The 121,896-nt window shown below is 37.9% G+C and overlaps 7 protein-coding genes and 1 long non-coding RNA gene across 18 annotated transcripts; 5 read left to right on the top strand and 3 right to left on the bottom strand.

Moving 5' to 3' along the window:
- The first annotated feature begins 4,196 nt into the window (after window positions 1-4,196).
- Window positions 4,197-24,851, top strand: fshr (follicle stimulating hormone receptor). Of its 5 annotated transcripts, none has more exons than XM_081601089.1 (14): window positions 4,197-5,642; window positions 11,149-11,220; window positions 12,205-12,279; window positions 12,502-12,576; window positions 12,660-12,734; window positions 15,551-15,625; window positions 15,867-15,947; window positions 18,086-18,154; window positions 18,238-18,312; window positions 20,197-20,382; window positions 20,460-20,581; window positions 21,521-21,702; window positions 21,859-22,050; window positions 23,204-24,851. In XM_081601089.1, the coding sequence occupies exons 1-14, from the start codon at window positions 5,458-5,460 to the stop codon at window positions 23,735-23,737; spliced, it is 1,998 nt and encodes a 665-aa protein (XP_081457215.1). In that variant the 5' UTR covers window positions 4,197-5,457; the 3' UTR covers window positions 23,738-24,851. The 5 variants fall into 5 exon arrangements, with proteins under 5 accessions (XP_081457215.1, XP_081457213.1, XP_081457214.1 ...); XM_008437083.2 differs by having other exon boundaries at window positions 4,202-5,642; window positions 20,460-20,680; XM_081601087.1 differs by lacking the exon at window positions 15,551-15,625 and having other exon boundaries at window positions 4,201-5,642; window positions 20,460-20,680.
- A 5,001-nt stretch (window positions 24,852-29,852) lies between these two features.
- Window positions 29,853-46,905, top strand: fbxo11b (F-box protein 11b). Of its 4 annotated transcripts, none has more exons than XM_008437081.3 (22): window positions 29,853-30,189; window positions 33,260-33,435; window positions 33,571-33,631; window positions 33,840-33,981; window positions 34,069-34,198; window positions 35,296-35,379; window positions 35,500-35,632; window positions 35,741-35,847; window positions 37,703-37,814; window positions 39,447-39,553; window positions 39,631-39,768; window positions 39,862-40,079; window positions 40,800-40,980; window positions 41,073-41,195; window positions 42,194-42,279; window positions 42,983-43,059; window positions 43,143-43,286; window positions 44,194-44,304; window positions 44,392-44,499; window positions 44,963-45,071; window positions 45,155-45,253; window positions 45,520-46,905. In XM_008437081.3, the coding sequence occupies exons 1-22, from the start codon at window positions 30,102-30,104 to the stop codon at window positions 45,647-45,649; spliced, it is 2,664 nt and encodes an 887-aa protein (XP_008435303.1). In that variant the 5' UTR covers window positions 29,853-30,101; the 3' UTR covers window positions 45,650-46,905. The 4 variants fall into 4 exon arrangements, with proteins under 4 accessions (XP_008435303.1, XP_008435302.1, XP_081457212.1 ...); XM_008437080.3 differs by having other exon boundaries at window positions 33,837-33,981; XM_081601086.1 differs by having other exon boundaries at window positions 33,571-33,652.
- A 3,660-nt stretch (window positions 46,906-50,565) lies between these two features.
- msh2 (mutS homolog 2 (E. coli)) lies at window positions 50,566-72,592 on the bottom strand. 2 transcript variants are annotated; one of them, XM_081601084.1, is made up of 16 exons: window positions 72,315-72,592; window positions 71,412-71,560; window positions 69,619-69,903; window positions 69,210-69,356; window positions 62,168-62,317; window positions 60,756-60,889; window positions 60,089-60,288; window positions 59,907-60,016; window positions 59,689-59,812; window positions 56,651-56,801; window positions 56,426-56,523; window positions 55,855-56,100; window positions 54,443-54,647; window positions 54,119-54,366; window positions 51,980-52,128; window positions 50,566-50,873 (listed from the first exon to the last, which is right to left on the bottom strand). In XM_081601084.1, the coding sequence occupies exons 1-16, from the start codon at window positions 72,526-72,528 to the stop codon at window positions 50,697-50,699; spliced, it is 2,787 nt and encodes a 928-aa protein (XP_081457210.1). In that variant the 5' UTR covers window positions 72,529-72,592; the 3' UTR covers window positions 50,566-50,696. The 2 variants fall into 2 exon arrangements, with proteins under 2 accessions (XP_081457210.1, XP_008435300.3); XM_008437078.3 differs by having other exon boundaries at window positions 51,953-52,128; window positions 72,315-72,591.
- Window positions 72,593-78,884: 6,292 nt separating this feature from the next.
- LOC145549034 (uncharacterized) lies at window positions 78,885-80,394 on the top strand. Of its 3 annotated transcripts, none has more exons than XR_014084951.1 (4): window positions 78,885-79,148; window positions 79,446-79,589; window positions 79,768-79,905; window positions 80,024-80,394. It is a non-coding gene; the product is annotated as an uncharacterized LOC145549034 (long non-coding RNA). The 3 variants fall into 3 exon arrangements; XR_014084950.1 differs by having other exon boundaries at window positions 80,021-80,394; XR_014084949.1 differs by having other exon boundaries at window positions 78,886-79,148; window positions 79,768-80,394.
- A 7,796-nt stretch (window positions 80,395-88,190) lies between these two features.
- On the top strand, window positions 88,191-92,900 carry gch2 (GTP cyclohydrolase 2). The gene is made up of 6 exons (XM_008437077.3): window positions 88,191-88,712; window positions 90,181-90,290; window positions 90,377-90,432; window positions 90,928-90,959; window positions 91,946-92,030; window positions 92,224-92,900. The coding sequence occupies exons 1-6, from the start codon at window positions 88,415-88,417 to the stop codon at window positions 92,351-92,353; spliced, it is 711 nt and encodes a 236-aa protein (XP_008435299.1). The 5' UTR covers window positions 88,191-88,414; the 3' UTR covers window positions 92,354-92,900.
- Window positions 92,901-94,569: 1,669 nt separating this feature from the next.
- On the bottom strand, window positions 94,570-97,502 carry cript (cysteine-rich PDZ-binding protein). Its single transcript, XM_008437076.2, has 5 exons — window positions 97,357-97,502; window positions 97,122-97,187; window positions 96,644-96,698; window positions 96,443-96,546; window positions 94,570-94,918 (listed from the first exon to the last, which is right to left on the bottom strand). The coding sequence occupies exons 1-5, from the start codon at window positions 97,370-97,372 to the stop codon at window positions 94,854-94,856; spliced, it is 306 nt and encodes a 101-aa protein (XP_008435298.1). The 5' UTR covers window positions 97,373-97,502; the 3' UTR covers window positions 94,570-94,853.
- Window positions 97,503-97,962: 460 nt separating this feature from the next.
- Window positions 97,963-100,559, top strand: pigf (phosphatidylinositol glycan anchor biosynthesis, class F). Its single transcript, XM_008437075.2, has 5 exons — window positions 97,963-98,356; window positions 98,666-98,757; window positions 98,909-99,025; window positions 99,116-99,224; window positions 100,277-100,559. The coding sequence occupies exons 1-5, from the start codon at window positions 98,129-98,131 to the stop codon at window positions 100,388-100,390; spliced, it is 660 nt and encodes a 219-aa protein (XP_008435297.1). The 5' UTR covers window positions 97,963-98,128; the 3' UTR covers window positions 100,391-100,559.
- Window positions 100,560-112,724: 12,165 nt separating this feature from the next.
- On the bottom strand, window positions 112,725-119,324 carry cox7a2l (cytochrome c oxidase subunit 7A2 like). Its single transcript, XM_008437073.3, has 3 exons — window positions 119,166-119,324; window positions 115,158-115,292; window positions 112,725-113,570 (listed from the first exon to the last, which is right to left on the bottom strand). The coding sequence occupies exons 1-3, from the start codon at window positions 119,235-119,237 to the stop codon at window positions 113,430-113,432; spliced, it is 348 nt and encodes a 115-aa protein (XP_008435295.2). The 5' UTR covers window positions 119,238-119,324; the 3' UTR covers window positions 112,725-113,429.
- Between the last annotated feature and the right edge of the window lie 2,572 nt (window positions 119,325-121,896).

Genomic DNA, 121,896 nt, shown 5'->3' with positions numbered 1-121,896 from the left:
GGGTGGCCATGGCTCCCCTCTGGCCACCTCTTGGGGACGCCACTGTCAGCATGCTTTTTTGCAAAAGTCTTTATTTCCGTTATCAGCCTGCTACTGTAGGTGCTGCAGCTGGAGCTCCTGTCCACAAGGATTAACATAGAAAATAAAGATTCATCTATGCTTTATGGTGAATTATACTTATTATTCACAAGAAAAGTGCCAGACAATTGACCACTGAATTAGGCCAGCATTTAAAAACAACTCTGAGCTATCTTTGACACCCACACAGATGTTCTAGACTTTAAAGATCTCACCTTCCTGCAGTTTCTTCCATTGCCTTCAGTGAAGATACGTCCTGTTTCTTCCTTCAGCTCAGTCTGGGTCAGGAGCTCCCAGCAGATCAAGGCTCCGTCGTCTCCTCAGCTCTGCTGTGGGTGTTTTTCACTCGACAGGATGCCTGTTTTTCAAATGTAAATAAGGTTCTTAGCACTTTTCAACCAAAAATAGGTATACCTTCTCAACATAAATATTGATACTCGGTGAGAAGGCATTCTGGTGTCGTATGTGGGTGTGTGTGAAAACAGAAAAGATGAATCAGAAACAAGTGTGCTGCAGGTTGCTTAAAATAACTCAAACGTCAAAGAGACAATAAGACATATAATTAGTTTGGTTCGCAGCGTTTATTGTTTCTCATTTTCAGATTAAATGAGTAGATGGGACATGTTTCCATTCAATTTTTATTTAATTTTTTTACTTTGAGGTTTTTCTATTCTCATCCCCCCCCCTCATTTGATGTCCATAACTACAGAAAATCTTTGGCTAAACATTTGCTTTCACTCAATGGACCCAGAGTTTCAAACTATGATGTGGTACATGTAAGTTATGTCCTTTAGATTGTTTCTGGTTCTATTGTTTCCTAAATCTCTGTCCATCTTAAACACAGTGCCCCGCAAAAGCATTCACACCCGCACACTCATGTTACAAACACAATCTGCGTAATTCACTGGGATTTGACGTGAGGGACCAACACAGAACGGCATAATTGTGAACAGGGAAAGTAAAACATTGTTTTCAACATTCTTCAGCAATCTGAAAGAATCTGAGTCGTCCATCTCTGTTGTATTTATTTAACCGCCTGTGGAACACTTTGTTGATCCTCCTTTCATTGCAAATGCAAGTTTTTTTTTAGGTGCATCACCTCCAACTTTGCATATCTAGAAGCAGAAATCTTTGTCCAATTCTTCACTAAACAGGTGATTTTAGGAGGCAATTAATTGTGCAGCGTTTTATTTAGGGGCAAGGGTCTTCAAAGTGGCGCAGAGGTCATTTGTGGTCCTTTGGCTTATTTTCTAATTCAAGAATGACACCGTTTGCCCTGTTCAGCACAGGTGGTTGATACAGATAGAAGTGTTTCTTTTAGTTGCGAGTCCAGAGAACCTACACGGTAATTCAGTCTTGAAGTATATAATTTCAGCGTATCATTTGCCGTCACCATGACGAATGATGAAGCGTAGATGAAGAGGTCCTGCTTGATTCATTCAGCGAGTTCAGGTTGTGCTAGACTGGATCTAACTCAGTCGCAACGTCAGCCGCCCTGATTTATCACATCCTCACGCCAAAGCGATATATAACATCCAAACAAGTTTTCAGTTTATAACCCCCAGAGTTGATGCACATAAATTGTACATATTCACATGCAGACAAACCTCTGCAGCAGAGCACTGTTTTTCTGCCTCGGGTTTTGAGTCAGTCTGCAGATACAATAGGACCACAAACACTCTGAAGGCATCTTACATTTTGACTAGTCGGAGGCGCATTCAGACGTGAACGGAAGGCAGAGCCCTGAAACCTGAAACACCTGTTTCATAGACAAAATATATCCGTGAAAATAGTCTGCTTTTAATGCATTCAGCAGGATTTCTGAGGAGGGGGCAGCAAAGGCATTTATCAACCTCCTCTGCGCAGGTGTGAGGCAATCAGCAACAGATCAATCTGCAAACATGTAAAAAATACCATGCATACCTATTTAAGAACATTCCACAGATCTTATCTTTCATTTGCTCTCCTTTCTGCAGCTACACTGTTTCTGCTTCTTTTTTTGTGTGTGAAGAACTGTGGGAGAAGGGATCTGTGTCTATCTGTGCTTATCTGTATGAGTTTGTGTGTGTGTGTGTGTGTGTGTGTGTGCGTGTTCATGTCAGGAGCTCAAGGCTGAATTTTTCCCTCTGTGCTGAGGAATAAATCATAAAGATCTATTTTCTTTCAGAGTTCTCACAGCACAGCACACACACACAGGTTTATAGCTGCATATTGTTAGCAACTAGAATGGACGGAAGCAGCTGAAGATGTAAGAGTAGCAAACGTCAATAAATTACTGCCACGCGAGTGTGCTTGAGATGTTGTTGGCTTGTGAATGCAGGGAGTCCTTGCAAGCATCTGAGGAGCCCATCGGGAAAGAATAAAAGGTCCATTGTCAAGTTTTGAAAATCACTTGCAACAAATATGAGATTTAGCATGAAGAGAAGAGGGAAATGATTTAATTCTCTTCATTTTCACAGATTTAAGAGACAAAAAGATATAATCTAAAACAAAAAAAGGAAACTTTTATGCTTACTGCATGTATGCAAACAAATTGATTACTGCAGGTCATAAGAAAACAAATGGAACTTCAAAAATATTACTGCCACCATATTGGATTTAAGAATGGATGCAAAGTATTTTCACTCATAATTCCTGTTGTGTAGTTGAAAAATGTGTGTCTAAAAAGATTTCTTCAGTGTGTGCAAGAAAGTTGATTACACATTTTTTAAAATTGCTGCCATGTTGCAGATTTCAACATAGCCACCTTGAATTCCAGTTTAGATTTTACTCTAAATTTACTAGTTATGCTTAATTTCGCAGCAAAAATAAAAAGACAAGAATAAACTATAAATCTGAGACATGTTTTAATTTTTTTTAAATCACTATAGATGGCCATTTTAAATTCTGCAGTTGTGCTACAGACGAGTGATGCCACAATTCATACTGTTCAACAAATCCAGGTAAGAATTAATTACCATGTGCCATGTTTTGAGTAAATTAAATAAACTGCAACATTTTGCAAAACACCAAAATTGTCATATTTTGGATTGTAGAGGACCAAAACGTGGAGAGTCTGCTGGAAAGTCCAGAAGAAGTGGAAGAGACGAAGAAAACCAGAAGAGCTGATCCGAGGGAAATGGCTGAGAGAAGCAGGTTTAAACGGCTACGAAGAGATCAAACTGGACATGAATAAGAAAGCTTAAAGAAATGAAGCAAAAGCTTAGCATAAAGATTCACTTAGGGAGCAAAAATATTAAAAAATATTATGCAATGTAGTACCATCACCATACCAGTAGGTGGCGGTAATGCACACCAAAGCTGTGCGTATTGAAGAAAAAAAAGCAGAACAGGAAACTAGATGTTATCTTTTTTACTTTGAACACAGACTTTCTCCTTTTCTTTTGCAACTAAGAAGTGGATCTTTTTCCAGTCAGCCAGTAGAGATTGGTTTTAATTGATCAAGCAGATTAATAATACATGCACCTATAGTGTAACATTGCTGATAAGCTACCTCAATGTCCTGTTAGCCCATCCAAAAACATAAACACATTATATAGCCAAGTCTGGGATGGGATGATGGATTCATGTAGGCAGTGGCTGCTATTTGCTAACAAGCGCTGTTTTTAATGAGGTGTTAAAAAAAAAAACATTTCGGGATGGCCTGGAACAAACCGGTCCCTCCGGGAAACCTCCCGAAGCTCCCGACTGCCAACCCGCCCGCCCCGTGATTTGATGGAGGGAAATCCCCCGTCAACCCCCTGACCGGTGCCGACCGTTGGGCTAAAGACGAGGGTGAGTGGACTGTAGCTTTGTTTTGTTTTAAATCTGTATTTGTGTGTAGTTGGATGAATGTAGTGTATGTAAAAAATACTTCTCACTGCCACAGCACAGTGAATATCTTTATTTGTAAATACTCTGTTCAAGTGAAACCCCCTAAGATATTTACTTCTATTTGAGCGGTCGACAACAACAAACGTCTTCATTACCCTTTTAGGAATATAAATAAGCTTTTTTTTTTTCTTAGCTCATAAATGAAGCCATTATTTTTTTCTTAGACCATAAAAAAAGTTTCTGAATTAATTTAAAAAAAAAAAAACATTTTGTAAGTCGACAACTGTTCTTTCCCGTCTTTATTTTGTCCTCTCCTTCATAATGTGTTTGACTAGCCAGGGTTTCAAGAGTTACCCTCTCCTCACTTTGAGATGGAAACATTTTAATTCATTTATTAATAAACATTTATTCTCCATTCTAAATAGCAGAAATTACAATTGAAGTGTTAAACTTCTGAATGGAACAGGAAGTGGTTGCATTTGTACTTATTCATTTCCAATCAGTGTCTGTTATGTTGCAGTTAGTTTAAGGTAATTATTACACAGATGCAGCTAACAAGAGCAGATTATTACTAGTAATTAGCTTCCTATAATAATCAACAGAAGTCACAATATAACATGCAGAGAAGCTTCAGTCTGCAGCCAACATGCCGGCTTTCCTTCACACTTCATAGCAGAGGATAAAATCTTTGACTAAGACTCAAGTCCCGAAACAGGAGTTCAAGTCAAGTCTTAAACCTGTGAGTCTCAGTTGAGTCTCCAACTCCATCAACCTGCAAAATACTTTCGGCTGTGATTACAAAGTTGGTTCCAGTGCTGATTTAGGTGAAGGTGTGAATCAAATGCACACATTTCAGATTTGTGTACAAAAAGGTGTGTAAAAAAAATAAATAAAATATTTTCCTTTGTCTTTACATTTATGCAGTTTGTGTTGCTCCATCACATTAAGTCCCAGTTTAAGTGGTGAGAATCTTTTTACACGGTACTGTTTATGTACGAAGCCACAACAAGTTCAGATTAATAAATGTTTGCCTGGAACTGATTTCTCACTAATCTTTTTTTCAATGATAAGAAACCCAAACAGTTGTAAACTCTGCATCACTGTCACCGCCACAACGTTATACTTCTGAAGCTCAAATAGCTTCCTGGTGTCGTTTGTTTTTCTTTTTTTCACACTCGCAACATAACAAACAAGTGAAACCAGATTTCTGGTGAGGTTAGAGCGCTCGAGCAAAGTGCAAAATCTCTGCCGCATGCCTTGTTGTGGTATTTTGTAGACACCACACACAGAAGACACATGCACAGATCCAAGAAGGAACCTCCTACAGTCTCATCCACTCTTGAAGTTTTTCACACACCCCCGGCACTCACCGCTGCAAGAAAACATCAAAACGCCTCACATTTCTTCCTCTCCTCCAACCTGTGTTGTAGAAAGAAAAACGAACGAGCAGAGAACTTTTCACATTACCCGGAGTGTTGGTTCCGAGGGCCTGCATACACGTAGGTTTACATGAGATAAAGACACAAAAGATTTTCTTTTTTTAAAAAACAGATCAGTTTGAACAGGATGGTGGCAAACGCACTGATCATGCTGATGATAAATGTGGCAGCAGCTTCCATGCCTGGCTCTGAAATGGACCTTAAACGCGGATATGGAGCTGGTTCTCCAGAACTGATCCAGAACTCGTGCCACCCGGTGGGATTTGGAGTCAGAGCGATTCCTCCCAACATTTCCAGCAACACCTGGTGCCTGTGAGTAAACATACGCACACTCTTAAGAGCACACACATGGATGCAACTACTAATTTTGGACATAATCTGTTGTCTGCGTGTAGTAATGGAGCTAAAAGGCTTCATTTTCAAGAGCAGCAATGCAAAAAAGAAAAAAAAGATTTAGGGTATTGAGTAGCTCTTTGCTCCCTTGGCTCTGATTTAATGTGTTAATGGGTTTTCCTCTTTGGAAAGATGAATGTGATTGATCAACATCTTTCTCAGCTCAATTAGTTTTCTAAAATAAAGCAGCATTCATTATCAGTTTCCATCTTTAGTGAGGGGGTTTCTTGCAATTACTGCCAGAAAACATCTTCATGTTGTGCAGTGTTAGGATTTGATTTTTAAGCATCTGCTTTAAATATTCATTGTTGGTTTCAGTGAAAAACATTGTCACACTTCCAAGTGTTTCTAATGCAACTCAACCAACATTTGGAGAAGACACTGTACAACAAATTCTGCTTGTAGTTTATTCGATAAACCAAACTAAAGCGGAGTGTCACTGGACGGAAAAAAAGTTTCTCAAAATTAAAAATATGGAAAGTATGATATACATTTGTATCCATCCTCCTAATTGTGAATTAACACTTTGCAGAACCATTTTCTCTGCAATTACAGATGCAACTCTATTGGATTACGTTCCCATCAGCTTTGCACATCTAGACTGAAATACAGCAAAATAGCTCAAACTCAGCCAGGCTGGATGGAGCGTTTACTTAATCATCAGCTTTCAACTATTGCCACAGATTCCAAGTTAGACTTTACACTGCAAGAGCACAAAATCTTAGCTTTAGAAACCAGACCAAAAATATGTTTATTTACTTGAAATAAGACAAAACTAAATTACAAGTAACTTTTCGGAAAGACATAGGAGTTATAAGTAAATTAATGTTCTAAAAAAGTACTTGTTCCACTGGCAAATTATTTCTCATCACATTGAAAAAATGTCACCTTATAAGTGAAATAATCAGCTAGAGGAGCCATTACTTTTCATCAATATTAAGGAATTATTTACTTAAAAGAAGTTCCTACGTCTTGCTGAAAAGTAACTGAACATATTTAGTTTTTGCAGTGCAGGTCTAAACCATTCCAACACAGATAAGCATAAGTTTATCCATTTCTCTCTTAAGTCTTTCACAAACTTGAGCAAGTTTTCTTCCAGGATTGTATACAGGATTATATTTACTAACCCACCTGAGTAGTGAATCACTGCAGCTCCTCCAATGTTACCACGTCTGCACAAATCTCTGAGGCCTTTACAGATTAGATTTATCCATATGAATCTTTAATTGTATTCATTTTATTTAGGTTTTAAAAAGTTAACGGCAACACTTTTCAGGTTTTGATTTACAAAAAAAAAAATTAAATCATACATAATTTTCCTTCTGCTCCCGACCCATCACATAAAATCTCATCAAAATACAGTGAAGTTGGTGATTGTAATGCGACATGTAAAAACTCATAAGGTATTTTCCAGATGTGAAAAGTTTGCCCTCAAGCTGCACAATGATCAAAACTCCAGTTGCGTTTTATATCGACTAAAACTCATATTGTTATTTTGAACAAGTGAAAACCTCTCAAGACACTTTGTAGAAAACACTCCCTTCACCATCATCTCATCATTAAATATTGAAAGATTATGCAATATTTACACACTCCCATCTTTTCTACGTGCATATTGATTTAGATTCATCCAAACCTCACCGCTTTCCTTTGGCTAAATCTTGTACTGAACGTTCCAAAGCTGGTCTAATTAAACATTAACTGAATCAAGGATTACATGCAACACTGTGCAGCCACAGCTTAAAGCATTCACCGCAAATAAACACTTAAGTCTAAAACCATTGTGTTGCTGCGTTTGCTGCTCGCATAAACCTGAAGTAGCTCCTGGCGTATCTCACTGCATGCAATGCGACTTTGTATGTTTCAGCTATCAGAGATCAGGCAGCAAAAACCATGCAATGTTGGTACAACGAGGAGGAGGGTGATGACGAGGGAGGTCTGCTTTTTATCCGCTTCCTTGCACATTTGTCCAGACGACTACATTTTTAACGATGCCTGCCAAAATACTTCAAAAGGACAGCAATATTTAGCTTACTTTGTCATGGGGTTTTAGAGGGAGAGACCAATAAACTGGCCATACATCTCAATATTTATCAGATTTCTCCCTCTATGTTTTAAAGAACTTCCACTATTTTGGTTGTTTTTAGTTTATAGCCAAGTCTTTTTTCTCACCTAATAGTTCGGTAGACTCATTTTTATTGGGAACCAAAACTGCAACATCTGTTACATTTTCCGCTGGTGTGGTTCGCTTTCACTCCATCTCGTGTCAAACGGACTAAACCTTTTCAAAAACTTGTTCACCCCTCGCCTGTGGTGGCGCTGCACCAAGAACCACTGAACCATACATGAAAACCTCCGAAGATGACATGAGTGCAAAAATGTCAGGTATTGGTAAGTACACTTCACTTTTTTTTGGTTCTATTTACCCAGAATGCCCTGCGCTTAAGTCTGCTTCCTGTTTTTGGAGCGGTCTCCAGTCTGCTTGGTATTTACATGCGTTCGGGCTGCACCAGAGTTCACTTCAACCGAACTGAGACCTGGGATTTCAGGTGAACAAGAGTTCACTTTGTGGTCCGCGTCAGAGTTTGAGCAAAAAATAAAAAACAGAAACATTTATTATGAATAAAGTTCAAGGGGTGTGAATGATTTTCTAAATCACTAGTAGCAGTTCTAGCTAAAACAGACAGTGGACAACAGACAATTGGAACGGAGAAAGCAGGATTACATTGAATATTTATCCAAATGTTAGTACAGATGCTTGTGTTTAAATTTGAGCTTTTTTGTACAATTGTATCCCTGTTAAGATTAACGCAACATTTCAAACTTACTGTATCTGTAAGGACACAGATACAGTTGTCCTTACAGACAATTATCTGTCTATAAGGACAGATAATTGGTATCCGTGTCCTTACAGATGCCAATTATCTGTAAGGACAGATAATTGGTATCCACCTCATATCTCAGTCCTCAGGCTCCTCTCATGCAACCATTACTACACTCCGTTGGATCATGGTAATGTATATTGATTTTATCTTGTTTGAACTATAGGGCCTCAATAAGGAGGAGAGATACTGATATGGCATACTGAACACTTCTGCGCATCACGACAGAAGTCATTTTTTAAGTCAGGTTTTATTGTCATGCAGCAAATATAGAGAGCAAAGCATCCATCCATGCAGACTGCAAAAATGCACAGTTTTTTTGTCTAGTTTCTAGTGCAAATATCTTAGCACACTTGAAATTAGGCCTGCAACTAATGATTATTTTAGCGATTGACTAAATCTATTAATTGGATCAAGAAATTGGCACATTTTACTGATTTTTCATTTACACCTTTCTTATACAACATTAGAAATATATTAAGACATGCAAATAAAGAAATCAGATCATTTTTTAAGTAAGAAAATAAACATTTAGTGCTTAATAAGCAATAAGATAGAATTCCTCAAGTGAATCTGAATCAGATGAAGCTTGATGCCACTTGAGGGTTTTCGCCAAAACACATTTATAGACAAAGGATGCTTTTATACAAAAAAATAGCTTAAATACTGCTCTGAATATATAGTTTTTTTCAGTAAGCAGCCTTTTCGTTTGAGTCTGAATACTTCAGTCACCGATTAATCAACTGCTAAATTAATCATTTCATAAATGCAATTAATCATTTCAGCCCTACTTAAAACTAATCAAAATTCCCTATAACTTTTCAGCAAGCTATAAGAGCTTAAGTCCATAATTCCTTGATATTGATGAAAAAATACAAGATCCACCTGCAGACTATTTCACTTATAACATCAGAAAAAACATGTCTTGTTATAAGTGAAGTAACATGCCAGTAGAACTAGTACTTCCTAATTAATATTAAGGATTTGACTTAAAACAAGCTCCTATTTCTAGAGACATATTTGCACGAAAAACTAGACCAAAAATACAAAGTCCATCTTTACTAAATAGATTTAATAAATAAACAAACATGAAATAAATCTCACTTTCTCTCATTATTTTGATGGAATAAAGTCAGAATACTTTTTTCCAGTGGTTTGGCTAAAGGAAACAAAAAGTTTCGCTAGCAGAATGCAGACCACAAGCCTCTCTTACATCAAAACGATGCAGCCTTGTGTTTGACCCTTACAAAAAGAGAAAAATGTAGGTTTTTTGACAGGGCAAGTTGAAGCTTGATCTAAAGATTTGGAGAAAAAAAAATCTGAAGCACATGAACACACATGAAACAATTCGACTGCACCTCATCCCACACAGAAATACTGCTGACACGTACACATTCACATCACAAGGACATTCTTGTTTGCCAAAAGTAGCAACTAATCCCTGGAGAAGTGAAGTCCCAGCCTCTGGTGTGTGTGTGTGTGTGTCTGTCTGTTCTCGTCTGGTCAAAGGTCAAGGCTTAGGAAGAGTTGTGATATTCACAGTTATGCAGCTACTGATGGCCATTTCAGTAGGGAAATCCAGATAAAACCCGCTCCGCTTCTCCCACACACACACACACACACACACACACACACACACACACACACACACCATTAGTGCAAAGACGTTTGTTTCTCAAAATGAGTCGCTCATTATTTTCCTCCTTCATCGTTTCATCTTAAGTTATACTTAAAAATCTGCAAATTGACAAATTTGCTCCGTTTCATTTTACAGAATTTTACTGACCTGTAAAATACACAAATTTAAGAATTTAAGTGTTTAAATACTTACTTTAAAAAATGATGAAAGCCCCATGAATGTGCCTAATTTTTTACATTTTCAGAGAGAATTTGAGTTACATGTTTCTTCATATTTCACATGCCCATGACCTGCAACTTTCAGATGCATCCCTGAGTATAAAGTCTGGTTAATAACCAGGTTTTTGTGAAACCTGCCGACATGCCAAGGCGGTAATTCAGCCTTTTGACTCAGGTGTGTTGGAGCAGGAATTTGGAACAGCTGTGAAGGAAAGCAAAGCAGGGAGAAAGAGGGAAGGTGAATAATTAACACGAAGGGAGCTGTGTTCATTAGTGAAACAAACCAAAGTGGAAACATGAAAACAGGACACGAGAAAAAAGAGAGAAATTAAATCTAAAGGAATTAACCTATTTGGCAGCAGTTTTCTAACAATGTGTTCCACATTAATAGAGTATGGCAAGCCCTTTCAAACATAAATAAACAAAGAAATGATCAAACCCACAACAATATGTCTCACTAACTTAAGTCATTTAACTTTTTAAAATATGTTTACAGTTTGGTGACATTTGACGATTAATGCATTTGAACTTTGCTGCTGTCATTTTGGCCAAGATGCTCCTGTAAAGCTCATTCATGTTTTTTGTGCATGTTCTGTTTACTGTAAAAATAAATAAATAAATGTACTCAACTGCATTTCAGTACAATTTCCCAGATATTTACAGTTTTTTTTTTAATGGTGTTGTAGGGAAGTGAAGCAGACTCAGATCAGAGAGATTCAGCAGCGTTCCTTCGCCAGCCTGCATCGCCTCAGAAAGCTGTGAGTTTGATGCTCATGACTTTCATTTGATGCTCTGCGTAGTTACCTGAGGAAGACCAAAAAATATATATATATTTAAATGTTAAAAGACAGAAAACTACTGCGCTACACAGAAATTATGAAACTATAAAATGATTCAAAAAGGCTTAGAAAAATAGAGGAAAATAAAACTGATGAAGAAAAACGATCACAGGATAAATGTGATGCATTTGTTGTTGATGGTGGTTGGATAAGGGGAGGCGTAACATATTTTTTTATTTTGGCTAGAATCGTTCATCACCTTTAGTGTTTGCTTCATAATTATGTCATATTGTCACCCTTCTAAAATAATGGCTTTAGTCATTTTTCCCAAAAGTGATTTATTTATTTTTTTCATCTTTTGGTTAAAAAAAATTACTTGCGTCATTATTCCAGGAAGGTGACGATATGTGAATGGACAGTCTGTGTTGCCATGGTAATCATTGACTTTTTTCATGAACCATCAGAATCTGTATTTTTTATCATAGAGGATTACTGTTTTCTTTGTACTTTACTTTTTTAGCAGTTTAAATCACCTCAGAATGTGTTATTTTAACTTGCCTGTTGTTTTGCTTTTTAAAGGAAATAGATTTTGTTATTTTGTGGGCCATCTAAAGGGTGAGGAATTTCTTTATTCCCCAAACCAGAGCCCCCCCTGACCCCCGCCCAAAAAAACAAAACCTAACAAATTTGTTTTATTTATGATATTATATGAGGTTCTAAACCAAAACATAATAAATTTGATTTTTTATATCATATTGTAATTAAGTGAAATGCATTTTTAAGATTGTGGATTATGTTAATAGAACCAGATTGGGAAGCCATCCCCCAAATATCCATTTAAAAAATCAGTTCTTTTACTTTCTATCAATGTTGGACAGTTCTTGCAGCAACCTCGTGTTGAGAATACCAGTGAGTTCTGCTTTATTAATATATTTATTTCCTTTCTGTCTCTTCCCATCTTAGTTTCATCCTGCAGAACAACATCCTGCAGAGCATCGGTGCATCTGCCTTTGCCGGTCTGCCTCAGCTCTCCGACGTGTGAGTATTCACATCTCCCAACCTGGTGTGCATCCCGTTTCCTCCAAAACAGCCGCGTGTTTAGTCTTTGTCCTGGAACAAGAAGAACCAGAAACTCTGAGGAGTCTCCTCACGAGTGCACGTGTCAGAAGAATGGAAACAAAATATGCTTAACAATAAGTGCAAATGAGGCCCAGAGAGGCTTATTTTTAAACACATGTCATGTTCTTCTGCTTCTTTCAGCTGCATTTCTGAAAATCTCTCTTTAGAGACGATAAAAGCTTTCGCTTTCTCCGATCTCCCAGAGCTCGCTGAAATGTGGGTACAACTGGCAGTTAGTTTTGATATATTAGATTTTTTTATGTTTTTAAAGTGTGAAACTGACAAATTGCTTCTTTCAGAGAGATAACCAAATCCAAACACCTGAGATCCATTCATCCAGATGCTTTCAGGAACATCGTGAGCCTTCGCCGTCTGTGAGTGCTCTCACATTTTGTCTGTTTTTTTTTTTTTTTTTTAACTAATTGTGAGTTCAAAGTAGGTCATGGTTGACGAGCCTACTTCTGAGGACCCACACAACCAAATCCATGATTATTTAATTAGCTCGGATCCCCCTGACGGCAAATCAAACGTCAAACATCCAACCACCAATTTAGACTTTCCCACAGTTTTATTCACCCCGAACTCCATGGTCGTAACACTAATAGTTTCCAAGTAATTGAATTGTTTTTATATTTTTGAAACAATCTCCAAGTAGCCAATTATGTGATTCATTGCTCACTGGTTAAGTCTCTCAGGGATTCTATCATCTGTAGCGTTCAGCTTGGCCCATTTTGTGAAAACTGGGACACAAAAACTCGGCTCTGTGTGGTGACAAAAATATATTTTTAAACTGTTTGTCTAAACAAGGGCATCCTAGCGCAGCATCGAGACATAAATCAGCGTCTGGAACATTTTTGTTTCTTAATTTAAGCTTGTTTGTTGCTCAGATATCTGTCAGAAAATATGCAATGGTTGCGTGATGCTTAAATTTATCCTCCATTCCTCTTCCACTTGTTTCAGACTGAGTTGGTTGGAGAAATGGGTAAAAATGAATTCTAAAGTAACTTGAACACCTTTAAAACACTGGAATGCTAACGTTATTAGAAAAACAAGCCCACATTGCAACAAAGCTTGGACTTTAAGCAGAGTCTAGGACATCTCGGCTCGCACAAATATTCATGGAACAAGCCTCAAAAGGGTCAAGCATTTTTGGAGAAACTACTCGTAATATTGTCCAACTGTCATGATTTCAATGTTACATGCTGCTCTCCTGCTCTGCCCCTCCCACCCCTGTTGGCTGCCTGATTGCTGCCACCTGTGCTGCTGCTGCTTTGTGAGTTTCTCTGCCTTTCCTCTGACTTCTGCTACATGTACCTGGATTCTGGATTAGTTCTGACTTTCTGACCCTCAATGTGGCTGACCTGGACTTTTTGCCTGAGTGCTGAGTTTTGGATCGAAGGAAAATGACCCACTCCCCTCCTCAAGGTGAAACCTGATCATTGGATTGGGGCATGAGAACCAGCTTACGATGCTTCCAGAGTTTCCTCACTCTGCGGCGTCATAATCCCAGGTTTAAAGAGCATAGAGTCCACTTCTCCATGGTCCTGCGGGTGCAACAATCCCCGTAAAATGACTTTTCCCTTTACATAAGTTACATCTCTGAGGAGCCGAGATATCTAGGAATCCAGGGAAACAATCTCTACTGGAGTCTGACTTGAAAGCTGATCCCAAGAAGAGGCTGTCAATCATCATATACCTTTTCGTGTTTGTATTAATTACGTAACTTTTAAGGGCAGTTTGTTGCACTATACATTATTTAGAAGAACATTATGAAGAGAACAGAATGAAGAGATCATCATCATGTCAAATGTAAAAAAATGGATAACAGTTTGTGAAAACCTCTGCAGGTTTCCTTACTTGTTCTTTGTGTCGTAGTGGTTCATATTTGACTGGTTCTCCAAACTTTGTACTAGATCTGTTTTTATATTTTAGCTCTCTTTTCTCCACTTTAGACCATCCTGACTGGTGTATTTTGTTTTTGCTTCATGTTCTTCAGTATTTCTGCTGTCTGTTCCCCAGTTTGCTTCAGATCATCTTGCCCTGTTTTCTCTGCACATCAGACCTTTGTCAATCCTCACACCTGGCCTGTGTTGCTTCTATAATTTATAACTTTTCTTGTTGTTTTTCTGATTTCATCATTTCTGCTGTGTGTTTTGGGGTTTGATTCATACATATTAAAACTACATTTGTCTAATTTTTTTTTCTGCAAAGGCATCAAAAGTAATTTAATCTTTCTGAGAGTTTGCACAAGGATTGCACAACATTCGAAAAACCTGTGAGATTCAATAAATGTAGGTTATTGTCACAAAATGTCATGGTGAGCATCTTCTCTTGCACAAGTAGCATCAATACCTCCACGAGCCGTTTAGATGTTTACCATAAGCTTGACTCTCTAAAGCACTATTTGCAAAAAATCAGACAGCAAAGACACATTTTGTTCCCAAAGGCTGTCTCTCTAATGAACACAATAAACACCTTATTGCCTAAGTAATCAGCTCCTCTGCTATGAAACAGAATAAGCACATTTGCACAACAATGCTCTAAAGAAAAAATGGCTGCAAATACATGTGCATACTGCTCATTTATCCTCATTTTATTCCCTCTAAAGTTTATGGATTTACACATTGCATCTGTGCGCTGAGCACTTGAAGTCGAAGTCAAATTTGTTGTGTCCAGCTACAAGACCGAACTAAACTAACACAAAGTAAAACTGACTATTTCCATTTTAATTTGAAAAAAAAAAAAGTTTCATTAAGATGAAAATTGGTCTAGAAAATGTCTTCTGTTCTGACAATGAAACAGAAGACATTTTGTCTGTTGACATTTTGTCAACAATTTAGCTGTTGTTTCTTAATGAATTCGTCACATTTCAACTACTTTATTTGTGCTGCACTGAAAAAAAATACTACTTAGTGTTAAAATTTTATTTAATATTTATTGCAGTCCATGCAGCTCTTTGCAAAACGCACATGAACAGTAACGGTGCATTTATAAGCGTTAAAACTTCTGTCAACGCTAATAGTTTTAGACTGAAGCCGCGTTTATTTCCCTTTCACCTTGACATATTCTCGAAGGATCTCCATTGTTCGTCTGTTTGCTACGTTGTACCCGGTTTCATTCTCACGTGGCGCCTGCTTGCCTGTTGGTTACAAAATGAAGGAAGTAACATTTGGCTGTCATATTTCCACAGAACTATCTCCAACACCGGGCTGCAAATTTTTCCAGACCTCTCCAAGATCCAGTCTGCGGCCCGAGGTTTTCTGTTGTAGGTGTCAGCGTATGATGGAAATGACCCGCAAGAGCGCACTCGCTAAAACACCCACACACCATCCTTTCCACATGGATCTGAATTTATAGGCACACTGAAATAAAGCACATGGCCTGAGGACATCACACACGTTTACCGCCTTTAAAATAGACACACACAGATCATTGCAGATCAGTTTGTGCTAAACACACATTACTTTTTTTTTCTCCATATGTCTTTTGCCCTTTGTGTTGCACAGTGACCTCCAGGACAACATCAACATAGAAACTGTCCCTGCCAATGCCTTCAGAGGCCTCTGCACAAAACCAATCGAGGAAATGTAAGATAATCATCTTCTTTCCCTCCGGCTGCTTCCATTTTCCTTTTGCATTCATGCGCCTCATAGGGATGGCTCTACTAAACCACTGCACATGTTTAGTTCTTGCAAAATGGGAGCAAGCTAAACTTGGAGCATCTGTTTGTAAATTAAAAGAAACAGAAAGGTCGGTTTTACAAGCAAACGGCATCTCAATGCTCTAACACGTTTAAATGAGGAATTATTCATGCATTTAGAGGACAAGCCATCCATATTTATGTGTGTTTCTGTGAATTACAAACAAGGGGAAATATATCGACAGAACCTCAAACACCAGAGTTGTTTGTGACAGAGTGAAATATAATATATATTACATTTATCTTCTAAAAGCAGGTGATAGTTTTGATTCAGAAGAAGAAACAGGAAAGAAGGCAACTTGCTGCATTTGTAGTTTTTTCAAAACAAGTGCAGAAATTTCATGAAAATGATGTGTGCTGTCTTCCATTGGAGAGTTTGCTACAAATATTTCCAGAAATTTGTATTTAAATTCAATCAAAGCTGTTTTAAAATCAAAGGTTTTCACAACCGCTTGATTATTTTGTCAGATCACAACCAAAAGCCAACGTATTTTGCAGAGACTTTATGTGAAAAATAACAAACCTTGTAGTCACAATTGTGAAGTGGAACATTTTTACACATAAACATATGGAAAATGTGGCCTCAATGTATGTCAATACTTTGTAGAATCACATTTTAAGTTATAGCTGCAGGTGGTTTTAGTGAATCTCTCTACCAGCTTTGCACATCAAAAGACTGAAATACTTTCCAGTTATTTGCAGCCTAAAAAAGCTGAAGCTCAGATTAGATGGACACATGAACACATTAGTTTTCAAGTCTGCAAAAAGATTTTTAATTGCGCGTAGATATGAACATAACTGGTCCATTCTAACACATAAATATACTTTGACTTCTCGTGGCAGGTTTGCTTGTCTGCCATAGTCTTTAGGTAAAAGACAGAATAATAGATGTTTGTATTTAGCTTTTCTGTGTATCATGCATACAACAGAATAAAAAGTGTTAAAATTACACAAATTAAAAATGTGACGTTTTTCTGGCTCCAAATAGCTGCAGGAACATCAGCGAGCCTCTGCAGCCAATAAACACTCTGGCACTTAACTTGCTGCTTCTGTAAAAGCCAAAAGTGGTTATAAAATGTTCAGAAGCAGCCAAGGTAGTCGTCTTGGTGCAGTTGGAAAGGAAACAAGGATTACAAAAAGGTGCAGAGTGGTTCTGAAGACATGCAGCATTTCTAAAATTCAATTCAGAAACCAGGAAAATCAATCAATCAAATTTTATTTGTATAGCACATTTCAGCAGCAAGGCATTTCAAAGTGCTTTACATCATAAACAAAAACACAAAGTCATGCAACATAGAATCAACAATGAAAACATTACATTAAGTCAAGTGCCATTGTTAAATTCGTAATTGATTACGTTTCAAATACAACTCTAAATGGATGGGTTCCTTCCTTTAAATCTCTTTAGTCGAGATTTAAGGGAAGTCAGTGTTTCAGCTGTTTTACATTTTTCTGGAAGTTTGTTCCAGATTCGAGCTGAATGCTGCTTCTCCTCGTTTGGTTCTGGTTCTGGGGATGCAGAGCAGAAAAGGTATATGATCATTAAAAAAATCTACCCGAAAAGGGCCATAAAATGACCACAACATTATAAAAAGGACCAGAGAAGAAGAAAAAACATAAAATAATTCAGAATGGTTATGAAGCAATACAAAATATGGTAGGTGGATGCACAGAACAATCACAAATTACAAGTTTGTGTTTGCTTTGAGCTTCCTTCCCGTTGCTCTTCAGTAGGATGAGTGGGGTGCCTTCAGAGTGCTCGTCTGTACCCATGGGATCCAGGTTTCATAATCTCACCAACGACTTTATCACCGCTTCTGTAGAACAGAAGAAAAGAAAAGAGGAGGAAAGAGCAGCTGAGGCAGTAGTCACTTACTAACTGTTTAGCTGAAAGTCTGCGGCCGCACAGCTTTAGTTTGTGGGAACAAAGGAAGTGCAAACAGCAAGTTTGGCATCAGCAGCTCGGATAAATTTTCGCCGCCTGAGCCATGTGACTGAGATTTTGGCTTCTCTTTCTGATGACAGACGGCTCACCAGAAATGGCATCAAGGAGGTGGCGAGTGACGCCTTCAACGGAACAAAGATGTACAGATTGTGAGTCACGGACAGACGCACAGCTACAAGCACGCAATTTCGACTTCCACGTTTAATTTCTCTGCTTTTAACTTGTTTTCCAGGCTTCTGAGTGGAAACAAGCAGCTTGCTCACATCAGCCCCGATGCCTTTGCGGGTTCCAGTGCGTTGGTGGTGCTGTAAGCATTACATCCCCTCTTATCTCGTGCCTTGATCGTTCACCCTCTTCAGCGCCACCTTTTAAAGTCAGAGCAGGCGACGGTCTGTCAGCATTCTATTTAAAACAGAAATGTGGATGACGGTTAAAATTGGAGGTTAAAGAAATAGATTGTGAGCGAATGCAGGCAGCGAATTTCAATGCGCGAGATTTTCCCACCTCCAATGATGAGACATGTCCTCTACTGTCCAGCATGTCAATCAAACGGGAGCAGCTTGACAGTTTAACAAGTTGTTCTGGATCATTCCTGCATTTATTTAATCTCTAAAATTTGAATAATTCCTGTGGTATGAAAATATTTATTTCAAATTGATAAATATCTAATATTCAATAGAGTCTATTTAATCAATTTTAAATAAAATAGCTTCAATTTTAAGTTTTTTTCTTGCTTTCCTTTCTAAAAAAATAAGGAAAATATTTCCAGAAAGTGGCTTTTATTTTAATGTGAGTTGTACGTATTATGGGGTATTAGGCTACAACAATGTCATAATATTAGCAGAATAAAGATGCAATTTTACCAGATGAATGTCATAAAACTGAGAAAAAGCGTCAACAGTGATTTTTTTTCTTGGAAACATGAAGTATTTCCTTATCTGCGAAAATGATACCAAAGTATAATTTCACAAAATGCCCAGTATTCCTCATTCAAATTTGTTTGTAGTTTTTATGTTGAAGTTCTCATAAAATAACTTCTTCATTGTCCTAATATTACAACTTTATTCTGCTAAAATTGTGACATTATTCTCATATTATTTCGACTGAACAACTTTATTCTCATATTGTTATGACTGTACTCTTGTAATATTATGACTTTATTCTCATAATTTAAAAAAAAGAAACTTATTCTGGTCATTATATTCCATCTTAGAGTTGATCTGAATTCAACGTTCAAATAAACAGAAACATGCTTGTTAAACAAGATGGCCGCCCTGCGTGTGATGACATCACTCTGAACTATGGAAACCCAGTTAATGTACTGCTGGGAAAAAAATTACAGATTTTCCAAAACTTAAACCTCCAAAAACCAAAAATTGTTTATCACCCAGCTCTATTAGTTATCTGAAAAATGTTCTTAAATGTGTGTATGTTTACTTTTAATTGTAAAAGAAAAAAAAAACAGATCAAGATATACCAAAAATACCAAGGCCAGAAAATGAACTGAAAAGCAAAGATGAAACCAAAAATATTTGAAAAGTCCCATAATTTAAGAAAAGGATGTTTTCACCATGTCTGGTGATAACTTTTAACTTTTGGTGAAAATATCTATATTTCTTTAATTGATGGGAATTTATTCTCTTGATGTTTAGCAATTTCATCTTCACCGCAAAGACACAAAATCTTACCAGGTATTTTTGCTCTAATTTCAACTGCAATTACCTCAGTTCAATTGAAATAAGACAATAATACCTTGCAACTATTCAGCAAGATATATAAGATTGTTTTTAGTAAATAATTCCTTAATATTGAAGGAACGTACTGGTTGAATTTTCAGATTTTTTCACTTATAACAATCCACTTTTCCTGTTATGAGTTAAATAATCTGCAAGGACTTATTGTTCTAAAACAAGCTTCTTTTTTTTTCTGAAAGTTGCTTATAATTTAGTTTTGTCTTATTTCAAGTGCATGAACATATGTGCAGTAGAAACAAGAGCAGAAATACCTGGTAAGATTTTGTGTTTTACAGCGGCCATTTTGTTGTTTTTAAGTGTACTTCATGTAAATTGGATTGGATACGGTTTGTACATAATTGACACCAATTACTGGCAGATCTAACACCATGGCAAGCAATTCAGGATTATTAGTGAAAACAAACTGAAAACCTGGTTGTGTTTCTCTGCATTTGCAGGGACGTCTCTCAGACGGCTGTCAGCTCTCTGCCGGACTCCATCCTCGGCGGTCTGAAGAAGCTGTTAGCAGAATCTGCTTATCACCTCAAAGAGCTTCCTATTGTACAGCGCTACGCAAAACTCCACATAGCCAAACTGACATACTCCTCACACTGCTGCGCCTTCAAAAACATGCACAGAAACAGGTAGAGGTCTCATCAGAATGATACTTTTTCCAACAGGTGCTGCACGTTTTTCCTTACTTTGTGTTGTTGCACGACAGATCGAGGTGGACCTCTCTGTGTAACCACCCTGAGGCGAAAACCATCCCGGCCTTCTTCAGGGAGCACTGCTCCAACTCCACCTCCGTCTCCTGCAGCCCGACGCCTGACAGCTTTAATCCATGTGAGGACATAATGTCCCCCGTCCTCCTGCGGATCCTCATCTGGATCATCTCTGTTCTCGCACTGCTTGGCAATGTAGTGGTTCTACTGGTGCTGTTAGGTAAAAGTGTAGCAAACTATGTGACAACTACATAAAATTTGCCCTGCGGGGCCATTTTCTGGCTCCTAAATGAGGTTTTAAATTAGGAGATTTTCTTTTGTCATTCATTTTGTACAATTTTAGCAGTTTAAGATGTGCATACTGATGATAAAGTCACTAAAAGGCATTCAAGAATATAGCACAGAGTAATAATTTCATAAAATCATTTAGATTACACAAAAAATTTACAACATTATCTAACTGCTTTGAAGAAAATCCCACTCAGTGGTAATTAACTTGATAAAAACTGTCTACCAATAACATTACTGGTAGTTTTTAAGTGTTTGTGCCAAAATATTTTGACTTTTTACTGTCCTGGTAACTGTTATCTTAAAAAGAGCAATAGGAAGATTGTATTTTCTAAAATGATCACACAAACCAAATTTTATCACTTCTTCACTCCCTGTAGCCTGGACCAGGGGTCTGCAAGCTTTACAACCCATAGAGCCACTTGTACCTCAGGAGCTGCAGGTTGCTCACTGAAAAAAGAGAACAAGCAATCCATCTTAATTAAATATATCGTGTTAATAGGTCACCAGGAATCACATCAAGTCTACCCAAGTTAATTTATTAAGTTTATTAAGCTGTCAAGTTAAACAAACGTAAATAAATTAAGTTTAACAAACTTCATTCAATTACTTGTCACCAATCGGTAAAAAAATTTTCACTTTGGTGCTCCAGTCTCCTTTTTCAGTGCTGTTTGCCTCCATACAAAGCAGCTGGTGCAGCGCTGAAACTACAATATATTTAGTATTTTTAATCAAGCTGAAGTATTTGTTTCTCCCTCTGCCCTGGACGTAGGCAGTCGATCCAAGCTGACAGTTCCTCGTTTTCTCATGTGCCACTTGGCCTTCGCTGACCTCTGCATGGGCATTTACCTGCTAGTGATCGCCACCGTGGACATGCTCACTCACGGCCGCTACTACAACCACGCCATTAGCTGGCAGTCGGGCTTCGGCTGCAAAGCTGCAGGCTTTTTCACGGTGTGTGTGTGTGTGTGTGTGTGTGTGTGTGTGTGTGTGTGTGTGTGTGTGTGTGTGTGTGTGTGTGTGTGTGTGTGCGCATCATGTTGCCTGAATACATTAATGTCGTGTCTCATCAGTGTCTGTGTTCGGATACTAAATTACTGTGATTTACAGGTGTTTGCCAGTGAGCTGTCAGTTTTCACTCTAACAGCCATTACTGTGGAGCGCTGGCACACCATCACCAATGCCATGCGGCTCGACCGCAAACTTCGCCTGAGGCACGCCTGCATCATCATGACAACTGGATGGAGCTTCTCCCTGCTGGCTGCATTGCTGCCCACAGTGGGTGTCAGCAGCTACAGCAAAGTAGGTAGCACGTTGCTGAACACCTTTTAAGATGCAAGAGCTGAGCGTAAAATGTTGCTCTGATGCAACCACAAACTCCAAAGTAGTGTATAAATGGAAAAGGATCGATATTGTTCAGATATTTTCTGAATTTGCTGTCCAAATTGGACCTTTTGGGCTTACCTCTTTGCATTTTTCCATACGAGTCACATTTGTGTAACAGATTCTCTCACCTGAGCTGTGGTTCTCTGTGGCTCCTCAAGAGTTACCGTTGTGCCTCTTGGCTGCTTCTCCGATTAATGCGTTGCTTGTCCAGTCTGTGAGTTTTGGTGGACGATCATGTCTAACGTGCTCCTTGGGCTTAACGACGCTGTTTGTTTATTGAACAGCTGGACATTTGTTTAAATTATATGATTCACAGATATAATTTGAATTACATATGCCTAATGAAGGCAAATGTTTGAGCAGAATTTTATTTTATTTTATTTTTTTATTTTTTTTAGTAAATGAGGAACCAGGTGCTTCCAGTCACATGTATTTCCACAAACCCCAGCTGTATCAGACATTCATAAGACAAGCAGGACAGGGTAATAAACCTCTTTCATTAAAGGGTTACAGTGACTCAATGGGTACTGTGCCGTTACCTAGCAACCCCAGCTAAGCTTAGCCCATTGCCTAGCAACCCGAGCAGAACTCCAGCACCTTTGGCCAGCTGGTTTTACCTCTACAATGGCTGCTGGAAAAGACAAATGTTTTGTTGTTGACTTACCATTCAGAGACCACTTCTACATTCTTGTTGGTTGTTCAGGAGGCTCCACTTCTGCTTTTCCATGATGTATGGTTGTATAATTGCGCATTTATTTGCAACTGTTTTTCATGTGTGCATGTAAACATTGAGTTGGAGGCGTGGCCAGCAGTGGCTTATTTGGATTTAAAGTGAGAAGAGGCCCTAAAATGTCTCATTATCTGAAAATGATTTTGTGTAAAAAAATTTAAAAATGTAAAGAACATGTTTTATAGCCCATCCTAACCTGTTCAAGGAGACATACTAGGTCAACTTTAAGTTTATTTTCTTCAGTAGTTTCCAAATAACCTTGCATATTGCATGACATAAGTTACAGAATAAAGTCCACTGAGACATGTAACCTTTAGATATATCAATATCTCTGTACAGGTGAGTATCTGCCTGCCGATGGATGTGGAGTCTGTGGTCTCCCAGGTCTACGTTGTCTCTCTACTGGTCCTCAACATCCTGGCCTTCTTCTGCGTTTGCGGTTGTTACCTCAGCATCTACTTGACCTACCGCAAGCCCTCGTCGGCGCCTGCTCATGCCGACACCCGAGTGGCTCAACGCATGGCTGTCCTCATCTTCACCGACTTTGTCTGCATGGCGCCCATCTCCTTCTTCGCTGTCTCCGCCGCCCTCAACCTCCCGCTCATCACTGTCTCAGACGCCAAGCTTCTGCTGGTTCTTTTCTACCCCATCAACTCATGCTCAAACCCCTTCCTGTACGCCTTCTTCACCCACACCTTCCGACGGGACTTTTTCCTCCTCGCAGCTCGCTTCGGCCTGTTTAAGACCCAAGCCCAAATTTACCGGACAGAGACTTCATCCTGCCAGCAGCCGACGTGGACCTCGCCGAAGAGCAGCCGGGTCATTTACTCCTTGGCCAACACGTTGAGTCTGGATGGGAAACGGGAGTTCTGATTGTCACCGAAGTAATCACAGTTAAAGACTTTCAATTGATGGTCCTTTTTTTCCCTCACAGAAGCCAAAGACCATTTGATAAAGAAATGTTTAAAAGCAATGTGGCACTTTATAACGGAAGAAAATATAAATGTAAGAGAAATTAAACAGATTGACATTTTGGATATGAATGAGTTAATCCATGCTTCTGGTTGGCCTTCATTTGGTCCCTCCAAACATTAGACATCTATGGACGCCTTTAGTGGCTGTTTAAGGTTGACCTGCTTTTGTTTTTATGCTGTTAGCCCAGAAAATGTGTTGAAAGTTACATTTTATAGCCCCTAAACTCTGTTCCATTTACCCAAGACAAAGACATAGAAAGTCAGGTTTGGTTGGTACATTTAGATGTCAGTAGATGTCTTCAAGTAGACATCAATTTGTAGACGAAGCAAAGACAAAGTCCTTTATTTTTTAAATCTATTCAACAATAGTTTGATGTGGGGGGTGGGGGAGATTGAACTCAACCATAACTCCTGCTGAATTTCCTGATTGAAAGGCCTAAGGACTTCTTGGTTGATTCAAGTTGCACTTGTGACATTTTAGTTAATTTCAGAGTGAAAAAATATACTAATGTGCCACATAGTATTATAAAAATTCAAAGCTAGTTTTGAAATATTGCCTCAGAAATTGAAATCTGATTATAAAATTAACCCCATAACCAAAGGATTAATTGGTTATGGGGTTGAACTCCTGGGATTAGCTAACAGTTTTTGCTCATTAAGGCTAAAGTTACTTGGCAACACAGTAGAAAACAATGTATTTCTTTATATAACCTAGACTCGAGCATAGACACAAATTTACAGTATGGGACCATGGTGCTCTACTCAAACTCTGTAAGAAAACTGTTAAAATGCATATAAGAATATAAATCTCTTTGTTTTTATCGATTATTCTTAGTCTTCTTGCCTACTAACATATGTCAAGTAGAGAGTTAATCAGAGAAACAACCAAGAGGCCAATTATGTCTCTGAAGAAGCTGCAGAAATACCACAAATCTAACCACAAAAGCCATCATGGCTGCTATGTGGTCAAAACACACATGACAGATGCTGTAATAAACCGTTTATTTGCCCCTTTTACGACTTTTATCCCACTAACGCTGCCACGTGTACGGTACTGCACAAGGTGCAAAACATATGCATATTGCTTTTCTTCCTGGTTTCTTGACATGGAGGTAGGATGTGGTTACGTTGGGTGTGATAAATTCTGCCCCATGTAGCTCTACAAATAATTTCAGCCCAACACTTTGGACGCCAGGGCCCAGTTTGCTGCTCGGACCAAATGATCGATTTGTCTCTGACCTTGGAGATGTATGTGCTGTTTATGAGCTGAGCGCTTCTTTCTGGTTGAAAGTTTAAAAAATAAAAAACAGCTGGATTTGCTAATCGCTAATTGTGGTGCTTGTAAGATTGTAAGAAACAAATTTTGCGCATTTAATTTGTTATTAAACAAGGTGTTCACAAACAGATAATGTGCATTAGATGCACTTTGAAGAAGAATTCATGTTGCATTTGACTGGAAACTCATAATATCTGATCCTGGAGAACAAACAGAGCTCACCAGGAATCACCTCCTCATTTGAAAGCACAGTCTAAAACGTATGAACTGAAGGAATCTATGCAAACACAGAACTGAAGATTAGTTTTGCTTGAATCTGGGTCAGAAACGCTGTCCTACATAGAGTTGTTTTTGTTACAACTAGATTACACCTGCAGATGGGTCAAGTTTCCAACAACTCAACCGTATAAAAGTAAAAGTAAACACATGACCTCATCTGTCTTATCGCCTAGCAAACATCGTCCTTCTGGTGCGACAAGATGTCGCTGCAAACGGAGATAGCTTGTAATAAATTAGACCAAAGTTTTACACGTGGGACGTCAGCATCAAAAATTCAACGTTTGTTCAATGTTTAATGTTAAGAGTGAGGGATGTTTATTAAAAAGAACACTGCAGGGACCTGCTGATTAATAATCTGCTCATACTCTGTCTGCTGTAGCTCTTCATACCTCCAACTCTCCTCCAGCCTATGAGCATATATTCTGCTCAAAACGAAGGTCATGTAATCGTCTTTGAGATGTAATTATGCTGCGGCTTTTTTTGTGCAAAATGTGTAGATGGATTGTTGTCACTTTTTTTTTTTAATAAAGTTGTTTGTAAATCTTTCTATCTGAGTATTTTCTTTAAAACCTATTTGTGTGTGATGAAGTGGTATTTTCTTTATTTTGCAATGATGTCCTTCAGCTTATCCAAAGCTTTCAAGGACATAGAGACCCTAGTAACCTCTGCTTTGCGTTTGGGTGGGTGGGTGTTTCTTGGAGGAAAGACAGCTGCGTTTTCTGCTCATTACAGGTGGATGGAAATGGCAGCGAGATAAAGCCCTGCACAAACACCAGAGAGAAACCCTGAGTTTCAAGGCTGCAGCTGCAGCAAGGAATCCGTCTCATTGATATGGAAGCACTGCCTCCTACATGCTAAACGTGTTGATGCATTTTTACCACCAGGTTATTCAAGTCAGTCTAGATTTAAGACGATTTCTGCGTTAGCGTTGTTGTTCTCAGATGGCCTTGTTAATTTGAAGGTGAAATATCAATCCAGAAGGTGCATATTTGAGCTTTTAATTCATATTCTGGAAAAATAAAAGCTTATAAAGTATACCAAGGGGGATTTAAAACTTAAAAAAACAGAATTCATGCATGGAAATTAGCATGACACTATAAAACGGAAAGTGTTCTTGCACAATTCCAAATACTTCTTCACTTTGAGATAAATTATACTTTCTAAATTGAAAAAAAAATTGAAAACTGGTCACATTCACAGATATAACTAAACAAAACTGAGCCCGCCCGCCCAGCCTCTTCTGAGCTCATCACGGTTCTGACTGATACGGGTTTCAAACAGTACTGTAGCTAAACAGCTCCCCCTAGTGTTCATACAACGACCTACGTCAACGCGGTTCTACTAGACAGTATTTTTCATATATATATTTAATTAAGGGAGAGAGGTTAATGTCTTCAAAACTGACTAATTTCTTCATACCACAGATCCAACAAGATGTTAGAAACATTTCTCAAAGATTTTGGTCCATGACAACATCACAGCCGCGACAGATTTGTCGACAGTGCATCCATAATTCCCACCTCCTGTTCAATCAAATCCCAACATGCTTTGCTGGATTGACAGAATACATTACAATAGTTCAGCGTTGTTATGAATGCATATATGAGTCTCCTTCAATATTCTTTCTTAATATACTTAAGAAAGAATATTTTTTGCTAGATGTCTGCAGTGAAGGAAACTGGACCTGTAAACTGGATTATTTATTTGGCGGCCCAGTTTCACCTCTAATTCTAACTTTACTTCCCTGACTTGAAACTTTGGGTCTAACAATGTGTAGAAATAAATCCAGTACAGCAGGAAAAATAGTCAAAACGCCAGTGGCCTCAAGCAAAATCACCCAGGTCTAATTTTCACTAAAAAGTAAGAAACTAACTGCAAGACTACTAGATATTGATTTGGAAATATTTCAAATGGAATGAACACTGAGACAGAAAAGAAAGGGAAGACGAGAGAAAAGACAATAAGAGAGGTCGGGCAAAGGTTAAAAGTTAAAAGATAAGAAAGACAAAGAAAAAACAAGAAACCACCCAATAAGTCTGCTTCTACACCTGCAGAAACAGAGAGAGAGAAAAAAACAGAACTGAGAAAGCAACAAACAGTGGAAACCTACAGCTTGTGGAAAGCTTTGCCTTCAACTTTGGACTGTCATAATTTAAGAAGCAGCTGAAGACTTGTCTATTTTAATGAACGCTTTTGTTTTTATATTTTCTTGTATGCTTTTATCTTCTGCATTTATGCTTGTTTTTAATTGAAAAGCACTTTGGTTTTGACCTGTGGAAGGTGCCATATAAGTAAAGTTGATTCAAAGGTTTAAGTCTTCTGTTTGGTTTGATAACTCCTTTTTTTTGGCACTTCATTTATTAAAATTTGTATTGTTTAATTGATAGGGACAGAAACAAAAACATAAAATGATGCCTGCATTAGTGTTTCTAGTATTAGCTAATTTGTAACACCCATCATTAGAGGGACCTTTAACATTTATTTTAAAAGACAATAAAATCAACGGTAATTACAAATGATTATGAAAAAGCGTTATAAAGCAATCTACTTAAAACTACTGACCCAAAAAGATTACAATATTTAAAAATGAGGACAGTTTGGTTTGTCTTTAGCAAATTCCTAAGCCTTAAAGTGAACATTTTAATGCAAGTTGTGGTCTTAAAAGGAAATGGTAGCGAGTTCAAAAGCTTGCAAGTCTTAACAGGGAAGGCCTTTTGCCCAAAGGTTGTCCGGAAAAATGTCATAATTTTTTATATCAAGTGCATCTAGTGACTATTGCTGTTTCTCCCAAATGTAAGCAATTGCTCAGGTGCTTCATGAAACATAGTTTAAGAAAAAAAAGAACTAATAAAGCTGTCAAAGTTCATCAGATTATATTTCTTAATTTGGCTTTTTATTCTTACATTTTACATCAGAAAGAGCCAAAGTGTTTGGTTACAAATTGAGATGTTCAAGGTGCAGGTAAAGTCAGAGGTAAGAGGTAAAATGAAAAGAAAAGAAAAACCTATAGATGACAAGAAGGGATTCTGTGAGAAGACAGAATCATGGAGTAAGAGAATCAAGAGACCCACGATACAAGGTAACATAACGGGAATAAACAAGAGAATCCAGCAAAGAAAGAACAAGAATGAGGAGCTTATATACTGAAGAGTTTGATTATTTAGGTGGCTGTTTGGGAACCGGGTGCATCTGTGAAAGGAGACCAAATGTCTCCTCATGTTTACATGACAGGGATGTAAACAATAACCAAGTGGATGAAGCCTAAACTCTAATCCAAAGGAAACTAAACTTAAATGCAAAAAGCATAAAATTGTAAGATTAAGCAAAGAAACTAAATACAAAGGGATTAGCTGATAAGGCAAGATTTAAACTGATATGAATAAACAGGGAAACCAAAACAAAAAGCGAAAATGTATGTGATTCACTTCTGGCACTGCAGTTACATTATATCTGGCTTGTACATTTATGCCAAAATGTCTTTAACAATTCAAATCAGATGATTTTTTTAGAGTAAAAACACATCTAAATCTGTCATCAAAATGTTCATTTATTTCAGCAATTCAGTTCAAAAAGTTAATCTTTTGTATTATACAGATTAATACACAGGCTCATGTATTAGTCTATAATAATTATAGACCTCTTGCCAATCAAATTATTTTTTTGCATTTTCATTCTGTGTAAACTATAATCATCAGATTTGTAGTAAACCAGCAGAAATAAATATAATGATCTTTGTGTGACGCATCTACAATCAAGCACAAAATTCAAATTTGAAAGTACTTAATTTAAAGGTTTTTGTTGTAACTCATATTAATTCAAATTCTTCAAAGAGTTATTGTAGGCAGAGATGGCAGTTGGCAGGAAAGATTTCTTGTAGCTGTCAGTATTACAGCAAATTTGAAAAAGCCTCTGACTGTAGATGTAGTCTCAAGGTCAGGGTTATCTGTAATTTTCTTGATTTCATAAGGAATCCTGCTTTACACCGTCACTTAGTGGTACTGCAGTAGTCCCCAAAACAAAACCATCCTTCTATATCACGTTGTTGAGCTTTTTAAATCTCTTATTCTGATGCTGCTGCTACCCCAACAGATGATGGCAGAAGAGATTACGTTCTCCACTGCAGATTTATTGAATGTATGCAGCATCTTGCAGCAAACCTTAATCCATTCTCATTAATTCCCAAATAAAAATCCCAAAATTCATTTTTGGGTTTAGATTTGGCGTGTCAACCCAAAATTATTGGTGGTCCCCCACATCTGGATACCTTTTTCAAAACAGGCGCCCCTGGTTTAAACTCCTGCTGCTTGACCGATTCCGAATCGCAACAGAAAGGCTTCTTGAAGTCGTTTGATACGAGTCTTCTGATTGGTCTACTGAAACCGACTGTCTGAAACACATAATGTGATTGGTTAAGCTGACGTTGTGTTTTATTTTTTTCCATTCGATTGTTTCCCGTGTGAGTTAATGGCTCCTCCTGCTACGGAGAGAGACGGAGCTGGCACAGAGCAGTGAAACGGGGGTTAGCTGAAATACCACGGAGCGGGGTGAAAAAACAGCAATTACACCCCAAAAACAGGGAGGTTTAGGTCGCTATTGGAGGGGATATTTGGGGGAAAGGTCGTCTGGGTGGCTGTTCCAGTCGAGGGGCAACATTTTATCAGTGGGCAGTCGAGGATAGCGGCGTATTTTTCGACAACCAACTCCCCAGATGAACTCCCTCAGAGCCACCAACAGGAGACCCAGGCGAGTATCGAGGCCGCGCCCGGTGCAACCCGAACGAATCAACGGGGATAGAGGTAAGCTAGGCCACGGCCAGCTAATGGTTTTAAACAAAGGTTTTTTTTAGGCGAAACCATTCTTTTATGTAACCCTCTTTGTCACTACCGAGCTACTTAGCAGGCCTGGAGGCGGCGGGGTTTTTTTCTTTAGGAAAACCCGAGGCTTCTCGCTCTGTGGCTCAGGCCAGGCCGCGCTTTGTTTGGCTTGAGTGATCGGGGCTATAGCTAGCTCACCAGGTTAGGAGGAGGAGGTTGTGGGGGTTGTCTTCGCTTAATGCGTATGTAGCTAGGCGGACATCATAAATGGCTCATATATTCCCCAGCTTGAAGCTTAAGGGACGGCCTAACCCTTCGTAATCACAAGCTTCATGGCCGCTCGGCTGCTGCATTCCCAGCTGTCACAGCAATTTGTGCAAGTGCAAACCTTTAGGACTGCCATTTTTGGGGTGTAACGTTAACAAAAACATTAGCGGCGGCTCCAGGGGCAATGCTAGCTGGTTGCTCTTGCCTCGAGAGGACACGCACATCAGCTGTGACAGAGGATACTGTGTGATTTGGACTAATAACTTGGGTCAGCCGAATAGCCTCAGATTTGTTACTTTGAAGCTCGTTTTGTTATCGGATTGTCGGTCTATGCTAGTGGCGGCTTGATTTGTTTACACCGCGGATTTGCCAGCTACGCAGTTCAGTTTTTAGCTGTTAGCAGTCGACATCGACTGCTGTCCCTGATTTGACAGCACCACAAAAGACCAGTGTGGTTGTGGCTGGGACAACGACAAATGCATACAGATCAGGATCTTTTCAGGGTAACTACACATGAAAAAGGGTAGTTTATCTGCAGAAAGCGCATCTCCCGTTATCAATCACCAACCTTTGTCTGCTTTAACACCGAATGTGGGTCATAAAATAACTATTAAACGATTATATGTGGAGACTAAATATTAAACAGTGAGTTTTATTAGCTGATATTCTTTTATATATATATATATATATATATATATATATATATATATATAAGCTTCAATTTAGATTGAAACATGAGAAAGAGCCAAAATTATAAAACACATTGCCATAAAATGTTCAGCACATCATCTGTGGTGTTCTGCTTTTTTGTACTCATAATAAATGTCAGTTAATTTACTTTTTGATTGTCCCCTTATTCACCACTATTGATGGCAACATAAAATATTCGTACATTATTTTCCAGAAGCATTTTACATTTAAAGCCTGAAATAGAATACAATAAAAAATGTATGGAATAAAGACCTTGCTCAAGTTAGCAAGCATGTATTTATGTATCAAATCAGACTTTATTTTCAAAATATAGCTGCATAAAAACATTAGCTAACTGAACACAGTTTTGTTGGATCAAATGTTCATTTTTAAAAAATGATCATGTGCAATATTGTTGGTATTAGGGCAGTCAAAGTCCTTCCCACTGGTCTAATGTATTATCAATATTTAGCATGACAGTAGAAGTATAATACATCAATGCACAACCTCGGATAGTAACTTTCCTAGTTATATTTATACTCCATGTAGCTTATATGAGATGTTTTTAACAAGTGGGTGTGTTAATAAAATTTTCTAAATAGTTTTATATAATTTTCATCTAAAAGGGCAAGTAAAGATCTTTCAGAGACTTGAGACTTTTTAGTGTATAAACTTGAGATGCTTACAGTATTTTGAAATCTGGGTTATTTTGTCCCTTAATTTCAATCAAAATGTTTTAAAATCCGATAGAACTAAATATTCACCACAAAAATTGGCAAAATTTCTAAAAGACAGAGTTTTCTTCTTTTTTTCATATTGCCATACTTTGTGTTCGACATTGTGACGAATTGATTGAAATATAATTTTATTTGTAAGGAAATAATTCAAAGGCAATTACACATGAGCAATCAAAGAACAAATTTATAGAAATACATGAAAACATAACTATCATTCTACACTGACATTATACTCAATTTGAATGTTCAAAATCTGAGGTATTTCCATTACATTTTCAACAAAAAACTTTTTTTTTTTTACATATTACTTTTCAATTAGTCGCAATAAAAAGACCAGAAGATTTTCTAATCTATACATATGACTGTATACTTCAGGTTAGAGATATATCAATTAAGCTTTTCCTGACTGATTTCTGATATCTGAACTTGTGACTCTGATTTTGATCATTTTGTTGTTTGTTTCTTAGGGTTATAACATATAGAGAGAAAATGTGCTGCAAGCGTTAGTTTTGAATCTGACACAAAAAAAAAAGGGATTTAGAAGATTATTTGAAGTTATGCTTCAAAGCATAATCTTTATCTGATTTTTTTTTAATTCAGAAATGTGCATTAAATGTACATTCTACCAGTTGACTTTGGGTGCATTCACACCAGCCTTGTTTGGTCCGATTTAATCAAATTCTAGTTTTTGTCTAGAAAGTCCAGTTCATTGGAGAGGTGTGAGTAAATAATCGAACTCTGATGCAAACTCTGGTTCACCTAAAAACCTAGATTTCGGTTTGTTTAAAAAGATTGTGGTGCGGTTTGAATAGGTATGTGGATACCAAGTGGACCGGATACTGCTTTAACAGAAAAAAGCAAGTTGTTGTGCAACGGCATTCTGGGTAAATACAACCTAAACAAACGCGCAAGTTTATTGCTAGTGAGAGAAATGGCTCAGCTCTTTAGCCAAAGACAAAACAAAAATCCTACAACCACTAAAATCTGACCCTACGCCTTTTGTTTACATTTTGCGAAGAAGAATGCTGCACTAATGTCTTCGTCAGAGGTCTTTGTGTCGTTTTCTTCAGTGGTTCTTGGTGCAGCGCCACCACAGGCGAGGAGTTGAACAGGTTTTTCAAATGCTTTTGTTTGTTTGACACAGTGCAGTGTGAAAGCAAACTGCCCCAGCTGAAAATGTAAAAAATGTTGCAATTTCGGTTCCCAGCCTAACTGAGTCTTCCGGACTACAAGGTGTGAAAATGGTGGAAGTTCTATAAAGCATAGAGGGGGGAAATCTGACACTTTTAAGTACTGAGACGTCTATCCAGTTTGATTGTTGCATCTCTACTTAACACCCACAATGCTTTTCTGTTTAGATGAGGAGGCTCCTGCGGCCGCTGCAGCAGAAATGGCTATCGAGGAGTCCGGCCCAGGCGCTCAGAACAGTCCCTACCAGCTTCGACGCAAGACCCTGCTTCCTAAGAGAACCACCGCTGCCTCTGCCGCTGCCTCTGCCACCGCCTCTGCCTGCCCCAGCAAGGGCCCGATGGAGGTGAGCGTGAAAGCTGTTGCGCCTGTGCTTTGCTGCAGATTGCATTTTTGCTGCGTGAAGAGGGGAGAGATACCGATTTGTTGTCGTATTCACTTTTGAATCCCTCTGAGCTTTAAATCTCTGCTGCATTTTCAGGGAGCTTCCACTTCATCAACAGATGCCTTCGGTCATCGAGCCAAGCGGGCACGAGTGTCCGGTAAGACCCACGACCTTCCAGGTGTGTTTAAGCTCTTCAGCATGATGGGCAGCGTTTTCTAGTTTGGTTTAGTTTTTCTTTCTTTTTTTCTTTTTGCTGAGTTCCACTCTTGCACTGTTGCATTACAGTCCATCCGTACTGTAATGTTGACCTTTTCTTCAGACTTACACTGCCTTTTTTTGTGTATGTATTTGTATATTTTTAGCAGCCCCAGCAGAGCAGTATCTGCAGCAGAAGCTTCCAGATGAGGTGGTTTTGAAGATTTTCTCCTACTTGCTGGAGCAGGACCTTTGCCAGGCGGCCTGCGTGTGCAAGAGATTCAGCCAGCTAGCAAACGACCCCATCCTATGGTAAGATGATTTGTTCTTTCTTTATATCCTAATTTATAAGCAAAAGAGACCTATAAGAGTCTATACTTTTCCTTTCCCTATTTCAAGGAAACGGCTATACATGGAGGTTTTTGAGTACACGCGTCCCATGATGCATCCTGAGCCAGGCCGGTTTTACCAGGTCAGCCCTGAGGAGCACGAGCATCCAAACCCCTGGAAAGAGAGCTTTCAGCAGCTGGTTAGTACAACTTTATTTAATTTATACATTTTTCTTCATTTAATGCTTTGTTCAGTTTGGACACCCCAACAAGATGCTGTTGTTCAGACTTCTTATAATCCGTTTGTTTTTTGTTAAAAAAATATTTTGTATAAGCTTCTGAAAGGCCTTTTATTATTTAAACTGGTTCAACAACCTTTTTGGGCTTTTATCAGTAATATTTGGTCAGATTTGTAATTGATGTTTCAACTTCCTTTCGTTTGTCGATGGTTTTGGTTCATAACGTCTGGGTCAGGCGTTGGACAACGTTTTTACTCTGTTGCTACAAGTTTTACATATGTTTCAAATGTAAATCTTATTTAATATTTAATTAAAACTGAAAAGCACTAATTAATTAACCTAATTAATTTGAAAGTACTATGCCCTGTAATGTTTTAATTTTTCATAATCAAAAATATAGAATGAATGGTGGCGATGTTTAGCTTCGGTTGTCAACTGCTTATGGCTGCAGTGAAACACGTTTGCCATCTTGCTCTGTACAACAAGCTGATGTTTGCTGGGTACTTAGTTGGGCTATCTGCTCCGGTAGCCAGCTTGCAGATTGGCTGTACTTCTTGAGGCTCGTTTATTGTAATTTGAAGGCAGCATTATTTTTAATAACAGTTGTTTGGTGCTTCTCTTGTTTGAAGACATATATTAAAGGGCCAAATTGGTTTTTCATTAAATAAAAAACAAAAAAACAAATGAAAAGTAGCAACAATGGAATTAGCCTTGCTGCGCTGCGCTACTCTTTTCCTCATATAGATTAAAAAAAAAAAAACAGGTCGCTCTGGTTTTCTCTGGCATCTCATCAATATGACTTTAAACCAGAGGAGCAATATGACTGTAGATGTAAACGGTGTTGTAGAAGGCTCAGGATATTTAGTTTTGAAGAATCTACAGCTGAGTACTCTGCCATCTTTGTGAAAATGATTACCTCTCATTATACAGTCTGGGTTTGAAGCGTTTGTAGCGTTGGTGTTGTTTTCACTTTTAACAAGCAAAATTACCTGCAGAAGCTGATATCCAACCTACATTCGCTAGTTTTGATCTTTTTGCGTTGTGTTTTTGTATTGCAGTACAAAGGTGCACACGTAAAGCCCGGCTTTGCTGAACATTTCTACAGTAACCCCGGCCGATACAAAGGGAGAGAGAATATGCTGGTAAGTCCAAACCCTCAGCTGGAAGACAAAAACGGTTGATTACCGTCGATCATCACTTCTCTAAATTGTGGAAGGATGCGCTTGTTTTGCCTGAAAGTGTTTGTGTCTCTCCTCTCGCAGTATTACGACACCATTGAGGACGCTCTCGGCGGTGTTCAAGAAGCCCATTTTGACGGTCTCATCTTTGTTCATTCTGGCATCTATACCGATGAGTGGATTTATATAGAGTCTCCCATCACCATGATCGGTGCAGGTATGTGGCCATCATAAAGAGACGCTGAAGATTTGCTAATTCTTCTATAGGCAGTCTGTATGCTAACCAACCTCTCTGTTTAATGGACGGTCTCTGCTTCCCTCTCAGCACCTGGTAAAGTAGCAGACAAAGTCGTCATAGAGAATACTAGAGATTCAACGTTTGTCTTCATGGAGGGTTCAGAGGATGCATATGTGGGATACATGACCATTAAGGTAAACAAATACCCTTTTGTCATATTTTTTTATGTTGTCATAATAAATAAAAATATTTTTAGTACCTATTCATAATAAGGAATACAATTATTAGTTTAGAACATGGGATTTTTCTGTTTAACTAAAAGAAAATGTATAGTTCATCTAAAAAAAAAAATGCAGATTTGGATGTTTTCAGGTTTCTGATATTACTAAGAAATCCAGTTTTGGTTTTTTTTTCTCCCATCAGAAAAAGCTTCCTCGTTACATGAATTTTGAAATGTTGAAAACCTTTTGGAAAGTTTTGCATAAATAACGGTGTGCATTCTCTCCAGTATTCACACAGAGATTGCTGTTTTGGTAAAGCTAGCATGCTAATTGCTAATATTAGATGTCAAACCAGGTTCTCGCTGCTCAGTTACTTTCTGTCTCAGAAAAAATCTTTTTTTCATGAAGGAATTGTAAGAAAATTTCTGACGCTGTGTGTGAATTATAGATTTGTGGTCGTTCAGTGTGAGTGTTACGTCAAGTAGTGTGACATTATCTGGGAGGATCTTACAGAGTGCTGCAATGTACATCTGATAATTGTCTTATTTTGAAAAGCTGTGACTGCATCCACATCTTTCTCTCTTTGCACTTCCTTTTCTCACCCTTCTTGGGGTTCGACTCCAGTAATAAACAAATCAAGCAGTCTGACATGAGTTACAACTAAGGTTTTATTGATATCAAGCGTTCAGTACGACATGATCCAGTTCTGTACGATTTAAAAAAAAATCTGTGTCTGGAGGGTCCAAGACGTCAATCTCACAATTATTTTGGAATGCATGAAAACCTTGTTTAACAGAGACCGCTCTCTTACGACACTGTAGCCTCTACACTAAAACAAATGACAGAAAGTGTAGAATAATATACAGTGCTGTGAAAAGTAGATATGTTGCTTTCTGAGTTTTTTTGCCATTAGAAGTTATATTTTAGTCATTTATTATATCTGCAGGTTACATAATAATCAGGAGTGGGTTTGTGAAACTGAGCTCATAACGCAAGACCGCAACTTCCTACTTCATAAAATGTAAACAAAAATGGAGTGGTGGCGTGAGATTTTACCCGTTGAAGGGTTTCTCTTTTGTTGTGATAAAAGACCATGAGCCATTTCTCCCTCTATCGTGCAACACTCGCACGTTTGCTTGAGTTGTGTTTACCCAGAATGCTCTTGCTTCCGCATATGCATTCGAAACGCACCGCGGTTCATTTAACTTTATCAAAGCCTAGGTTTTTTAAGTGTATCAGAGTTTGCTTTTTTTGGTCCGCGTCAGTTCGATTGGACATTCATACCTGCGCAAACAAACCAGATTTCTAGACAAATGAACTAGAGTTCATTTAAAACGGGTCCGTCTAAAATCCTGTGCTGTTAATACAGTGGAATAACTTGGGACTGCACTGATTTTAATGAGATCTGCAATGATTGAAGTATCTATAAAAACTGATTCAAAGACTTTGAACCAGTTTTTATAGATAAGATATTAAAATGACTGTAGAAAGGGGGAGTTGGACCGGCCTCTCTGACTGAAAAACAAAACCTATAAGGTCCAAGAGTCATTTAGTATTGCAATAATGTATCTTTGTGAATATGTTGTTTGCTTTGGGTTTTATTTCTCTCTGATGTCCCCAAGGCAAAAGAATAGCAGTGTGTGCTCTCTATTAAGCAAGGTTAGCCAAATGGCGCGAACTATAATCATCTTGTTTCCTCATTATATTATAACTCTGAGCTGTTAGCGGCTTCGACACTTGCAGAGTGCCGTGTGGATGTGGTGGGTAGACAGAAGTGCTGTCTGCTCTCCTGTCCTCTGTCTGACCTCAGCTTCTGTTCCCTCTTCAGTTTAATCCAGATGATAAATCGGCGCAGCATCACAACGCCCACCACTGTCTGGAGATCACAGTCAACTGCAGCCCCAACATCGACCACTGCATCATCCGCTCCACATGCACAGGTAACCAGACACACACACCAACACCTCCTGTTCTAGTCAGAGGACGCTTCATCACATTTCCTTATAATCTGATAAACCCACACTTTGCAGCAGTAGCGTGTATTGAAAGGATTTTAGTTTGTGATAAGTAGAAATGATCCCTATATTTGGTATAATAAACTGACATTTAATACTGGACATTTCAAACTTGCCTATTTTGGTTTAGCAGGTTATAAAAATGGAAAAGTAAAGTGCAAACATTTGTTTTTTTTGGTCACATGTCTGAACTGGTGTTTGATCATGTTATTTTATTTTTAAATTGGTTCTCAGTTTGGATTATAGTCTGGATTGATGGTTGATTGAAGAATATTCCTGATTTAGTATTCGTACACTTCAACTCTTTTAGACCTATGTTTAAAATCTCCACCTGAATATTTTTGCTTATTTTAATTGTATGCAGTTCTTTAAATGTCTTTAAATGTCCTGTCAGTATTTAAATGTTCTGTAAGTAATGTATATGTGAGTATATATATATTTGCCCAACTAAAACTTTCAATCTCTAGCAAAGTTATCTTTGTAATTTACCGTCCATTAACAGAGTTCCCTTCAGATTAATTTCCATAATAACCCAATATTGGCTGGAAAGCGAAATGTCTCCCCTTTTAGAAAATGTTGGAATTTTTCAGATAGCGCAAAATGTGAAGCCATCTCTTTTTGCGTTTTAATGTAGAAATATCTCTCTGCGTTGAAAAAGTCAAATCATCCTATCGAGAAATAGACCCAGTAACTCACAAAAATGAAACGAAAGAATTATATGTCGATACCCGTTACTGCATCAAATCTCATGATGCAAACCGTTTTCTCATTCTGCTGGTTGATGGGTTTATAGATTAAAAACGGTGGGAAGTCTTGGATTTGATCCATTTATTTATCCCAAAGGGATATTTAATGTCGTCTTAACTCAGATCATCCAAGTATTTTTGCGATGCTATTAGTAATCAGTCTTACAATGAATTTGAAGAGGCCTCTTTATGTTTTGTATCTTTAATGATGCACAAACTTCATAAAAATATGTTTATTGTTGATCAGGAAAAAATACAATAAACTAATTTTTGCATTTTTTTTAATGTAATAAATTTTGTGGCCAGTTGTTTAAATTTGCCAGTTTTGGCCTACAAGGCAAAAAGTTTGTACAGCACTGCTCTAGTCTATACAGACACCTTTCAAGTACACTCTAGATGCTTTCCATGAATATATTGTTAAAGTTTTCAAATCTGTATATTTGTACAGAAAAAGATACTTTTTTTTTTTAAGGTTTTTATACGTTTTGTGCATGTCTGTTCAAATGTTTTTTTGAACAGACATAAATGTACTAAATTGCAAATTCGTTTGATAACTTTGCGCCAGTACAGCACATTTAAACACACCAAAAGGTTGTCGGAAAGTGCAATTAGGAATTATAAATACAATGTAAAATAAATAATAAAGTATGATGTAGCTCAAAACACAAAGCATAGACTTGGACTGAATAGATCTGCCACATTGTCACAGAAACCTGATCTAGAATTTGTTTTTTAATACCGATACAGATATGAGTATCGGATTGGTGCATCTCCAGTTTTGTAAGACCTTTATTTTCGTCTCTGTGTCCAGTGGGTTCAGCCGTGTGTGTGAGCGGACAGGGCGCCTGTCCAACTATCAAACACTGCAACATCAGCGACTGTGAGAACGTGGGTCTGTACATCACAGACCACGCACAGGTAAAATCAAACGGCACGTTTTAACCAGCAACATGCAACACACAGTCTCGCCAACCGAAAACTTTTTGTCTTCGCAGGGCATTTATGAGGACAATGAAATCAGCAACAACGCGCTGGCAGGAATTTGGGTGAAGAACCACGGTAACCCCATCATTAGGCGTAACCACATTCATCACGGACGAGATGTAGGAGTGTTCACGTTCGATCACGGCATGGTGAATGCAGCTACGACACGTCTTACCTCGAGCGACTCCTTCACACAACCTCACCTGTGTGTGTCTTCCCCCCACCCCCTGCATTTGTTTTAGGGTTACTTTGAGAACTGTAACATCCATAGAAATCGCATAGCTGGCTTTGAGGTGAAGGCGTACGCCAACCCCACGGTGGTCCGCTGCGAGATCCACCACGGCCAAACGGGAGGAATCTATGTCCACGAAAAGGGGCGGGGCCAATTTATAGAAAACAAAATCTATGCCAATAACTTCGCTGGTGTTTGGATCACGTCCAACAGCGACCCGACGATACGGTAAGAACGCAGACGTCCCTGAAGCAGAGTTCGTATGAGTGCTTGAAATCCTTGAAAATCCTTTAAGTTCAGTTTGGTGTCTCCAGGGTTTTGGAAAGTGCTTGATTTCTGTATAAAGTCCTTGAAAGTGCTTAATATTCAAACGGCACAGTTTTGTAATAAAGTGAAATCTATCATGTGGTTAAATTTGGAAAACTGTTCTTACAGTTGAAACTAGATATTTTTCTACACCAAATAAAAAAACTTCTTTTCTTGCTTTAGTTAAAATTACCTAAATTATTTATATTCGCTAAATGCCAGAAAACTTTGCAAGAGCATCTTTTAACATGATATGTTTGGATTGTTTTAGTATAATAAATATTTATTATTCTTAACGGCTCGGTGACTTATTAAAATAAATGGTGGCTTATATTTTACACCTTAAACAACTTTAGTGATAGTCGTTAAATTAGTGTTTTGTTCTTGGACCAATCAGGCGTATAGGGTGTGTGAGAGAGAGACATTTCAAAACATCAATTTTTGTTCTATTTTAGTTTATTACTATCACAAGTCATTATTAATAACAGTAATAAATATAATTTAGAATTTAAGCTTTTATTTTAGTACATTTGTGTTGTTTTTATCTCCTTGGTGCTGGAAAAGTTTGAAAACTGACCTTGAAAATTCCTGAAAAGTGTACAAACTCGTTTGTTTCACCTTATTCCTTCCTCTTGTTTTCAGTGGAAATGCTATATTCAACGGTAACCAAGGTGGAGTGTACATATTTGGAGACGGCCGTGGGTTAATAGAAAGTAATGACATCTATGGTAACGCCTTGGCTGGGATTCAGATCCGAACAAACAGCTGCCCCATTGTAAGGCACAACAAAATCCACGATGGGCAGCATGGAGGCATCTACGTGGTAAATGCCTCCTCCTCAAATCTTTGTCCCAATCCACTCTAGCAGGGGGAAAAATGTGATCCTAAGATGAGCGGTCGTGTGTTTTATTTCAGCATGAGAAAGGCCAGGGAGTGATTGAGGAGAACGAGGTTTACAGCAACACGTTGGCTGGAGTCTGGGTGACCACAGGGAGCACTCCTGTCCTCCGCAAGAACCGCATTCACAGCGGCAAACAGGTACACAAAAATCATCTTGCGTATGATTTATTTACTTATGTGGTACTGCATGTCAAGGTTTTCCTGTCTTTCAAAGAAAACAAATAATGAGGTTTTAGCAAATGTATACATTTTGTTTCACCAGCCCCAGTGGCTGGTTTAAGAAAATTATCATTTCTACCAACAACTTGACAAAACATCATTTTCTTCTTAAAAAGACATGCGCATTTAGGCCTGTCACAATAAATCAATTAATCACATATTCGTTAAAAATGGCTCATTAATTTCTTATTATTTTCTAATTTCTCTCTCTTCCTACCAATTTTGTTTTCTGAGACTTTATAATTAATTTTATTTGTCTGTTTTTGTTTAGTATTTAGCATAGTTAGAATGTCTTCCATTTCCATTGTTAAATGTTCATTGGAGTTTAATTATTTTTATCTTTGAAAATATGCTATTGCATTATTATGACATTACATCAAAACTGTCTCAAAGCAACAATATTATCATTTATAGCAATAATTTCTGGGACAATATATCGCCTAGCGAAAATTTGTTATTGTGACAGGCCTGTGTGTGATATTTGTCTTAAATTCAAAAACCTTATTATTATGGAGAAAATACTGTACTATTAAAAAAATAAAATCAAAAAAGTTAACAGTAAACTGGAAGTTTCCTTAAATATTCAGATGGATGCATGAGCTGCCAATTCAAACCCACATACTTCTGTTTTCATACCCATTTGTTTCATAAAACTTTATATTTCCTAGTGTATTTTTTTTATTACAGAAGTCGATAATCATAAAAATGCTAAAGTGTGGTGTAAATGTTAATTTAGTTGCTTATTATTTTGCAGAAATTTAATATTGAACCAAATATCCTCTGATAATATTTTTTGGATATCTCTTTGTGAATTGTATTTTTAGTATCACCATTAAAAACTGTATTTCTAGCTTTAAGAAATATGCAAAAGGTAAAGTGGCCTTTTTGCCACTAATTTAATGTTTTTTGTCCTTTAGGTTGGTGTGTATTTCTATGACAATGGCCACGGCGTGTTGGAAGACAATGACATCTACAATCACATGTACTCTGGTGTACAGATAAGGTAACAACTCTTAATACCTGCGTATTCAATGAAAACACTGAATGAGATGAAGATATTTTTCTTTCAGTCCAAAATTTCAAATGGAATCATTTAGTTCCTTGCCAAAACATAATCCTAGTCCCATGCTACAGTAATCCTGTTGAAATCAATGCTATGTATATAATTTACACCCAAGTATCTCTGCAGTGCAGTAAAATTAGCCTGGAGAATAAATTAGTATTTTTTTATGGGAACTAAAACACAAATCTAACAATTTTTTCTCATTAAAACACATTTTTTCTTGGAATTTTAGAACATTTGTCTGGTAAATTATGTTAATTGTGTCTATATTGTTGTAATTAGACAAACAATCTAGTATAATGGTCCTAAAACTCCATCGTCTAACTCATTAAAGGGATAATTGGGGTAAAAACCACTTTTTGAAATAGTTTGTCATTTGTAAATTCTTTTTTAGAAAAGAAAACCATTAAAAAAATTTTAAAATCAAATCTGGTTTGAAAAAATCAGATTTTATTTTTAAACCGTATTACTCAGACCTACTATGAAGGGATTTTTGAGGCGAGTAAGGGTCTCTGAAAGCCATTAATCAGAAAGTATCCATACTTTGAACTTGATAAAACCAGATTATTTTACTCAATCGTGTGTTGAAACTCGTCTTCCTTTGAAATCAGCAGAAAATAATTGAGTCTGTTTTAATCGGCAGGACGGGAAGCAACCCAAAGATACGGCGCAATAAAATCTGGGGAGGGCAGAATGGAGGGATTTTGGTCTACAACTCAGGTTCGTATTTGCATCTCTGACGGCACCAGTGGGACGTCCAACGTGGAGTCAAAGGTTCATCTAACGCTGCTGTTATGTCGCAGGGTTGGGCTTCATCGAGGACAATGAAATCTTTGACAATGCCATGGCGGGAGTGTGGATCAAGACAGACAGCAACCCTACATTGCGGAGGAACAAGATCCATGACGGCAGAGATGGAGGCATCTGCATCTTCAACGGAGGCCGAGGTACAGAAATTCAGCTGTCACAAGATCGAGTGCACTCACAAATCTTCACAAATGTTAATTAAATTAATGGTTTATTAGATTTAAATTGGCTCCAGAAACTAATAACATCAGCTCAGACCTTCTTTAAATGTTGTAGTTTAGCCACCATCCAGCAGAGGGCGCCACTGGCCAGCATTAAGCCAGTTGATACAGAAACAAACACGGAGGGGTCATACTAGAATGGGAAAGAAACAGTTCCTCCAGAGACTGTGTGGGTTTCAAAACGGGCTTTACGCGGTTCTATTTTTAAATAAAAAATACTCGACAAGCTCTTTAACGTCGCTCATTCAGCCAAAGCAGCGCCAACTTCTCGATCAAAAATAGCAGATTTACTGACGGGGAAAAATTGTAACATGATGGAAAAAAACATCCAATATGCACGGTTGATTTTGATGACTGTCGTGAGTTTATGAACTTCATGGAACAAAGTTTTATAATTTCTTCAAGAGCAAATGCATTTCCGAATTAAGAGTTTCATATATTCTTTTCATCTTTAGTTTTTATATTTGGTAACCTAAGAGGCTCCTCTTTTGTTATGTTTTATAAATATGTTAAAGTTAATAATATGAGAAACACAATTTTCTTTCTATTCAGTCGGTCTTTAACATGGGTGACACAATGTTGTTGTTTTTTTAATCCAGAATATGAAAACTTTAGCCCATTATGTTACGAAAAGACAGCCAGCCCTCTTGATGCAAAACAACAAAATGATCAATAAGATCAATCAACTTTAAATTAACTCAACCGATAACTTACAGCCCTAGATTTATTGCAGCTCGCCTTCTGTTTCAAACCAGATGTCATTTATTGAACGTTGATGTTTCCAACTTGTTCTGTTGAAGCGTATGAAAAAACATCTTCCCTGCAGGTTTGCTAGAAGAGAACGACATCTTCAGGAACGCGCAGGCCGGCGTGCTCATCAGCACCAACAGCCATCCCACGCTCCGCAAGAACCGCATTTTTGACGGCTTTGCTGCAGGTTGGCTTCACAGACTCTTCTAGATCAAAAAACTACATCATTTGATCTCCTTTTGGCTTACAGTTGACGTGTCATTCACTAAACCAGGTATTGAAATCACTAACCACGCAACGGCAACGTTGGAGGGCAACCAGATCTTCAACAACCGCTTCGGGGGGCTTTTTCTGGCCTCAGGAGTTAATGTCACCATGAAAGGTAAGAGGTTGTTTACGTCCATTACAGCTGGGCATGTTGTGGTTGTGCTACACTGCAAAAACACAAAGGTTAAAAAATATTTTAACATTTTCTACTGCAAATATCTTTGTATACGTGAAATAAGGCAAAACTAACTTAGAATTAACTTTTCAGCAAATATAGGAGCTTGTTTAAGTAAATATCTACTTAATATTGATAAAAACATACCAGCTCTAATGGCTGATTATTTCGCTTAAAACAAGATTTTTTTTTTGTGCCAATGACTAGTAATTTTTTTTATTAATATTAAGGATTTATTGACTTAAACAAGCTCCTATATTTTGCTAAAAGTTCAGTTATGTTGTAGCATGTTGGACTAGATTTTGTCTTATTTCAAGTGTACAAAGAAACTCAACCAAAAATACTTTATCTTGTGTTTTTGCAGTTTATATCTGCTTACTAACTATTAAATGTTCCCCGTCAGATAATAAAATTCAGAATAATCAGGATGCCATTGAGAAGGCGGTGAGCAGAGGACAGTGTCTCTACAAGATCTCCAGCTACACCAGTTACCCCATGCACGACTTCTATAGGTAAAAAAAACTGAAATGGGTCCGACTTACAATTTCTATTGCAGTTTTAAGTTTTAATTTAAATGATTTTTTTGGTTTTCTAGGTGTCACACCTGTAATACAACAGATAGGAATGCCATCTGTGTTAACTGCATCAAAAAGTGTCACCAAGGACACGACGTAGAGTTTATACGACACGATCGGTGAGCTTCTTTCGTTCTTTATTTTTACATTTTGTCAGTTAAATTCATGTTTGCTTAATTTTTTTGTTTCTAAAGCTCTTGAGAAAAATGCCTCCAGACTTTGAGAAAATTTTGCATTTGACGATTCTTTAAAGGACAGGCGTCTTGATTTAAAACTTTTATTAAACACGTGATTAAACCATAAGTTTCATGGTTTTCCTCATGTTTTATAGAGCACAATTGGTCACCTACAGATGTTAATTTTAATGATTCACGCTCTCCTCCAGGTTTTTCTGCGACTGCGGCGCAGGAACGTTGTCCAACCCGTGTACGCTGGCCGGAGAGCCCACACATGACACGGACACTCTGTACGACTCGGCGCCGCCCATCGAGTCCAACACGCTACAACATAACTGAAGGCGGCGGCTCGAGTTAACGCCCTCAGATAAGCAAACAAACACATTACATCACACACACACACTCACACACACCCAGTTCTAAACGTGCATCCGCCTGCAGCTATAAGGACCCAGAGAGACTCTGAGCTCAGCGCTCTCAGTGGAAGAGGCTGCAGAGGAAGCAGCTTCATCTGGCGCCAGCCGCACTCGCTGCAGCGGGTCACTAGAGGGAGCCGTGGAGCTTCCTGAAGCGATGCTTCGCAGCAGACTGTAAACAAAGAAGACTGGGAAGGGCGGGTTGCTCTGAGGGACTTTCGAGGTCCACCTGGTGGCACTTAAAGCATGAAGATCTCCACACAGCTAATCCTCTTATGAACCGCGGTTAAAAAGACTTCCTGCTTCCTCGCAGCTGCCATCCCCATTGGATTAAAAAAAAAAAAAAAAAAAAGGAAAAGATTGATCGTGCGTGTGTGTATGCGTGTGTATGAGAGCGAGAGAGAGAAACGGAGCACTTGGGCTTTTTTTTAAAAAAAAAATATATATATATATATATGTTCTGATGAATGGATTTTATTTCAATTCTTTCTCATGTAGTTTTGTATTTTCAAGCAAAAAGCTGACTGTATTTGAATGTCTTTTATTTTATTATATATTATTATAATTATTATTTTTGTTTTTCCTTTGGTTAGCGTCCCTTCCCCTCCCCGCCTCCCGCCACGTCGGACTGCAGAAGCTGAAAGGTTCCAGTGGTGAATTTCTTTCTGTGAAAGAGAAGCTTGTTAACACTAAACCCTCTCCTGTGAGTTAGTTTAAATGGCCGGTGGAGGAGCTCCACACTTGTATAAAGAGGTGTGTGTAAATGTGTGTCATGTACAGTGCAAACTTTGTGTGTGTGTGTGTGTGTGTGTGTGTATGCGTGCGTGCGCGCGCGTGTGTTTATATGTTGATGCAGTCAGTGTTTTGTGGAGAGGGTTTCAATAGGGGGCGCCACAGACCCCTTTTTAACTGGAACCTGGTCAATCTGCAGCGCCCTGTATCCCTTCCCCTCCCCCACCCGTTTCTGCCCTCCTCCCAGTGTATCGTGGTGACTTTGGCTCCTCATGCAGCCTGAATCGTATGCATGTACCATAACATCTAGACTTAATATATTGTGAAGTATTCAATAACCATTAGTAGATGCTAGTTGAAATTCAAAAAGGGGTATACTTTCTTAGAAAGACAAAAGAAAACTGAAAACTTGCCATTTCTAAGAAAATAAAACTTTATTAGATCAAACATGTCTGGGTTTTTATTCACTTGCTCTGATTTAAAATGTCCAGTGGAGCTAAATATGCATCTCTAAGTTAAAATAAAGTTTGTTTTTTTTTAACTCAAAAAGAAAAACTGCAAAAACATCATAGGGTGGTCTAGTTTGTAGTGAAAATATCTTAATAAATTAGAAATAAAACTAAAATAATCTTACAAGTAACTTTTCAGCAAAATATAGGAGCTTGTTTTAAGTCAATAACTGTTTAATATTGATTTTTTTTAAGTATAGTTGATTATTTCACTTATAAGATTCTTTTCCCTTTTCGCAAGAAATATTCTGATTGAACCAGAACATTTTCATCAATATCAAGGAATTTACTTAAAAACAAGCTCTTACATCTTTCTGAAGTTACTTCAAACTTTATTTTATTTCTAGTTTTCATTATTTACATTACTTTCTTTAACTTTGTATTTTTGCATTGTATAGTTGATGTTTACATTCAGACGTTTTCCCCCCAGTAAATCAAAATCAAACCAAACTTGTTTTGTTTTTGGTCAGAATTACCATTTGCTAAATGCCCAAAATAGAGAAATAATGTTAGAAATGTCTTCAAAGTCAATCTGACATGTTCCCACCATGTTTGGAAGTCTTTCTTTTCCTGGATTTATGGTAAACATGTAATATAAATTAATCTGCCAGTACGTTTTCCATCAACATCAAGGAATTATTTACTTAAAACAAGTTCTTATATCTTGCTGCAAAGTTACTTTGGCCTTATTTTAAATGTAATGAGATATTTACACTGGGAAGTAAACCAAAAGCACTACGATTTTGTTTTTGCAGTGTATGGAGTGTAAATCCAAAGTTTGGTGTCTGTGCCATTATTCCTGTCTTTTCCTCATCAACTGACAGTTTAGGAGGAGATGAGATTTGTTTCTTAGGAGAAGAGAACTTCAAGGAGGTATGAGATTTTTTTAAATCCACTTTACTTCTATTAGTCTGGAGTAATATTTTATTCTTAAAAGTCATGTTTTCATTGGCTGGAAGCAGGAAAAAAGGTTTCAAAACATCAGTCTGTACATAATGTTTCACTTAGCGATATCTAATTTATTGAACATGACTGTATAAAATAAAGGGAAGCCAAACATAATGCGAGAATAAGGTCAAAACATCGTGGTTCGCCTTCTTACTGTGCTTTTGCAGATGGAACTAAACCGCTTCTGTTCTGTGCATCGAGTCACAGGTCTTTGGGGTGTAACTTTAATTACACGCAGTGAAACTCGTGTTGTAATTTTATGAAACGTGACCAACAGTGGAAACAATGCAGAACATAAGGTTTACACTGGAAAAGCGTGAAAAGAAAAAGCCAATTGGACCAGATAGCGATGGCGGCGACCACCACCGGCACGCCTGCAGGGTCGCCATCACCCCTCTTTATTCCGGGCAGAATTTGAATTATGACCAGCTTCTTGGAAATGTCGATCCGCTGAACATGCTTGTTTCGACACAGAGACCTGCTCCAGAGCGGCACACCGCAGGTATTTACGCCCGGGTGGATTATTCCCTGGTGGCGAAACAAAAATGTGCCATGAAAACCCAAAAGCTCATAATTCTCAGAAGCTCTCGGCTTGTGGCTTCCTCATTTAGATTGGTACAAAGAAGGTGCAGAGAGGTATTTTTTTACCCTCAACATTTGCTTTAGCCAATGTGAACTTAAACGAGACAAAATCTCTCGTTTTAGGTGAGTGATAAAGACGATTTAGCAAAATCATTGCTTTTTCTTTAACATTTTGTGACCTAAATTTCAAATCTCCGTCTGGATATTTTTTTTTAACTTATTTTAATTGTGCGTAGTTCTTTAAATGTCTTCGGAGTAAATGTATTTTCCCATTTATCTTTAACTGAAACTTTCAAAAACCTAGGAAGTAATTTTATTTATTTATCGTCCATTAAAGGAGCGCCCCTCAGATTAATTTCAATACCTGCTACGGCGGGGGTGAAATTACCGTAATAACCCGATATTGGCGACAAAGCGCAACGACTCTTTTTGAAACCGTTGGAATTTTTCAGATAGCGCAAAGTGTGGCGGAATTACGGTAGGCCGCTCCGTTCGGTCTGATTAAACAATGAACTTTGGTAACTTCTGGTTAACCGAGTCAAACCTGTGGATGCTTTTTAGGGCCACACCTGAATCACAATGCTTCCTTGTTAGACACGATGGAAAAGTACAAAAAATAAAAATAAACAGAAAGTGAATTGTGGTTCTGCACAAGTCAAGTTCATCTTTGAAAACCATGTACTATTTAACTATTCAAACTATTATAAACAAGCATAGACATGATGGGAAAGGTCAACCATCACAATATAGTAACACGTGTATTGGCTGAAAGGCCACTCAGTGAGGAGGAAGGCATTACTCCAAAAGAAACATAAAGACAGACCACAGTTTGCAAATACACACATGGACAAAGAACTTTGTTTTTTGGAGAAATGTCTTGTGACCTGATGAAACTAAAGTGGAAGAGTTTGGCTGTAATGAACATTGTCTTCCACATGGACAATAACTCTAAACAGCTAGTCGTTACAACCAAAATTAATCAATGTTTTGGTGTGGAGTAAAACACTCACTTTTCCCACAATTTTGCTCAAATATTATGCAACACAAATCTGAGCATGCAGTGAGACTGATTAGTCTGCATACATCTGTCAACAAATAATATGTGGTGTGCACAATTTGATTTTCAGCTGCTTTCTAAATACATTGTTTCATGTGATCAACCCTGGTTGCTTCAAATGCTCGTTGCTTCGGCTTTGTCGCTCTAAATTTAAAGGAAAACACGTTTGCAAACTAATCTTTTTCCAAACGGAGATGAGAATCGAGTGTAATGTTGTAAAAAGTAATGGTCAGTTTAGTAATAGAGACTTTTAGACCCAGAAACTCTACAAACCCCACAATATAAACTGTTGAGAAAAAAATAAAAATTTCAGAAGGGCACGTTTTTGTCCGAAGAAAACACGGCAGGTCTAGCACCACCTAGTGGCTGCCTGTGCATGTCCCTTAATAAATCAGATAAATGCAACCTAACACTCCACATTGTTGTGGATCAAATTGAATGAGTCAGTTCCATTTGTTTTTAGCATGTTAGTAAAAAGTTTTTTCTGTTAGAAAGGAATAAAGCATAGATTATATGACAAACTGGCTTGCCAAAGCCTCTGCTTTGAGAAAAAATAAAGATATAATGCTTAAAGTTTTTGTGAATTAACAGATTCTGTCAAAATGAGATCAGTTCAAACATAATCTTCACTTGTATCTTCTCACCGAGGGTATGTTGAAGAAACTGAACCATGTATTTCCTCCGCATGAAATCAAAGCTCTTTAGGGCTCTCAGAGGGTAATCTCAATTCCACACGCATAAAACCCGTGCTGCAGTTTTACTGAATGTGATCAACAGAGGAAACACTGACACCAAAGAGCTATACATGAACAATGTTCACAGCTACCAGACATGCCTTTTCCTTATCTGCCCTATATGACGCTCGGCTTCCTGGAAACCCAGATCAGATGAAGACGAGCTCGTGCAGCAACAGTCAGGTCAGGGCGATGCAACATCTTAACCCCACAAAGCTCTGGTTTTCTTTCTTTGAATCAAAAATCAGCTTCAAATTCTAAGAAACATGTAAGCAAATTAGGAGAAATTCTTTATTGAAAAACGTACAGATTATAGGCACTCTAGTGTTGTTCCTACATGAGCTTTAGGTGACGCGTGGAGACGAACATGAGCATTTAGAGAAAAAAAAAAAGAAAAAAAAAAGAAAGTCAGGCAGTTTTTACAGGAGTGCAGCGGGAAAGTATCTCACTGATGTACGTGTTATTTTTGGCCACCAAGTCTTGCTTTATCCTCCTGAGCTCTGCCTTCACCTCCTCCTCAGTCATGGTGGTGACAGGAAGTGCCTTCACCTTCTCCAGGAAGTCCTGGATCAGGTTTTCTCCCACCTGAAGGTGACACAGGATGGAGATCATTAGGTATAGAATGCAAGGACCCTGGAAAAGGCAAAAACCTGGATACCTAGATTAGTATTTACAAATTTTAGTGAGGTTTTCATGCATGTTTGAGAAATCTTCTAATCCCCATGGCAACCACTCAGCTGTACAAAACGCCTGGTTGGACCTGGCTCCGCCTTCAAGGTTTAGCTCCTCCTCTGAGCTGCAGTTTTCAAGCTTCAGACTCACGGAGCAGCCCACCCATGTTTCTCCTCCACTCAGCTCCTTCAGACTAGCCAGCAGCAATTAGCAAACACCTGGTAGAGCTACGCACCTACTGAGCTCATTAAACAAGCCATGAGCCACTGAGAAACTCTGGTAAAATTGTTGTTAAAGAGTTAATAAAGGAGCCGTGTTGTGATGACTTCCTGAAGGCAGAGTTTCAGAAAGAGGCCCAAATTCAAAGCATTGAAATTACAAAGTAAAAATATTTTAAGTCATATTTGCTATATACAGACCACCACTGAAAACCTCCTGGTTATTCCACCAAATATTGATTCCTGAACTGAGTTAAAACATCAGTATTGTTGTTTCTAAATGAATATAAACTTCTTTGTATTATTTGAGGTCTGAAAGAGCTGCGTTTTTGTCGTTATTTTGACCATTTCTCCTTTTCTGCAAATAAATACCACAATGTTCATTTTACTCAAACTTATCCCAACATATCAGAGAAACTGATACCTTTATGTGATCTCTTAATCTTTCCAGAGCTGTAGAGCACTTTTTAACAACTGAAGGTAACAGTTACTTGATTGTGCTATAAAATGGTACTATGTGCCTGGAAAGTACGTAACAATGCCACTTTAAAGGAAATACTATTCAAGGAGGTGTAAATACTTTTGCAGGGACTTATTTGTACATATTTCCTAGAAAACAATTGCATTTTCTCAGTAATTCTTATCCAAAGCGCTCAGTTTACGACACCAGAGGAAAAGAGAGGAACACTGACAGTTTGCATCAGAATGACGGCAGAAGAACTGTGGTTCTTCTGCCGTACTTAGAAGCAAGTAAGGCTTCTAAGTAAGCCTTACTTGCTTATCTGTCCGCCGTCTCTTGACCTCGGGCTCTTCGTCCCGCTTCGAATTGTCCCCCACAGGTTCCTGGAACTCCTCCAGCTCCTCCGCCTTCTCCCTCGCCACTTCCAGTACCGACGGGGGGAAGCAGGCCAGCTCGGCGACGTGGATCCCAAAACTCTGGTCACACACACCTGAGGAGGCAGGTCAGGGTTTTGAGTTCATTCGGATGAGAAATTGCAGTTTTTTTTAAACTCAAAAACATCTTGAGAGTGTAAAGAGGCCAACCTCAGGGAAGTACATTAATTATACTGTTGATATTAGGGTTGATTAATCGGTTATTGAAATAATCATCAACTAATTTAGTAACCGATTAATCGTTAACTTGGGTGGAAAAAAGCCAATTGCTGAAGGAGCAACATATTCAGAGCAGTAATTAAGTCAAAACTGTACAAAACATATATACAAAAAATCTCCTATTAAGCAGATTTTGCTATACAATTAATTAATCCAAAAACCAAACAGATTATTGTATATACTATAAATGAAAAATCAGCAGAATGTGCCAATCCGATTAATCGTCGGAATAATCGATAACTAAATTAATAAATAACTAAATATTTGCCATAACTTATGTAAAAACTTTCAGCTTTAAGAGGAAGATCAGGAACGAACAATCATTGGAAAAACTAAATACACTGTTACTGTTTCCATTAGGGATGCAAAGATATGAAAATTAGAGCCAATATTAATATCTGATATGAAAATAGCTCTTATAGTCGATAACTGATATTTTCCATTATTACAAATCATGTTTGTATCCAAAAAAAAAAACAGGAAGTGTCAGCTTACAGTTTTAGCATCTCTTCTTTCTGTTTTAAAGCAACACCTGCATCACGTTTTCTCATGTGAATGCCAAAACAACTTAAAAGGAATAGTTTATTTTACTCTCATATTTGCATGCCGGACTTCAAACTGTTTTTTAAAATAATTTTTTACATAGGTCATTTGTTTTTGTAAATTGAAATGGAGGGACAATTTGCTTTGCTTTATTTTGGACATTAGACGTTTTGTCTCTCATTGCATTTTTCTTCTCTCTTTACTCAAAAAATCCAAAAACTTAAAGGAAATAAATCAGATTTCTACCATAAAACTAACATATATTTGATAAGTTATATTTGTTACCTCATTCTGATATTACCATTTCCTCTGCAACAATTTGGGAGCTCTGATGAAGTCATAAATAAATAGAAATCATTTCTGAAGGAGGCTCTAAAATCAATGGGGTGTACTTAGTTCTTCACAGTTTCATTGATGCTAATGTGAACTTTCTTTTCCAGATGGCCGTGTCAAACTAACGACATGTACCAACCAATAAGTTGTAATAAAATCCAATGGTAAAATCAACTACTTACTCAGCAGGTCCAGAAAATCGAGAATCAGTTCACGTATTGAAAATTAGGATGGAAAAATTTCTTGGCTCAAGGATGGAGCCGGGCATTTTCAGCTAGACCACGAAAAAAAGAAATTCAATTTTTTCCGGTCCTTGAATGCACCACAATGACGTAGTTAAAAGGTATGACTTTTCTGGCAGATCAACAAGTTACAGGAAACTGGATTAATGGCATTAGCAACAGTTTGTTGTGTTATTTGTTTTAAATGTGTGCTGAAACCAACAAATCCATTGTGAATAAATGCCAAAGCACTTTATCTTTATCTGTTTAAAGTGCTTTGCAAAAGGTTTTCACAGACTTCAAATCTTGGGAAATTTTGAGGGGATTTCACATGACAGAAAGGACACGTTTTGTCAACCCCAGCCAAGCTTTTGGTGCGTCTGCTGCAGATTTGTAGATCTGGAGACGGAAGAGTTTCTTCATGCTCCTTTAAATAAAAGGTCAGGTTGGATGAAGAATGTTTTTAGAGTCGTCGTCCTGCTGGGAGGTGAACCTCTGCCGCAGTCTCAAGTCTTTTTCTGCATCCAACAAGATTTAAGCTCCGTCCATCTTCCTTTCAACTCTGACCAGTTCCTCTACCCCTGCTGAAGAAAAGCATCCGCACAGCATGACGCTGCTGCCACCATGTTTCGCAGTGTCACAAAATCTGCCACAAACCCTGTGTAGGGTATTAAACAATCACAACAACAGAGATCCATTCATCCAACAATCTAATGGCTCCACTACTGACCTGGTTTGACTCGGTACAGCATTGTGAGCGTGTTGTGGGTCGTCAGGGCGGTGACGTGCAGGTTGTGGACGGACGGCTGCTGTGCCGCCAAGGCGGTCAGCTCGTGGAAGTGCGTGGCGAAGAGGCAGAAGCAGCCGATTTTGGAGGAGATGTGTTCACTGATGGCCCAGGCCAGCCCGAAGCCGTCGTACGTAGAAGTTCCCCTGCCGAGCTCGTCGATGATGATGAGGGAGTTTTCGGTGGCAGAGCTGCAAGGGGGCGGCACAGAGGTTAAGAGGAGATGTTCGTTTTCCCCCATTGTGTTCCGAGGTTTGTTTGTCTCACCGGAGAATGGCGGCGGTTTCCAACATCTCAGACATGAAGGTGGACACTCCCTTCACCTGGCTGTCTCCTGCTCCCACTCGGGCCAGAACGCTGTCGGTCACGCTGAGCTCCGCCTTCTCGCACGGCACGAAGCAGCCGATCTGAGCCATCAGCGCAATCAGACCCACCTGACGGATAAACGTGGACTTCCCTCCCATGTTTGGTCCTGCAAGCACAACACCATACACACCAGTGTCAAACTCAATATTAAAACTTTTTAAGACCTCTAACGTGGCAGAAGTGTACAAAAAAAAGAAATATTTTATACTGCAGTGGCTTTTTTGTTCAGGTTCGTAACAGAGGCGAGCCAGTGGCAAAGACAAATGTCGTCCAGCAAACGGCTAGCTAGTTTTTTTTTTAACCTATCAAAAAAAGCTAGCTAGCTTTCTTCAAGTCGTCCTTAAAATATGACTGCTGGACATCTCCACTCTGTTTATATTTGTGTATAAAAGCTTGAACAGATTAACATGACACCCTCAATCATCTTGAAACTGCCCTTGGGGATGAGTCAGACTTGTGGAGGCCCGTAGTTCTTTTTCAGATATCCCTATTTTTCATAAAGTTCCACAAGAACTTAATTTAAAATGCATCTACAGGTGTGCCTCCATTTAACTCAGAGGTTTTGTTTTAATCTACATGAAGTTTATAAAGCCGTGGCATCATTAGCCATTGCAATCTTATCTATTACCATTGAAAATTTTCCTAATTATTCCAGCATTAAATAAACTTGACATGTTATTATTCTTCCTTGAACAAGTTAGAATAGCTTAATTGGATTTATAAAACATTTTTTTGTAGAAAATAATTCTTAGATAATGAGTTTTTAGTCTGGTCAGTTATGCCTATTAACACCGAGTTGTTTTAGGGTCTCCTGTCACTTTAAATCCTAGACCCCCTCTCACCAGACATCTGGGAGTTCCACTTGGGTTGCTAGGTGATGGGTTGGGGTTGCTAGGTAACGACATAGTGCCCATGGATGGTGACTTAACTGGGATGTTCTTGAAACAGCTCAGTTTCCAGACACCACAAAATGTTAATTTATTGCCAAAAAATGACTGGGTGTTTTTTTTTTTAAGCACTCAGTCTGTTTTTGGAAGCAGTTGAGACCAAAATGGAAGAATAGAAACACACAAAATATGAATACAGACCACTAAAGGAGGTCATTCCTGCCCCGCAGCAATCAGCATCTATAATAACTCTTTAATTAAATGAGTTACGTTTGATTTCCCTTTAGGATCAATAAGGTATTTTTGAATTTGAAAATGCGAAGCTTACATAACAGGTTTAAGCAGATAGGATCATTTTGGTGTTTGAAACCAACCAGTCATATGAAACATTTAGACTAACATCCCAAAAACAAGGCGTCTCCCCACCTGTTATAATATAGAAGCTCTTCTCCCCCTGGACGAAGCTGATGTCGTTGGGTATGAAGGCGGTGTCCGCGTCCGTCTCCATACAGGGATGTCTGGCCTGCAGCAGCTCCAGACGCCTGCGGCCGTCGTCCAGCAGTCGGGGCCGGACGTACGGAACTGGAGCGGACACCGACGCCACGGCGAAGCTGGCCACCGCATCGAGCTGCGCAATGACGTCACTCAGCGTCTGAAGGGGATCCACGTAACCTGGTGGCACATGAGCAAGAAAAACTTTGAACGAGCGGTCACAGATGAAGGATTGGAGCGTGTGCAGCCTCAAAAATTAGATAAGTTTGATTTTTAAAGGGCCAGCAAACCAAAACCTCACCCACAGAAATGCCAATTAGGACTTAAAAGGAGTGTGGAGTTCAGTGGCCTTTGGAGGAAATGTGACTGAAATCAATTAGTGAAAAATTTGCTGAAGGCAGTTTGCAGGCATTCATCGTTTCCAAGACACCAGAGATTCCTCTGCTGGTGAAATCAATGCCTTGCTGAAAGGCCACCACGCGCAGCATGTGATGGGAGGCCACACCTGAGGCGATGTTGATGATCTCTTTGACGATGGCGTTCTGGGCCTCCTCGTACTCCTCCCTGCTCCTGGTGTACTCCTCGTTCAGAGAGCTCAGCTTGCTGCAGAGACATAATGGAAAGAGTTCAAGGAGTTATGGGTCAGCTCGCCGCGAGGCTGACCCATAATGCGTCTGCACGCCTCGAGTCAGCTCGCCCCGAGGCGTACAGACACGGCGAAAACACGCACCCATTTGTGAAGCGAACGCCGTTCTTCTGAACGTCCAGCGTGGTGAACTTCTTGTTGTTCCTCAGACTCTTCTCCTCCTTGCACGTGACCCGCAGGTAGAAGCCCAGCACGGCGTTGGACTCCAGCTTCACCGTCTTACCGGCTTCCAGACCTGCAACAGGACAGATTGGATTATCTATTAAAGAAGAGTTTCAAATAAATACCTCTTATAAATCATTTCATAGTAAAACTCCATACTTAATTTAATTATGATGCACTGCAAAAACAAATTCTTACCAGGTATTTTTGGTCTAGTTTCTAATGCAAATATCTTAGTTTTGTTTTGAAATTACACAAAATTAACTTACAAGTAAATATTAGCTTGTTTTAAGTCAATAATTCCTTAAAATTTATGAAAAAGTATTAATTCCAATGGCAGATTATTTCACTTATAGCATGGGAAAAATGTCTTGTTATAAGTAAAATAATCTGCCACTGAAACTAACACCTCCTTATCAATATTAGGGAATTATTGACTTAAAACAAGCAAATATTTCTAGCTGAAAAATTACTTGTGAGTTAATTTTGTGTAATTTCAAGACAAAACTAGCATCTCAAAAGTATATTAAGGTATTTACACTAGAAACGAGATTTAAAAAAACTACTTAGTAAGATTTTGTACACACAAAAAGGACAAACTAAAAAAAAGATAGATTAGGAGGCTGCAACCTGCAGCTGCAGAACTGCTCTTTACACAATGGCTCTTTATAACTCAGAGTAAAAATTAAAATGAACCAGCTATTTTTTCAAAATTTTAAACTCAAGTTTTTAACAGTTTTCCAGTTTATTCCCACCTTATTTGCACTGAATTTCCACAAGGGATTACACTAAAAGGAATATGTTTTTAGATCTGGGTTTTTTGTCATTAGGTTGGAATCTATGCATTTTTTTATTTTTTACATCATTTTCCATCCCACAGAATGAAAAATTACAAAAAAATGTTCTTCAAAAATGACAACAAATTTAGTATAGTAGATATTTATCTAAAAGTATGAATCGTCTTTTTTCAAAAGCTCTTGTGGCATTTACGTCTCTAAATTAGCCTTATTTAGCCAGCCTGAGAGCAAAATGGCTCTTTAGGTTGTAAAGGCTGCAGGTGCCTATGACAGATGGATGGGCAGATGATGATAGGATAAAAAATAACTTATCTGAGTAGAAAAAATGAAGGAATGGATGTGGATAGATTCAGGGATGGTTGGACAGACGGACTGAAACGGACGGACATCTCCCAGAATGTGTAGAAACCCAGGATGAGGGGTCACAATTAATTCAACTTGAACTCAAGTCTTGTTCACAAAGCTGTTAAATTGTGAGGCGTACCAAGTTTTTCACACTGTAGTACACAAAACATTACTGTTCATTAGAGATGTGGGCCGATCAGGTTTTTTCCTGCCGATACCGATCACCCATGAGGGCCGATCACCGATCACCAATACCAATCACATTATTATTTTTTTAATCATAAGCACTACCGGTTACATTATGTGGAAAAAGGAACCATGAATTCACCTTAATCTAGACAAAAACTTGTTTTTAATAACTTTTTCCAAGAAAAAAACAAAACAATCATTGTGCAAATTGTACTGCTATCGGTAATACTATCTTTAAAAAACTGATAACATATGAAGGCTCTGAAGAGGCTAAATAATGCAAAGAACCAAAATAAAACCTCTCAACATTGCCAAAAAAATTCAAGTATAAAACTTAACATTCAAAGGCAAGTACAGGCTCCATTACAATAAACAATCCAGAGTTACTGAATGAAACCTTCGTGATAGCATGGCGGCTAGTTGATTACTGCTAGTTCTGAGTGGCCGTTTCTAACTGAGCGGAGTAATTATGCAGAGCAATGAGGAGATCAATTATTTTTTCAGAGATTATTTGTTTCATGTTAGGACAGCAAAAGTTTTAATACGTATGTAAAATTTATTTTTTAAAGTTAGATGCTGCAGCTTTAAGCAGAGGTTCGGTGTGAGAGTAGGTGGAGGTCCAGTAGGTTCAGGTGGAGCAGAAGCGGCGCTCTGTCTGTGAAATATTACTACCTGTAGTGCGTAGCAGCGGTTTAACAGCGAGAACAGAATCAGCGTCTTACATCGCAGCTCGAAGACTTAAATTATTTTGCTGGTTATTTGTTTAGCTTTCTGACCGTCATGCTAATCCGGGTGAGTGTTTGTAGCTGTGCGCTGCTTTACCTGCTATCTGATCCTCCATGTCTTTTTTACTGCAGTGAGCCTCGATGTAGCCAAACACCGTCAAGTATGGCATTGTTTTTATGTCGTATTAGCTTCGTCGTGTTGATGCATTTTGACCTGCTTCAATTTTTCGCCGAAACACGCAAACTTCCCCATTCACTTAGTGCATTATAGTTACACATCGCTTAGGATTTGTTGCTGTGCGTTTGAGCAGTATGAATGAAAGAGGAGACCAGCTGCACAGGCAGGCTGCGAAATGAGAAGCAGGTGATCGGTTTGTGTGATCGGCAACAAGAGACCGTGATCACAGATCATACACTTTTTCACGGAAATAGGCCGATTATGATCGGTGGCAAATCGATCGGAACGTCTCTACTGTTCATCTGTTCTTAGAAAACACAGAAGATTTTGAATTGTTTCACTGTTGCATTTAAATAATTTCTATCTCGTTTGATTTTTTAATTCTTCCACTATTCAAATAGTAAAACCGTCGCTGCTGGGCGCTCCGTTCAGCACCAGTTTAATTTAGTTCGCATTTGTTAAATATTGACATTTGCACATACACAAAAACATCTCCAGACTTTTCATCCAGATCTCACACTGAGGACGTTGGAAACCAGATTTACAGCTTTAATAGACTAAAGCACATGACGACCATGGGGCAAGATTGATTTGCAGAGGCTTTTTGTCACAGCAAACCTGAAAGAGTCTCTTCAGACAACCGACACCGTTTAAAAACACAGCCTCTGATTTTAACTGTAAATTTCCGCCTCTTGTTAAGCTGGATGTAATAATTTATGTTGTCACCTAGTTCTCTGGCTGCACTGCTCAGCACAGCCTGCATGCTTTTCTCCAGGGCGTCCATCTTCTCCCTGAGCTCACTCAGAACGGGATCGAACGACGCCTTCACCAGGAACTCGTGGTGTTCGATCTACACGCACGGCACAACATGTAGGGAGAAAAATACACGTGAAGATGAAAGTGTAACACAGAACATCATATTTGATATTCACAAAAAGCCGGACCTGATTCATGTCCAGAGTGGTTTCAATCATCTCCTGGTACTTGATGAAATCCGTCTGCAGGTCAGCGAGAGGCGAGGTGAACACCGCGTGCAGCAACACCTTGTAGCTGCCTGCAAGCAACGAGTTTCAAGGTCAAACTCGGGGGTTCGATGGTCCTGGATGGTCCAGGGTCCGACGCGTACCCGAGTAACTCTCCAGAGCAGTGATGAGAGTGGGGATGTGGCTCACGGCCTGGTAGACGCGGTGGCAGTCCTGCAGCGTTGCCGTGTGACGGTGAAACTTTTTGGCCAGGCGGTGGAGATCTGGAAAGCGTCGCAGCAGATCTTCCTGACAAGTCTGCCTCAGCTCCGAGTCGCACACGAAACTCTCCACAAGGTCCAGTCTAATTACACAAACGGCAAAAATTAAGCTTAAGCCTACAAAAAGACTGACTTTAAAGGTGACTCATTATGGTAATGTTTGCCATATTCATTTATTTTTAATAAAAATCATTTTGAGATGTTCTGTAAGATTGTTCAGTTCATGTTAACTTGAATGACCAACTATTCTTTTGCACTTTGACAACTTTGTACATCATGATTTTATTTGTATTAATGGCGCTACTTCAAGAAGGTACTTGTTCTTTATACTTTAGGATGGTTATATGCGTCAATTTAAACTTTTTTGTGTGGCCGTCTCATAGCAATTAAAGCTTAAAATATTTGCAACTTTGACCAACACTTTAGTCTTCAAAAATCACAACAAAACACTGCAAAATCCCTGAGGGACTGATTACATATATATATATAAAACCATCAAACTTCAATGATTGATGTTAGATGAAGATTTGAAAGGTGTGGCTTTTTGTACCTTTCCTCTATTTTGGTTTTGTCCATAAGTGGCTGTTTGATCCACTGGTTGACCAGCCGCTGACCCTGCGGAGTGCGGCACTTGTTCAACAAACCGGCCAATGAATGAGCTCCACTGGTGTCGTCGGGCGAACCCTGGAGAGAAAAGCGTCAAAACGTAAAATATGATTCACTGAATCTGGGAAAGATCCCGGTCTTTTTGCATGTTCTCCCTGTGCATGGTGGGTTTTCTCCGGGTACTCCGGTTTCCTCCCACAGTCCAAAAACATGACTGTCAGGTTAATTGGCCTCTCCAAATTGCCCCTAGGTGTGAGTGTGTGTGTGTGTGTGTGTGCGTGGTTGTTTGTCCTGCCTGTCTCTGTGTTGCCCTGCGACAGACTGGTGACCTGTCCAGGGTGACCCCGCCTCTCGCCCGGAACGTAGGCTGGAGAGGCACCAGCAACCCTCCCGACCCCAATAGGAACAAGGGTGTACAGAAAATGGATGGATGGATGAATCTGACGTAATAAAAACTCAGCTGTACCCAACATGATAACTACAAATTACATGTTTCTGCTGATTTATGTTTATCCACAATATTGAAGAAAAAGCCTGAACAACAGTTTTCTTATTTTACCTTCACAACTCTATCCAAGTTCACAGAGGTTCAGTAATCATACATGTATTGCTCTCAGTTCGCTCGTTATGAAATCTTTTGAGAAGATTCTAAAAGTTGAGATCATGAGAGCAACTCATCCGGTTTGCTTACAGAGCCGTCAACACACTGCTACATTTGGTTTTGGGTCGTTAGACGGGACAAAACGTTTAATTTACTCGTTCTCCATTATTTTTTCAAGTCACCACATTGATAGGGATCTAGTTTGAAAAATGGTGTTATATCCGATGTACTTTTAATTGCCTGGGTAACCCTCAAGGCTCTGTCCTGTCACCCCTCTAGTTAATTTTATATGCTGCTGAATACCAGACTAAAAATGAGATTTGATAATGATTCTGTGATTGTGTCTCTGATCATGGCTCTGGGGTGAAGGTTTTTTTTAGTCGGGTGCTTTGCATGCTCATTTCTGAAGATTACAGTCTCAAAATTCAAAGAAATGTTAATGAAGAAGTCTCCATCTTGTCTACCAGCTTAATCCATGAAAAATTGAGAAGCTGTAAAGTAACAGTAACCTAACCCAGTGTATGAAAATGTTTTATTGAGTCAGTTTATAGTTTTATTTGTTGGTTTGAGTCGCTTACCCTGAAAAAGAAGACATAATTTACAAGAAATGAAACAAAACTGTGCAGTGAACAGCAGGAATGGTATTTATAATGAGAAAAAACATGTCCAGCCTCTTCAATTTCCACATAAAAACCCCCAAATATTTTCCAGCTGCAAATCAATCAAATCCCTAAACTCTGCTCATGGGGACTGACCTGGAAGAGGTTGAGAGCCCTGACGGCAGCGTTGTCCAGCCTCATGTACTGACCCAGCTCCACCTTGGTGAGGCTGAAAGAGTTGAAGTTGGACTCATCGGAGAGAAGCTCGAGGAATCGAACCACAGCAGCCAAACATGACATGGCCACCTGAGAAAGACATTCACTAAATTCATCAAATAGTTTATGACTGGAAGGAAATGAGTCTCTCGTTTATATAAAGTATCAGAAATGAATTTCCATTTTATCTCAAGTAGCCGCCCTGTGGGAATAAATAATCTTGTTATGCACTATGTTGTTGCGCAACACCCCCCTCCACCCCCTTCTTCTCTCTCTCTACTTCCCCTTCTCAGAGGAGGGAGATGTGCTACCAGCTCTCCGTCTAACGGGTGAATTGAGTTTCCTAAATCTGCTGGGATTTACCCTGTCCAGAACTGAAGTAAACTCTGATTAAGCTGGCGTCGAGAAAGACTAGCCTGGTTTCTGACGACCTCCATCCAGATGTCCCACCTTGTTTCACCCTGTGAATTAGCCAGATTGAGCAGCCTGCAACCAACTAGTTTCACAGAGCACACCTGTTAACGGTCGCTCTTTCTCTTTATTACAACTTGCACTTGTTACTGAACCAGGTTGGTTTTAGTGACTCGGGCGAGTCCCAAGGGTGTTGTTTTAGTTTTGGGCTAAAAGCAACCTATAAAACATTTTCCACTTTTTCCTCCCAGAATCAAACTTCATAGCTATTTTACAACCATCAAAGAACTATAAGGTGACTCATTAATTGAATGTCCACAACCTCTTTTAGATTTTCTTAATATTAATTATTTTATTAGTAAGGCAATTTTGTAAGGGTCAGTACAGCTTAAATCAGTAGCAGAAATAATCAAATAAGTAAAATCAATAATCTAGCCTATCTTTCCCTAATGCTGACACTGAGAACTAAAAAAGGGAAACTATGAGAGAGACGGACGGAGTTTGGCATCTTGAACCCCAGAACTGGCCTGATGATGAAGAAGATGTTGCAGCAGCAGAAGGCTCCCAGTACAGGAAGAGTACTGACTTAGAGCGGCAGGTCTCGGGCCTCAGGATGACTTCCTCATGCGTGTAGCGGTCCTCAGCTTCTTGTCTTGCAGCTCTGTAGCTCCTTTCTCGTCTCACGATCTTCCTGGTCCATTGAGATGCAGACGAGCTGGTCTCATGGAAGGAACACACCAGTTCTTCCTCTTTGCCTTTGTCTTTATCTTCATCTTTGCCTTGGTCTTTATCTTCATCTTTGCCTTGGTCTTTATCTTCATCTTTGCCTTGGTCTTTGGGGTCTGAACCCAGCTGATGAGAGAAGTGCGATTTGAAGCCTAACGGGTTGGTCCCCGTGTGCAGAACAGTCTTCGGCTCTGTGGCCCCGGCTCTTCTTCAGCTGCAGAGTTCTTTGTCCATCTCAATCTTGGCTCGAAGCTGCCTGAAGGATCCAACCAAAGATTCCTCTTTTGCACCCACCTTATAAAAGGTTTATCCACCCTTTTGGTGCATTTGCATTGGCTAGCTTTGTTGCTGTGCCTGTCTCATTGGCTGACTGCTTGAACAGATGATCTCATATCCATCACCGTTGCTGGAGACCTTATGACCTGATCTCTGTTCTAATGTCCCCCGAGTTGCTCAACAGTCCACCTACGTCTGTTGCTTGCCCAACCTTTTCTTAGGAAAGTTAAAGTTCAACAATAAGGCCTTGGTCACCTCCGCTCTCCCATCAGTTCCTCTTTCCCCCTGACCTTTCACCTACCATCTACCTCCAACACAACATCAGTGACCTTTAATTACAGTTACACATTTTACACCATTTCCAGTTCAATGTCAAAATAACATTTATAACCTTTTAGTTTCTCTGGTTTAGCATTCATTTATAATATTATAATAACCATAACTTATTAGTCACTCTTATGATAATCATAATGTGAGTTATTACAGACACTTCTGAAAAGAAACCTAGAATAATCAATTTTTCTAATGACTTGATACCAAGTTACAGTTACTTGTTTCACCTGTAAGTACTTCCACAAGTGTAAGAGTAAGTGTAAATATTCTTATAATCAAACCAATATCAACCATTGGTGAAACCAATATTAATTATTGGTTTAATTCTAAGTTATTATTATTAATTTAAGTATTTTACTCTGGGTTTTATCCAATTACTCAAAATGTTTAGATTTTATTCTTTAAACCTTTAATGCTTTGAAATAAGGAATAGTCTGAACTATTTTTATACACATGCAGGTTGGAAACTTACTTCCTCTTTCTTCAGGAAACCTGCTCTTCCTGCTTCATGACTCCCTTTCTGCCTGACTATGATTTTTTTTATGATTAAATAGAAAAAAAGTAGAATTAAAGCAAAGTTTGCAGGTCACAATAACAACACACACAACCAGATTAACTTTTATTTCAGTCTGAGTCTACTGTTGGGTCTCATTGTTATTATTAAACTAAAATCTCCAGCATGGGGAAGTGGGATGAGCTCGACTTTTCTCGACAACTACTGCAGCTGGAAGCACATGCAAGTCTTATCTGTATCGTTTTGTTTAGATAAAACTTCCTACAGATATTTTTGGAAAATCTCTTACCCAGATTAATTGTCAGAGATCATCCAAATTCCAACTCATCCGAGTCAGTTTGATTAAAAAACTCTGAGTTCATGTAAGAATCACCAGTCCAAACAGGAGCAGTTCTGTTCTGTCTTTTAACGGTAGTTTGGTAAGGAGAAACCAAATTTAGTGGCTTATTAGAAAAAGTGCTTCAGAGACAGAGATCATTACAGAACTGGGACAGTCGGGGCAAACCGACTGGAGTCATTGCATAGTTTTTAATGAGTTTGAGTTTGCCCGAAAATCACCAACCCTGGGATGAAAACAAACAACTGACAAAAAATGTGGAAAAAGATTCTCCCAACAGAACAACGGTCAGATGGAGACAGCGGTCTGATGTCAGGAGGGCACATGGTTTCTTTTACAAGCAGCAAGAAATCATCAAGACCTCACATAATGCCAGAAAAATAATGCTGCTTTCATGGTTTCAGTGATGGAAATACTGCATCTGTGTTTGTACTCCAAGATGAACATAACATGTGCCTGGAGTTTGAATTTAACCTAGGGATTGAACAACAGGGTTCCTGTGGAACAGTTGGGAGCCTTTCAGCAAGAAGGCTTTGGGTTCAAATCCCAGCCTGTGGTCTTTCTGCTTGGAGCTTGCACAATGTTTACCCTGTGCAGGTAGGCCTGTCGCGATAAACGATAAATCAATTAATCGCACGATAAATTAAACCTATCGACCTCATTTTAATTATCGGCTTTATCGTCTCTTCCGGCCTTTTTTCTTTCTGTTGATGACAATGATTGAAAAAAGGCTCAACTCCGATGCTCTCCACTGACCCTCCCTTCCTCATTTCCTTAGTGCAGTGTTTTTCAACCACTGTTCCGCGGCACACTAGTGATCGTCAGGTGTGCCGTGGAAATTATCCAATTTCACTTAATTGGTCTAAAGATTTTTTGAAAACTAATTAATTATCTGCGAATAATATGCCATTTTCACGTGTCTGTGCTGTACTAGTTTCTAGCGTCATAATGATGTAATTTCCTTATCACTAGATGGCAGTATGGAACATAGGAATGTACATTAAAACAAGACAATTAGTGATGCATGAACGTGACATGTAGCAGTGAGAGCATTACATCTAGCTACCGCGATGGAAAAGTTTGTGAAAAGAAAAAATACTAACTCCGATCTGGTCCCTGAACAAAATTCGGACCCAGATAAAGGCCCTAGTATAAGTGGATATCAAAAGAAGGCAGATACCGTGAGCTCGAGACAGTACAGCAAGAGTTACATTTCATTTGGATTTACTTTTACCGGGGATGCAACGGCACTGACTCCGTTGTGCTTGGTATGTGGTGAAAAGCTATCCAACAGTTCTATGGTACCAAGCAAGCTTAAACGCCATCTCCAAACGAAACACCCTTCGCTTCAAAACAAGAATGCTGACTATTTTGTACTCCTGCGCAAACACACGGAGAAACAGGCAACGTTTATGAGAAAAAACACAAAGATAAATGAGAGAGCCCTTAAAGCTAACTACCTCGTAGCTGAACTTGTAGCTAAATCAAAAAGGTCCCACACTGTGGCAGAGACATTAATATTACCCGCCTGTAAAGCCATTGTAAATGAGATGCTCGGACCTGAAGCGGTTAAAGAAATAGCAAAAGTCCCTCTTTCAGATAACACAATTTTGAGACGTATTGAATACATGTCTGCAGACATCGAAAGTGTGATTTTAGAAAAAATCCATATCAGTGAGAAATTTGCATTGCAACTTGATGAGTGTACTGATATTAGTGGACATGCTCAACTCTTGGCCAATGTGCGTTTTGTGGATGGAGACTCAATCAGAGAAAACTTCCTATTTTGCAAGGCATTACCAGAAAGGACAACAGGAGAGGAAATTTTTCGGGTCACATCAGAATATTTAGAACAAGGAGGACTTAAGTGGGAAAACTGCACGAGTGTCTGCACTGATGGAGCTGCAGCCATGGTCGGGAGCACCAAAGGCTTTGTAAGCAGAGTGAAGGAAAGAAACCCAGATGTAATTATTACGCACTGTTTCTTACACCGTGAGGCCCTCATGGCCAAGACTTTACCAGCAGACCTGGCTCCTGTGTTGAATGATGTTGTGCAGATGGTAAACTTTGTGAAGGCAAGACCTGTGAAAAGCTGCATATTTGCATCTTTGTGTGAGGAAATGGGAGCGGAGCATAAGACCTTGCTGTTTCATACGGAGGTCCGATGGTTGTCGCGCGGCAAGGTACTGGCCCGTGTGTATGAGCTACGGGAGGAACTCGGAGTGAATCTGACAAATGAAGGGTCGGATTATGCAAAGCTGCTTGCAAGTGGTGAGTGGTGTGCAAGGCTGGCATATCTGGCGGATATTTTTCATCATCTGAATGAACTGAAAGCACGAATGCAGGGCCGAAATGAGAATCTGCTCACAAGTACAGATAAAATTAACGGATTCCGCTCAAAGGTGCACCTCTGGCAACAACATGTGGAAAGTGGCAACCTTGAAATGTTCCCACTAACCAAGAAATGGCAAAAGGTTCACACTGCTGCACTGTGTGAAATAATAGGTACACATTTAAAAACTCTTGAGGAGAAGATGTCATTGTATTTCTCTTCAGCCTTCACTGAATGCTTTGACTTTGTTAGGGACCCATACAGCTCAGCAGTTGTTGGCAAGAACATGACTTTACAGGAGCAGGAAGAACTAACTGAACTGAGACAAAATCATGGTTTAAAGCTGAGCTTTGCTGATCTACCTTTGGACAGTTTTTGGTTGACTGCTGCCAAGGAGTTCCCCGTTCTGGCAAACAAAGCTATTTTGACATTGCTTCCATTTTCCACAACATATCTGTGTGAAGTGAGCTTCTCAAGCCTAACTACCATAAAAACTAAAAACAGAGAGAGACTGAGAGCTGTTGAGGAAGAGCTTCGTGTGTGTCTTTCTTCAATTCCTGCCAGAATATCAGCTTTGTGTGGCACTGTTCAGGTTTATTTTTGAAGTGGACATGTTAAGTGCAATTTGAAATAAGAAATATAAAATATGATAAAAATACATTTTTGTGTTTATTTGATTCCTATTCAAGACACTGATAAGAATGACTACATATTTAATAGGCGGATACAGGGTATCTTTGTTTACAATTTTGGTTGGTGGTGTGCCTCGGGATTTTTCCAATGAAAAAAATGTGCCTTGGCTCAAAATGGGTTGAAAAACACTGCCTTAGTGTAATGTCCAGCGTACACTACACGAGTTGTCGGCCGATTGTCGGCCCATTTTCTAAACCAGAGAGACACATTAACCGAAGAAATCCTAGGTATAACGGTTCGAGCGGGTTCGTCGTGCCGTGTGGTGTCCAGCCACATGGGCACAAAATAATGGCTACAAGTCCAGTTAACTAATTTTAATATCAGGCTTTAATCAATGCTTTACTAGAATCTACCTGTGATGCATGTGGCTAGAGTCAGCGTAAAGTCCTGACTGAATGAAAATCCTTATAACCTATTTATGTCACGTTAAGAAGAACAGCTGAAAACGTACCGGGTTCATCAACTGCAGTAGCAATTTGGCTCCAACTCCTCCCCTTGTCATTTCTATATTCTTTGCACGGAATGTTGAATAAATATTAATGTTGTTTCTACATATCATCTCCAATGTCCGCTGGATTTCGGGTCACACTGTGTCAGCTGTTTGGGTTTCCCCTCCTTAATTTCCCCTCAGAAAGCGTGGAAGAGAATGTGCTTTCTGATTGGCTACCTGTCACATTCAGCGTTAAGCTCCCAGTCGGGGAAAACCCCTGATTTAGATTGGAGCGGCCACGACGATCTACCATAACCCACCACACCACACACTACAGGATGATCGGTTACGAAATCACCAGCGACAAATGAACGGCCAACGATCTAAGATTGTCGTAAGGGGAAAATGGGGACAAAAAATCGTGTAGTGAACTATTGTATTAGGTTGTCGGATGTGCCCATCTTCTCCATCTAAATTTAGTGATTACTGAAGGGCAATATAGTATACAGACTTCATAAACTGCACTCTTTTGGTTGAATGCAGTATTTATTTCCACTTTGGCTTTATGTTTACTTTTTATTCAAGTACGTTTTTGTTAATGGAGACTGAGAATCCTTCTTGTTTTTGGTTGCTTTATTTATTTAGTTTATCAGTTCCAGTGTTATGTGTTCTTTTGAAAATGAAGTGCATCTATCTATGCATTATTAGTCATTTCCATTAAATTGGTGTCAAAAGGTCTTGAAACAATATTATCGTATATCGCAATAATTTTTTTAACAATTAATCGTCCAGCAAAATTTGTTATCGTGACAGGCCTATATGCATGTATGGCTCTGGGTGTGGCTCTTAGAACCACACCCAGTTCCTCAAAAAAGGAACCTTTTTGATAACGGATGCAATAAGAACAGCCAAACCTTTTTCCTTTGTCACCTGCTTGTCCAGTTCAGGCAGCGTGTTGCTCGCCACCGTCTCTCCTCTCTTGGATCGCAGTAGCCTGTTGAGATCCTGGACAATGTCCTTGCTGCTGAACTCTGCTCTCTTCCTGTCAGAGACCAGAACGCCGCCACGTTGCACCACCTGCACAAACGCAGCAAAACCAATCAGTGACCTCACTCAGAAATCGAACCCTACCTCCACCTTTGCTTTAACAATAAACAAGGACAAGCGTTATTGATAGAAGTAGAGAGTGTTCACCCGGGTTCAGTTTGAAGATAAATGAAACAGGTTTTATGTGATAGTAAATAACAGAAGGTGCATCTGAGCCAGAGTTTCAATAAAAAGCCAAAACTGAACCTAAAGTTACTTCTTTAAAACACTGAAGTTGAATGAGGGAACTCACCTCCCGGAGTTTGTTCCCCTCAGCGCTGCATTCTCCCTGAGGCAGTAGACACTCTTTGGGGCTGATCTGGACGAGCAGAGACTCCAGGTTGGAGAAGATCTCGTTGTCCGGAAACTCACACACCCCCATGGTCCTCTGGGCTGCGTCCACGTAGCCGACTCCGACCACTCGCTGCCCATCGGCTCCCGTCGCAAACCGCACGGCGACCACTCCCGCGCATCCCTCGCCTCCAGTTCCTCCGCCGAACAGAATGTCCTCGAACTGGGTCAGGTTTCCTGGAGAGGCCTGAGTTAAGGACCAAGGAACACGAACAATAAACCCAACTGGACATCTGGTCTATTCATTGTTTATTTCATTTTGTTCCTTTTTGTGGTTATAAAATAAATACAGTAATCACATTTATTCACAACAGTGAATCAATTCAAAATCTTCTGTGTTTTCTAAGAATAGATGAACAGTAGAGGTGTGCCGATCGATTGGCCACCGATCATAATCGGCCGATTTCCGTGAAAAAGTGTATAATCAGTGATCGCCGATCACGGTCTCTTGTTGCCAATCACACAAACCGATCACCTGCTTCTCATTTCTCAGTCTGCCTGTGCAGCTGGTCTCCTCTTTCCTTCATACTGCGCAAACGTGCAGCAACAAATCCTAAGCGATGTGGAACTATAACGCACTGAGTAAATGGGGAAGTTTGCGTGTTGCGGCGGAAAATTGAAGCAGGTCAAAATGCATAACCACGACGAATCTAATATGGCATCAAAACAATGCCATACTTGACGGAGTTTGGCTACATCGAGGCTCACTGCAGTAAAAAAAGACATATGGAGGAACAGATAGCAGGTAAAGTAGCGCACAGCTACAAACACTCACCCAGATTAGCATGACTGTCGGAAAGCTAAACAAATAACCCGCAAAATTATTTAAGTCTTCGAGCTGCGATGTAAGACGCTGGTTCTGTTCTTGCTGTTGAACCGCTGCTCCGCGCTACAGGTAGTAATATTTCACAGACGGAGAGCCGCTTCTGCTCCACCTGGTAGTGACTCTCACACCAAACCTCTGCATTTAACTCTGCAGCATTTAACTTAAAAAAATAAATTTTACATACCTATTAAAACTTTCGCTGTCCTAACATGAGACAAATAATCTCTGAAAATATACTTGATCTCCTCTGCCTCCTCCATGTTCTGCATAATTACTCCGCTCAGTCAGAAACAGCCAATCAGAACTAGCAATAATCAGCTAGCCGCCATGCTATCAGGAAGTTTTCATTCAGTAACTCAGGTGGGTCTTTATTGTAATGGATCCTGTTTTTGCCTTTGAATGTTAAGTTTTATACTTTAATTTTTTTGGCAAAGTTGAGAGGTTTTATTTTGGCTCTTTGCATTATTTAGCCTCTTCAGAGCCTTCTTATGTTTTCAGTCTGTTAAAGATAGTATTACCGATAGCAGTACAATTTGCACAATGAATATTATGTTTTTTTCTTGGAAAAAGTTATTAAAAACAAGTTTTTGTCTAAATTAAGGTGAATTTATGGTTCCTTTTTCCACATAATGTAACTGGTAGTGCTTATGATTAAAAAAATATATAATTATGTGATAGGTATCGGTGATCGGCCCTCATGGGTGATCGGTATCGGCAGGAAAAAACCTGATCGGCACATCTCTGGTGGAGAATATAATGATTAGTAGTTGTATGAAATTTTTTTAAGGTTAACTCATGTTCTTTATATGTTGGTACTTAAATATTCTGGAAAAGCTAATTTTGACAGTCATATTAGTCATCTTTGGCACCTTGTACTCAATCCTCCAGTCGTGCTCCTTGCTGCTCTTGCTGTGGTTCCTGTATACTTCCACTCGGTACTGCTTCACCAGCAACAAATCCTTCACAAAGGCCTCGAAGTTCAGCTTGCTCAGGATCACGCTCTCCAGCTTACGGCTCCCTATTGACCCCCAAGCAAACATTTCTCAGACCAAAAACAACCTCAGAGATGCATTTTTTTAACGAGCGAACAAAATAAATACATGGTTCCTCCAGTTTTTGTATTGTACATTTTATTTTTCAGATTCACCTTTCCAAATCTCAGTTTAAAGTATTAAAATGTAATGCAGGTAAGATACTGTAGTTCACCATGAAATTACTGCAGATATTTGTACAGTTGATGGATGTTCAATAAGGAACCATGGAAAAAAGAGTTACTTATTGTTTTCCCACCACCACACTTTTTCCTTCTACTAAACCTTACATTGTTATACTCTCATACAGCAATCTGTGAACTGCTAACTTGCCATTTGTGGTTTTATAGATGACCAACTTAATTTTAGGTTTTTATTAGCTGTAGTAATCAAAATTAACAGGAAAAACGTGTATGGGTTAAATTAATTTATGTATTTGTAACTTTTTAAAATAGCTTTTCAGTATTTTCTGATTTATGTAGACGAACTTCTAGAAATAGTGCCTGATAACTAATAAATTCTGAAAACAACAAATTGTCTTATATTCAATGCCCGTAAACTACATATGAGTGAGTGTAATTCAAGCTAACCTTAACTTAAATGCTGCTAATATATTAGCCACCAGCAGCTACATCTTACTGCATCATGACAAATCAAAATGAACAAGCTAATAACTGACTTTAACCCTAAAACATCTTCATTTAGTAGGTGCACAGAATAGCCGTAGTTAAACCCAGTTACCCGAGCCCAGATATTTGATGACTCCGTTAGTCTTAAAAACCTCCTTAGCAGCAAATATGGCGTCCTTCCCGTGGACGGTGTAGTAGTCGTTCCGGTCGAATATCCTGAAGGTTGTGTCCGGTTTCTCCGGCATAGAGAATATGAAGTTCAGAAAGCCGTGTTCGGTTGCGCTGTCCAGGGACAGGTTTTGGTTCTGCTTCGGTTGCACCGCCATGCTGCGATCTCCCGCCACAGATGGAGCCAAACAGGAAGCTGCGTCATCCGTTAGGGTGCGTTGTCATGGAAACGGCTCTTCTCTTATTTAAAGGGACGGAAGAAGGCCGTTTCCTCCGCCGCCTACAAGCAGGTGAAAATTTCGATACTTGAAAAAGCATCAGATTTCAGTATTCTGTTCTAAAGCTGAAAATGTGCCACAATGGTAAGGTCAAGTAAAAAATAGTCAATAGCATGTATCATTATTATATTAACTAACATGGACTAACTCCGTCAGGAATGCTAGCATTAGTGTATAAACTAAAATTAGCTAAAATGCTAAGGTTAGCTTAGCATTTTAGCTAAGCTAACCTTAACTAAAATGCTATGGTTAGCATTTTAACCTTAGCATTTTAGCATGCTATCCCCTGACATGCTGGTGATAGCATGTCAGGTATCACCAGCATGTTTACTTACATTGACTTGCTTCATTTAGTATGATAAACATAGCTAATAAATAAAAATACGGTAAATAAAGGCTTATTTTAGTTGCTAGGCTAACGTTAGCTTTTTAAAGCTAACATTAGCTTTAAAAAGCTAATGAACTCTAGAGTTAGAACTCTATCATGAGTTCTAATGATAGAACTCAATATTCTATCATTAGAATATGATAGCATTAGTTTAAACTAAAATTAGTCAAAATACTAAGGCTAGCTTAAATGCTGGCAGAAGCATGTGTGATGTCACCAGCATATTGATTTACATTGACTTAAACCATTCAATATGATAATCATAACTAGTAAATCAAAAATTATGAAAAATGCTTATTTTAGATACAATCATTTGCAGGATTTTTCAAAACTGCCAAAACTTTACTTGTATTTCTAATTTTCTGACAATTATTTCATTACTACCGAAGAGGATTACGGTAACGGAAAAAAAATATTTTTGACTTCAATCTCAGAATTCTAACCTTTTTCTCGGAATGCTGACTTTTTTCTCCTGTACATATTCTCTCTAAATATTATATTGACTAACATGGACTAACTTCGTCAGAAATGTTAGCATTAGTGTATAAAGTAAAATTAGCTAAAATGCTAAGGTTAGCTTGCATTTTAGCAAATTTAAGGTTAGCTTGAGCATATTTACATTTTTGCAATATAAATATGCTATATTTATATTATAGAGCATAATATATATGCTATATATATATTATGCATATACATATGTATATACACTGCTCAAAAAAATAAAGGTAACACTTGAACAACACAATATAACTCCAAGTAAATCAAACTTCTGGGAAATCAAACTGTCCACTTAGGAAGCAACACTGATTGACAATCAATTTCACCTGCTGTTGTGCCAATGGAATAGACAACAGATGGAAATTATTGGCAATTATACAGTATACTTCATTCATTCAGATCTAGGATGTGTTATTTGATATATTGATATACATTGATATACTGCTCAAAAAAATAAAGGGAACACTTAAACACTTAAGTGTTCACTTAAGTGTTCCCTTTATTTATTTGAGCACTATATATATATATATATATATATATATATATATATATATATATATATATATATATATATATATATAATTATGCTATATTATATATAGCATAATTACAATATAATTATGCTATATTTTAATATTATATATTACAATATATTATATTATAATATTGACTGGGCCATATTATGCTATATAATATAAACATAGCATATTTATATTGTAAAAATGTAAATATGCTCAAAGTAATAAAATTGATCAAAGTGATAATGGATATTAAATGTCAGATAATGAAACTGCAATAAAATAAATTGATTTTACCAGGAGTAATTCTGTAGCATGCTATCAAACTTAGTCATTCTCCTGTCTATTGGTTTTGTGTCTCAGTTGCTGGATGCACAATACAAAAAATAAGGTAACTATATGTGTGACTGAGAGAATGTATTCTGTAAGTTTCAAAACACTACTTAATTTTACTTAATTTTCCCAGAAACAGGCAGAATAACCTTTATTATGCCATTAGATACAGCCAATTAAAAATATGGTGTCTTCAGGAAAAGTAGGCCACTTTCTCTATTGATCACAAAATAATTGTGTGCAAAACACTTGCGAATGACCGGATTATAAGAGTAATATATTATTTACAGTAATGAGCAGCTTGAAAGAGTCATTCATGCAGCTGGTATAGTGACCGTGTTTTTATCTTAACTCTAGCATGTTGAGAAACTAATCAGAAAACATTGCAGCTAAAATTTAAACAAGAACATATTAACAGCTCTGTCTCTGCTTTCATTTGTATGACCCTCATGATTTTAATGACTTTTAATCCCTCCAAACTCATTTACAACCTGTCATAGGTTTCCTTTACTTTCACTGCAATGTACCGTATTTTCCGCACTAAAAACCTTCAATTTCCTCAAAAGCCGACAGTGCACCTTATAATTCAGTGCACCTTATATATGGACCAATATTGAGCCACAACAGGTCTACCAACTACGGTAAGCAGCTGCCGACTTCATTTTCGCCCGTAGAAGAAGAAGCGCACGGTGCATGATGGGATAGTTGTCAGAACGCTGGTTTGTTAATAAAGTTTGACTGACCTATCTACCTACCAACCGTCTAGAATCAGGTCGTAGCAGGTCATTTAGCACCACGTTCTCCACGAACATGCTGTGCACGAACAGAGAAGGGTGACCATCGTCGGGCCACGTCCCGGCCCAGTCGCGGAAGGCTCTCCTCGCCGACCGGCGTCGGACTGTTTTGTTGACATTCACTTTAGTGCAGCTCCATCTAGTGGATGCATAACGTAACTCCAGTCTCTACTGTAGCGTTTATTCTATGCGCCTTATATATGAAAAAAGTTTTTAAATAGGCCATTCATTGAAGGTGCGCCTTATAATCCGGTGCACCTTATAGTGCGGAAAATATGGTGATGTTTTTGCTTGTTTGTTTTGTATTTCCTTTCTATCAATGCACTTTGAATTGCCCTGTAGCTGTACATGTGATATACTAAATTGGTTCGCTTTGCCTTAAAATGTAGTATTCATAACCACATTGTAGATTTTGAACATTATGAGAAATTTCTTTGAAAACTTGGAAAATTGCTAGCTAGTAGGCACTGATTAAATACAAGATTAATATTACTATTTTCCAGAATTAGTATATAGTAGAATAGTATCTTTAAGAGCCCTGACCCTAGGGCTTACCCTAAGAGCTGACGATATCATGTGATGAACCAGACCGTCTTTTTTTGCCAAACCACCCACCTCGGTCAAGAAAAAGCACATCTACAAAAATCGATTTTCTGCGGATTTTTATCTGGATTTAGCTTTGAACTTTGACTGGACCATTCCAACACACGAAGATGCTTTGATCTAAATCATAGTTCTGGCTGTATGCTTAGCATTATTGTCTCAATGGAAGGTTATCCTCCAGTCATGTCAGAGAGACGGAACACCCTTATGACAAAATTTAATCGATAGAGTGATTTATGACCCTAATCATTAATTGCCCCCCACCACCCACACCTGTTAATCTAAAAGTACATAAGTACATACATTAGCATTCCTTTCACACCTGTTGATAACTAAAAATAAACATTTCCATCTTTGGTAAACTTTTTCCCGCCTCTATGAAGTAGCCAATAGAGTCAGGTATCGGCACCTGTTAATCTAAAAATACCGACTTATGAATGCTTAAGTGCATAAATAAGCATTCCTTGAAACCTGTTAATAACTAAAAATATTAAAATAAACATTTCCATCTTTGGTAAACTTTTTCCCACCGCCTCTATGAATTACCCAATAGAAACAGCAGAACATCTGTTAATCCACCAACATAGACATTTTCATCTTTGGTAAACTTTTTTCCGCCTCTATGAAATAGCCAATAGAAACAGAGACAGGTATCAGTAATAAAACGTTTCTCTCCGGTAGGTACAATTTAAACCCAGCCAGGACATCTGTTAATATATAAAAAATAAACATTCCCATCTTTGGTAAATTTTTTCCGGCCGCCTCTTTGAATTAGCCAATAGAAACAGGTATCAGCAATAAACATTTTTTCCAAAACAAAGACTTTAGTAACTAGTCTGACTCACTCTGCTCCTGTAACTCTGAGACTCGTCCAAACTTCTTCTTGAACATCACCGCTATGCCTGCTCCCATGCAACAGTCTTCACTGAGGCAGTGGGCCAAGGATTCATCCCATGGGCAGGAGAACAAATCTCCAGTGACATACTTCAATGTCCAGCTGGTTGATCAATAGAGTTTCTCAGTTTTTCACATGTTGATACTTTCTTCAAGTGGGACTTGGAGAAAACTACAACAATAAAGTACAGAGTTAGTAACGGCGTTTACTACAGCCTTGCTTAACTCCTCTCCATCTATCCCAACACTTGGCTGTGTCACTCTGTGCCTTAAAGGTCGACCCATTTTGGCTGATTTTTTTTTTCCAAATTTGTCCGGGGGTTTTCAGTCCCAGTGTATAATAAACTACAATAAGGTGGATTTTCTGTTTGCCTCAAAAATGAACTTTTGATGTTACCAAAAAACAACAACTAATCTTTGCTGTCATCAACCTATAAAACATTGCTCATCATTTCTCTTCGGTCCAGTCCGTTGGGCAAATTGTAACATTTCTTAATACAATTCGGTTGATTTATAAAACACTAATTTACAATAGGTAATCTCAAGACAATTTACCAAAAAGTTATTTTCATTCTACTTATTAAATAGTGCAGCAATTTAAATGTACAGTGCTCAAAAAAATAAAGGGAACACTTTAACATTGAAGTGAACACTGAAGTGTTCCCTTTATTTTTTTTGAGCAGTATATTATTTAAGTCAGTAAAAAAAAGTTAAGTTATCCAAGTTAAAAATGCAGATTGCATCATGTCATGGACTTGCTATTGACTTGACTTGTTTATATGGTTCCCCCTCTTAAAATTACTTTTACCCTGTAATGTCTGATTTTATCCATATTTTCAGGGGAACCCTGTGGAACGAATATGTAGGTTTGCTACCTTCTTCCTTTGTTTCTTTATTAGTGAACACAACTGGAGTTCCACGAAGTCTTGTATTGTAAAAGTCACATTAAGACACAATCAGAATGCCTCATGCTGAACCGATCCTCCCCACAACCATCCTCCAACGTCTGTTTATCATGTCAGAGTTTTAACAAGAAAGAAAAACAAGAGTACAACTGGTAAAATTGTTGCTTGATAAGTCACAAGTGTACATTTTATCTTTAGGTTTTATGTAACACCATGCTTATAAGCTACATGATTGTTGGTAAATAATATCACACTGAGCATAAATCCTAATCATCGATCACTACTGGATCTGCTTCTCTCTTCTTCTGCAGCCCCTGAATTAACAGGAACAACTGATGTTTGTCCGTTCTGTAAGAAAAAAAAAGTTTTGCTTCTTTTACACTGTTGTTTTTAGCACATGGAAATGATACAGTACTTAATAAGTTAAAATAAAAGTTATTCATCTACATTATATTTGTTTAGCCACAAAAGGAAAGTTATTAGTTATACTCTACAATTCAGAGGGGAAAAGTTTTTTAGACATTTTAATGAGATTCAAATTTCTTAAAAGTTTTGACAAACCTTAAAGTGTCTTCATCTCGTGGAACCGTTTCAGTGAAGTTAGCGTTCGTGGAGGGAAACTTGCTGTCGCTGTTCTGCTCAGTCAGAATGTTACTAATGTCAGAAAAATCTGCTGTCATGTCATGAGCTGGAAAAAAAATCAACAAGCATGTTTACAAAAAAGAAGTCGCATTGCTGTTTCACTTAAACTTATAAAATAGTTTCTTGATTTTGGTTATACATGTAGAATTTAAACTGAGGCAACACTGAACAATAAATCGTTGGGTAAATATTGCGAAAAAGAGGAGATATTAAAGACATCCCAGGTGAAAAAAGTATACTTTAGTATACTTCAAACATACTTATATTTGTGAAAGTACACTTTAAGTATACTAATTATTAAGTGTACTACCTATAAGAATATCTGAAGTATACTAAAAATACACTTGTACCAATTTCGAAATTAGTACTTTAAACATACTTAAACATAATTGTACTAAAATACACTTTTAATATATTAAATAAAAGTATACTTTAAGTGAACAAAACATGAATGAATATGTATGAATTTTTAAGTGCCTTAATAATCTTCTACTATTTATTAAAATTGCATACAATAAAAAAAGGATAATCATGATGTAATTTTTAAGAAAGTACCCAATCCATTTTCAGATGTGTGATGTAAAACCTTATAATCAATGGCATTAGCCGTTCATACTCCAGACCACATGGTGGCGGTATTGCACACTATCATTTATTTAAAAAATGCCACAAAGAGAAGAAAAAACTTGAACGCAGGGAAGATAACAGACGCTGTTCAAATTCGCCATTTTTACTCGTATAATATTGCCTTGAAAGTAGAGAGGGCCTTGACAATAGTTACTAATTTTGGTAAATTCAAGCTGGTGACGTCCTAGTCCGAGTTAAACAACAACACAACGGGACAACAACAGATGGAAATGAAATGTGTGTCGCATAAGGAGCCCGGGCGGGGGGGATGAAGGCTGCTAAGTGTTGCTAGCTGGTGGTAAGTTTGCTTATTAATTATCTTCATTTAATTATAAACAGTGCAGTAAAGATATATAACTTACGTTGGTTTCTTAAATAATTATTTTATCAATTTTATTGTGACTTGTATGATTATTACAATAGGAATCATTCAGCTTCATGTTATAACTACATGGAGGCTGTTTATTGCGACTTATACTTTAATTCATAAACTAACCTGGTTTTATTTAAGCTCCATAAGACAGAGAGACTTTGATATTGTGAGGTTGTTGTTCTAACTCGTTCACCAATGATTTTATCTTCAACATGTTTGCAGTCTAACCAAGCAAATGAAGATGAAAGAGTTAAGCCAGAGAAATCAGGTGTTAGGAAACCTAAAGACTTTTCTGTCTCAGAAGAATCTGACTCCACCAGATCACCAACTAGCTCTAAGGATGAACCTCCACATCGTCTTCATGATGTAAGTTTGTTTTTTCAATGAGGAGCTAGCTACATTTTCAACAACAAAAACTGCTGTGTTACCAACACAAAGTGCTTAATAAACATGATTTGATTTAAAGGTAACTGGAAAGAATTTTTCTCTTCTTGTTAATCTAACATTTATCTTTCTTTTTTTATTATTTGTTGTTGACTTTCAGGGCCCTGTAATGGACTGGTGACCTGTCCAGGGTGAACCCTGCCTCTCCTCTGATGGCTGCTGGAAATGGGCACCACCAGCCCCCCTCGCTAACCTGCAAGGATCAGTGTGTTCAGATCATGGATGGAAAGATTTTAAGGTAGTTTGTCTCCTTAAGTCCACACTTAAAACAGCTTCATAGCTAATGCCAACATTAACTGATTCTATGACATTTCTGACTATTTTTTTTCTACTTCTAACATAAACGGGCAAAGAAGACACCCAAATGTTTTTCCACCCCAAGCATCCGGTCCCAATCATCATCAGTTCTGATGATGTCACATACACAGCGAGTACAAAACGTCGTAAAATTGTATTGTTTTTTTGCCATTTTTCTGTTCTCTTTAAATACAAATGCTTTCTCTGTTTAATTGCTCTATTGTTCTCTTTTTGTAGGTTTCTGTAAGGTGCAGTGAACGGGAATGTTCTGTCGTTGATCCTCACTTTCATGTTTTATTGTCACACTTACATTTTCATGTTCATGTGTTCACTTTTGATGTGTAAACTGATAATTTATGTAAAGTTCATAAAGTTGAGTAAAATTAGACAATTTTAAAATGTCACTAATAAAACAAAATATTTGAATTACCTTGGGCATCTTGTGTAATTAATCTTTCCATGTAATTGTAGCCTAGAACAATATAAGTACTGTAATGTAGTTATGCATGTCATTTACAAAATACGTAGGTAGGAATAAAGACTTTCACGAGTAATTAAAATTGTACTTTATTATAAATAGCAGGAAATCAAAAATAAAAATTTAGTGTAATTTAAATACATTACTAATATATTAATAGTATATGTAAAATATATTTGAGTATATTAAATATATATTTTAATATAATTCTGAGACAGAATTATTACACTCAAAATATAATAATTATATAAAAATATAATAATAAAACTGAAATATATTTAAAAAGTATACTTTAATTACACTTGAAGTTGTTCCAAAAAAAGTATGTATAGTATACTAAAATATACTATTAGTTGTAATTTAATACTATTTAAATACTACTAAAGTATACCAAGCACAAAATTTGTTGTTCCAAAATAGTACAGTTTAAGTACATTGATAAAAAGTATACTAAAGTATGTTAAAATTTAGTATACTTTTTTTTTCACCTGGGATGCTAACCTAAATGGCTGCAAATGCATCAGTTGCTGAAAATGAATCAAACTCATGTAAAATAGTGTAATGATTCACCTCTCTGCAACACTTTGAGTCACCAAGCTTTATACTTTTCAAACCCTTGTTATTTGGTCAGTTTGATTTCAGAAGAGCCGATGACATTTTTATTACAGAAACATAAAATTTACTCTTTAAGATGACTAGAACAAGACTCAATGTGTACACTGATGGCGATGAGTTCAGCCAAAAGTAAAACATTCAAGATTTCCAAAGCCACACCGAGGCACAGCCTCTTTTGGAGCTGTTCGAACCTTAACAAAAACCCTAAACTTAGCAAAATGTAATAAAATACATACTAGATTTATCTGTAACTTTATTCAATCAATCAAATTTTATTTATTTGTATAGCACATTTGAGCAGCAAGGATTTCAAAGTGCTTTACATAATTACTATAAAAACAGCATGTGACAGTAAAGAGAGATTTTGGAAAAGATAAAAAAACTGAGAGAGAGAAATAAAAAGAAATTAATAAATAGAAAAACATCAAAAACCCACACTCTAATCCTAATTTAGCCATAAGCAACTCTAAACAGGTGGGTTTTAAGTTGAGATTTAAAGGCACCCAGTGTTTCAGCTGTTTTACAGTTTTTTGGAAGTTTGTTCCAAATTTGTGGTGCATAGAAACTGAATGCTGCTTCTCCTCGTTTGGTTCTGGTTCTGGGGATGCAGAGCAGACCAGAACCAGAAGATCTGAGGGGTCTAGATGGTTGGTACAGCAATAACAGATCTTTAATGTATTGTGGTGCTAAACTGTTCAGTGATTTATAAACTAACAACAGTATTTTAAAGTCTATTCTTTGAGCTACAGGGAGCCAGTGTAGGGACTTTAAAACTGGTGTTATGTGCTCTATCTTCCTGGTTTTAGTGAGAACCCGAGCAGCAGCATTCTGGATCAGCTGCAGCTGTTTGATTGATTTATTAGTCAGACCTGTGAAGACGCTGTTGCAGTAATCAATGCGGCTAAAGATAAACGCATGGATGAGTTTCTCTAGATCGTGTTGAGACATCAGTCCTCTAATCCTGGAGATGTTCTTCAGGTGATAGAAGGCCGACTTTGTGACTGTCTTAATGTGGATCTGAAGGTTCAGGTCAGAGTCCATCACTACTCCCAGGTTTCGGGCCTGATCGCTGGTTTTTAGTTGTAATAACTGAAGCTGCGCATTGATTCTGGTTCGCTCCTCTTTTGGTCCAAAGACAATAACTTCAGTTTTGTTTCGGTTCAGCTGGAGAAAGTTTTGGCACATCCACACATTTATATGTTCTAAGCATCTATTTATTCTTACCTGTGTGATTAGATGCAGTTTGTCCAACAGGTTCCATGTTGGCGTAAATTTCCTCCATCGCTTCAGACTCTGTTGCTTTTAACATTGACTATAAAATCCACTGCAGTCGTGGAACTAAGGGAAAAACTATGGGGAAGAGATGAGATGTCTGGTGTTCAACATAAAAAGTAACATATTTTAGAGATAACAGTCAAATAAAGAAATTCATGTGTGCGGTTTCAGTATTTTCTTAAATATCTTACAGAACATAAGATTCTTGAAGGTTTCAGTAGTTTCATAAGTTCATGTTTGCTGATTCGGTTCTGTATCAATGAAAATTTATTTCTCCTTTGTTTTCCTTCAGATCGGTTAATCCTACTCATAATAAACACATTACACTTTTCTGTCGGTGAAGAAAATAATTGACTTTTACATTCATGCACAACTTTGCAGTCTGCCGCATGGTATCAAAAATTAAAAATAGTTTTAAATCACTGATATAAAGACAAAAAATATCTGATATAAGGATGTTGTGATGTTCCTGCTCCTTGTGTCCAAACATATTTCCTAAAGGGTTTTACATTGTTGGAGCAGATGACTGGTTCCCTCCTTGGTCATATGGACCCAACAGTTTTACAGGTCTCATTCTGTCCTGATAACTAGTCATAGCCCAGTAAATACAACTATCAACTATTTTCTTTCTAAATCCTCTTCTAACCCTATTCCTTGTCTTCTTACTGTCTCACTCAAGTAGCATAAACACTGACATTAAGGAACCACAATTCCTGAATTGCTTTACTACTAAACTTTGATCACCTCTGGATGGAATAATTATGGAATTGTATGTATTTATTCATATTTTAAAGGTATATACTTTTGGGTCTGCCATCTAGTAAAAAAGCTGGATGAGCTACTACTATCTTCTGAAACAACCATAAAGGAGATCAACAGTTTGACAAACAGTTTGCTTTGTGAAGCACCGCCTCACCGGGAGGGAATCAAAAGGCTAACATACCAATCAGGTGCAAGTTGGGCGGGTTAAAGTAAGAGAAACCAGATACTGCATTCAAAGCATGCTGAAGACCAGCAAACAAAGCTTTCACAGAGTGGATGTAGTAGAATATCAGAGTACAGGAGATACAGGATAGAAGATTTGACTGAATCAAGACGTTGTCCAGAAGTTCAGACTGGGAAGCTAACTGGCAAATTGCTAGCCAAGTATGTGGAGCAGGAAAATAGGTTGTAGTTACTTAAATTTATGTAAAACCAATTGCCTGAAAAGATTCAATTACTGCAACATGTAAAAGACAAGTATAGTTACATTGTGCGATTTTGGCAAACAATATTCTTAAACTCATCCAAAATATTATTCTCTGCAAAATTTCTTATATTTTCTGCTTACAACAGCAGCAGCATCAATGTATTTACTACATATACTAAAGATACATGGTGTCATTACCTGACATAGTTGTATTGTTCAAATCCTTTCAGTTTGCTTGAGTAGAAATGGAGTAATGTCTGTGTATGTTAAAATGTTAAACATTTACCACCCAAAATCCTCACTACTATCATATAGTTCACTTTTTATTTTATTCTAGTTGTTGCAGACTCAACTTAAATAGATTAACTTATAAAGCATCTTTATTTTTCTTTTTTAAATCCAAAAGTTCCTGCCACTTGTTTAAGATGAGTACAAACAGCAAGTTGATGAGAATTAAATAAAGTTCACTTGAATTCTTTTATTAAGCAGAATGTTTTATTTTACAGTGAGGAAGGCCGGAGTCTAGGTTTAGCAGACGGCTGGAGGCATCTGACCCACGTTTCAAACTCAGTATCTGTTTGCTCTCAGGCAAAAATTTGGTAAGATTAAATTTAGTTGGCTAAAGAAAGTCAGACGGTTCATTACGAGTGAAATCTATTGAGATAGTCAAGTTTCTTGTTTGTTCAGATCTTGTTAGTCATTTCCACAGTCTGATTACTAATTAACAGTTGATTCTTTTGTGTCTAGATGCAATCTAATCATTCAGTTCACAATTGAAGTTTTATTAACAAGATTCTGAAATGTACAAATGAGGAACACAATTAAATATTTTCATAGCATATTTCAATCATTATTTTCATACAGCCTAGGTTCCCTAAAAAGGAGAAATTACCTTTCAGAGGAATATAATTTTGATTCCTTTGAGTATCATGATATTTTACTTAATCTGGCTGATGTGATCTTCTTGAACGCATACTGATGCTTCACATTGATCATTTATAAGCTTATCAATAACAAGAGGTGTCCTGTCTGTTAGTGAACATTAGTGAGCAGGTAACATCATTAGGACCAAGGAAAAAAGTTGTAGATAATTTTAAAGGTAACAAAACAATTTACCACATTGTGACCAACTCTTGGAGCATGGTTGTGTAGCGAGTATGTTTTATTTTTTTAGGCAAAGTGTACCAATAGCAAACTTAGTCAATGTTATTATAAGTTGGGCTAGGTGTCAGAAGATGTAAGTCAGTCTCCGTGAGAGGGGGTACTTGAGAAAAAAAAGCAAAGATTCACTGATTGAATTGTTGGTCGATAGCCAGCATATATTTGAATTTGTGCAACAAAACATTGAAAGAAAAGAAAAAACTATATAAAACCTGAATGGCTATTCGGTTCGATAAATATTTACACAGAGCATCATTCAATGAATCGATAGAAATCCAAGTGCTCGCATGAAAACATAAAATCTAAATAAATAATACAAATTGTATTAAATATTTTAATACAGACTTATGGTTGACATTGGTCATTTATACGTTTTAGTAATGGAACCTTAACAACTACAAGTGTACTGTATTTTGTTAGTGAACACATTTAAGCGTGTAAGATAATGGATAGACGGAAAGAATCATTAGGGCCAAGAAAACATACAGTGTATAAGTCAGAGACAAAAACTAGATAATTTTAAAGGAAACAAAACAATTTACCATGTTGGAGCAACTCTTGGAGCATGGTTGTGCAGTGTAAAAAAAACAAAAAACTTCCAACTTCGGGGAAAGCTGAAAGATAAATATGAGTAGCCTGATGTAGGCCTGTTTAGTCCCTGTCACATATTCTTAAGAAATAAATTTACGGATGAGGAACTTTTACTGAAATATATCACGCTAGCAAATGTTACAGAAAAAAAATCTGTAAGTTTCAAATGTATTTAAACCAACCTTTACTATTTTGGAGAAAGCATGAAGCACTGAGAAGATCAGTGTTGATTCAACAACAGGAAAAATACTGAAGCAAAGTAGCATTTACAATGATGCGAGGACAAATTCTGGAAAGGGATTGATGTTAGGGGTTGTCTTTAACTTTAACTGCAGAAAGCTAAAAGTTAAATTTGAGTAGCCTCACATAGGCCTGTTTAGTCCCTGTCACATATTCTTAAGAAATAAATTTACAAATGAGGAACATTTACTGAAATGTATCACACTAGCAAGTGTTACAGAAAAAAATCTGAGTTTAAAATTTAAGCAACTGTTTTTGGAATGGATGAAGGAAATTACAAACTCATAGTCAGCAATGACTATGAGTGCTACCATAAATAATGCAGTAAAACAGTTAAACTGTTGTTTTCCTTCAGAAGTATCTGTCCATGCGTAAGCGTGGACAGGGACGGTTATTCTGGTGAGCAGGGGTAGAGGTCGCTCCCCTCCACGCTGTGCAGCAGGAAGACAGTTTGTCTCACGTAGGTCTGTTTACTGCCAGTCATATATTCTTAAGAAGTACATGTACAAATGAGAAACATTTAAAGTTTAGTTCTTATAGATTCAGGGTTTTTTGTTGTTGTTGATTGGATGAAGGAAACCACAAATGCTACTTAAAATGTGTTGTACTTTAATTCCCTAAGAGTACCCACACTGACCACCAGTGCCATCGACCCTCCCATTTGGGAATGTGTTGTACTTTAAATCATTCACAAACAGATGTCCTGTGCTGGGTATAAATTACACCTACCAGAGAAAAACGTTTTATTACTGATACCTGTCTCTGTTTCTATTGGCTACTTCATAGAGGCGGAAAAAGGTTTACCAAAGATGGAAATGTTTATTTTTATATTTTTAGTTATTAACAGGTGTCAAGGAATGCTTATGTATGCACTTATGTATTTTTATATTAACAGGTGTGGGGGTTGGGGGGCAATTAATGATTAGGGCCATAAATCACTCTATCGATTAAATTTTGTCATAAGGGTGTCCATATGTCTCTCTCATGTCTTTAATTACCTATACCAGGTTTTCTTATAGAACCATTTAGTTCCATCCATTTTATCATGAAGTTTAACTGGCACTTGCTGAAGAAAACCATCCTCACAATAATAAGTTGCAGTCTAATTTGCATAATGCTGCATAATATTCAAGATAGAAAAATGTAAAAACACATGGAAATGAAAAGACTTGAAACAAGATAAGAAACTTATATAAAAAAATTAAATAGACATAAATACATCTATGTAAAAGGGAAAACAAAAATTGTTATCCCTTTATACATTAAATATTTAAGCATATTTCATGTGCTTGAATATATAATTTGTCAGAAATGAGCTAAAAAAATCTGGTAAATTAAATTATAAACATGAGGGAAAGTTTTTTTTTTTTAATAAGTGGTGCATTTTAAATTTATTATTGTATTATGCACAATACAAAAAAATATTTACCGGTTTTATTTTTAATATGTCAGTTTTGGTCCTCCATAAATTAAAATGGTCTCAAGAAAAATGCAAGCCACACTTTTCAGAGGTTTTTTTATTATTATTATTATTATTGAAAAGTGTGTACTATGTTCCTTTCAATAACAAGTCACATCAAAGTTTGTGGTTGAAATATGACAAAATATTTCAAGTCTGAAGCGGTATGAACCTTTATGTCATGTTCTGAGGAAGTCTTTCAGCCCACATGCAGAATCAAACAGCGGACAAACAATAAAAAATACACTGGGTCTGGGTCCAGTGATTCCTGAAGAGGAGACTGGGTTGTTAACTGCAGATTTAATACTGATATTCTGTAAATGATGAAATAACCATCTTACAACCAGGAGGAGGGATGTGGACGTTAGGTTTCTGCTGGTGAGATCCCACCTGGTTCTGTTTGACCGTCTGAGTTTTGGTTTGGTGGATCCAAAGACGGGTAGAACACCGGCAGGTTTCACAGGCGACTGAATCGGAGGAAGCACTCAATGAGGGAACAGCCTGGTAAGTTTCGGATACTGCTCGGGCAAAGTGACAGCAACCTGGAGACACAGGTAGAATCAGTTCCTGAAAACACTGAGTGATACTCGAGGGAAATATAGAGCCATTCTAACAGCATTGGTTCAGCAGCAAAGATCCTGATGGGAACAGGAAGTCTCACACGCACACTCACACGGTGTGTGAAATACAACAAAGTTTGTGGTTGTAACATGATAAAATTGTGGAAAAGTTCAAGGGATAAAAGACTTGTGTAAGGCACTGCATGGGCATGAAGTTCATACGGTTACATCTTCAGAGCATTTGTGTACCTCTTCAATCTATAATTTAATTTTAAAAGGAGAAATCTGCAAATCTATACCTAATTCAAAGGTTAGTTGGATGCTGAAAGGTTTATCCCTGTGGGAGATCGTTTCAGCTATCATTTCTAATTAGTTACAGAAGTTGGATTTTGGTCAGGAGTGCCTGCCACTGTGAAACCAGTCATCATAATCTTAACTTTGACCCCCCTCTTTTCTTCCCCCATAAAAAATCTGGAAAGTAAAAAGTGTCATGGGGCTCGTGAGTTTTTTAAGGGAATGAGTGTTGCAAAATATCATAATTTAACAGGAACAAATCAGTTGGAAATACGTCTAATGCACTTTGTGTCAAGTGACGCAAGACGCAGGAAATCTCCTGCATGCTTAACCTCACGATTTAAAGCGGGGAGGGGGAGCGGGGACTGTGATGACCCTGCTGCTGGTTTTGACGTAGGAGCCGCAGACCTGGCGAATGGTCAGCCGTGTGCGCTCCTGGCAGGCTTTATAAAAGCAGAGCGCTCCCAGTCAAGCAGCCCAGCCGGGTCACCTCAGCTTCTACTCTTCTTCTGCTGCCATTTATTCTGCTTTTTCTTCTTGTTTTCCCCAAAAAATAATTTTTTTTAAATTATTTTAATCAAAATCAACATGAATTCTCACTGCAACGGGAAAGTCGGAGAAACCGCGGTGGAGGAGTTCCACTGCAACAATGGCTTCAACGACCTCATCATCGACACCAAGAAGTCCGCCGTGGTCCACCGCAAGCATGAGGTGTCCCGCAAGGAGACCGAGGACGAGTCCCGCTTACCCGTGCTGGAGGCCGCCTACACCAGCATCCTGAGGCACCTGGGAGAGGACACGGACCGGGATGGTCTGTTGCGCACGCCGCTGCGCGCCGCCAAGGCCATCCAGTTCCTCACCAAGGGCTACCATGAGACCATTGATGGTGAGTTTGACACCTGGGACCTCAGCTAGGATAAGTGTTGGGTTTGTGTCGTTGCTATAAAGGGAACAGTAGCAAAAAAGATTGGAGACGGTGAGTGTATGGGAAGCCGAACGTGTCAAAATTATCTACACTGAAAAAATAAAAAGTTCTAACTTTAAAAAAGTGTTAATTGGTCACAAGTAACTGAATAACATTTATCAAATTTATTTTTATGTTCGACTTTCTATCTATCTATCTATCTATCTATCTATGTATCTTGCTAGCTAGCTAGCTAGCTACAATTTATCTATCTACAATTCAAATCTAAATTATATGATTGAAAACATCCAAACCAATTTATTTATCTCCTTCTTCTGTTTCTTTATGACGTCTAATTGAGCTAAAAAGTGAACCTGCCATGTGAACTTGACCCCAATGATATGTTGTAATCAAAGTTTTGATCGTTGAATGAATATTTAGTTTAACCAGTGAGGATCTATCTGGTTGAACAGGTGGTTTTTGCACTTGTAGGGCAAAAAAATTAAATCATGACTGAAATTATTTTATAAAAGTTTAGATTTCAATTTATCTTTTTTTTTTTCTTACATTGAAACAAATAATGATTTATTTAGAGAATGATGTTATTGTCAGTTATGTTTGGCTTAATATATATTTATTTGATAAGTTTTTTAAACTTTTGTACTGGAAACAGGTGGAACCATGGGTCCCAACGCAATTTTTATAAAAAGCTAATTGCAAATACGGGTTTCAGGCATATCAAGTGGATATACCTGAAACCAATTATCTCCAATTAAGTGATAAATGGTGCAATTTAAACACCCATTTCTGGCCCAGCAACCAGTGGATATCGAATTGACTAGTAAATTTAGTACCTTACCAATTCAGACTAAGCAACATCTACACTGTGCCCCCACACACAAGTTGGATGGAATACAATACACAATAATGGATTCATGTGGATCAAAGAAGAGGAGTTCCAGCAAAAAATTCACCCTTTTTGCAGGACGTTTAAAAAAAATACACACACATATGTTTAAGACAAATTAAAAAGTAAGGAAGACCGGTAATCGATCCATTTAACATAAGTCATCATCAACAGTTTATGTACTGCTTTTCTCAGTCTAAGGAGGCCTTAATCTGAAAAAAAAAAAAACATCCACTTTTTTTGTATTTCCACAATTATAATTAAAGATTCACCAGCTGAAGATTTGTGGGGGGGCGGGGGGGGGGTTACGATTCTGTGCAGAATATCTTTTATTTAAATAGTTCACATTTTTAAGTAGAGTTAATCAAGTATTGCATACATTGAAAATCAACAAAACTGACCTTGATTTTACTGCCAGCCATAGAAAACAGCTGTCGTGATGACCAATGTTGAGAGAGAGAGAGCCATATTAGCCCTACACTGGTTACTAATGCAAGATTTCTGCATTTCTTAAGAATACTCCCCTTTTTTATTACCCTGCAGACATCCTGAACAACGCCATATTTGACGAGGACCACGATGAGATGGTGATTGTGAAGGACATAGATGTGTTTTCCCTGTGCGAACATCATTTGGTACCATTTTTTGGAAAGGTGACGCCTTCATTTGTGTTTCAAACACCTTTCGGCGATCTGGTAGGTCCTCTGGTGACCTCTGCTCCTTTGCTCTCTCTCTCCAGGTTCACATTGGCTACATCCCAAACAAAAAAGTGGTGGGACTCAGCAAGCTGGCAAGGTAACACAGCTCCCATCATAACCGCCTGCTGCCACTGTATGCGCCTGCTGTTAGTGCTGGGTGACTGCATTCTTCTGTTATCTCAGTGCTTTGACCTGGAGGCTTAGAGTCTGAGCCCCCTGGCCATCAGATAGTCTCTTCCTCTAGCAGAATGACAGGCACAAGTCTAGATGCTATCCGCTTAGAGCTATGAGAAAATCCTTTCAGACCGGTGGGAATGGTAGTTATTATCACAGCCTTTTTTGTTTCCTCCTTCCCCCTAGAAAATCAGAGAGGATCTGAACCCACAAACCCGTTATAACTGCATCAGAGCTTGCCCTCGAGTCACTCTGAGAACTCTGTATGGTGAATGATTCACAGATAAAGAAGCTGTACAGTTCGGAGGCCCCACCGGTCAAAGGATCGATGCGAGTTTGTGTTTATCTGAAAGATTAATCGTTATTACACCTGATCTGTAAGCAGCCTTCTGTTTTTTGTGCGTTTCTCTTTCTGTAGGATTGTGGAGATCTTCAGCCGCCGTCTTCAGGGTAGGTAAAATACTGTGAAACTGCAAAAACATTAAGTTCACTTCAAACAATGTTTGCAACATTTTCCCACAACAAAAAGGGCCCTCTGTTTAAATCTTGCAGGAAGTTTGTATGTTTTCCCTGTGTGCTCCTTAGATGTATTTTATGCAACTAGCCTCCTTAAATTACGCATGAGCCTGTGTTCAGAGTGTACACCGCCTTGAGATAAACCCCATCCTATAATGAGTAAAGAAGTAAATATGCATTCACACCAGTCCTGCTTAGTCCACTTTAACCCACATCTAAGCTGTTTGACAAGAAAGTCCGGTTTAATTGGGGAGGTGTGAATGTGCGATCGAACTCCGGTGCGCCTAAAATCCTCGGTCTCAGTTCGGTTGAAGTAAACTCTGTTATTGCGGTTCGGAGGCATATATGGATGCAAGTAGGCTGGAGATCACATCTAAAGCAGGAAGTGGACTATAGCAAAGGGCATTCTGGGTAAATACAACCAAAACAAACACAACTAGCACTACAATGAGAAATGGCTCGCAGTCTTTTACCAAAGACAAAAGAGAAATTCTACAACCGCTAAAATATAACCATTTTGGTTTAAAATTTATGAGGAAGGAAGTTGCGCTCAGTGTTTTCTTCTGAGGTCTTTGTGTGGTTTTGTTTAGTAGTTCTTGGTGCAGCGCCTCCACAGGCGAGGAGGGGAACATGTTTCTCGACACAATGCAGTGTGAAAGCAACCCGGACTGAAGATCTAACAAATGTTGCAACTTTGGTCCCCAATTGGACTTTCAAGTTTGAAAACACCCTACGCAGATTTTGAAAATGGATTAATAGATGTTTCCGACTGTAAAGCACACTGGAGGTTTCATCTTGATTTAGAATTTTTTTCTTAAAGCCGGTGAGGGAAGAATATTTTTTTGTTTAATCTGTAATAGCACAATCATAAAACACTTATCAAAAAATGTATGTTCTGACTCATTTTGTTTCTTTTTTAGTTCAAGAGCGTCTGACGAAGCAGATCGCCATGGGAATATGTGATGCGCTGCAGCCGAAAGGTGTGGCTGTAGTTGTAGAAGCAGCGTAAGTTCGCACACTAAGAATAAAACAAATCATATTTTATCAGGGGTAATAAATTCTTTCTGCTTGTAGAAGCGGAAAATTCTGCGGCGTTCCCCTTTAACTGCACCACACTCAGGCTTGAGGGGTTCTTTTATTCTGCAGCTGTGAGTCCAACCGTTCACTCCCTCTTGTCTGTGTGTGTTTGTGTTGCCAGTCACATGTGCATGGTGATGCGCGGTGTCCAGAAGATGAACAGCCGCACGGTGACGAGCACCATGCTGGGAGTTTACCTTGAGGACCCCAAGACCCGGGAGGAGTTCCTGGCTCTAGCGATGCGCGCCTAACGGACCTCAAGCCGCTTTTCATTCCCGAGCCACTGCAGCGGATGGAAAGTCATGGATTCACCGTGGGTTCTGCTTGTGACACCAGATGGGAAAGAGACATGAAGTTGCTGCATGACCTCCAGCCTGTTGAGTTAACCGCAAAATACTGAAGCCTGAGAGATTTCTGTTGAATCACTGTGAACCCAACAAGCATATTCTTGGTGCCTTTATTACTCATTATACTGTCTTGCACAGCAATATTGTTGTTATGAAATATGTAATCTAAGTGCAATACTGTAACATGGCAACTTAAGATACGTAACAGTATTTGTCTTTTGTTTTTCTTTCCGATGGGAATTTCATTTTTGCTTTTCCAAAGTGTTATTTACGTAATCCAAACTTATTTGTCATTTATATAAATTTTTAAAACCTTTGAATTTTATTGACATTTGTGATATGAATCAAATATCTAAAGATGAAAGAGTCCACCCAATCAATGTAAATCTGTGATCAAAGATAATATTGTCTTCTGAAGTCTTAATAAATAAAGCTTTCTAAACATTAAGAACATCGTTGACTGTTTTTTGTCCTATAATATATAAATATCACACCATACTTTATTTATAAATTGGCTTTTTAAAGATAACACCTGGCTTACCAAAGTGTTCAATATCAGAAATATAAAAGATACAAGAACAATAAATAATGTCAGTTACACAGTGAATTAGAAGCTTTCGAATTAAACATTTTTAACCTGGATTTGAGGTTTATTATGTAAAATAGAAATATTGAGCTCTATAATATATTGTAATGTTATTCCCTCATTATAAAAATATCTGGAGTGTTAGTTTTTTTTTTTTCTTGCATCTTTAAAGGGGCAGTACTATGTGTTTTCCAGGCACATAGTGCCATTTTATAGCACAACCAAGTCACTGTCACCTTCAGTTGTTATAAAAATAATGCATATATCAAACATGAGTTAAAAGAAACTTGATTTTGCAATTTGATGTCTTGAAATTGACCTCTGCCTCTTTAAAAAACTCCTTCTCTCTTTGACACTCCACCTTCAGCAAGTCTTCACAATGTTTCTCCATAATTCTCTGTACAGACGTTCTTTGGAGCATTTCACTTGAAAGTGGTTCATATTTCCATTAATTAAATCTACTGGATTCTTCATGTTCATCAAATAAGTAAAGCATTTCATGCAAAAGCAGTTACCTGTGGTTTCAGATCCCTTCAAAAATGATTTATCCCAAAAGGAATTTAAATGTAACTTACATAATTTTATCATCCTTGAAGAGTCACCAGTAGCAGTCAGTCACACAGTAAATCTGAACAGGCCTCTGGCTAAAGTGTGTTGTGAATAGCAGCCTTCTGACTGTCAAAACATGCTAGCAGCTCAATTTCCAGGCAGTAGAGGTGATATTCTACAACATGTCCTAGAAGACACCATCAGTTGCTGAAAAGCTCTGCTAATCCACCTCGTTTGCTTTTGCCATTCCTCTTTAAATCTCAGTTTGTTGGAAAGTTAAAAAGCAAGTACAACAAAAATCTACCAGCAGTACAGCATCTAGAACCAAAGGCAATAATTGTCCAAACATTCGATCACTCAATCCCGAAAAAAAGAACTAGTCTACAAAAACATCTAATGAAAATCAACATGCTGCCACCATGAGCGGTGCAGTTATACAATTCAAAACTTCACATCAACCAAATCTACTTTTGGGTGTTTACTCTCGGATCTCTTGGTAGAAAATGTAAAGCTAACTTATAGTAAAAGATACAACAACATATCAGTGGAAACAAGGAAGATGTACTTGAAATCAAATGATATTTGTGGATGAACTTTACCCACCATTAAGTTTTAGTTAGCGATTAATTGGGTTTTTACTGCAAATTAATCACAGCCTCCAGCGCAGTACATTGTAGACCCTGTCTGAACAGGAGATTTGATCCTGCTTTAGTCTTTTCAATAAAACACGACTGTGCTCACGTATCCACAGGCCTGAGGCAGAACAAGCCCTTTAAATATCAAAGAGGGAGGCCTGTGAACTACAACCTCCACACAGGGGTTGGGGAGGGTCAGTGCTGACAGTAAAGCATACAGTTTCCAAATATGATTATATCAGAATAAACCAATTATTGCAACACAAAGAGGAAATAAGTCCATGCTGTGCGTAAGAGGCTAAAATTGCAACTGGTTATGGCTGTAGGCGTATAAATCGTTTTGACAAATATCAAACTGGCAGCTTTATTTCACTCAAATTCAACACAGCAAATATTACATGCATACATTTTCAAAGAAGCAGATACACTTAGTTTTGGGACTAATGACAAAAACACCTCTGGAAGCGGTCACTTTACAGACAGATGATCTATTTTGGAGACGACGTCATTTGCTTGAGAATGGAACAGATCTAGTGGTGTGATACAATAATCTAAAATAAAGAAGACGCCTCTGGTCGTCTCTTTCACAGTCTATGTTTAACACTCACAAACATGCTCTCTGACCACGGCTACATCACACAGATGTCTGCCTGTAGTTCTTGGTGTCCAGAACCTTCTTTCCGCACATGGCACAGATTCCTGAAGAGACAAATGGACAAAACAAGGGAAAAAAGAATCAGGAGGTACACTTATATTCATAGCTTTGGAATGTTTAAACATATTATCACATCACAGCCCCAAACTCGAGCATGTTTATTAGGATTTTATATGATAGATCAACAGAAAGTGTTGCGTAAAACTGAACTAGAAGGGAAATTATTGTTTCAAGTAATAGTCTGAAGATGAAAAAAGTAAAGCACATCTGCAAACATACCAACCATGGTTGTTCACATTTAATCTGACAACTGTTGCAAAAATTTTTTACTTGCAGTTGTAACTGGAGCAAAATGTGACTCTACAAGGTATCAACTTAGGGGACTGAATATAAATGCAGAAGACACCTCTTAGATTTTTCATTTTATTTGCCATCTATCCCTTTTCTTCCACTTAGCAATGGTGCGCTACTCTGTGTTAGCCCTGCAAAAACAAACCAAAGCATGTGGTTGACAAAATGGGAAGACAAAGAATATTTTTGTAGCTTGCTGCACTTTTTGAACTTTATTGAGTTATAGAGCCATGAATAGTTTTGTAAATGTTTAATGTGATATAACTGATATAACTTTAGAGTGCTTCTGCTAAACTGTAGGTCATTTTCGCTGCTTGGTGTCTTTACTGCAAAGCAGGTAGAGTGGACATACTTGTTGAAGAAAAAAGCTTCCAATTTAAGTTGGAGGAAAATAAATGTAGCTTTTTCTGCACTGAGAAGAAAAAGCTGTGAAAAAATTTTCTTGGAAAAACATGTTGCATCACAAATTAGGGACCAAAGTCATTGCCATGTTTTCATAAACCCTCTGGAAACGTGGCTTGTTAATGATATACTTAGACCTACTCTTTATTTGTATACATTGTTTGTTATATGGAGAAACAGCAGCTTTATTTTGAGAAACAACTGTTTGCATTTCCTCATTCAGTGCAAATACTCTACAGAGACGGCAGAGCAAACACACCTCATTCAAACAAACCAATCAGAGCAGGCCTGGACTCAGTCTGAGCATACTTTGTTTACATACAATATAGGATTCGACCCTTTAACAACATGACCTACAGTTGTCGCAATCATGGTGTTGTAGCCACTCCTGAGTCAGACATGTCAGAAACATTACCTGAACTACCTGGCTGTAGTGTAATCTCAGAATTTAAGCCTCACTTTCTATTTTTAATGTAAGAAATAAGAAGAAAAAGAGTTAGCTATTTTGGGTAAGATGTAAACTGCTCTCTGCACTACTCTTTGAGAAAAAGTAATTAAATAAAGTCTTTAATCAGAGCAAAATAAAGCTGTTGTGTGTGTAAATTTCTTCCCAAATTGACACAAAACTGAGCTTTTCCTTCCTTTAAACCAAACAGAAAACTTACAAAAAGAGAAAATAATCTTTGGGCAACTATCTCATTCAAACAATACAAAATGCCAAACTTCAGAGTTACACTGTGGCTATTACTCTTTAGCCAGCTAAAACATGACACTCATTTGAATTAGGGCTTAATGAATTAGAAATGATACCTTACCTTTCTTGTAAGCGCAGCCCTGGCAGTAGTGAGACCCAGCTTGATGAACCGAGCTCTTGCAGATCCTGCAGATAGCAAAGCCCGTCTTGCTGTAAGGGTCAAACCTGAGAAAAACAATTAAGCAGTTATAATTACAAATGCAGTAATGCTTGGAAGCTTAGGAGCTGTTCATTTTAATATTTCTTTCATGAGAATGCCAACCTTGCTTTTTTAGATGTCAGCATTTTGTTTTCATTCAACTTGCGGCCTCCACTTTCTAAGTAAAAATGTAAGCGAGAGAAACCCATTAATCACTACTACATTGAGTGAGACAATATAAATGATAGCCAACCTGGATAAGTCAAGAGTAAACAGAGCAGATGACTATCAAAAGCTAATAATTTTAAACACAAAACTCACAACTGTACTGCTTCGTCTATCTTCCTCTCAACTCCAACCAACTTCACAGTACGAAAGGCAGTCCATCAGCATGATGCTGTCACCACCATGCTTATTAATCAGAATCTACCTACTTATGGTAGTTAATATATAAAGCTTTTACCACTGACACTTGTTTAATGAGTGAGTCTAAAGGGAAAATAACATGTAAACTTACTCTATTTTGATGAAACACATCCTATAAATTAAGCATAGACTGCGTGCTCCCGTATCAAACATGTTTTTCTTTTGAATCCATCACCTGTTGTATTCCGAGCTCCATCCTTCCAAGTGTCCGGAGTGATAACTTTGCCAAGCTTCTTCTCACCTGAAACAACCGAAGTTTATATTTACTGCAAGGAGAAGAAAAATGTGTAAAACCGAACGTTAACTTCACGTAACCTTCATCAGCGTTCGGAGAGGCTTCGTTGACACAAACAACTTCCATTAGCTTCAAACTTATATAACAAGATTAAAGAGAGAAATGTCATACGTACATTTTTCACAAACCATGTTTCCGATGTGTTTATTTAGGGTGCTAGGAGAAGAAAAACAACGTATAGCTGTAGCTTCCTTTGCTAGCGTAAACTTCCGGTCAAGTGTGACCTCTCAAATAACAAATTTCATTGGTTTACTATGGTGACGTCAGCCAAAGATCCAACTAGAATGCTGTTGATTGGTTAGATCAAGCACGTTACGTATGAACAGAGGAACAAATTTGACATTTGGAATCGTACGTCAATATTGCCGCCATATTGTGAGTGGTATTTAGTTTTAGAGACGGGAAATCAACATGAAGCTGCGTTTAACAGTTTTTTTAAACTGTTTTTAAACGATTCCAATTTGACATTTGGAATCGTACGTCAATATTGCCGCCATATTGTGAGTGGTATTTAGTTTTAGAGACGGGGAAACCAACATGAAGCTGCGTTTAACAGTTTTTTAAAATTAAATATGTACCAGAGATTTGCTAATTGATTTGCCCAGTAATCAGGCTATTTAGAAATAATCTGACTGTGTTTATATCTGTGTTCTAGTCTGGTGTAACGTCATTCCTTGAGTTCGAATTTTTGAGGAGTCATAGTATACTTTTACTTTGAAAATCAAGCGGAAATCAACGTCTCTCCTTGTTTACGGAAGCGTGGTGGACATCCATTCATGGCTTTGCCCCACTGTCCTCATCCGATGTTTCGCTAATTTTATAAGCTTTTCAATTTGATTTATTTTAATTGTGTCACCGTTCGTCCGTAGTCAGCTGAAGCCGCCATCATGTGGGACCACGAAATCAGAGCCATGGCGTCCACTCACGCCATCATCGCCGCCTCAGTGTTCATGGCCACCGTTCTCCCTGCTGTTCTTGTCCCAGGCTTTTCGGTGTACGGAACTCACCTGCTGTGGCTCTACTCGGTGTCAGCTGCCGTGGCCGCGGTCAGTGTCTCCGTCTTCTGGCTGCTCGGCATCTCACCACCCACTAAGAAGCACACACTGGGATACAAGGTAACCCAGAGTATGTGTGGGTCAAATGTTCAATTTAAATGTGTATATTAAAAATGACTTGCAAATTTAGTTTTTTTTAAGCACTTTTGTTTAATTTACAATGCAAACATCAATGTGTTAATGTTATACAAAGGGCCACATATTTGTTGAGAAAATCTGAAAACATTGGCATGAATTTGTGAGCAGCTCTTAAAGTAATAATAAAGTTCAAGAGGTATGCAGACTTTTGCAATGCATGCCATGTGACAAAAAGCTGCTTTTTTTTTTCAAGGTATTTTTTATCTGATCTTTTTTCCTTTCTTTCCTCAGCTGTCCAGGTTGTTTCGTTCATGTCTTTACTTCTTCCTGTCTTGCCTGTTCTTCCACACGGTCGTCATCCTCTACGGAGCGCCACTGATTGAGTGAGTAACTGCTGTTGGAAATGGGGAACACAAACCAATGTACCATGAAGAAATTGATGCAGTTATTTCCAAATGTTTTTTGTTGAATTACATTGTTACACCTTGTGCATTAACTGCCACACTGTGCATCTGATTGGCTTCGTTTTTCCAGATCTGCTTTGGAGACATTTTCACTTGCTGTGCTGCTGACCTCACTGACCACACTGAGGTGCCTCTGTGTTCTCGGCCCCAACGTCCAGGCCTGGATACGAGTGTTCAGTCGACATGGGTGGGCTCTCAAACCCGTTTTTTCCTCATCCTGGACTCTCCTTATTAAACCAATAACGCTATTTTTCATCTGCTCTGTGTCCCTCTTCAGAGCTATGTCTGTTTGGGACACTTGTTTGCAGATTACAGTGGCCTTCACCCTGATTGGAGCCTGGCTGGGAGCATTCCCAATACCGCTGGACTGGGACAGACCGTGGCAGGTCAGGAGCTTACACAGAAAAAAACTAACTCCATACAAACTGTGTAGAATTTACATTCTCCCTGGTAACTTTTCATATTTTATTAATGTTTACCTTCAGTACAAATTGATCCATCCGAGTCTCCAAGGTGCTCATACTTTTTATAACCAAGATAAAATACTTTAGATCCATGTGATGCAGAAAAATATTTAGAAAAAGAGTGAACAAGGACAGACCTTTTTGGGAGAATTATCAGGAGAAATCCTATTCTCTTAAAAAGGAGTTGACTTAACGTTTTAAATGTGTGATTTGAATTGGGATGGCTTAGTCAAAGTATGCACTTAAATCCAATTTTGACTTTCCAGAATTAAAAAGCTGATGTTGACAAACATTTTTTATCCAGTATGATTGAGCTTGAGCTATTTTTCTTCCGCTTGTACTACTTTGTGTTGGTCCATTTTATAAAATATTTGTGATTTAAATGCATTTCCTGTTATTTAATCTTTAAACAGGTAAGTTTATTTAGAACAAATTCTCTGTTCAGAAGGCATTAAAACAGCATACAACAGAATATCATACAGCAGAAGACAGAAAAATATAATAAAACACAGAAAAACAATAATAAAATGTGACAATGTTTAAGGGGTGTGGATACTTTAGTACAACTCTGTAAATAATATTGTTATGGATACAGAAAATAATAATTATCAGTAGCAGAAAAATATGTGGTATAATTATATAACTTGAGTAGAGTTTAGTTAATGAAATAACATGTAGAAGGTTCTCACTGGTCAGTGTTCACATTTCTAATATGTTGTTTTAAAAACACCACATTTTTATACTTTCGCCCTTGTTTTTACCATGTCTACTATCATGGTTTCCTTTTAATATGTCTTTTTTATACAAAGGAATCAACTAAATTGTACCTGTTATAAGCACAAAAGGGAAAAAGTAACTTCATGGTTAAAATAACGAGATGTACTCTTGTTTCGGCATGCATCTCTGAGCAACATCAGGGTGCTTTTAACGCTTTATATGATTGTCAACAGTTTCCTGCCTTCCCTTTTTTCCAGGTTTGGCCTGTTTCCTGCAGTCTGGGCGCTATGATCGGCTACCTGACTGGACTTGTTGTTGCTCCTGCGTGGATCCACTACCATCGCAAACAGCTCACATACAAATGCAAGTGATTGTGGATATCTGCCTGGGTTGATGCGAATGTGTCTGGCGTTTGTTCACTTTCTACTGGTTATTTATTGGCAGCCTGTTAATGATTTTGTAACAACACATTATTTTGTACATATGCAAGGTGAGCCTGAGGATTTTTGACATGAAATGAATAAAGAATTACTCGACTAATGCTGTGCACTGACTTATTTTTGAATTGACAATTTTGTTTCTTAGAGTTAAAGTTCTTATATTTTATTACCTAATCATGTACAATCACTCATGTTGTTTTATGGCATTCATTATTTTGGATTATATATTTACTGATATCTACAGCCCTATCTTGAAAAATAGCAGTATATAATCAGGGTGACTGAATTCTTAAAAAGCCTTAGTCTTACAAATCTAAAATTAAAGGCCTTAGAATGTCTAATAAAAAAAAGAAATTAAGCTGGCCTCAAATATATTACTGGTTTTTAATCTTGCATATTCTATGTAATTTCTTTCCTCGCGGTACTTTTCTGTCAGGAAAAGGTTTGAGTTGTTTGAAGCTAAGCTAACTAGCTGCTAGCTTACCGTTACTAGCTAGCTAACTCGTTTTATTGCGTCTAGTATGGGTAAGTACAAATGTATCGCATGTTGGATTAACTAATTTTGTTTTCGTGGAGAAATTAAATTTCCTCCATAATGATCTTAAACAGGTCTTTAAAAGTCTTACGTTTGCGTTGGTGAAACCTTCAGAAATAATAAAAAAATACACGTCAGTAGTAAAGTTCAAAAACTCTTAACTCATAGATCCACTACATTCAGTGTTTTAATCAGTTAATTTTGATGTTTGATGATGGCTTGTACGTGATTACATGCATAGCACCATTTAAAATGTATTAATAGAGAAACGCAGCCCTAATTTAAAGTGTCAGAATATGTCCTCAGTGTGTGGCTGGAGCTCCTTTTGCATGAATTACCGCATTAGTGTAGTGTTACATGGAGTTGTAACACCTTCCACAAGAAGGGAAAGCCATAAAAAAGAATAACTAAAAAAACTGTTCCCAGAGTGCTGTATCCATGCATACTGGAAAATTAGTATTTCAATTATAACAACAGCAGTGGTGATTTTACCTTTTCACATTTTCACCTTGGTATAACTTCACTGAAATTAGCTATTTTTTGTTTTGCCTGACCTAAAATACTATTTAAACAGGATAAATGAGGATGTGCCTGATAACTTCGTAATAGTCTGGAAACAACAGTGTTTAAGGTCGCCACAAAAACTGGGTCCGACTGCAGGTGGTGCTGTTGGATCACCGCTTGGATGCTCATTCACAGTGCTGGCCGTATTTATTATTGGCACCTCTAGTAAATTTGGAAAAATTTAACAAACCTGACCTTAAATTTGAAGAAATGTATTTAGTTAAGAAATAATCTTTTTAATCTCGGGTGGCTCAATATCTGGTTTATCATTCTAAGACTATACATCCTAAAAGATGTAACACGAAGTAAACAATCGGAGGTGGATAGACAGAGTACCTAAAGATTTAACTCAAGTAAGAGTAGCACTTCAGAATATTTTTACTCAAGTAACAGCAAAAAGTAGCCATTCAAGAAATTTCTCAAGTAAGAAGAGTAAAAAGCATTTGGCAAAAAGGGTTAGGGTTAAACATCAATCATTTAAAATTTTAAAATGCCATTATCAGACGAACCAAAATATAAAGTTATGTAGAAATGTTGGTATTTTAGAGACCAAAATGAAAACAATTCATATAAATAAAATTACAAAATAACAAAATCAGGAAAAAGAACAATTATTCCTAATTAATTACATTCAATATTAAACTTATGAAACTAATAAAAACTGCAGGTGTGTGGGTGAAAATAAGTTTATTCTTCATTTAGGGAAATTACTCCCAGTGGGTAGAGTATCCATGAATTGTACTCAAGTAAGAGTTGTAATACTTCATAATAAGATTACTCAAGTAAAAGTAAAAAATAAGGCTAAGTAAAAATACTAATAAAAATACATTTTTCCAAAAAGTTGCTCAAGTAAATGTAACTGAGTAAATGTAAGTAGTTGCTACACAACTCTGCTGGTTATGCAATTGTAGTGATATGTCAATACCTATACTATACATTGTTATTTATGGTAAGACTTGTTGCACTTAATGTGGTCAGCACTGCATGAGAACAACTGTTGTATGTTAACCCAGCGCTCTTAAAACCCAGCGATGTCGCGCCGCACCTGAAGCTGATGCTGATGAATAGGCTTCCTGTTTAAATATCCATGAATCTCCGTCAAACTCCATCTCAGCCTTTCCCCGAATCACATTCTCATTCCACCTTTCCCCGTCCCCGGGGCTGTGCCGCATTGATTCACTTTCATTTTGGGGCGGCGGGGGCATTAATTTTCCTCCTTTCCTCCTCTTACTCTCCCTCACAGCCGTCAGCCAGGAAAGGGATTAAATTTTCTGTGCCTCAGTCTCGGATTGGAAAGTAAATGAAGGATACTGCAGACAGTGAAGAGGGGACATAAGTGATTTTATCTAAAGAAGGGGGCAAATAAAGCACATTATTGCTGCAATCCCTTACCCGGTTTTTATTGAGATTGTTCAGTAATGTCAGTGGAGAGCAAAGGGGGAAACTTTCTATTTGCCCTCTACTTGAACTCTTATAAGATTGGAAAACTAACCCACAGGAAAAAAGGCATATGTTAAGAAGCCTGCATATGCTTGCAACACCAATCAACACCTTCAGCCTCTTCCTTATGTGTTGTGAAATTCATGCTGCTAATTCCATTTTTTTATGCTCTTTCTTCGTATTTTCCACCTCTGCTCTGGTACGTCATCACCTCTGCAGAGGAAAAGTGTGACTTTTGTTGATACCGAGCTGGTTTCACTGTGACCTGAGCCAGATCTCACCCTACAATCCTCACCTCCAGCAGAGCGGCTGCATGAATGTATATTTTTAGGGGGAGCAAAGATGAGTCACAGTCTTCACACCAGACGATATCTGTCAGCCTCTTGCATGTAATTGTTGTGCTTTGTTTTCAGAAAACCGGCTGCGGTTGCTTTTGTTTGTGTGCTCAGCTCAACTCCTGGTTGTTTAGTTTTCCAGAGCTGCTCAAACACACACAGAGAGAAAAAAAGCTGCTGCTTCACAAATTGCTCTCCTCTTTCAATCTCAGAACTTTATTTATTCATTATTTGTTCTCAGGCTGTGCCATTGTGGCGAGGGCTTTGTGATGGGAGGCGATTTGTCACTCCCTTCCCTTTTCCTCTGCTTTTTCTGCAAGGCAGTTGGTGCATTCATGTCTTCTGCAGAGGAGATGATCAGAACTAACATCTGTCACAGATTCTGTTTATAAACCAGCTACTATATTCGGTCTATTTCCAAAAATATTCACTCATCTGCCTTCACACAGACACAGGAACTCGAAGGTTTTCTGAAGTATAGGTTTGGAATAACATACCCAAATCTAACTTGTTTTTTCTCAGCAATGAAAAACTCTATTTGTGTAAGCAGCTACTATAGTTTAAGAGAAAAACAAGATGGAACATAAAATAGTTTAGATTTTTTTTGTACATAAGCCTTTTAGAAATATAAATAAAAAACTCTCCATACTTTTGGAAACCATATATCCACCTGTGGACATTACCTGTGTAAAGATTGATGCAGCTGAAGTAAACTAAAGAAAATTAAAATGGAGGTTTTAGTGAAGAAATACTTGCTGTTTTGCCTTTGGCACAGTTTAGCACCAGCTACAAAATGTCTTTAAGTTTTTCTTACAAAACATACTAACCTTATTTTCACAACTTATTTTGTGGAAATGCTCACATTTATTTTTTTTATCCAGTTCTAATAAAACAATAAGATATTGTTTTGTTGATTCCAATTGAAGTGTTTTGTTTTTGTAAATTCAATGTCAAAAAGTAAAAAAATTACAACAAATGTAGGCACATTTTACAGATTTTTTTTAAGCTAACAAACTACATGGCACTACCAGAGTTCCATACAATGTCTTAAATCCTTTCATGCATTGTGGTCACTACAATGGACAGCTATCTAAAAGCCATTTTCTTGTGCTTCTTGTGGATTTTTATGTTATAAATGCACACAGACCACTGAAGTGGACACTAATGAATCATAAAATAAATATGAACTACTGGCCATCAGCTGCAAATGCAAGAAATGATTTTTGTTAAATCCAATATGGTCGCTCATACAGACCTCTTTCTTTAATAAATGTAGATGCTAAGATCCCTGCTAAGGCTGTGGCTTGTCTGGAAAGTATAGTACCAACTATTGTTTCACATGAGCAAACTGGATTTGTTAAGGGGAGGCAACTATTTTTTAATTTCCGTACACTCCTGAACATTATTTACTCTAAAACCACCACTGAAATACCTGAAGTCATGATGTCGGTCGACGCTGAGAAAGGGTTTGACAGAGATGAATGGGATTACTTATTTGCAGTTTTAAAGAAATTTGGATTGGGTGATGCATTCATTTCTTGGATACGTCTCTTCTATATTTCTCCTCATGCTAGTGTCTCCTCCAATGGTATTCAACACAGTTTTTTCAGACTTTTCCATGGCACTAGACAGGGATAACCGTTATCCCCTCTATTGTTTGCTCTGGCCATAGAACCTCTCTCTATTTTTTTTTTTGCTCCATTTTTCTGAAATGAGTTTTCAGACAGATCTGTCCCCGGCTGGTGAAGTTTGCGGTGAAAAAGAGACCGTTGAGTCTAAAAGCTCAACCTCTGCATTGACAAAACCGGTTGACAAAAGCGGCATTGGAAGACCGGACCCAAGAGAGAACTGTGGACAATCTTTTTGTTTTTGATATTATAATGACATAGAAATTATTACTAAAAAAAATAAAAATCAGCTCCACTGAGGAGGCCCCTTAGTGGCCCTGGGGCCCAAAGCGGCTGCTTAGTTTGCGTATGCCTTGGGCCGGTCCTGCTTATGGCACCCTTTCGTGACATTCTTTCACTCTCTTCAGTCTCTTCTGCCGGATTAAGTGATTCACCCCACCCAACACCTTTTCTTATTTTCTAATTATCTATTTACTTATTTCTTTTACTTGTTTTTTCTGTTTTCCTCTCCTTCCCTCTATTTTTATTTATTAATTTTTTCTTCATTAGGTATGTTCCAGTTGTGTCTTTTTCAATCATGTAAGAAAAAAAAATACTCATAGGAGGTAACTTGTATGGCTTTTTTCATCCATAATTTTTACCTCTTCTGTACCTGCGTTTGTTCTTTTCTATCAATATCACTAAAGTTGTGTACCATATGGCATACCATGTCATTAATAGTTAAAATTTTGCTTGTAATGTTTCTTTCCTCCTAAAAAAAAAAAAAAAACAAAGTATGCCAACCCTCCTACTGTTGACGACTAGCAGGTAGAAAAAATATCGTGACGTCAGATAACCCCTAAAGAACAATACTACTGATGAATTTCTCAAATAACAACTTTGTGTTTGGAGAAAAATACAATTGATCACCTAAAAAAAATTTATTTTTATTTTTTATTTGACCTTTTTTATGCCTTAAGAAAAAAAAAAGGAAAATAATCCTGATACAAAGGATCATAATTCATCCATGAAAAGGTTAATAATAACAATATTTGTTACTGACAACATAAAGGATCTCATAATCTGTTTGAAAATCTCCAAGCATTTTGGTCTGACAGATTTCATGTTTAATGTTCAGTCTTGGCTTTCTTAGGAGTCACATTCAGCTGCAGCGGGCGGCTAGTTACAGCAAAAAAATATTAAGGTCCAAATGGTCGGCACAGGAACAAACTGCCAGCTGAGGAAGGTCAAAGTAATGAGAGTTTTTCTCAGTATAGCTCAGGGAAATAGAATAAATCTAAGACACAGTAAAAGAGTTGGATTTATCTTTATCTGGAGATCAGAAACCTGACACTAAATAAAAAATGACTGCTTCCTGGTTGCTTGATTTAAAATGTTTTTTGCCAACTAGAAAAGACAATCAATACAGATTCAAGATAAAAAGCATTTGCGAGCTAAACTAACATACTCCATTTAGATGCTTCTGAGGTTAGTATTTCTAAGCAGATTATTAAGCTGCACTGCAAAAACACAAAATACTACCAAGTATTTTAGATCCAAATATCTTAGTACACATGAGTTAATACAAAACTAACCTACAAGTGAATATTCAACAAGAAATAGAAGCTTGCTTTAAGTCAATAATTCTTTAATATTGATGAAGAAGTACTGGTTATACTGCCAGATTAATTAATTTATAACAAGGGAAAATGTCTCAGTAGAAGTGAAATAATCCGACAGCGTAACTAGTACTTTTTTAAAACCATCCAGGGGACTCCCCCTGGAGTCGACGCCCGCTGTGGAGCGGGCAAAAAAAGAAAGTGTTTTCTCGCTCTTTCCCTTTGCTATGGATCATAGCACCAAATTAATACCTACATTTCTAAGTTTCACTGAGTTAACACGGCTATGGATGACATGTAAAAGATTAGTCTTTTTGCCCCCCAGCGTTGTATACCTGCCACTTAGCAACATGCTGCTTCCACATGGCAACAAGCTGTAAAATGGCAACACGATGCTGCCACATAGCATCACGTTGCTTCCACATGGCAACACACTGCTGCCACATGTCAACATGCTGCTGCCACATGGCAACACCCTGCTGCCACTTAGCATTACGTTGTTTCCACATGGCAACACCTTGCAGCCACTTAGCAACACGCTGCTTCCACATGGCAACAAGCTGTAATATGGCAACACGCTGCTGCCACATAGTATCACGTTGCTTCCACATGGCAATACCCTGAAGCCGCTTAGCAACACGCTGCTTCCATATGGCAACATGGCAACATGGTTAGACATGGCGACACCATGCTGCGACATATCAACACACTGCTACCACATAGGAACACGCTGCTGCCACATAGCAACACGCTGCTGCCACATGGCAACACGCTGCTGGAACATGGCAACACCCTGCTGCCACTTAGCAACGCACTGCTGCCACATGTCAACATGCTGCTGCCACAAGGCAACACGCTGAAATATGGCAACACGATGCTGCCACATAGCAACACACTGCTGCCACATAGCAACACGCTGCAATACGGCAACACGATGCTGCCACATAGCAACACGCTGATAAAACAAGGCAACACACTGCTGCTACTTAGCAACACACTGCTGCCACTTAGCAACACACTGCTGCCACATGTCAACATGCTGCTGCCACATAGGATCACACTGCTTCCACATGGCAACACACGGCTTCCACATGGAAACACACTGTTGCCACATGTCAACATGCTATGTGGCAGCATCGTGTTGCCATATTACAGCTTGTTGCCATGTGGAAGCAGCATGTTGTTAAGTGGCAGCAGCGTGTTGCTATGTGGCAGCAGCTTGTTGCCATGTGGCAGGAGCATTTTGCCATGTGGCAGCAGTGTGTTGCCATGTTCCAGCAGCGTGTTGCCATGTGGCAGCAGTGTGTTGCCATGTTCCAGCAGCGTGTTGCCATGTGGCAGCAGTGTGTTGCCATGTGGCAGTAGCGTGTTGCCATGTGGCACCAGTGTGTTGCTAAGTGGCTGCAGCATGTTGACATGGAGCAGCAGTGTGTTGACATGTAGCAGTAGCGTGTTGCTATGTGGCAGCAACGTGTTGACATGTGGCAGCAGCGTGTTGCCGTGTGGCAGTAGCGTGTTGCTATGTGGCAGCGTGTTGGCATGTGGCAGCAGCCTGTTGCCATGTGGCAGCAGTGTGTTGCCATGTGGAAGCAGTGTGTTGCCATGTGGAAGCAGTGTAATGCTATGTGGCAGCAGCAGGTTGCCATTTGGCAGCAACGTGTTGCTATGTGGCAGCAGCATGTTGCTGCCACATAGCAGCAACATGGCAGCAACAACACATAGCAACACAGCAGCGTGTTGCTATGTGGCAGCGTGTTGCCATGTGGCAGGAGCGTGTTGCTATGTGGCAGCAGCGTGTTGCTATGTGGAAGCAGCGTGTTACTGTCTGTACACCCGCAATAAAATGGCTAAGAAACATTTAATATATGGACTGATTTTCCATAATTTAGCTTATATATATAATGTACAGTATTTTTTGACACCAACTGTGTATGTATCGTGTTTTGTGTGCGGAGGAGCGATCAGAAACGGCAGAGAACAGACTCGAGGTGAGGCAGGCAGGTCTCTTGCCTCACCGCTGGGGGCGCTCATGATCTAAGTTATTGTGACTCCACAACTGCAGAGTAAGATACAGTGAGCTAGCCATAGAGTAAATAAGTAAAGTACAGCGATATTTTTGTTTTCTTCTCTCTTCCGACGTCAACATGAAAGTCTACATTTCTACATTTAAACAGTTTTCTAAAGTGGATTTTCAATTGAAGCAGGAGATAATAACTAAAGGAAGACCAACACCGGAGCTGAAAGTTTTGCTTCGAGACGGTTTGATGATTCTCAAACGAAGTAGAAAAGACATGCCGAGGATAGACTTGGCTTTGGATGAATGGATATTTTTGTGCAGAATTAGGGGAGTATGGATTTCATGGATAAGTAAAGGTAAGACAGCAATAAGATGTTTTCATTTAGTTTATTTTAATGAAATGTGCGTTTTGTGGGCTACAGTTTGTATGTTTAAATCATTCAGTAAAATAGAAGCGGTAGCTAATCTACCACAGCAATTATTTATCAAGGAATTGTCTTAAAATAAGCTCCTATATCTTGCTAAGAAGTTACTTGTAATTTAGTTTTGACTTATTTCAAATTATATTTACACTAGAAACCAGACCAAAAATATTTGGTAGATGTTGTGTTTTTGCAGTGAAGAGCTTATACATAGAGGCTAATAACATTAAGACAAAACACATCTCATTCAGATTAAGCTAACAAATGGATATGGATTACAATGGCAGATTAATTCACTGATAACATGAAAAAACATCTTGTTATAAGTGAAATGATCTTCCAGTGTAACAAATGTTTTTATCTATATTTAGGAATTATTGACTAGCTCCTTTCTTGTGCTATAGAAAAACATACTTGGTAAGATTTTATGTTTTTGCACCTTTACTTTCCTTGATAGCTAAAATATTCTGTTTCCATACTTTTTAATTGGTCCAAATATGACATTTTGTTAACATATTTAAAGACCCAGCAGCCTTACATGGTTCATGATAAAAACATCTCACTGATGCGACACTGAAAATGGTTTCAGTTTTAATTTTCTCAGGATAACTTGCACCCATCCTCCCTTTGACAGCCTTCTTCTCACCCCAGCCCTACACTTTTCCTCACATCCCACCTGCTTCCTGGAATTTTACCCTCCTTTACCCCACTTTTCCTGTGTTCACACACCTCACCGTGTGCTCAGACTAACAGCCGGAGTGCTGCGTTGCAAACGTGTTGCAAGAGCGTCCCATGGATCCATTGTTCCTGCAGGTTGTTCAAGTTGGCAGCAATGACGCAAAGTCTTGTTGCAACAGAAGGATTTTTTCATTAAAAAAAGAAAACATATTTGTTAATGAAAAAAGAAAATTCCAAGTTTCAAATTTTCTTGGCACACAATTTAGCAACTCAAGCTGTTTCAAACTCTTTAATCATTGCTCGTTGTAGAAAGGTTCACGTTTGGGTGAACAATTATTTTTATCCATCCATTTTCAGACCTTCAAAGATCAACACAGATCTGCCTTACACTGCATAAACACAAAATCTTACTAAGTATTGTTTAAATCTTACTAAGTATTTTTTGTCTAGTTTCTAGTCCAAATATCTTAGAACACTTGAAATAAATTAAAACTAACTTACAAATAACTTTTCAACAAAAATGTAGAATCTTGTTTTAAGTAAATAATTCCTTAATATGGATTTTAAAAAAGTATTACCGTATTTTCCGCGCTATAAGGCGCACCGGACTATAAGGTGCACTGTCAGCTTTTGGAGAAATTGAAGGTTTTTAGGTGTGCCTTATAGTGCGGAAAATACGGTAGTTCCACTCAGATTTTTTCACAAAACATTTTCTAATGTTATAAGAGAAAAAATCTGCTAGTCGAACTAGCACTTTTTCATCAATATTAAGGAATTATTGACTTAAAACAAGCTAACACTAGTTGCTGAAAAGTTACTTGTAAGTTAGTCTTGACTTATTCCAAGTGTATAAGATATTTGGACTAGAAAGCATATTAAACTTTGCAAGATTTTTTGTTTTTACTGTGTTCTTGAATAAAAAGTTCTCGTCTTTCTTGTTTTGAATAATGCAGCATGCCTTAGTCACCTGGTGACATCGTAATGTAGAGTTATGTATAATCTCTGTAATCTTATGTATTTTAATCTGAGATAGCAGAAACATGACTGTTTTCCTCTCTTATGTGTTCAGTTAGTGTGAGATTATGTCACTGCTGTAAAATATGCATTTATTTTTTGTCTTTCTGCACATTTTTATCAAGTGTCCTAACAGGACAGTTGGATCAAACTGGCATTCACTGCTACAATATGTCACATATTTGCTAAATTCTCACTTGTTTGCGTCTGTCTGGTCTTTTTAAATGAAACAATTGCTTAGAGGAAGAATAGAAATGATTCTGTCCAGATGGGCTCACAGAGTTAGCTGTGTTTGGGATTGCATTGCTTCTGAACAAGCCTTAAAAAGATTTTTTTTTTTCCTTTGAAAGGCCTAAAAAATAGATGAAAGAAACTCCAGCAGCAGAGCATTATAAAATCCTCCATCATCACGGCGCAGTTGATATAAAAGGCACTAAACACATGAAGATATTGCAGCTTACTGCAGCCAGCGGACGATAACAGGGTCTTGAACCTGTTAAGAATCTCTCCATCACACTGGAGAAAAACATCTCATATACACTTGAATCACGAAGGAGGTTTATTGAAAAAAAAAATCCAGATTAGTGATGTTTCACTCTGCTTTTATCGTTTTCATGGTCACTGGTATGATAAACGAACACAGAAACATCACTCTAAACCTTCCTTCCTGTTTCCATGAGGTTTACAAGATAGCAAGGCGAACCTTTAAGACCTTGCTCAATTTCCACATGAATGGCTCGTCAGTTGCATGCTGTAAATGTTTTATCTCATGCCAGAGGCACTCAGCTGGAGTGGACCGGTCTCTTGAAATCAAAATCAGAGGCTTGTTTTATGGAATCCGTATGCAACTTCTGCTGCACAACATAATCATCATTACAGGTGGCAGCTGCCCACAGAAAAAGGTAAACTGTTGTCGTAAAGGGAGCCTGGAGTTCTCAGTCGCGCACTGAGTCATCATCATTACCCAGGCTGTTGACACAAACCAGATTGGGTCTGTGGAGTCATGCTATGAATGGATTAATATTTGACCCGACCATCTGGGTCTGTCGATATAAATGCAGATTTCTCAGACCGGGCAAAATGTGTCCAGCGTTCAGCCAGGCAGCTTGGTGAGCTTCTGCAGACTGCACCCTTTCACACGTCTGTTCATGGCAGACAGGAAGATGAAGCCATGATGATCTGCTGCTCAACATGTTGGACGTTCTGAGCTTCCGATTTTCCAGAAAGTTTGTAACGTATGTCAGTCTAAAGTTACATCTATCGGCTTAATCTGAATGCGATGTGTTTTATCTTAATGTTATTAACTTCTGTATACAAGCTCTTCACTGCAAAAACAAAATCTTATCAAATAGGTTTGGTCTAGATTAGAGCAAATATCTTAGCGCATTTGAAATAAGACAAAACTAACTTACAAACTTTTTGGCAAGTCAGTAATTCCTTATTACTGATTTTTAAGAAGTACTAGTTCCACTGTCAGATTATTTCACTTATACTAAGACGTTTTCCCTTGTTTTAAGAGTAGTAATCTGCCAGTGGCACTAGTACTTTTTCATCAATATTAAAAAATTATTTATTTAAAACAAGCTCCTATTACTTGTACTAGGTTAGTTTTGTCTTAATTCAGCTGCTCTAAGATATTTGCACTAGAAATTAGACCAAAAACACTTGGTAGGATTTTGTGTTTTTGCAGTGAATGAAAATAGGCATCAACCCACAACTCTACTTGTTTTAAGTCAATAATTCTTTAATATTCATGAAATTCCACTGGCAGATTATTTCAATTATAATATGGGAAAATGTCTTGCTATAATTTAAATAATTTGCCAGTGGAACTAGTGTTTTTTCATGAATATTAAGGGCAAACCATGTTTTGATGGAAGTTGCTTATGTTAGTTTTGTCTTATTTCAAGAGTGCCAAGAAATTTGCATTAGAAACTATATCAAACATACTTTTGTTTCTGCAGAAAAGGAAGACAGACATCAAGCCCATTCCACCCCCCACAACTCTGCAAAGACAAGCAGGTACAGACGATAGATTGTTGACATACAAATTTATTTTAAAGGAACCTGCAGGAGAGGAAAAGCATCACCTAAAATGACAGTGAGGAGAATGTTACATCCCACCAGCGCCCCCCACATGGTGGCCGTATTTACCAAGTGTGGGGGCACTTGTTAGCCAAGTGAGAGGCGGCTACGTTCCAGACGGCGGTGTCTCCATCAGGCTCGCTGATACACTGGTGATGACATGGCAGACAGACCCTGTAGAGTGTTTCATCACGGTACAGCGAGGTCGTTTCTTTGGTAGCAAAATGAAACAAACCCGAACTAAACCATTTTCTTTCTGGGATTTATTAACTTAGACATCTTTCTCAAAGAACACAAACATAATGGTCATTATTGGCTTCGTGTCCCAATATTGATGAGGCTAAAAAAACATTTATTAAACCATTTCTTTTTCATATGTGGCAAGTAGTAATTGATACCAACTTTAAAACTGAATTATTTGAAAAACAAAAAACTGTCATAATAATAATAATCTTGATATTAATTTAATTTTGGTTAGCGTGACAGCAATTACGCCAGAAGGTCGTAAAGCTCTTCCTGTCCTTCAAAAACCAAAGTACAGAGGGGAGGTTTCTCATTTAAAAGGGCCAAAGAGGGTCTGGTGAAGTGAGACCCGGTGATTGCAGCAGCAGCAACGAGTCAGTGGTGTAACACAAGATCCTGAGTTTGTGTTTGTCACTTCTTTTTGGGTTGAGCTGCTATGTAGAGAGCCACCAGGCAGTAGATGACGCCTCCGACCGTGAGAGCCATGGTGGTGCGGTACAGTAGTTGGTCGGGATAGCCGCGCTTTAGATGGACTGGGATACCGTCCGATGTCTGAAGGTTGGGACAAACGGAGGAGAAATAGAAAAGAATATGATTGTCAAAACACAGAAAGTTGTTGCAGAGCGTTCAGATCACAACACTTCTTTTAAACATTACCTATTATGCTTCCTTGAACAGGTTAGCATAGGTTAATGTGTTATACAAAACATTTTCATCACATTTTTTGCACAAACTCATTCTTTGATAATGAGATTTTAGTCTGATCTCCTTTCAGAGTGAGCCGTTTTAGGGACTCTTGTCACTTTAAATCCAAATAAGCTGCTGCTGGCCACGCCCCCTCCCAGCTAGGTTGCTAAGTAACGGGGTTGCTAGGTAACAGCACAGTGCCCATCTACTTGTGACTTACAAATCAAAAGGTTTTTGAAATTGCTCACTTTCCAGACACCAAAAAACATAAACTTATTGGCAAAAAAACACCTGGGTGTTTGTCTTTTTAAACGCTCGAGTTGTTTCTAGAAGCAGTTGACACCCAAATTAGAGTTCAAAACGTGCAAAATGTGAGTTTTGCATAACAGTTTCCCCTTAAGCTCCAGCAGTCGGTGTTTCATTTGACTGGTGTGTTTGTTTTCCTCTGAAGTGGTGAGCTGTGGTGGGCTGTGTGGCGGAGGTTGCTCAAGGCCGTTCAGACCATGTAGAGAGTGAAATAAATATTAGTCATTACCTAAAATCTCCTCAGTGCTTTGAAAACCGTACTTTAGGACTCAATGCACCGCTCCAGTTTGACCTCGATGATAAAAGGGCTTTGAACCAGTTCTCATTGTTTAGCAAATGAAAAGGTCTGTAAAATCTCCAAACCTAAATCAATCTATCTTAAAGTCCTTGTGTAAACTCAACTCTCCAATCCTGCTGTTGGTTTACCATCTGTGATTTTGTCATTTTGCACTCCCAGCTCACTGGTCGGCTGCACAATTTGCAGGATTTTATTTATTTAGTTTTTAAACTAGCAAAACTGTGTGACAGGGACATGAACCTTATTTTTCTTTTAATTAAATTGTTTGTCACCTTTTACAATGATATTCACAGTAGGATTACACAATATAAGAAAGATTGTACAATATTTTTTGTGGTTGCAATGCTAAAGTAAAAAGGGTGTTGGAGAGCTTGTGATGAAAAAATAAAGTCAGAAAATGTGGGTTAATTATAAATATTGCAATTTTTCGAAACAGGATCAAAATAACTGGAAATAACTTTGGAATAATTGGCAATATAGTTGAAATATTTGGCAACTGCGCCAAAATAATTGGCAATAGTATCAGATTATAAGTCAATAGCATCCAAATAACCATCAACAGCATCACAATAATAGTTGGCAATGGCATCACAATAACAGTTTGAGTCAAGTACTTCACAATAACAATACAAATACATATTTAATCAGAAATACATGTGATACCAATTGTGCATTTTTTAATACACACTAACACACTGCATTGATTTTAATTACATTGGGGGTCATTATTGGGATAACTGACCATTTTGTAAAGGATTCTGATCCATTTCAGGAACAAAAATAAATCCTGATCTGGACATCACTAATGTTTTCCCATTACATATGAATTTTTAAAAAATATTTATTACCTGGAAAAATTTCTGGAGGTCAGGAACTTTGTTTGCTCCCAAATACTCCACTGTGGACCCTGCTTCTGAGACCACCTTGGTGGGTGTGGCGAAGATCATGGTGGGAGACTCTGCAGGCAGGCTTTGCTTCAACCCCTAAATCAAAACAAAAGAAGATTTTTAAATGCATTTAAAAAAAAAAACAAAAAAAAAAAACATTTTGATGGCTTTAATTTGTTTCCGTTTTCCAAAAGTCCTTGAATGCATTCATGGGAAAATATAACTAAGATTTTTATTTCCAATCCCATTTTTAACATTCTCCACTTATATAAGCTGCTTTTCTTCCCCGCCCACCCAAACCAAGCCTGTGGGTATGAGACCTTGACAGAGACCTTAATAAACACAAAAAGCACTGAATCAAATAAAATACACTAAAAAAAAGAAGATGAATAAAGGACATTTTACATAAAAAGGAGGATGTGAGGCAATCGGCCAACATCTTCCAGCAACTAAGTCAAGGATTTATTATGAGAAGGATTTCAAATTTAATTACTTCCAGCTCAACGCAAGTCAGTTTTATAGATCCAATGCTTTAAGTTCAAGGACGAGGCTTTCACTATCAAACAAGAAGGCTCTTTTCTTTACATGCCATCATACTGAAAAACCTTTAAAATGTCTAATTTATGTGCTATAGAATGGTGAGTAAATACTTTAGTTCTCTTAGCAAAAAGTGAGTTTTATCAGGCACAAAGTTGTGAGCAGATCTTCAATTATTTGATTTATATCACCATAAAGACTTGATAAGAAGTCTCTTCACATCGATCTTTTGTAAATTAAGCTCAAAAAGAGTCAATATTCATTTTGTAGGTTGAGTAATATCTCCAATTCTGTGAGTGTTTTATTGATTCAGAGTCGTGTCTCGACTTGATTTAAATTGGTTAGGTTGTTAAGTGTAAAATATACAGCACCCTTAACGGCTGTTGGCAACCCTGGTGCAGAAAAAGCTTTAAAATAAATTACACTGCAGCAGTGTAATTTTAAATTGAAAATTCCTACCATTAATTGGCAGAAAAATCCCATTTTCATTTAAATCTTATGTATCACACTTAATGGTTGGTTGTTTTAAAGGAATTATTTGGGGTGCCACAATAAATGTTTCACTGGATTTTCTAGCAAAAAAGAAAATAAAGTGAACATTTCATCACACCATTTTGCGAACATGAAAAAAAAAAATGCAGCTAAACTGAGGCTACCAATTCAAAAAAAGGTTATGGAGAGCAACATCCCCAGAAAAGACTAACCTTTCCATTCATTTTACCATGTTCCCTTTATGGATGGTTACATTTTCTTTTGGAGCAACATTTTGAAATCAAAGCCCGACCCGGTACATTTTATGGTGACCTTCTATTTTTCTGCAGTGTGCTGAGTGATGCTGGTAAATAAAGCAGTGGTCTCCTGGGTGTCAGTATACTTTTATTTACATAAAAGTTTCTGGGACGGTCGGTCACTACCTTGTCAAAGCGTGTGGAGGCGGTGCAAATCAAAATCAGACACATAAAAAAAAGAGAGGAGGGCAAACTTTCACATCAAGATATAGTTCAACATATTTTTCCCTTTTCTGTTATTGAAGTGTCAAAAATCCCAAGTTAAATGTTATTTTATTTGTAGAAGTACCATAAAATACTCCAAATCATAAATACGATTGAGTAAGGAACAAATAAAGAACTACATTTTATAAAATATATATAAGCTGCAATCCAATCACAGTTAAGACGCAACACAATTTATAAATCAGATTTGTTCAAAAAAGTTTTTATACATTACTACATTTGTCATATTTTAAAAGGACATTAGAAACTGGCCATTGTGTAGTAACTTCTATGGTGACAATAAAATACAACTTTACAACACAATATTTTAGATGCATTAAAGCACAACTGATATTTTAAGGTTGAACCTGGTGGCAGAAAAGCCAAGTGCACTGCAGCTCAAATTTCATTACTGAAAAACTAAATAAACTTAACTTTTATAAACTACAATAGGACATTGTTGCCCGGCACAGCTGCCCTGCAGAAGCTTAATCCTTAATAATAAAAACTGCTGAAAGTTGTCAACTGTAATGTGATTTTAGAGGATGTAGTCTGTGTTGCAGCCCTCTTTATATTAGTTGTGCAAAAACAAAAAAAGCTAAAAAATAAAATAAAATGCAGAGACGCCGGCCTATACAAGAGCATAACATTTGACAGCGAACTGTTAAACCTGTGGAACAAATTGGATCTGTGAATGTGTGTTATGACCGGGTGAACAGCATTATAAACAACACACACAAACACACCGTTTCACATGAATTGTGGCTGTAATAAAATGGAAAATCTACCAGTGTGGGTTTACCCATGAGCTGTAAAAATATTAAATCAATGTTTATCACATTATCCGGGCCATCTGCTGCTGTTTCATTACAGGTGGAGACTGAGCACTGTGCTGTGTGAATGACGCCTGCACCGGCTTTAACCAGATTTCAGCCCAGTGGCTCTTACACCGTTTACACTGTTGTATGAGACGCGGTACGTAAAATCTTCTCCCACTTAGAGAGGACAAAGTCTAGAAACTAAAATACTTGGCAGAGAAAACAAAAAAAATGTAATATGCTTTTTTGTTCAGTTTAGAAAAGTTTGAATTATTCTGGAAAAAAAATAGTAAAAGAAAGCGCACACACACACAAACAACCCCCTCCAAATGCTTGAACATGGCTCCTAATTTAAAAACAGGGAGGATAATCAATGTCAACTGCTTTGCAACTGTCTGCCTGTGGCAGCAGTGTAATGAAACAGAGCTGTGGTTCCACTGAGTAAATCCTCCACATTGATTACCAACGAGAAGGTGCAGGAAAAACTTGCTTTCTCAACCTATAACAAGTATTTTTCACAGGCATCACTAATTTAACAGTGGAAAAGTTAAAATACAGCTTGGAGGAACAGGCCTACAACTTCCCAATGTTGTTTTTTCCATACTAAACATTGCTTTTATGCAAAAGGTACCATATCAGAGTTTTGATCTGCCCATCTCTGACACTGAAAAATCCCAGTGTCAGAGTTTGGTGTTTTCAGTTAAAGTGGGCGATATAGCTTTTCTACTTCTACTTACTTTCATTTATAATCAATTTTGCAAATGTCTCTAGCTATAAATTGAACTGAGTGAATAAGTAGCCTTTTTTATCTGTGCTTCTATAAATCTGGTGGTGGAGAGATTTCAAGTGACGGGCATTCATCGTGTTGTCAACCAGGACATATTACTGTGAAATGTAATATCTGCTACTGAGAAATTGAGCTGTTAGCATGTCATGACAGCCATAAGACTGTCATTCAGTAACTGTCTTCAGTCAGAGGCCTCTTCCTAGTAGCTGCAAGACTGACTGCTACCAGAAATCCTCCCAACCAACAGATTCACCATCCATGATGAAGATACTTGAATGATACGAGTTGCAACATTTAAATTCTCTTTGGGATTTAAATAATTTTTAATTAAATAGAATTTCATTTTCTAAATCGGAAACTAAAATTGGAAGCCAACTTCAGCTTTGTATGTATTATTGGACTGTTTTAAATGCCATTAATTTCAAATAAAGCCCGGATTAAAACACTGAAATACCCTTTAAGGTCAAAGCTGAAAGACTTAGACTTAAGAGGGGAAAATGGGGCACTGCACTGTGGAAAAAAAACAAACTTCTTATAAGGTACCGAATGTCATAACAGGTGAAAACAGAAAATTATCCTTACGTAAATTAACGATGAACTTAAGCAATATAAATTTTCGTTGGGTTTAAGCGTAGCAAATGGAACATCACCAACAAGTCTCCTTAATATACATATTTGTGAATATAATAAAGAATCCCAGATATTTTTCAACTCTGGTGGTCAGCTCAAAAGCTAGCTAGCAACAGCAGGACCCATTATCTAACAAACCCACGCCAAGGTCAGTAGAGCCATTAAAATCTCGGTTTGTGACCAACACACCGCTTCAAACTCTCACCTGAGGGTTGTAGGCCGCCGTGGGAGCAGCACCCGTCAATTTCTGGGTGAAACCGCTGAATTTATAGTACATTTTCCAGCTGAAGGACAGAACAAGGTGCTGGTGCCACAACAAACCGACCGGTTAAGGACCTTTCCCTCTCCAACCTTCACAGGAAGAAGACGCTGTGAGGTGCCCCCAGCACTGCCTGATTAAAAATGAAGACGGAAAAAGTGATAACAAGGTACGCCGATAATAGTTGTGTAATTTGGAAGTTTTATTTAAATGTGTAAATCAAATTAAAATATTTAAATAGTAAAATGTGCATTTATATCATAAATTGAAAAATACATACTGCAAAGTGACATCAAAAGTACCATAATCTAACTCTTCAGTACGGAAAGCAGGAAGAGACAAATGTCTAAAGAAATACGTGTCTGGATTTGTACGATTTCGATTCTAAGGTAAGATTTGAGAAGATAACGATTCATAGGTTTACTGTTGCGTTTAAAATTTCTGATAATTTTATAATGTATTTTTGCTCATAAATGAAAATGCACTCAAATTTTAACCTTTACTATAGTTAGTTCATATCGCTAATGCTACGAAATTTGAAATGCCCCCTTTGGATGTATTTAGGAATGATTTTTCAAAGTAGAAGAAATGCATCTAATCTCTTCAGCCACAAACATTCAAGTTACATCCTCCATATTAGCGTCTTGGTAAAAATGTATGAATGACTTAAACTATTTATATTTTACATCCTGTTTTTGAATTATTCAGATGGAAATGCAGTACAGCATTACAATTTTTTATGTATTCACCAGTACTTAGTTATATTAACAGTGATGTAAACAGACACATTCAACCCCCAAAAAGAATTCTTGCTTTTTTAAATGTTTCAAATTTGCCCCAAACTACAATATTGAGATTTTATGTTAGACCAACATAAAATCACACATAATTGTAGTGTACAAATACCTTTTACAACTGAACATCTGAAAAGTGTGGCATGCATTTTCATTCAGTTTCCTAGAGTCCATTTTTTTAGTAGGTCTACACAAGTAGAAAATATATCATTATTGCAATATTACACATAATTTATATATTGCAAATAAATGTGTGGACTGCTATAATGGTGGCTATTTGTTTTAAGTGCTTATAAAATATTTGGTGACCCCTATTGTTTTCTGCAGGGTTTTAAAAGATAAATTAGTTGTTACTATGTTGTTTCATTACCAAAAATGCATAGGTGTTGATGAAAATGGATGATTTTAATCAAAAGATTTTCCCACCTGAGCTATTAATTTCTGCAGCTCCTCCAAAGGTACCACAGAGTCACCCACAATTCTCAAATAATAAATATAAATGATTTTTTTTTTAATCTTTAGATTTTGTGCTTTTTCAGTTATGGGAGTCTATGAATATTATATTCAGTCTGATTGCTTAGGAACTTTTAATTTGAAATCCTTGGCTGTCTGTCTCTATTATTATTATTATTATTATTATTATTATTATTATTGATAAGAATAATGATAATAATCAATCAATCAATCAATCTTTATTCCAGACACAAAAAGGTCCATAGTAAAAAAGGGTAAAAACAAAAATAAGAGAAAGATAAAAATAAACATGACATATTCACTGAGTCACAAATAAATTATGACACCAATAATAATAATAATAATAATAATTCATTATTATTTAATTATTGGCAAAAATGTCTTGTTATACATGAAATAATCTGTAGTATTTTTTCTTCAACATTAAGGAACTATGGATTAAAGTAAAACAAGCTCCTATATCTTCCTGAAACATTCCTTTTAAGTTAATTTAGTGGTAATTCACATATACCACAATATTTGCACTAGAAACTACACAACGCCTGGTAAAATTTTATGTTTTTTCTGTATACTTTTAAGACAGTTGGAGCTACAAAACACCAGATGAGAATCTAAGGTTATCTTGCTGCCATACAGATATAAGAGATATAACATCAGAGATTATTGTAACGTAATAAATAAGGCTTTATTTCCTCACTTTCACTGAAGTTTCTCTGAAACTACTTTGTACAAAACACCACAGGGAGACTTTTAATCCGTGTATGGTTCGTTCTTTGGTTTTTTTATTTTCCTTGAACATCAAAATCTGTTTTTATTGTATCCTAATAAAAGTGAGAAGTGAAGGAAAACCAAGTTTTCAGAAAGCTTATTGATGATGAACATGAAATAGGTTTTTTGAAGAGTTTGAACTCCGGGGGCATTCCCTCTGCTTCAGGCATTTCCTTCTTTTTGCTGCTTTTTGTGAGACCAGCAGTGGTGCAGCTTTCACCGTACATGTGACTCGGAGGAGAGCGCTGGCGGGCTCAGGTGTTCATCGTTCTGAATGTTAAGATTCAGTGCCTACATGAAGCAGAAATGCAGCTTATTTTTAGCCTACAGTTACATCATCATCACTTTGAAATTAGGAAGCACCAGCGACCCAAAGAAATCCGTCTCCCCTGGTGATCGAGACACGTGACTATGGACTGACAGTAATAAGATATGACACTTCATTTAATGAAGATGAATGTGGTTGGAGCAGCCAGCTTATGGAGTCTTGAAATATAAAGTGCCTTGTGAATGTATTAGTACCCAGTGAATCTTTTCATATAGCAACCATAAGCTTCATGTTAGTTTCATTCAGATTTTATATTAGCACAAGGTAGTGGAATGAAGTGAAAAGAAACCTATCAATGTCTTGCTTCATTTTT

The sequence above is a fragment of the Poecilia reticulata genome, chromosome 19 (assembly GCF_904066995.2).
Source record: "Poecilia reticulata chromosome 19, P_reticulata-male-v2, whole genome shotgun sequence".
NCBI classification, from domain to species: Eukaryota; Metazoa; Chordata; class Actinopteri; order Cyprinodontiformes; family Poeciliidae; genus Poecilia; species Poecilia reticulata.
This window is presented reverse-complemented; position numbering and strand designations above follow the sequence as displayed.

Coding starts and splice junctions, on each gene's coding strand:
- fshr (XM_008437083.2), top strand. CDS start 5,458: ATGGTGGCAAACGCACTGATCATGCTGATGATAAATGTGGCAGCAGCT. Junction 11,221..12,204: donor CTGCATCGCCTCAGAAAGCT/GTGAGTTTGATG, acceptor TTCCCATCTTAG/TTTCATCCTGCAGAACAACA. Junction 12,280..12,501: donor CTGCCTCAGCTCTCCGACGT/GTGAGTATTCAC, acceptor TGCTTCTTTCAG/CTGCATTTCTGAAAATCTCT.
- fbxo11b (XM_008437079.3), top strand. CDS start 30,102: ATGAACTCCCTCAGAGCCACCAACAGGAGACCCAGGCGAGTATCGAGG. Junction 33,982..34,068: donor GCAAACGACCCCATCCTATG/GTAAGATGATTT, acceptor CCCTATTTCAAG/GAAACGGCTATACATGGAGG. Junction 40,080..40,799: donor AACAGCGACCCGACGATACG/GTAAGAACGCAG, acceptor TCTTGTTTTCAG/TGGAAATGCTATATTCAACG.
- msh2 (XM_008437078.3), bottom strand. CDS start 72,528: ATGGCGGTGCAACCGAAGCAGAACCAAAACCTGTCCCTGGACAGCGCA. Junction 60,890..62,167: donor GGGCTCTCAACCTCTTCCAG/GTCAGTCCCCAT, acceptor TTTTCTCTCCAG/GGTTCGCCCGACGACACCAG. Junction 52,129..54,118: donor GCTGTACCGAGTCAAACCAG/GTCAGTAGTGGA, acceptor CTGCCTCCTCAG/GTGTGTGTGACCAGAGTTTT.
- gch2 (XM_008437077.3), top strand. CDS start 88,415: ATGAATTCTCACTGCAACGGGAAAGTCGGAGAAACCGCGGTGGAGGAG. Junction 90,960..91,945: donor CTTCAGCCGCCGTCTTCAGG/GTAGGTAAAATA, acceptor TTTCTTTTTTAG/TTCAAGAGCGTCTGACGAAG. Junction 92,031..92,223: donor GCTGTAGTTGTAGAAGCAGC/GTAAGTTCGCAC, acceptor TTGTGTTGCCAG/TCACATGTGCATGGTGATGC.
- cript (XM_008437076.2), bottom strand. Junction 96,547..96,643: donor CTGACATCTAAAAAAGCAAG/GTTGGCATTCTC, acceptor TGTTTTTCTCAG/GTTTGACCCTTACAGCAAGA. Junction 94,919..96,442: donor GGGCTGCGCTTACAAGAAAG/GTAAGGTATCAT, acceptor TTGTCTCTTCAG/GAATCTGTGCCATGTGCGGA.
- pigf (XM_008437075.2), top strand. CDS start 98,129: ATGTGGGACCACGAAATCAGAGCCATGGCGTCCACTCACGCCATCATC. Junction 99,026..99,115: donor CGAGTGTTCAGTCGACATGG/GTGGGCTCTCAA, acceptor GTCCCTCTTCAG/AGCTATGTCTGTTTGGGACA. Junction 99,225..100,276: donor ACTGGGACAGACCGTGGCAG/GTCAGGAGCTTA, acceptor CCTTTTTTCCAG/GTTTGGCCTGTTTCCTGCAG.
- cox7a2l (XM_008437073.3), bottom strand. CDS start 119,237: ATGTACTATAAATTCAGCGGTTTCACCCAGAAATTGACGGGTGCTGCT. Junction 115,293..119,165: donor CGGCGGCCTACAACCCTCAG/GTGAGAGTTTGA, acceptor GTTTTGATTTAG/GGGTTGAAGCAAAGCCTGCC. Junction 113,571..115,157: donor ACCTCCAGAAATTTTTCCAG/GTAATAAATATT, acceptor CCCAACCTTCAG/ACATCGGACGGTATCCCAGT.